The 113,187-nt window shown below is 42.6% G+C and overlaps 6 protein-coding genes across 9 annotated transcripts; 5 read left to right on the forward strand and 1 right to left on the reverse strand.

Moving 5' to 3' along the window:
- The first annotated feature begins 1,570 nt into the window (after positions 1–1,570).
- Positions 1,571–11,347, forward strand: bmp16 (bone morphogenetic protein 16). The gene is made up of 3 exons (XM_080504681.1): positions 1,571–1,865; positions 8,199–8,566; positions 9,816–11,347. Exons 2-3 carry the CDS (start codon positions 8,206–8,208, stop codon positions 10,886–10,888), a joined length of 1,434 nt encoding a protein of 477 aa, XP_080360807.1. The 5' UTR covers positions 1,571–1,865; positions 8,199–8,205; the 3' UTR covers positions 10,889–11,347.
- Positions 11,348–36,710: 25,363 nt separating this feature from the next.
- LOC308137381 (uncharacterized protein) lies at positions 36,711–37,100 on the forward strand (the record flags this gene model as incomplete). Its single annotated transcript, XM_080506046.1, has 1 exon — positions 36,711–37,100. One exon carries the CDS (start codon positions 36,711–36,713, stop codon positions 37,098–37,100), a length of 390 nt encoding a protein of 129 aa, XP_080362172.1.
- Positions 37,101–39,985: 2,885 nt separating this feature from the next.
- On the forward strand, positions 39,986–82,729 carry ppp1r37 (protein phosphatase 1, regulatory subunit 37). Of its 2 annotated transcripts, XM_080513515.1 has the most exons (14): positions 40,118–40,279; positions 40,766–41,341; positions 57,769–57,866; positions 65,705–65,750; positions 65,890–65,990; positions 70,096–70,215; positions 73,804–73,954; positions 74,140–74,295; positions 74,609–74,721; positions 76,813–76,954; positions 77,032–77,198; positions 78,183–79,749; positions 79,849–79,926; positions 80,845–82,729. In XM_080513515.1, exons 2-13 carry the CDS (start codon positions 40,786–40,788, stop codon positions 79,923–79,925), a joined length of 3,294 nt encoding a protein of 1,097 aa, XP_080369641.1. In that variant the 5' UTR covers positions 40,118–40,279; positions 40,766–40,785; the 3' UTR covers position 79,926; positions 80,845–82,729. The 2 variants fall into 2 exon arrangements, with proteins under 2 accessions (XP_080369640.1, XP_080369641.1); XM_080513514.1 differs by having other exon boundaries at positions 39,986–41,341.
- Positions 82,730–87,859: 5,130 nt separating this feature from the next.
- Positions 87,860–91,783, forward strand: LOC308137391 (proton-coupled zinc antiporter SLC30A1; the record flags this gene model as incomplete). The annotated part of the gene is made up of 5 exons (XM_080506057.1): positions 87,860–88,517; positions 88,878–89,057; positions 90,080–90,315; positions 90,405–90,592; positions 91,477–91,783. 5 exons carry the CDS (start codon positions 87,860–87,862, stop codon positions 91,781–91,783), a joined length of 1,569 nt encoding a protein of 522 aa, XP_080362183.1.
- Positions 91,784–93,237: 1,454 nt separating this feature from the next.
- mrpl28 (mitochondrial ribosomal protein L28) lies at positions 93,238–96,330 on the forward strand. Its single transcript, XM_080503884.1, has 6 exons — positions 93,238–93,343; positions 94,212–94,522; positions 94,611–94,763; positions 94,834–94,968; positions 95,070–95,156; positions 95,957–96,330. Exons 1-6 carry the CDS (start codon positions 93,286–93,288, stop codon positions 96,062–96,064), a joined length of 852 nt encoding a protein of 283 aa, XP_080360010.1. The 5' UTR covers positions 93,238–93,285; the 3' UTR covers positions 96,065–96,330.
- A 3,663-nt stretch (positions 96,331–99,993) lies between these two features.
- On the reverse strand, positions 99,994–112,154 carry relb (v-rel avian reticuloendotheliosis viral oncogene homolog B). Of its 3 annotated transcripts, XM_080513149.1 has the most exons (11): positions 111,980–112,154; positions 111,820–111,882; positions 110,431–110,612; positions 105,839–106,162; positions 104,690–104,856; positions 104,509–104,600; positions 104,280–104,411; positions 104,066–104,170; positions 103,423–103,638; positions 103,259–103,333; positions 99,994–103,147 (listed from the first exon to the last, which is right to left on the reverse strand). In XM_080513149.1, the coding sequence occupies exons 1-11, from the start codon at positions 112,011–112,013 to the stop codon at positions 102,714–102,716; spliced, it is 1,824 nt and encodes a 607-aa protein (XP_080369275.1). In that variant the 5' UTR covers positions 112,014–112,154; the 3' UTR covers positions 99,994–102,713. The 3 variants fall into 3 exon arrangements, with proteins under 3 accessions (XP_080369275.1, XP_080369277.1, XP_080369276.1); XM_080513151.1 differs by lacking the exons at positions 110,431–110,612; positions 111,820–111,882; positions 111,980–112,154 and adding an exon at positions 109,921–109,977; XM_080513150.1 differs by lacking the exons at positions 110,431–110,612; positions 111,820–111,882; positions 111,980–112,154 and adding an exon at positions 109,065–109,370.
- Between the last annotated feature and the right edge of the window lie 1,033 nt (positions 112,155–113,187).

Here is a 113,187-nt window from a genome sequence, read left to right on the forward strand (position 1 = left end):
GGAGGTCAAAGGTCAGGTGGAGTTAGTACTTAACGGTTTGACTTGAAGAACAGAGAATATTTGACAACCCATCTGCGGATCAATTATTTTGGTTGCAGCTGTTGACAAAAGATGGAGACATGCGAGCATGAAAACAGACAATTCCCTGCTTTTCACGTTATGTATTCCATTGACTAGAGTTTCAGGGATTGTTGGAATTTTTAAATGTGTCCTGAATCTGAAAACAGGTAGGCTGTTATTGGAAGAAAAAAAAAAAAAGCTCAAAATCAAAAGTGTGCCTTCAAAGACATGTGCGTGTGTGTCCGTGTGTGTGTGTGTGTGTGTGTGTGTGTGTGTGTGTGTGTGTGTGTGTGTGTGTGTGTGTGTGTGTGTGTGTGTGTGTGCGTGCGTGCGTGCGTGCGTGCGTGCGTGCGTGTGTGTGTACTGGAAGAGCAAGTGGAGGGGACAGAGAGGAGGAGCAGAAGGATGTGGGCAAGCGATTCTCCAGATGAGATCTAATATGTGAGACGATGCATCCTAAAGAGACGTTTTCTCATGGGTCCACCCCATGAATACAAATTCACCCCGCCACCCGCTCCGAGCTGGAAGGACAGATGCACCTTGCTTCAACCCGTAGTGGAGAAGTACAGCCCGCCTTTTTCCTTTTTTTTCTGTTTTAACCTCAACGTTTACTTCCATCCAATCACAAAACTCAACCGTGGTGACTTCATGGCAGCTCTTATGAGTCATCCATTCATACCTTTGTCGTGTAACTGAATCTGTTTGCTCTTATTCAGTGTCATGGGGCCTCGTATTTATAATGACGGAGCGATTGTCTGTGTGCATGTTGGTGGAAAAGTAACATGTTGCCTGCAAAACGCCACAGGTGAGTTTGTTAAGGGAGAACAGGTAGAAAATTGTCAGTTTGCTTGCGCATGCTGACCTCTGGATTATCCGTGCATGTGTGTGTCTGAAGGTGTGTGTCTAGCCTTGTTACAGTGGGACCGTTTGTGTGACAGTTAACAACCTGTAAATGTTGCCACTGTTGATGACATCACTATCTGAGAGGATCTAAATGGCCAGGAAAGTTCATCAGAGTTAAACCGAGTTTACCAGCTGCACAGTGAGTATAGTGGAAAAAGTGTGTGTGTGTGTGTGTGTGTGTGTGTGTGTGTGTGTGTGTGTGTGTGTGTGTGTGTGTGTGTGTGTGTGTGTGTGTGTGTGTGTGTGTGTGTGTGCGCGTGTGCGTGTGTGTGTGTGTGTGTGTGTGTGTGAGAGAGAGAGAGAGACAGACAGAGCAAGAGAGTGGGGGTGGAAGGGGGAGGAGATACAAAAGGGAGGAACAGAGTACAGAGGAAAGGAGAGAGACATAGTAAGGAGGTTTAGGAACAAGACGGAGTTGTTGTCTGTGATACAGTACAGACTGACAGACACAAGTCATATTCCTCCTGCAGCTCTCAGCCGCTGTACCAGCCTGTTTGACTCAACCAGGGCTGGGAGTGCAGGCGACAGAGAAAGGGAGTTGCCTTCTAGCAGAGGTCAGGCGAGGCAGGCGTGCAGGCAGGCAGAGGGGAAGCCGGTCGATGTTTTCTAAGAGTTTGCTTATCTGACACTGACAACAGGATGAGAAGCTGAGCGAGGGAACGGAGAAGGAGAACAACATGGAACAATCAACTGCACCTCCATTTCACTCTCATAGACAACATAGGACAGGCAGACACTGGCTGCTCCGCAAGTTAAACGGAGACGGAGAGAAAGAGTAGAGGAGCGTAAATAGTCCACTTTGTCCATTCTGTCTAAAGGAGCTGGAGCGAGAGCCGAGGGATCGTAACACTGGAGCTCAAGGATAAACCATGGACTCTGCATACATCCCACCACACCTGGACGTGAGTACTACATCCCTGTCCCTCTCTCTCTCTCTCTCACACACACACACACACACACACACACACACACACACACACACACACACACACACACACACACACACACACACACACACACACACACTCACACGCACACATGCACACACACACACACATCTGTCTGTCAAACCACAGGCCACAGGAACTGCGCTGCTGAAGCCATTAGTCACTCTGAGAAGAAGAAAAAAAAAATGCACACACGCGCACACACATACACTCACACATGCTTGCATACACGGCTGGCACACTGTATCGCTCAATCAAAATCTTGTCCAGTAAGCAACTTGCCAGAGAATAATGTGCTTATTATGAGTTCAAAGAGCATAACGTAAGTCGTCGCCACTACAAACACAGTATGAATTGGCCCTCAGTGTTAACTCACGGTAACTTTAATGTAAAAACCAGAGGTGTGTTTTTGTTCTGTATTTCACATCGGTGTAGCTGTCAGACACACAGGGCGAGCAGTCTCCAAGCTTTCAGCAGTCATGGGTTTGATGTGGCACTGTGTCTGCCGGTGCCGTTGCAGCGTTACGCCTCGGCAGGGCCTCCTGTTAACCACAATGCACTTGTGACACTGAGACCCCCAAGCATCCCCCAGGTGAAGAGGACAGGAGCCGTGTGACGACAAAAAAGAAAACACAGGCTGCAAATACACGATGGCATATTCTCTGCAAAAACTCGCGCATAAATGAAACTCAAGCCAAGACACAGTGTGTCTGTGTGAGAGTAAATGTGATACCCCATCAGTCAGCTGGAGCAGGTTGTAGCTACGCTGTGTGAGTAGAGAACCATTCTGCACACACACCCAACCAGTAGGTGTGCATGCATTCAAACATATTTCCTGCTTATGTGTGTTTATTATTATTTTTTTGTAACCCTATCTCTTCATTCTTTATTTATTTCTGCACACGTGGGAGTGCCGATTTTCTCCAGATGTTTAAACACAGTTGCTGCTCTCAGCGTTTGCCCATCAGGAGTGGATACAGAGACATTCTGGAGCAGATCCGAAAATAAACTTGGGTAACCACCCAAAGTGACAAAAGTGAATCTCTTCAATATTTAGATGAAAAAATCAGAATTTTATATTGTTCACTTAGGGGTATTTTTTCATTGCTTTTTTCCATCTTTTTTTTTTCTCTTTAAAAATAGGGTGCATTTGCCTTCTTGATTTGTTATTAAGTTTGGACACAGACCATACGTTATACTATTCTCCTACCTCAAAGCATTTGGTGCTACTCAACAGCTTTAGTGTTGCAAAATAACATCATCACCATCTTAACATTATCAGTTATTACACAGTGTTCAATTTAGGGAATTTGTTAACGTGAAAAACTGTCAAAACTCCACTCAAAGTGAAGTTTCGCCCTTGGTTTGTGTCCACTGTTGTGTGTGTCGAGCAGAACAGACGTTGGGCATCTGGGTCAGTAGAGGGCTAATTTGTCCAGCTGGTAAGAATTAAAGAGCTGTGCAAACAGAATCTAATAAAACCACACAGCAGCCTACCTGGAATCATGTTGTAATGATTTCATCACCTTGGAGACCTGAACCACACGGGAACTTACAACTGGCTTGGTCTTTTTTTTTTCTTTACCTAACACCTATTATAGATTAACTTCACACCTCACACATTAATGACTAGTTTAGCATGAGGCTGTACAGCGTAGTCATAACCAGACAGCTATTATAGTGACCATGACGTGCTTTCTCACTTTATATGTTTTTAGTGTGAAGGCCGCAGTGGAAAAGGAGCCGTGGTAGATGCAGATGAATCCTCAGAAGGGTTTTCAGAGGTGCATTTGTGTATGGCACATCATGTTTGGGGTCCCGGGGCCAACTGATGTGAGATACTGTTTAATATTTTAGTAAGCTCAGAGCACAAAAATGAACCCCGTGGCATGTATGATGGACATATCATGTTTTGAAAGAATGAGACGGCAACATAGAAAAATGAGAGCTGGAAACCTGGGGGGGGGGGGGGGGGGGGGGGATCAGGGAGAGTGAGAGGAGGAATTTGGGAAAAGAAACACGGGAAGAACAACAGGAAGGGAAAGTTGAGGGACCAGGCGTAACATGAAGACAGCGGCGGTGGATAAATCAGACGGGTGCTGTGACACTCCGGCCCCCTGGCCCGGCAACAGTCTGCCACACTCTTCCGCAAAAACACCATTCATTTAAGAACAAGGAATAACTTTAATAGAGAGAGAGGGTGATAGCCATGCAGAGCAACATAAAAAAAAAATGTTTTTACCAAGAATGAACAAGGGCCTTAATGGGAAGAAAGAAATAGGAAAAAGCGCTGAAGAGAGTGGCCTAAGTTGGTTTGAAAAAGAGAGTGAAGAGACACATGACAACACAGAGGACAAAGCAAAAGGGCAAAGTTCAAGGAATGCAAAGAGGAAGGAGGAAGGGGAAAGGGAGCAGAGTTGGAAATAAACAGATAAAAACAGAGGCTCGGGTAGAGAGGCGGACATAAGAGGTCAGAGGTTTTAATCAGTGAGTTGAGAAAGGCACGGGGCAAACCGGCAGCGGCACCTGACTGTCGCACGCCGGGGTCACATCGCCGTCTGCTCAGAAGGTCAGGTCACATCTAATATGTCTAAAAGGGTGCATGAGAGGGAAAAGATGCACGGGCACCCTAGACAAACTCCAAACGTTCATTTTACTCTGTCCCTGACCCGTTCATCACACGGCTCTCTGACCACATTTCATTAGTCCACGTTCAAGCAAGATTCAGAAAAAGCAGAAATAAGTCCGGTATAACAGGAGAAACTCAGAGCTGCGGTCATAAAAATGTCACATTTTCCTGTCTGAGTAGAAGGACTCGACATCATGGTGGGTGGCACCCTGATGCACACGACACACAAAGACACTATGAGCCCCGAATCCTGTTTGTCCCGTTTAAATGAGATTGAACCAGTTCTAACGCGGCCCCTCAGAGAAGATCTGAGAATGTGAGGAGAAACTATCCACTGTTTACAAGCTTCTTTTCTCCTTTTATTTGTTTTGACTTTTTGTTGTTGTTGTTGTTGTTTTGTTTTGTTTGTCGTTTGTTTTGCTGCGACACACCCACGACGTGACATCTGAACCTTTGTACCTCAGAGTCACCTGGGTGGTTTTCTAGGTGAGGAAAGTACAGGAGAGAGGTGGTGTGTTGTCCTTAATCTGCTTTACAAGCCTCCACAGTATATGGGAGAGGCTGTCCAGCAGAGAGTCTAATCTGTAATTGTCCTCCGCTGCGCTGCCTCAGGTGAAACAGCTCAGGGTGGGACCGCAGCAGTTTAATGGATAGCCAGCAACAATCCCACGCTCAGAGGTGGCTTTTTTTTTTTTTTTTTCCAGGCTTGCCCTTTGAACCGCGCAGCTTACGGGCAGCGCACAATCGCACAGGCATAAAAGTATACACACCTTCACACCTGTGACCTCCTTTTAACCCCTTTTCTGACAGTGTGGTGAGATTAGCGGTAATTACAGCGTCATTATGTGTTTACTCAGCCATTAAAGCCTTTGTTATCTTGCTTTGGGAGGCCTAATCGATTCCCTGTCCCTTAAAGAGATGAGAAAAAGAGATAGAAGTGAGAACGGGTAAGATAAGTGAGCACTCGGACGAGGAATGAGATAACAGAAACCTTTGATAACGGGCATTTTGGATCCACTTTCTTGAAAAAAAACTCTTTTTTTTTTTTTACAGTTAACAAGAACAACAATGAATTTATGAGGCCTTTCAGCTCTATTGTTTTGCATTTATGCTAATTTGCAGTGAAGATGGTCTTTTCTCTGCCCGGCTCACAGGTTTGACACCTTTGAACTGGCACTTTAACACCTTAAGTCAGTCCCTGCAAGTGAAGAGGGCCATTACCTTGCAGGTTTCTAATTACCTGCTCAGTTATTAACACCTGTGCCACAGACCTGCAGGGTGTCAGTCGGGTCAGAGCCATAATTGTGTGACCCCTGTCTGTGCCCGTGTTCCCGCGCCGTGAAGGTTCCAGCAGATAAGCTGCTCCTTTGTTTTGAGTGAAAGAGGCTTAACCCTCTCAGCCAAGTCAACCTCAGCTCAATGTGATGCACCTGAAATTAACCCAAAGGAGATATTTAGAGTAGCACCAATGTAAAGGGTCCACACGTTAACCACAGGTGTTGCTGACTTGAATAAAATCACATTAAAACAAATCACATTAAAACCTCTGGAATTTATTTCCAGAAGTTTCAAAAAAGTAGGAATACTTTTTGAACCGGCAGGCATTATCCTGCAAGTCAAGTAGCAGATTTGTACATAAAGGCAAACTTTATAATCAGATTCAGTCCTGACTGTGAGTATCCCCTAATTTGTGTGCTGCACGTCAAGACTGATGAAGCAGTAAAAAGTTCTCCATAAGTAAGACACATTTATCTATTTATATGCTGAATATTTTCTTTCAAGTCGAGCAACATATTGCATGTCAACAAACAAAACCCATCAAACTAACTTTTTATGACATCCACATTTTTTTTCTTCTTAATACAGATAAGACTTCCATTTTGCCAATATTAGGTCAATCCCTCAAAAGAAATACGAGCTGTCTTTTGCTTTGTCTATATTCCAATAAAAAAAAAGAGTACAGTGTGTCCATGTAGTTCTCCGAGGAGCAATTACCATCCTGCCTCTGCCTGCAGAAGGCCAAAGTCGATGAGCAATATTTGCCACAATGTAAACCTGGTGTCATCTGAGAACAAGGAGATAAAATTAAGAAACCCCTCAGGGTATAATGATGACCACATGGTATTGCTATCTGAGCTATAAATGTTTCGAGGTTTGTTCGTATCAATGTTGATGTGAACAGTATTCACTGAGACCTGCTTCTTTCTGATGCGAGACCCAGGAAATGTCTGAAAAATGACCGTAATTAATGGGTCACTGGAATTCAGTCATAAAAGACATGGGCCGTCCTTGCTCCATCCATGTAGGCGTGACTTTGTCATATGAAACAATTTTATGAATTCCTTCTCAAGTGATTTTTAAAAAAACGGAGAGAGAAGAAACACATATGCCAACGTGTCATCGTGTTGAGGTTCTCCAACTCCATCACATGTCAGTGTGTGTCCACAGGCTTTGATTAATGCTGGGTGGTGTTCATACATAGTGCTCACATCTTTTTCATACACAGACACACAGCTTGGCTAAATTACGGACAGATAGAGATTCATTACTTCTGTTTCATTGTCCTGTGAGATATATGAGCCTTGGGGGTAAAAAGTTTGCCATAAATTAACAAAGGAAAACAAAGTAGTGTTGTTTCTGCAGCCACCGGTAACAAGCAAACAAGTTCATATGGATATGTGGATAGTAAATTTGTTGAACATATGCCACATGAAGGCAGGAGCTTAATGAGAAACTAGTGTGTCCAGGAAGAAGAAGACATGAGCAATGATATACAGAGTCCAGGAGCATCTTGTCAGGGCTATGTCTTTAGCAGATTTTTAAACCAATACTTCATATTTTGTCATTGTGTCAGAAGATTCATGTTGATCTTTGTAAAAACTCGAACCATCCGAAAATACTTTAAAGAATCAACAAGACAAAAGTGTTGAGCAGGATGTCACATTTTTTTTGTCTTCTTTTCTGTCAATGACATCGTCCTTCATCAGTTCTACATTTCCCAGGGGAAGAGCTTCTATTCTGACATCGAGGGACAATCATCACGGCCCTCATCTGATTAGACATCTTATATGGCAATTTCTAATTTCTAATATTTTAAATCTCTGTTAATCATTGTGGGAGGTTGTCACTTGTCAATGGATTGTAAAAAGAGACTAAACTAAACTAAACTAAACTAAACTAAACTAAACTAAACTAAACTAAAAGCACACACACACACACACACACACACACACAATCAGCTTCAAACAGGTGATTTAGAGCCATCACTCAGTCTCACATCAACATTAAATTAAGTAAATTTTATACAGAAAAGCCCAGAGTGAAAATAGCATTCATTCAAGATTGCAAACCACGACACACCATGAGTCCAAGGAGACATGTCCAACCTAATATTACTATAGTGCAGATAGTAAAACATGTGTCATCTTTACAAGGACAAATGATTCACTTAGACAACAAAAGCAAGATGAAGAAAATATGTAATACAACACATGAACGCTGAAGAAAACATTTATTTTCACTTTGTAGTCTAAATATTAAAGAGGAACATCAGTGGCAGTTTTAATCTCTACTTGTGTGTTTGTGGTCCTCCACATTCTGCTCTTGGCACCACCATGGTTCTTTTCTCCATCTCATCGTCTCTCCTCACCTTCCTCCAGGTCCACCATGTTCCCTGCTAACCTCCTGCTCCTCATGGTCCTGCTGCTACCTCAAGCCTCGTCTGGTCGCCAGGGCGGAGACACCAGCGAGATCGACCATGGCAGGGTGCCCCCAACTCCCTCGACCTTGTCCCCTCTCCCGTCGCTCCTGGACCCTGGCCTGGCTCAGACCATACAGACTCTCCTCCTGAGCCGGCTGGGCCTGCAGTCTCAGCCTGAACCGCAGCCCGGGGTGCAGGTGCCCCGCTACCTCCTGGATCTTTACCGCTTCCACCAGCAGCAGTACCATCTGGTGGAGGACCCTTTGTTTAGTTTCCCCAGCCAACACATCCAGCAGGCCAACACTGTACGCAGCTTCCACCACAGCGGTAAGGTCTTCCAACTACAATTAAAATGCATCATTTTTTGGCAGTTTGAGTTGGTGTTGCTTGTTTCTGAGATATACCTATACCTAAGGAATATCTACGACTGTAATCTAAACTGTAATCTATCTATATCATCTATTGAACAATTAATCATAAATAGTTGCACAGTTAGTTTCCTCCTACAAGTTAAGTATCCCAAATGAATGATTATTATTTGAAATCCTGGGCTTTCATAGATAGATAGATATATGGATAGATGTGATGTGTTATCTGGGACACAAGAAATACATAAAACCTGTTTTTCCCATCAATTCCAATAAGCATGTAGTTTTATTTATTGTCGGCGAGCAGTTTTTAAGTGAAATGAGCAGTGTATGTGTAAAAGCGCAACTCAGTACAAAGATGTACATTATATTTCGAGAATCGACATTCTTGCTTGGCAATAACAGATTTTTGTTTTGCTGTGACTCACTTTTGGGAAATGTAAACTGTAAACATGATTATTTTATATGCTTCTTTTAAAAAATGTGCAAGAGCATGTTTAGATATGTATCTCTCACACGGAAGGGATTTGGTCCTGGACTCTGGACTCTCAAAACTCTGTTACGTCTTTCTCAGCATGGCTGGCCTGTCCGGTCAGCAGGTAGCAGACAAACATTTGCTCAGGACACCCCACAGTTGTGTCCGGATTGATACTTATGTAGATTTATACAAAAAAACGTGCAGCTTTTATCCCTGACTGAGACTCCTTCTTGTCAGGTCTGTTTGACCCAAACTGTTTGGGGGGCGGGGGGGTTATTATAGGCTGCCAAAACCTATCAGCAGTAAAACAGGTTGAATTTACAATTTACATAAGCTACATTTAACAACAAATTTCACATTTTGTATTGGTTCATTCTACAGCTAAATATTCCTGAAGAGACAGTGAAGACAGTAAACATAAATTCAACTGATAAAGTCATGAATATAAAATGTGTTATATCTTCAAAGTCCATTCTGAATGCATTTGCAATACAGAAACATCAATTTGACAAAGATGCTGAATGAACTGAATGAACCATGCAATTGACAGAAGTGTGAATGGGCCTCAGTGCTAGCACTGTGAGAAAAGTCAACAGCTAATTTGTCATAATTTCCCTGCTTTTGGTATCATTCAGAGCTGGGGGAAATGAAATTGCATGCATCTAAAAACAAACAAAAAAAACCAACTAAAAGCTAAACTCCTGCCCTCCTGTTTCTTTCTTCCTCTCAGAACCATTTGAAGACATTCCAACAGCAGAGGATCGTACCGGAGTGCACATCTCCTTCAATATCTCCTCTATCCCTCAAGATGAGAAGGTGCTCTCTGCCGAGCTTCGACTGCTCCGCAGTGGCAGAGCCTCTCTGGGCTCCGGGCCCCACAGGCTGAATTTGTATGTCTCTAAGCACCGCGAAAACTCTGAACCCGCTCTGCTGGAGACGAGGTTACTCACCGCTGACCTCCACAGCCAAAAGCCAAGTGGTTTATGGGAGGCGTTTAGCCTGAGGGCAGAGCTCCTCCATAAGGCCCATGCTGGAACTGGCAGCTTGAGCTTCTTTTTGGAGATCAGACCTGAAAACAGAACCACCTCACTTTCTGACATGAGCAGCTCCTCTGCTGCGGACGAGGAGGAGGTGAAACGAAAAGAGCGACACCTGAGGGTGTGCCGGTCTGTGGGGCAGGACGATCGCAGCTGGGCCCAGGAGAGGCCCCTCTTGGTGACTTATAGTCATGATGGCCACGGCGAGCCGTTAGTTAAACATGGCAGGAAAAGTACTAGCAGTTCCCAGAGGATGAAAGGCAGAAAGGGGACAAAACTGAAGTCGAGGAAGAGCAACAAGAGCCGCAGCAGAGACCAATCGTGGGGCACGGACAAAAAAATGAGAGACGCTATGCCGGGATGGGGTGATAATAAAGGCGGAGTCAGCTGGAGTGATCGTGGAAGGGTGAAAAGAAACGGCGGTCGTGCTGCAAAACTGAAACGCCTTTCACGTAACAGGTGCCGCCGTCATCCCCTGTATGTAGATTTTAATGACGTGGGTTGGCACAAGTGGATCATTGCACCGAGCGGCTATGACGCCTTCTTCTGCCTGGGAGAGTGCCGCTTTCCTCTGGCCGACCACATGAACTCCTCGAGCCACGCCATGGTGCAAACTCTAGTGAACTCTGTGAATGGAGCCGTGCCCCGGGCCTGCTGCGTGCCCACCTCCCTCAGCCCCATCGCCCTGCTCTACCTGGACCCTCAAGACCGAGTGGTACTGAAGAACTATCAGGACATGGTGGTGGAGGGCTGCGGGTGCCGGTAGTGTGAAGACGGACAACTTGGGGCCAGAGATATTCACAGAGAGATGGAGGAACAGCATGGGAATAACCCCCACCCCCCCACCCACCCACACCCCACCCAAAAAAAAAACAAGAAAAAAAAAAACCTGAAGCATGCAAAGGCAGCCAGCAAACTTCAAACAGACTGAGAGAAATGTAGCAGCGAGAAGAAAGACATGAGGGAATGGATATAGCAGCCAAATCATGATTATCAGGGGCAAGAAATTAGGTCAGGCATAGGAAAAGGGGGAAAGAGTGAGAAAAACAGATTGCCATACAAGAGGATAAAAGATTTCTTAATAATCCAGAAGGAGAAGCAGATGGAAGCAGAAATATGGTTGACATAGGTCTACTGCCAGGATTTAGTTTCACTTTTTCTCCATTTAGCTATGATGCAGCTGTACATCACTAACTGACAGGCAGCTTGTTTTCTCATGAGAATCCAGCGCTATAACATCAGCTGCTTTAAAACCAAACGCTCGTCTCGCTGTGACAAAGCCAAATGGCCTAACATTCAGATAAGCCAGCCATGGATGTAGATTCTAAGCTCTGCTGTGGGGTTCATGTTGGTCTGCGTCTTCTTGGGGGTCTCAGTGATGACCGACAGCATTTTAGCAATATGACGATGGCACCAGCATGACATCTAGACTTTGTGTGACAGTGTTGTTCCTGCAGTGTTTCGTCCAACAAGTGAGATTCATACGTTCCTCACAAGCATCCCTACATCACAAGCTATTTAAAAACCACAACAATAATGCTGAGGAACTATTATGCTCATTTTTGAATGTACTATTATCACTATTATTTAAAGACAAGACTTTTGTTTTTGTCATTTTGTTTTCCCAGACGTGAAGAAATTCCAAGTGATGGTTGTCTTGTGATTATGCATAATTCCACTGAATGGCAACTCTAACTTAAAAAGACACATTGTGTATTTAAATAGCAGCAATACGGTGTATTTAATCTTGAAGATATTTAAGATGCCTGCACTTAACAGAAGTAACAGCAAATCAAAGCCTGCCGGCACACATGAAGTACGTTACGGTAGCTTCACATTCAGGCACATGTTCAGTGTATTGAATTAACAGTATGTGTTACTTACCCACCTTATCATTGCAGACATTTGTTGTCCAAACACATGATAGCAGACGTAGGTGATGTTACCGTTAAAAGCTCAACTAACCAGTCAATTGAAAGCTCTATGTATCGTAGCTACTGAAGTGTGTAACAGCAGATGTGTTTGCTAGTTGTGTCTGCATGTGTCAAGAATAAAAAAGATTAAAAAAATAAATAAACAAAAACAAGGAAAGACTGATGTTAAAACTGGGACTTTAGTGCCTTTCAAACAGGGGCTTTAAAAGTGTTCTCTGCTGAGCTTAGTAATTGTTTTCAGTGTTGCATTTTTCTCCCTGAATGGAAACATTTAAGCAGCAGCTTGTAAAATGTTTGACAATATACCTCTAATAAACAGAGCAAACAGTACAACTGTGGAGTGACTTTACTTCTGCTTCTTCTCTTCTACGTTTCTTAGGGCTTATTTGCAGAAAAAGGAAACGAATGGTGTACTTTGGGATAAATCTTGTACTAGTAGAAAGTGATTTTGAATTCTTTAAATCTGAATCCGAGTGGTCCAATTTAAAACGGAATCTATTGGTTTTTAATGTGCATCACAATAAAATGGAAACAGGATTTCATTCAGTTGAAAATTCAGCTCCCTAATTCGTTCTCATTCTCATTTTCAGTTTCACTTCTCTTCATTCAAATTCTGTTTTTTGATTCAGTTGTTTGTGCCACACATCCAGGACCTTTTGTCAGGCAAAACCCATCAAACACAGATGGGAAGAAGTCGATTTTACAATGGCAACACATCTTCTTTATTCTGTTGGTGACGTATCTTCAAAGGGAAGCAGGACTGTTAACGCTCTTACATCTAAAATTAATTGTCCTGTAAAGTCTAAAATCCCATAGGATAAGCTCATACTAAATAAGAAATTAATAAGAAATTAATATTGGACTCTCTAATCAATGAGATATTGAAAGATCTGAGTCTTGACAGGTTTTAGGATCAATTGACATTAAAATTCTTTATCAGAGGTTTGCAGGTTCTTGGTTACATCCTGCATTTGTTGTACTAGATGTATAGCTGTTCACTATAGTTGATCCCATAACTTCTCCTCTTTACATTCAATTCTAATATTGCAGATGTTTGTATTAAACTTCACTTCCTTTTTTTTATATCATAAAAACTTGGAAAAATCTATAACAACTGCTGAGCAAATTATCTTAAGCTTGAAAATCCAAGGATATTTAGTCCAATTAAATCTGACAAACATGTAGTGGAATTATAATTCTCAGGTAAAGTACACGCACCTGTAAACACATCCCAAGTACAGTGACAAGTATCTGTACTTTTGACTGCTGTCTAAATATGTGGAAAGTCTTCATGCCTCATGCTTAGAAAAAGTATAATGAACCCAAAGTTCCCGACAGCGAGCACTGAGCCACATCTCTGGTGTACATGATACGTTAGCTGAGGAAGTAGACTCAAATTCTTACAATGAAACAGCTGTCAGATTCAGAGGGAAGTTCAAACAAAAGGGGAAATGTCTTCTTTCTGCCGCACATCCTCCAGCTAAAGCCAGTGAGTGTTTGGACTGCTGCACGCTGCCACCCATGAGCAGAGGACACGTGCATCTGATCCCAGATTTCACAAGTAGAGGAGGAAGAAAGACGTTGTGGATTAAAGGAAGAACCAGAAGGGGCCCAGTTTGCACTTTGGACCATTGTTCAGCACATTGATCAAAACAACACAACATGTTGGAACTTCACATTCCTTCACATTCACACACAAATGTCTGTCCTGTTCTTACCAGTTTATTGGCAAGAGAGAATATATTAATCACAATGTCACATCATCACATGGCAAAGTAAATAACTGTGTTCTTGAAATGATTTGTTTCACTGCTTCAGGACTCATTTAAACACACTTTACCCAAATGTCTTTAATGCTTCGACGGCAAACTTCAGCAAATAGACAAGGTGAGATCGCGGTTTGGACGATCAAACTGGAAGAGGAGGACACATTGTACCAGACAAGCTTGTTGTCTTCTACATGTGTGAATGTGAGGAACTGGAAAACTATTACATTTAATCCAAAACATAACTTGGTCTAGATTTCTTAACACACACATTTGTGTTTCATGCTTGAATTCCACAAGTGTTGGCACACTGTATACGATCTAAATTCAAACCATGAAGTGACATTTATCCTCATAAACTGTTGAAAGCAATGCATTTTGCTCTTATTTAATAAAATGACTACATTTATATTTAAGGAAAATTCACATTATTTTACTTTATTTCTCACCATTTGGCCAATTTTTTTGGTGACAGTTCACAGCGCAGTGAAAGAAATAAAAATTACTATATAATTCTAATTGTATTTTCCCAAAAAACCGATGCTATTAAAAAGAAAGCTTGTTCTATAAAGTCTGCGGAGACATGGGGCCCATGTTTCTGTGAGACGCTGCATGTTGCACATGCAGGTTTAGTGTGAAACAGCCTTGCTGCACATTGGGGGTAACCGTCCAGATCCTACAGCTGGAACTCTCTAAACTTCCTTCCTCCTGCATATTTTACCTTTCAACACCTGTCAGGAGTGTGGCTGTGCATCCATGTGTGCCTGTGAAGAGAAAAACAGAGTGAAGAAAAGAAAGTGGAAGGGCGGCCGAAGATGTGCACATGAGATGTGTCACATGATATCATGTTCACAGATGGTATGTGCCTCTGCCGCTCTGCAGAGGCCGGCAGATAACACTTTGGGTTAGAGCCAGTGTATTTCATCTCATGTACTGTAGCACATCATTGTTCACTTTGAGGCTGAGCGATTACCTCCGGCCTTTTCTCCTTCACGACCCCGACTCACTCTTTCGCCTCCAGCCCGCCTCCCATTCCACCTTTCCTGGCTCATCTATCACTTTTGTCTGTCAGCATCCCGTCTGCAAGTCACAGATTATTCATTTTCACTTTTATCTCAATCATCTGCTCATCATTACACAGTTTTTTGTGTTATGTATTTTTTTTTTTTGCCAACCCTGTCTTCTTATGGCACCAGCTATTTTGTGCTACTTTAGAAACAGGCATTAACAGTCCATAATGGTTAATAGCCTTGCTGATGAAATGCTTTATGAGTACATTGAAAAATGTAAAGTCTCAAAGGTAATATATGAATTGTATGTCTTTCATTGTGTTTAGGAGTTAAATTATGAAGTTGAACCAGGAAACTCAACTCTATTATCTCAAGTCCCCTTTATCGTTCCGTCCAGCTCATCGTGTCGCTCATAGCCCTTCCTCTCTACGCTCTTCCCCTCTCCTTCCTCTCGCAGGTGCTCCAGCTATGAATCCTTCATGGGGAGGTTATAGAGCACAAAGACAGGATAAAACCGGTCTTATCTTGTCAGGTGTGTGCAGTCTGTTTCACACTGAAGCAGCGGCCTTGACCCAGTCAAGCCAGAGGAACACCTACCCTCGGCCTATAAATCATGCAGGGAGCAGTTGGGGGCTACTCCCATGTGACGGGGAAACACGGACACATGACCGCACTCCTGCACACCAGGAGTCTAGATTTTTCTTTGATATACGGTAGAAAAAAAAGGGGGGAACAGAGAAGTGTCACATTTGATTTTAATCATTCTGGCTAAACTAAAAATAACAATAATGTTGTTGATCAGTGATAAGAGCAAATCTGGAAAAAAGCATCTGTATATTGTGGCCTTTTTTTTCTTTTCTTTTAATGAAATTATTCAACCAATTCATTGTTCATTCATTGCCATGTTGGTTTATATCACTCCTCCACCTGCTCCCTATTTCATGCTCTCAATCCCCTAAACCTTTTCCATTGCAACTTTTATGTATTGATGACTGATGATTCAACCAGATGAGTTTTATAGAATAGAACAGATGTTCCCCTTGTGTCTGCGTGGGTTGTCTTTAGATGCCCCATCTTCTTAATACAATGCAAAAACATACTAGTGGTTAATTGGAGAATTTCAATTGTTCATGTGTGAGTGAATAAAACACCAAGACGGTCCGTGCTGCACCCTGGCTTTTGTATAATGTGACCAGGAATGAATGAGGTTCAAGCCCCTATAGAAGATTGATGATAGATACAGTAAATGGTTTGTTATGAAACAGGTCAATACTGTGTCAAAAATAATTTCAAATGAGAGAAGGAATGTGCAAAATAATGTGTTTCCCTCTGTCCCACTAAACTGTTTCACTTGTTTATTAGGCCTTTCCTGCACAGTGATGGTAAACAAATGGACTTTTTTTGACGGGCCCTAATGTGCCTTTGCTTGATCAGTCATATCCTCAATTTTAGGCGCACAATCATCGCCAGTGGAGACAGCATGCAAGGAGCTCACGCACCACTGGGAAGCAGGGCTGTAACCAGAGTTTCAGAAATACTGAAAATCGAAACATTCAAAACAAGTGATTTCATTATATGTTGTGGATATGTGTGTGTGAATCCACTCATAAAACAAACCAGTTCCAAAGCAATGTTTTAACTGTTTTTAATTACATACACATCGGAAAAACACTGAGGTCTAGACCTCGGTGTTCTCGGGGTTCAGTGTCTTGGCACATGACACGTTTCACGGAAAGATAGTGGATCAAACTGCCAACCTTGGGATTTGAGGCTACCCCAGATGATGTAATAAAATATCCCTTTATGCTGGATCACATCTATGTCCAAGACCCATGCACTTTATGTTGCCAATATCTTTCAACTCAACCAAACTAAATCAAGGTTTTTGAAAGGCTTCAGCAGGTATTGCTGCAGCTGCAGGATCACACCCCAGTTATTTGTTCTACCGGCAACTGCTGTCAAACCCAAGCGATGCCACTCAGGCATGAACACTGCGTCCCAGCTCACTGCTGTGCAGACTGATTGCAGCCAGAGTTGACGAGGACTCGCCTGCTATTCCTCCCACCCACGCTGACAGAGCTGAGGGGAGCCACAGATGGAGAGAGCGCTGTTGGTCCCCGGTGTCCCCTGCAGACTGACAGCCTGCTCCCTACCTGCCCGTCCCATGCAACAGTTGCACTGCTGAGTCAACTGTGCAGCCCACCCACTGCACATATGAGACAATATATTACACACACTTGAGCAGGTGTATCATTGCTGCCCGTGAAAGTTTATTTCTATGTAGATTTAAAAGTGATGATTGATGCGATTCTAGAATTTTTTGTGAGTTCAGACAAATGAAGCCATCCGCTCAGCTTTATATAGCATTTAATGCTGCCGAGTAGAGAGAATATGAAAGGTCATTTCTCAAGAAAACCAAAATGAAACTGAGGAAAAAGCTCACTTCAAGGAAAGAGCACAAACCACATTTGAATTTGACAAAAACTTCTGGATCACCACAAATTCTCTTTTGTTCTCAAGTCTTTGTCACTTTGGTAAATCTTGCTTGCAAACGTTTGTGTGTTTGCCAAAGACATACGGCAACATATCGAGTGCGTCTGCAGCTTGTTGGAACAGTGATGATAAATAACAGCAAAGATGACAGCGATATACCAGCAGCGAAAAGATTCTGGGCTTTACTTATACTGCCAGGGTCAGAGACCCTTAATGGCTGCAAAAGATTCCCTTTTAGACATCAGAAACAGTTTTCAATCATGCTAACCCCTTAAGTACACTAAATTGCCGTTTGATACATATAGTGTGTCAAACAATAAAATGATAGTGTCCCAAATCATTGCAGCAGATGTGGATGTATCTAGCAGTTGTGTCCCACTGCTGCTGCTGAGTTGGTGGTTTCGGTCTGGAACGAATAAACAGATAGTGAGGGTTTTGGGTTTCACCTCCGAGCTTCAAAGACAGACTCATGCTGAAACCGAACGAGCAAAAATAGACCTCTGGGTCGCAGAGAGAGGCAGGTGCAACACGTGAAAATATCGTGCGGGCCGGGCGGAAGCAGGTGAGTCCCAATCCAGAACGCTGACCCCCTGAAGTCAGGCAGGTCCGCTGTGCCGCTGCCCCTCCGAGCAGTAGGCCTCTCCATCTAAATCTCAGCACATATGTGGGTTTGATGTAGCGGTGCAGCGGCCGCATGAGGTCCAGCTGCTGTCCCAAATCCATCCCTGTCAGTCATTTCAAACTGAACACATACGCAAGCACCAGAAAAAACATCTCCATCAAGAATGATCCCACTGTAACTTGTGTGTCCATTAATTGTGTGTCATATTCCCTCTCTGTGCTCCGTCACAGCCTACGGATGAACGATGATGTTATTTCAGGTGTCTCGTCATACGGATGCTGTCCTTGCTTGGATGGAAATTGCGTTCATTCCTTCCCGTCTTTCTGCGAGTCCTGCCTTCTCTCTGCGCCTATGGTTTGCTTTCTGAAACTGAAACGGAGAAAAGGGAGGAGATGTTCCCTAATCTCAGTTGCTGGAGTTAGATGCAAATATTTACACTTCGTAGAGCCTGTTCTTCCCTGAAACCACCAACTTTATCATTACTATTTTTTTCTCAAGTCAATTACAAATGAATGTGGACTCAACTGCTGTCTTGTAGAATAATGAATTACATACTATTGGCTGTGAGATGAGAAAAATGTTCTTATCAGAAGAACTTTAAGTAAACAAAAGCTTGACTATGAGGAAACTTGAAAGTGAGTCAATCAAAATGAAATGTAACAGGAGAGCACATCCACACTGAAAGCATCACTCCCGTGTTAAAGGATAACTCATGATTATTAGTGATTAGTAGTACATGATTAGTAGTACATGTTTCCAATGTGGAAACTGTCATACTAGAGTTGGACCTGATTTGTCCTGACACACAGGAATCACATTTTAGGAGCCTACTGAATCTGTGATGTAATCCAAAATAATTATGTTCACTTGAAATAAAATGTAAACATTCATTAACCAGATAAAGCTCGAAAAAGGTCCCTCACATGTGACCTTTTTACACACTAAAACTTAAACCATAATTTTTCATAAAACCAAAATAAACTTCAACCATTTCTTAGCTTCAGTTATGTTCAGTTTGAGTTTAACAACGCTTTTATTCCTAGTAATTACTTTGTGTCTTCCAAGTTCATCTGGATTTAGCCAAAACAATTGCCAGCCTTATCGGTAACTGGCATGGGAGGATAATATTTGGATCATAATCATATATGCTACTGTTAGTGATTGTTGTTGGTTAGCAAGAGGTTCTGCACATTACTTCAACCCCATATGTATAGTGCAGTTAACCACACTGGTATACTTTTTTTAAAAATTTTTAATACAAAGTAAACCTGCAGATTACCTCCAATAACACTATGTCCTAATACAGGAACAATTTACAAAGACATCTACTGCAAGCATCATTGGTCATCATTAATAATGTTTGTAATGGGAGTATTATGTGTTTAAATCTAGTGTACATAGGTTTTGTGGGTTCTTACAGTTGTATTAAATTGTCTGCTATCTTATAAAGATAAGCTATTGACTGAAATAAGCCCAAGTCTGCAAACTTGAGTGGCAGTAAAGTGTGTGTACCTTGTATTGTTGTAGTTTTCTCAAACTCCCACTAACGTATCAAGTGCAGTGAGTAAAGCCAGTGATTAACTAAAGCCATCAGTCAGAGTGTGTCCTCCAACCGTCAGAACACAGCAGGGGAACTGCCACAGAAACCCATCCTTCACGGATGTTTACCTGCTGATGAGCCAACGGACAAGAAGCAAACAGGAGGGAGGAGGCCGAATGACTGGAACAGGCGTCTGTGAGCAGAGCGAGAGGGAAATAAAAGGAGGAATCAGGTGATGAAGGAAGGGAGAGATGGCGGGGGAGAGGGGAAGAGAGAAGCTGGTTGACAGCTGTTGGTGTGTTTACTTCGAGGATATCGCTCTTCTCCAGATGCTCAGCAGCACACAGCGGAAAAGGGAGCGAGAGAGAGAGAGAAAGAAAGAAAGAGAGAAAGCGAGAGGGCAAAAGGATGTGAGTGATCAGAGGTTTGCTGGCCGTTGCCAGGTTGGACTCATCATCGTGTATTTTATGACTTGCTGCGCAGAATGTCAGCAACCTCGGGTTACTTTCAATGTTATTTTGATGTATAGAAACACATAAAAAAGTATAACAAAACAAACAAAGTTGATAGACGATGTACAAATCACATGGTGTAATCAGTTAACCTGTCATTGGTTTACAACCCCGACATACACAAAGAAGTGTAAGTGCTTCATTTTTCTCATGCCGTTTCATATGCCTCTAATCTCTGGCTGTATTCCCATGGTTTTGCAACCTGGGGATTTCTCTGGCAGCACCTCTTTGTTTCTTGTCTGGCCTGTCAGAGGAAGAGGCTTTAGCCACAGGATTTGGATTTGCTGTTAAAATTGTAGGGAGTGAGATTAACTCCTGCGCCGAGTACATCCGCCCAATCGGAGGGAGCATTCAGAGTGTTTTCAATGCCGTAACTGCCCGACACAAAGCGTCACATGGGGGAGGAAGGTCGATGGAAGGGAAAGGAAAAATCAAGGAAGAAAGTGACAAGAGAAGGAAATGAGTTGAAGCTCAAAAGTGGGAGCAACAAATTATTAGTCTCCCAAATGTCAGAGGTCAATGTGATCCCCTGTTTGTTCTGCATCAGCGCCATAAAACATCAATGCAGAATGCTATTGGCCGAATTTGAATACGAAGCAATGCCTGCAGACCAACAGGCTGGAAAAGTGTGAAAGAGGGCAGTCATTATATTTGATGAATTATCGCCAAGGGTGATATTCTAAAAAGAGACAGAGCCCCCTCCCCCCCCCCCCCCCCCCCCCCCCCCCCCCCCCCTCGCTACTTGACCTTCCTCTCAGTCTTCCTTATGGGCGGCTTTCACAGGTTATTTTTCAATATCCTTCTTTTTCCTTTTTTTTTTTTTTCAACTCCAAGATCTCTCATTGCAATTGCACATGTCTCTGAATCTAAAATGGGGGCTGATAACAGGCGCATGAATAACTAGGGCCCATCACTGAGAAGCAGCGGTACATGATGCTCCTGAGATGCATTAACACACGTTGGAGTCTTTCCAACCTCCCTCCAGGAAAGAAAAAAAAAAAGCAAGAGAAGAAGAAAAAAAACTGAGACAGAGAGAGGGGAAAAAGAAGGAGAGAGGAGGGGAAGGACTGGCATAAAGATTAGATTAGCACTTTAAAACATCTGTGAACTCGTCTGGCCCAAACTATCGCTTCCCCACAGATCCGAGCCAAATCTCTAATTTTCTTCCCCTCCAGCTCCCCGTCGCTGCTCCTCACCCCTCACTCCTCCACCCTCCCCGTTTCTCTCACTGGTGCCTGATGCATAGATAAGGGTATTGTTTTAATCGTTTTGTTAGCTGTGAAATTTCATTTGATTTTACAAATATATAACTGATATCCAAAAAATTACAATTAAGGGACAACAAGCTGGATCCTGAAGAATAATAATCAACAAAACCGGGAGAAGGTTTATTTAGGCAGCTTTTTTTTTATGTCTTGTTCTTTGTAGTAATTGAAATCAACAATACACTTTCAAGTTAATATGTTTACACAAATATATGAAGTAAAAACTATTTGTTCAAAATAAAAGACACAACAAAGAAAAAACTATTAGTTACCTTTACTGCATTTCATTCAGTATTTCAAAACACCAAATACTACAATACCCATAAATGTCTTTTATGTGGGAAGATCCCAGAGAAAATTCACATTATTATAATAATTATTGTTGTTGTTATTGTTATTAATATTATTATTATTATAAGCCGAGAAAGAATCCAACCCGGGACTCATTGTTGTGAGGCGGGAGTGCTAACCACTACACCACTGTACAGCCACACTGTCAGTCATGACAATGTTTGGTAATTTTATCTGCAATTGGTTGAGTGAAAATGATGATGAGTGCGAGTGTTGTACTGTGAAAATCTATGTATTATACTCATAATCCAAAACCCAAAATACACCCACAGACCAGACCAGCACACAGACAAAAGCCACAAATAGACTGATGAGTCTTATTATTTTTACTGGTCAAGTCAAAGTGAAAACAAAGGCGAGTGGTACAAGAGGGAAAACTACAAGCTCCCTTTAACGACCATCACCCACTGTATTTCTGTAATGTACGTTCGGTCACTATTTTCTTGTGAACGCCGGTTTTTATCAATTTGATCTTTCTTCTCACCTCAGAGGGTTTATACCCTCACTGGAGGCTGAGAATTGACTATTTAGAGTGATTTTACCCCAACTAGAGTTTTACCACAAGAAATTAAATATATCTTTTAAGGTCATCTTCACCTTTGCCCAACTTTTTCACAAATATCTCAATAAATAACCCAAATCGAATGAACCTGAAGAAAATTGAACCTTTTCCACCACGCAGAGAGATTGAAAGTTATAAGCTTTGCAAGAATTTTAAAGAGATTTTTAAGGTTGATAACTGTGAATACTCCTTCCTCGTCTTCTTTGAAATGAGACATTGTGCAAATTTTAAAAATGAGACTCAGCTTCATTAAGAATTCACATGCATGCTATGTACTTTGTTTTTTGGTTGGTTTTTTTTCATGCATAACACTCCAGCATCATCTTTCCCACCTTCCCAGAGGACTGTTTTATTCGGGCTTGATAATGTGTGCTACATTAAACACCTTCCTCCACACCATCCATCTCTGCTAGCAAATGCACGGGACGACAGGGCTCTTAACTCTGTTCACGTCAGCATTATGCATCCATCGGGAAGAAACTACTGGCCTGGTTCGGAGGAAGAGGACTCCTTTTATCCGTCTTTCCTTTAGCTGTGAACTTATTTCCAGCAGTACTCGCTGTAACTCCGAAGGGAGGAAGGGTGGGAACGATATCCAGACAAAGTGATGGAAACGCTGATATATGTAAACTCTAATCTTCGCTGGTGGGCTGGCCGGGACGCAATTATAGTCTGATGATGAAGGGATGAGCTGTGGCCCTTGAGGGACAGCAAGAATGCTAATCCAAAGCCACAAGAATTTAGACCTTATGTGGTCTCAAATTATGTTCCTGTTATATCAAGAAAGGCCTCAGCAAACACACTGACAGCTCTTTAATATCCATAAAACACTTTAAAGCGTCATAAGTTCTGCACGAACCTTATTGTTAGGCTGGGGGAGCAGTTTAATCCAGCACTATCACATGCATGTTAGAATGAGGTTCACGCAGAACTTATAAGGGCTTCAAAGAATTTTCTGGCGAATTTAACACATCAACCCTGATTACTGAAACTATCAACTTTTGTTTTAATCTTTTGAATTGTTTACTTTGAACTCTGGGTGCGTGCTGTCTTTGTCCTTCTCCGTAGTGCTGTGCAGTTCTGTTGAGCTTCAGCAGCTCAGAGTTGAAGCCGGAGAGGCCAGCTTCAGATGGTTTGGACATGTGCTGAGGACAGATAATGGATATGTTGGACAAAGTGTGCTGGAGATGTAGCTGCCAGGCAGGAGGAGAAAAGACAGACCTTTGGCAGAGACGCATGAAGGTAGTGAATGAGGACATGGCTGATGTAACAGTGAAGGAGGCGAAGGATCTGACCTCTGAATCAGCTGGAAGACGAAGAAGAAAAATAAGAAGAGGGAACCTGCTCAAAAAGATCAATAAAGTTTTCTCCAATTTCATTGATTATATTACAACAGTTTTCTGACGCTGAGTTTGTAGGTTAAATCAACAATATACTTTTTTTTTTCTTTTAATCCAATACAGATGTGACTACTGTAGGCAGTGATGTCTGTGTTGTTATATCAGAAAATGTCGGTCCAAGTCCACGTTCAAATAGTGCTGGCCTGAGTTGAACTCAAAGAGTTGAGATACTCAGTATGTTGGTCGGATAACTGATCACCATTTCCTCTATTTGACTCTCCAATCACGAGATCCTCCATATGTGTTTTATTTCAGGGCGTAAACCTTGACATGCATAGCAACAGTAACTATGAGGGGGGAGGGGCTTAGCAACAGATGTATTGAAACAGCTGGCTAGGTTTTCCCAGTGGTGGCTCCTGGCATTGCAATAAAATAACCCACTACAGAAAAAGCATTTTACCATGTGTTGAAATATTTACATGTGATGATTTTTATTCATTCAAATATGGCTTCCAAATTTCTGCTTCATATTTCTAAGACGCCGTTAAATAATTGTAGGATCATCAGAAGGTAAAGCCTGCGATCCAGTAGGGAAACCCTCGTGAGTCTGAGCAGTGGGTCAAACGTGACTGAACAAGCCCGAAAGCGGTTTTCAACTTGTGCCAAATGAGCAACCATTATGCTTGAGTGCAATATCCTGTTCTCTTTAACATATCTGTGGTTGCCAGGTACAACGGGCTGTTTGTGGCCAGCCACTCTAAAAATAATGTTTTGGTTGAAAGATAATATTCTTCATGGCCTGCTTCAAGAATCCTTTTATGTCTTTAACAGTTGTAGCTCCCCTCCCTGTTGTTAACGTCTACCTTTTTCTGGCTGCGTTCAATCTCAAACTTCACTTTAATTCAAAATCCAGCTCCTGCAGACAATTTTACCATCGACCAGATGTCCAGCCGAGATCAGGGGTTTACTGGAAGCTTGTAGCTTCTTTAAATAAAAACAAGCCGTCACATATGGTCCTCCGGATTCCCAAAAGCAGGCCTGAGTCAAGATCAGGCAAGATCAGGTGTGTGCGTGTGCAATTCTTTGCACTCACAATGTGAACATTTACGTAACAGTTTACCATTCCAGTGGGGACAAAAATTCAGTTTTAGGTCCGACTCAGTTGAGGGTTAACCAAGAACTACTTACATGTCAGTTTGTAACATTGAAATATTCAACCTTTTTTATTTTCTGTCCATCTCAGTTTTCTTCAACAATTGAAAGTCACTGAGCAACTCTAGAACCAGCAAACTCCTGGACAATAGAGCAAATTTAAATTCTTCGGTCAGTAGGGTGTAATTTTTGTAAAGGAATTACCTTGTGAATAGTGTATGTATCACTTTTAAGCATGTTGAAAGTGATACAGACACTGCAGATGGCGGGACAATAAACCAGAATACCAGGTTGACAGTATGAACATTGTAATTGGTTGAATGTCAAAACCAGCTTGAGTATGTGTCTAATTTTGAATGTATGTATATGTGTGTATATGTGTATGTGTATGTATGTGTATATGTAATTGTTGTTTTTTTGTTGTTGCTGTTTTTTACATCGGTTAGGCCATCTAGTTTGTACGTTTTTCTTCAAGAATGGGGTTGGAGTTTATAAGATTTTTTTCTTCATCCAACTCCTGTTCTTCTTTTCATGGAATGTATTGTTTGTTTGTTTTTTGTTGGATTGTTGCTTTATTTTAGGTTGCATTACCTTGAAAAAAGAATAAATAAAATGAAATGAAATGAAATGAATTTTAGTCGAGGAACATATTTCTGAATTATCTCTTTTCCACAAAAGTCTGATTGTCTGGTGTAAAAGTCGACATAAATGCTCAGATGTATGTTTGCACTTCAGCAATATTTCCGTTTTCATTTGAATTACATTTTATAAATCAGTCTTCCAGTTAAAATCTAACTCACGTTAGCTGAAGTACAGTTGACAAACATGTAAGTCTTTCTTGCTACCTATGGATCATAGGTTTACTTAGCATTAAGATACTCAATGTTGGGTTTTTTGTTGTTGTTTTGTTTTGTTTACTTTTAACACAGTATATAATCAAGTTGCCCTACCACAGCAGTGTGGCTATGGAACTGATGAGGCCCTTTGAATGAGATCTTTAGTCAATTTGTTATATTTGGTCCACCAAGTAGGCCTTGAAAAGATTTGTATTGCCATGCAAACACAAGCGGCTCACACATTTCCCAAGCGATCATAGTTAATTCACTGCAGGAATGAGCAAACTGCATTTTCTTTACATTTTGAGAATTCATTCTCGCAACCACTTGATCAAAAACATTTTAAAAAAGAGACGGCGTTCTTGTTTTTCTTGGGGACATTTGTGCCTTTGTGGATATTTAAATGACGCCTCCATAAGAAATTGCAACCTTGCCATCAGCTCTTCATCTTTTTCACTTGATGGCGAGCAGTCCCGGCCACCTCCAGGACTTCAGCTGTGAGGTACTCCAGGACAGCGGCGAGGTAAACTGCAGCTCAGGGGACAAAACGAGCTGCTTAGTTGGCCTTCCGAGACAGACCGTGGACCCACTGGTAAAGTGAGTCCTGCTCTGGAAGACCGGGACACGGGTTCTTTCCTCCGCCAATCGTCTTCAACCTGAAGTTAAAGTGGGGGAGAGAAAAGTGAAGAGAGGCTCCAGTTGTGGACCCACAAAGTGAAAGGTCATATTCTGGTGGGGACAAATTTTGGGTCAGACACAGGTGGGGGTTAAACAAGAACTACTTAGATATGATTTTTTTATTTTGTGTGTGCGTGTGTCCACATCCTGTTGGAATGACATTGTAGTTTTCCAAAGCTTCAGAGCACTTGTGGGGTCTGACAACCTTGCAAGCACTGAAAAGCAAGATGAGAAATGATACAGGTTGAAATACACTTTAGAGTTGCGGTTAGATATGAGTTATGAGTAGGATTAGAGTCAGACTGTTAGGTGTGATCGTCTGTGTGCGTGCGAGCATGCGTGAGCATGCCTGCATGCGTGCCTGCGCGCCTGAGTCCGTGCATGCGTCTGAGGATGCTATGTACTTCACATTTGGCAGATTGAGACAGCAGCTCGTAGGAAGGAAGAGAGGAGAAGCCAGCCAAGAGGCCATGGAGCATTTCCATCAGAGTGCTTACGGGATATAAACAAAGCCTGTTGTAATACCGGTGAGCACTATAGCAGGTGTCTGTATTTTACTTGTTTTGAAGACGCCGGGCAATAAAACCGAGTGAAAATTGTTTAAAAAGTCGCTGTTGTAGTGAAACAGTTTTATTCAAACGGGGAGAGAAAGAGACATCCTGATTGTGGTTTGCTTCGCAGCATGGAAACCCACAAAACACGTTCTATAAACATCCTCCACACACCATTTGAATTAATTTATTCAGGAAGCTGTTCAGGAACCGAAGGCTGAAAGAGTTCACTCCCTTAAGTCATCAACAATTGTAGCCACACCAGGAGGAAGCATGAGTATATTGAACAGATCAACATCTACAAGAAGGGAAACAGTGAAAATATTAAGATGACGCATGATCACCGAAACTCAGGCATGAAAACTACTGTGGTGCAACAAAATGCTCCTGTTGGATTAAGCTTTAAAGAGACCATCCGTGAAAGAAAATGAAATGCCAGAGACTGTTTTTCTATCTATCTATCTATCTATCTATCTATCTATCTATCTATCTATCTATCTATCTATCTATCTATCTATCTATCTATCTCTCTATCTATCTATCTATCTATCTATCTCTCTCTCTCTCTATCTATCTATCTATCTATCTATCTATCTATCTATCTATCTATCTATCTATCTATCTATCTATCTATCTATCTATCTATCTCTCTATCTATCTCTCTATCTATCTATCTATCTATCTATCTATCTATCTATCTATCTATCTATCTATCTATCTATCTATCTATCTATCTATCTATCTATCTATCTATCTATCTATCTATCTATCTATCTATCTATCTATTTATTTATTTCAGTTGTTGTATTTTGGTGTTGCCGATGATGCCACCGCTGATACTTCTTTGTTCTTGGACAGATAAAAGTTATTCTGAGTTTGAAGTCACAATATTTCAGTTTAGATCAATGGCATGCAAATATGGCCGACAGTCATGGGTCTTCTCACAACTTTTCTCTTATTCTTACAGTCATTTGCGTAAACACTTAACCGTTAACCTCACATTCATGTTTGGGTGCACAGAGAAAAGAAGCACAAGCAATGGAAGAACATACAAGCTCAATACTGGAAGGCCCAGGTCAGATTTGAACCCACAATATTTTTGCTGTAACAGAAGAGTGCTAACCACTACACCACTACAACATTACATAACACCCCAGGTGAGTCTGCTGCCCTGTTTTGTTTGTCTAATTCTGGTATTTATTAAAGGGTAACAAGCACACTTCATGACTGTTCAGAAAGCTTTGAACTTGTGAATTTCATTTTACATTAAAAAAAAAATGTCATTCATAATCTGTCTGCACAGTGGCAAAGGTTTAATTTGCTCCATATTGCACCATGTTTATGAAGTCAGCTGGGACTGGCAGCACTGTTATGCCTGTAACAACAATACACATTGCTGTATTGTCAAACCACAATTAAACAAGCCAAACTTTATCCTGCCAATCTTGTGTTCTTGTTTTAGTCAATGTGACAACACAATAAACTCAACCACCACTATGTTTGTACACAATATAAGAAAGCCAAACCTGACTGCACAAAAAATAAAATAAAATAAAACACCCGGTCTTCTCACAACAAGCAGACACATGGAAACATGAGGGCAGACAGAGTGAGAACAACCTTGAGCCGTTGACTCCTGGGCCTAAAGCATGCCTCTGCTTGCTTTAACGGAAGTTCTAAGTTTGTGATATTACGTAGTAGAAAAGCCACCACATGGCCAGCTTTTCATTTAATGCGAACATATTGCCAGTTATACCATGTCAGACAGTGATGAGATATCATATGCATCAAATATGAAGAAGGATTGGGGGAATCAATAAATTCAACTGTCGGGAAAATAAAATTGATGCATGGGAGAACAAGAAACCGTGAAGATCCCATAATATATCGTGCTTCCTGAACTTTGACATCGGTACTGGTAACGATATTTTACTGGGTATTGTGTGCATGTGACCACATTTTCTCAAACTAAGCCTTTTCTAGCAAGTCTGCAGGTGTAAAAATGACAAACAAGCCTTTTTACTGCATGTTTCATATCTCCCGTAGCCTCTTAAAAATCACAGTTACAGTAGTTTTCTGACTTGAACAAAGCAAGAGGAGGAGGAGGAGGAGCCATAGTCGTGGCTCAGAGAACCTTAGTTGGTACCACGTTATCACAGTTGGCACACTGCAGTCATTATTGGCACACTAACAGAAACCCTCCCACTGTGCATATTTGTTTTAATCAGCCTTCGTAGAAGGAAGCAGCTTTGTATAGTCAGAGACAGATTGCTTGTGCACGGGATGTTTGAGTGGCAGCATGAGCCCCCACCAAGAAGCCTGCAGGTATATACCACATTTACCACTACAAAGACGCCCCCACCCCCCATCTCACGGCAAAACTAAAGCTTCTCACAAAACTATAGTCAGAGCACGCCATGCCTGTCAGCCAGTGAAGATTCTTTGTGTATAATAAGAGCATGGTGCCTAATGTTTAAGTATTCCTTCAGCTTCAGCTTTTATCTGCCATGTTAAATAATACTTAACATGTCATATTAAAGCTTAAGATATTTCCCCGTGTGACCAAAAGAGTGTGGATTTTGTTCACAAGGGTATATGAGGAAAAACATGCCATAACTTCCTGAGTGAGAACTTGGGAATCGTTTCTGTCAAAAGAATTGCAGAATTCTGAGTAACTTCCAGCTGTGAAATGGAGTAATACACTGAGTTTATTAGTGAGCGGAGTTGTGCAGGGCGTCCAGTGAAGAAGGTGATATTGTCTGGGAAAAAGCTATTGCAAATACATATTTTTGGTAACAGAATCCAGAAGCGACTAATATTACACGGACAGTAACCTCCGTGGCAGAGATCCATCCCTCTGTTTCCATCACTTCGGCCTCTGTAAGGTGGGAATGTAAGTAAGTCAGAGGAGCAGGAGGAACCATTGCCAGGACTGCCACTTCCTACATGGCGGTTCTCAGGGAAGCGGGCGGGCTGGGAACAGGAAACTCCACTAAACACATCACAGACAGACGGAAATGAATATTTAAAGGAATGAAGTGTGTGACTGCCTCAGTATGTGCGTAAAGATGATGAGGTACCACGGTTATAAGAAGGGGAAAGAGAGAGAGCGAGAGAGAGAGAAAGAGTGAGAGGACGGGAAGAGAAAAAAAAGAGTTATACAGTAGAGAGTAGCATGAATATGAGCCAAACCAAGTTATGGCTGAGAAGAAAAAGAGGTAGAGAGGAAGGAGAGAAAAACAGATGTAGGAATTAAAAGTTAAAAGTGGGGAGGAATGGAAGTTTTGCACAGGTGGGATGTACAGCTGGCCGGCTGGGTGGGTGATGGAAAAATCTCTTTGTCTTCCACTGTTCCTGCCTCTTCTGATGACGTGGCACTGGACCTGGTCAATCCCCACACACAGGTGCTCAACGCCAGATCAGATCATACCCCTCGTTTTATATCTCCCAAGGTCAATTCTGGGTTTTCATAATGTTTAAAAAGGGAAGTGGTTTTTATTGGGGAGTCGGTATGAACATGTGGTAGCCATCACGGCTGGCAGGGAAACCAAAGGAGGATAAAAGATGATGCAGACAGCCAGGAGAAGGTGGGAAGGAGAAGATGGTACAAGAGAACATTCTTGTGTTCTGTAATCATCTTTATGTATCTTTATATATATATATAAGGTATATAAGGTGTTTATGAGGTATTTTTATTCCATCACCTTCACCTTTCACAAGGTGTGTTCTGTCTTGAGCTGTGGGCAAAGTACCTATGTTCTACATTCCTCTGAATTTGTCTTATTTTCTTTGTGTCTTGTTGTCCCCCTGTCTCTTTTCACACTTTTGCTGAACCTTGCCTTGTTGTATATTACGCATGATTCTAAAACATTGCGACATTTGCCGGCTCGGGTTTTGACTGAATCATGATTAATTATCAAACCAGCGGACAGAAAACAAAGTATGACAAGTAGGGAATAACTGAGTATGTAGGACTGTAGTAAAAAGTCATTGTTTTTCTCTGACAGGTAAAGGGCTTGGCAAAGAGAGTGATTAATAGCGCAGTTACATGATCTGTCCCACAGCTAACTAAATATGGCCCACATTCACACCAGTTCAAAAAAGATCAGACAATCTCTAGTTTGCTCAGTTATTCACTGCTTTGTGGCTTCTCCTTCTTGTTGTCATAAGTTTAAAAATGTGTTTCAAGAAATACAAATGAAAACAATTATATTAAGTTTCATGTGAACTTAATCAGTGAATCAGATATTATATGGAACGCTTTGCAGTACGCCAGTATTTGCGTGTTAACTTTGGCTCCCTGTTAAATGTAGAATAGATTTAAAAACTTTTATTACTCATTTTTTTAAAGATTTGAATGGATCTATGTGACCTGGAGACCACTTAGATAAAAAAGGATGACGCTTTGCTGGTCACGCTGAGGTCACGTTTGGTGACAAAGGCCAGCCGGACAGTTGCCATTAAAGACTTGGGAACTCTTTGCCTGTTGAGCTCAGACTCGCCAGAACTTTTAAATCATCTCTGAAGACCTTTCTTTTTATGAACACTTTCACTTAAACCTTTATAATATGTGCACTGCCCTTTCACATAATCTTTATATTCTACTTATGAATTGTTTTATTCTTCATACTAACTTTGAACATGGTCTGAAAAAGGGCCATAAAATACAAATTGACAAAACAAAGAAGGAAGTAATCACTGTTACCTCTTATTCAAAGTAACTGTGCAACTCAGGCACTAATGCTGCTCTACTGAATGCAAAACACATACTTTAAATCCACAATTGAAACCAGTTAAGCTGGCTTCTGTCACTATATACCAAATAGAATTTTTGTCTATTGCTCTTTCATCCAATTAACAGTCTGACACTTTTGGGAAATATTTCATTTGTGTCAGATATCTAAAATTGAAAGTGCACTAAGCTGCGTCACAGCCAAGACATTATTATTAATTTCAACAAAAACTTAGATTAAAATAAAGCAAACGTGTTATGTGCATAATTTCACTCAGGAAGTAACCTTTTTCTCTCAGAGCTGGCTTCTCTTTCATTTAGTGGGAGTGAGCCCAGACTGTTGCAGCCGTATTCATGGAAAAACAATCACAGCAGCCCTACAGCCACCCAACCTTTTTTTTTTTTTTTTTTTTTTTTTTTAGAAGGCGACAAACTTTAAGTGTCTCGGGATCCTGGGACCTTTGGACACCCGGCTGCTCTCTGTGGGTCTGTTTCATAATTAAAGTGAATCCACTCAGAGAATGACCCACTGTCCCATTATGGGGGTGGGGGGAACCTTGCATTAATTGTCTCTTTATTACCTTCAAATTAGTGGAGAGGTCGGACATATTTAATGCCCCCCCCCCCCCCCCCCCCCCCCCCCCCCCCACTGCATGACACTAATTTCACCGCTCTCTGCAAATTTATGAATGAAGGAAAAGTGGCTGAAGATTAATTGGCTATTATCTGTTAAAAGAGGTGAACAGTCACTGTTGAGACTTCTAAAGATTTGGTCATTTTGTGTGGGTCGTCACCCTGTGAGAGTTGGCGGTGATTCAAACAGTCACACCTGTCTTTCCGCGTTTGAGCACGTCCACAATCGTGTGAGTGTGTATGCACGTATGAGAGAAGCCTTTGACCTCTTGAGCTCACTGTAGAAGAGTAATTGCTTTCTGAAGATCGGGAACAATCTCCTGTAGGCCGCCGCTGACATCTCCATAAAGCTGAGGAAAGGGGAAAAACTAAAAGTCAAAGTAACAGCACAATCCTCCTAAGAGCCGCAACTGAAGATTTATTGCTGCTCTGGGAGGAGAGAAGGAGGCCTCCTCCAGTCGGCTAAAGTGAGTGAAGCTGCCTGGGTTATTTACCTGTTCACCTGTCTCATACGAAAAGAAAGGCCGGCCTGAAAACCTTGCGTGGATTTCATAGAACTATAGATTTAAGCGAGAGATCGTCTGTGTTATCGAACGTATAAGGCAATCCTACGAGCAAAACAAATCTATTTCCAAGATGTCTGGTTTTGCCTTCAATCTCAAAGTTTAACGGTGTGTTTGGATCATTTCTGGGCTTCCTCCGCCTTTCCTTTCATCTCCGTTCTTTGCCCGGCTGCAGACAGCAGACTTCAGTGTTAGTAGCTACTGTTGCTAATAAATACAGAAGGCATTTAGCCTTTATCCAGACAGAGATCCCCAAGAGGCCTGCACCAAAAATAAATGGCTTGTATCAACGATGACAACTCACACGATGAAAAACTGCCGCTTACAGACTTATGCACTGATCCGGTCTCAGCTGAATGCAAATGAATAGAATTAGGAGGCCATTCAATAGAGTGTGTTGGCTGTCTATTTTAACTTGAAAGTCAGGCTGCAGACATATGTATGGGGAACTGCTCAGCGACGGGTTGTGAGTCCCGTCCTGTCCTCCCAGTGTCGGGAGGATGTTGAGAGGTTGAACAGAATCACATTCAATCTGTCCAAGGACGACCTGCTGGGAAGGTCCCTGCTTAATTTGTCTTCCCGCTGCTTTGCAATTGGCTCTTTGCCATACTTTAAAGTGAATTCGAACAGTCAAAATGCCTCTCTCTCTCTCTCTCTCTCTCTATCTTTCTTTTTCTCCTCCATCTTTCAGTGATGGTACATAGGGTAGGGGACAAATTGTAAAGCCGTTTGCCTTGAAATGTATCCATGAGGATGGTGACAATCACAGAGCCGGTGCTGCCATTAAGCAGAAGGAAACATTGAAAATGTTGTGAAGTAAACATGTGGCAAGAATGACATTCAGTTTAGTGGATATGTGTTGGGTTTTTTTCACAACATTGCTATTATGTTTCACATTATGTGTGACACTGGTAGTTTGTTTATGGTTTTAAAAAGATGTACTGAGACTTACTCTGTGATTAAATGGCTCAATAATATGTAGGTCTAGATCTGTAAAACTCAATTGGTTCTGCACTACTCTTTCTCAACATACCGTCATCAAGTGTTGTTTCAGTGTTGTATGACAGCACAACTCATATTCTTGTTTGTTTGTTTTTTAGCTTGTTCACATTGTAAGTAAATGGACTTGTGGGCTGCAAGAAAGAACTCTTAAGAAGCAAATGAATCGTCAACTCGTCTCGGTTGAAATAGGACAAGAAGACTGAAATTAAAGTCAGTGAGGACCAGTGTTGAGACTAACGCCGTTAGAATAAACGCGATTACGTAACGCCGTTACATTCCTCTGTAATTTGTAATCTAATTAATTACTTTATCCAGCGTTACTAACGCCGTTTCCGTTACTAACATGACTTGTGTTGCCGTTACTAAAATCGGGGCCCCAGCGCGATCATGGTAAAAAAAAAAAAAAAAGCCTGCAGCCAGCATGAGTTCTAGGCTATTGTTTTTTCTTTTCTTCCTTTCCTCCTCCTCACTTCATAAGCGGGCTGCAGAGTAGAGAGCACACTAGTACAACACGGTTTCGATAAATACCAAGGATAAGACAGGTCATGTTTTGCGGAGATGGAACAAGGAAGTAACTGACTTGACGATGTATAGCTGCGTGACATCATTGACGAATCCTTGTAGGAGTTTATTTTACACACAAACCGACGTAGCTTCTGTGCGGCGCACACACACAACTTTCGACCGGTAAAACCAAAGTGATAGACAGAGAAGAAATGGCGAGTACAGAAGAGGAGGATAAAGTGGGAAAGTCGGCGTTTAGCAAGTGGAAATATAAACACTACTTCACCATCGTTGAGAGAAAGGGGAAGAACTTGTATTTGAAGTGCACGTTATGCCCGGGAGGAAAGCGTTTGTCCACATCGGCCGCGAGCAACTCAAATCTAATGAAGCATCTGACCACAACACATGCAGCAACAAAACTAGTGGCAAAAAACACAGACGACAGCAATAATACATCAGTAGCTAGCTCCAGCAAAGAAGGGCATGACGGGGCCACGGCGGCTAAGCAGCAAAGGATATTTGTTTAAGGTTAATTATCTCTCTATGCTGTTCTACTCTATGAAACTGGCGTGTGAAACATGCTTCTAAAAAGCCAAATTCTTTGACATATTACTTTGTTTTAGTAACGCAAAAATTACTTTTCCTAGTAATTAGTTACTTTTATAATAGAGTAATTGAGTTACTAACTCAATTACTTTTTAAAGAAGTAATTTGTAATTGTAATTAGTTACTTTTTCAAAGTAATTTGCCCATCACTGGTGAGGACGGCTCCTGGGGAGCCGACTGCTGACTCACACACGGAGCAGGGAGGGACTGGCAGTATTCATAAAGAGACTGACTGAGTGATGCAGCTCAGCAACCACAAGGTGTTGTAGTGCATAGCACTCTCGCTTCCATCGCCGGAGTTTGAGTTTTCGCTGGGACAGCATCAGGTGTGAAGTTTGCATGTTCTCCCTGTGAGTGAGGTGGTTTTCATGTACCTCTGTGTAAATTGGAGTTGAATAATAATAATAATAAATCCAAAATGTGCCCAATGTTTATTCTTCAATAGAGGAATCATGAATAAACATGGAGGCATAATGTTATCAGTTTCTGCTCTGTAATAAGATACCGCCACAAAAATATCAGCGTGGGTTCTTTGGTTTGTTCACTAGATCGACTGAGAGTTTTGACCCTGATCTGGTAATCCACGTCTATGCAAGGAGACAGTTGATAGTAGATGGTACACACTGGGAGGAGACGAGTCATCATCACTCATCACAGCATTTAGTAAACACATCAGGCACTCAGGACAAAGACCCAGCCGCCGCTTGATTAAGAAGTGAAGGCTGACAACATTGCTAAATCTGGATTTATAAGCCTCCCAAACGTCATTTGAGTTGAGAGACGATCAACCGTGACGCCATCAAGCAAGGAAGTAACTGAGGTCTGTGCTGCCATCTGCTGCTGAAGGTTTATTAATGCATCTGCGTCATCACTCCAGGATGTATGTGTTGACTGAATAAGGAGTTACAAGAACTGAAATGTTCAATAAAACCTTGAAGTTATACTAAACAGAAATCGACAACTTTGAGGGCGTCAGAATCATCAGTGCATTTAGTGCAGTATTTGGTCACACGCATTGTGTTCTCTATCCAAATCATCTTCTAGGGGAAAAATCATACGGGACTGTAACGTATGGTAGGGTACACCCTGCACCAGCCACTAGTCCAAATCGTTTTTTCAACATAATCAGCCATAGAAATGCTCACCGGTGTCCTGCTTTCTTCGAACTTGCAGATATAACTTCAGTTAAATCTGACAAACTACTCAGACTGAACAATACAGTTTGTCACAGCAACAAAAAACACAATATTAGGTTACAGCAATTTGTACATTAATTAAATGTGACTTGTAAAATTAGACCATTCAACCTCAAGCAAGAGTTTCTTTCTAAAGTAACTACTTTTTGTTCCTGTCACTCTTAAAATATTTACACTTTTTAAAAAAATACGACTACTTAGTGTAATCATCAACAACACATGTTATACATATACTGTTTGGTGCTGTGTCTTTAATCTATTTGACTTCACTTTTCCATTTTGAATCATTATTACCATCAACAAGTTTGCTTCATTCTAAAACAAAAAACATTTTTTATAATTCCATCTTGAGTTGTTGTCTCTTGTCTCTCATGACTTCCTGGTTGTTGAGCTCCTCCAGCAGGTGCAGCGGAGGAGCCAGGTGTCATTCATCAACACAGCACCACCTGACTGCTATAAATGTAGATCCCTGTGCTTCAGCGTTCGGCTGTTGGCTCCATTTCAGGGAGGTGCACACGTACAGGTGAGTGGACAACAATTAAAGGTTGACGTGTTGATTATGTGAGCGGAACCAAGGGCCATTTTGTGAGGATTGTGTTTTGGCTGACCTCGTTTACTCACGTGGGCCTGAGCCAGGCCCCGGGCTGAACATCCAGGGAGGAAAATGCAGCGCAACCCCCTGAAGCTTTGTTTTGTTTTCCCACTTTAACTTCAGGTTGAAGATGACTGGCCGAGGAAAGATGGCTTCATCCAAACGAGAGCCTGTGTCCCGGTCCTCCAGAGCGGGACTCACTTTCCCAGTGGGCCGTGTCCACAGGCTGCTTCGGAAGGGCAACTACGCAGCTCGTGTGGCCCCGGGAGCTGCGGTTTACCTCGCCGCTGTGCTGGAGTACCTCACAGCTGAAGTCCTGGAGCTGGCCGGGACTGCTAGCCATCAAAACAAGAAGCTCCGCGTTTCTTGTCGACACATCTTGCTTGCGGTGAAAAAAGACGAAGAGCTCACAGACCTGATGGCAGGAGTGACGATTTCTGAAGGAGGCGTCGTCCCAAATATCCACCAAGACCTTGTCCCCAAGAAATCCAAGAAGGATGCCATCTATGCGAAAGATGTTGAATCTCAAGAGTTTTAAACTTTGTACTGTCTGCGTTTTATATTTGTATTAAAGTTAATGGGTTTTTAAGTGTCTTAGCAAATTTGTAATGGAGCTCTTTTTCTTATTTTAACTTCTGGGAAAATAAGAATCTAATGGTTGCTAAATAGTCTCCAAACATAAAGGAAATGCAGTTTCCTCTTTCCTGTAGAGAAGTATCCATAATCCCTTGGGAAATGTTAATACAAATCCTTTGAATTTTGCTTGGTGGACAAAATATAACACTGACTGAAGATCTCCTTCAAGTGCCTCCCAATTCCATATCCACTCTGAAGAGCAACTTCATATTGTGTCAAAACCCAGACTTATCTCACTTAATGCAAAGTAAACGTGATGCCAATGAGGTAACAAAGACTAGTTTGTAAATTGTACTTCCAATAACCTGCTTGTTGGTATTTAACTGGTTCAGACTGATGAAGGTATTTTCAGATGTCTGACTTGGTCTTTAGCTTTTTGTCTTCCTACAGGCTTTTTTTTTTAACCCAGAAAATATATAGGCTGCCTTGATTCAGAAATGTGTTCCTTGAATTAGACATGGTTTAAATGATCTTTTTAATTTTCAAATCGTGAGCAAAATTCTAATGTGTACGTTCAGTCTGTACCATCATAAATGGAAATAGAAAATGTTTTATGGTAAATCATGAGGAACTTAACCTTTTCACATGCAGTACAATATATACCGGGAATGTTCGTCATTCAGGTGAAACCACCCGACTGGAAAGATTCAGGAAGTTTGCAACAAGCAGTCTATGTATTACTCTGTGCCCTCAATGTGGCTCTTATTTTAACCAGGAGTGTCAAACATATGAGCTATGGGCCAAAATCAGTTTCCTCGAGGGTCCAAAATAGTCTAAGAAGACATTCCCTGCATATGTTCAAGGGAGATTGTTTTGTCAGCTGGGAAGAGATTACACCTGCAGTGTTCCAATAAAACTCATACTTACTATTAATTTCACCACAGTAAATTTTACTTGGTTAATAATAAATGGGGCATTAAATGTAAGCATTTTAAGAATAGAATTGTAGGGTAACTGTTCGTTGAACAAAATGCCAAGTTTCAGGGAAAGCTATTATTACTAAGCTAATTGAAATGATGCTGGATATTGACATAGAAGCTTTGGCAGGATTTTTTTAAGTGTGCAGAATTATAGATATGGACAAAACCACTGCTTATACTTTGAATATATTAAGACAAACATCTCCATTCTTTGCCCTATCTGACTATAATCTATATCATGTGTATCTAATGGTGTAAAGATAAATCCAGTCCATGTAAAAACAACATGACGATAGCACCGATTGATATACCCATCTGTCAGGGTACTTATTCATATATCCCCAGTGGAAAAGGGCAAAAACCTCTTTCTAGATTGCCGAACATTTTTAAGATGTAAGACATTAAATATTTGTCTGTTGTGTCAATGTTTTATTAAATACAAATAACATAATTGTATCTAATTTTTTTTCCTGACTTTAAAAGCTAGGTAAGGTAAGGTAAGTATACAGCCCCATTTGGCCCAATGCCATTCACAGTGCTTAACAAGGATTAAATACATTAAAACAAGGAGATTAAGTCGAGCATAAAAGGAGAAAAAACAAAATTCAAAACTTAAGACACTAAAATAAGTCAAATCTATTGTTGATTGGAAAGCCTGAGCAGATAATAGTGTTTTAAGGATTTCAAAAGAAGTTAGTGTGCCAGCAGTCCTCATGTGTTCAGGAATTTTGTTCCACATGAGCATTAAAGTTGAAAAGAAATAATACTCTCTGATAACAGGGTTAATTTTTCCAAAGATTTCAATTAGTGTCATAGAAAGGGTTAATTGTTTGTTTGTTTTTTGTAATGGTTGATTTACTCTTCTACAGCTGACATTATCAATATATTTATTGTTTTGGTGAATTATCAAATCCACTGTTCCAAATGAAAAAAGTAACCATAATTTCCTTGCTTTTTAAAAATGATTATTTAGCACTGCAGAAATTGAGGGACTGTGTTGTTGTTGTTGTTGTTGTTGTTGTTGTTGCTGCTGCTGCTGCTGCTGCTGCTGCTGCTGTTGTTGTTTATACATTGATCTTGTATGTTCATTGTTTTGACTTTCTTCCTCTGGCACTTTGACTTTGATGTTTTAGTGATGATTCATTTATTATTGACACAATGACTTTAATGTCCCACCCTGGCATGTTCTTAAAGGATGTTCATTGTTTATTTTTGACATTTAGGAATGACTGTTTTCCTCAACGAGAGTATGTAAGTCTATTGTTTGTTGTTTCTTAAATAAAAGTCTGTAGGGAGGTTTTAATATCCTGGTTTGACCCACCTGAGAAGATCAAAAGATGTGGCCCCCCCGAACTCAGATGAGTCGTGACGCCCCTGCTCCGAACCATTAAAAAACGCCGTGGAACACTGCGCGTGTTGAACGCAGCCCTGCGGGGAGAACGACGTCATCACGTAAGACGTGTGAACAACAAACAGTTGTTGGACTTCAACAAGCTAGCGAAGGTAACACTGAGAGCGCTCCAGCTGTCTTCTCCCGCAGAGACAGAGGAGGGGGAGGGACACCCAGGAGACCCGGGCGAGCCGAACATCTTCCGTACATCCTGTTAATTATCCGAACCGCCCGCAGAGGGCACGTGCTGTTGCCGGCACGATTTTCCCCGAGCGCTAACGTTTAGCCACCGAAACATGCTCATCGCTCGGAGTGTGACGCCTGTTTTTTTCCTCTCCGCCGCCGCTGGTCGAGGCTTGTGATGCACGACAGAGGCTGAAGACACGGGAAGCCGCCGTCGGGACGCAGTTTTTTTTTTTTTTTTTTTTTTTTTTTTGCTTTTTCACGTTCCACGGAAGAATGGACTTTGTCGCCTACCAGCGGACCGGCTCACACGAAGAAGCGGGCACGCGACTGCACACGGGCCTGGACGTCATTGTCGGACAACTAGTTTAGCACGCTAGCGGCAGGCGATAGCTCGCATTAATTCACGCCGATAAATCGGTGTCGGGGCACTAAGCTCACGGTGCTCGCGTAATGGAGGCTCCCTGAGTGGACCTGTTTTGTGTCGGGTGATCGTTGTCGGCTCCCACGAAATCCAACGTACTGACGACCAGGGAGCGTTTTCAGCTCGGAGCACCAGGACAAGAGTGGGCAGAAGTTCTGAAAGTGGTTTGTCAACCTGCACATCGTCGTTGAGCAACGTGGATAGCTGTTGAAGCGGCATCTATATTTCCCACACAGCTGTCACATATTTATCCTATTGTTTATTTGTGTGCACTTTAAAGGGGATACACCAATGTCATTTGGACACTCACTACAGATCATTCAGAATACAGTTGTCTCATTGCACTTCAGTCGGGTTTAGTCACTAAAAAGAGCACAGTTTGTTTTTTGCTGTAAGACAAAAAAAGGGGGGGCATATTCCCAGGTCTAGTCGGTATCTGAGCTGAGTTGGTGCAGTCTTAAGACTTTTGAGTTTCACTGGAAATGACAACATGAATATCGAAGAACAGTGTCTAGATTTGTGCAATGTCAAAACCAAAAGTAATGTGGACGATGACCACAACACCGCCAACAGCACAGAAGGGATCACCCCCCGGATATCTGAGCTGATGACAGACGGTAACACGGAAAAGCAAAACCTTGTTTCCACAGAGGCCTCTGAAACCTACCAGATGCCCCAGCTCACCGACAACCTCCAGGCTGCCGAGGAGGACAACCATTCGGCACAGGACACTCTTGAAATCGACGAGGTCAACGGGAACAGAACGAGCAGCAGCGCCCCGGACGCCGTGGCGAATCCCACCGACTCCATCTTTTCTAACGACCACGTCGAGGAGGGCCAACCGGAGGACGCTGCGGCCAGTGGTCCCGTGGAGCTTGTGGGGGCAGAAGGGGACGATGGCGGCGACATGGACATGGGTGTGGATCTAAGCCTTGAGGAAAGTGGGGTGTTGGAGGCCGACTCGGCAAACGTTGGCACGTTGTCTGACAATACCTTAGACTCGGAGTGCTCGCCTCGGGACGCGCCGGCTGCCTGCGAGGCAGAAAGCCAGTCGGACGAAAAGCAAGCGAGCAGCGCAGAGGCTGCTGGGACCGACCAGGCTGGGCTGTATCCGTCTGTCCAGGAGGGGGACGATGCACACAAACCAAGTGGCAAAAGGGTGACATTTCCCTCGGATGACGATATCATCTCTGGAGCAGTGGAGCCCAAGGATCCCTGGAGACATGGTAATATTTTTATGTCCCTGCATGTTTGCCTGTGTGAATTATTTTCCATTCCTCCCGCCCATTTTTTTTGTTTTTATTGTGCCCGTTTCAACACGTTTGTTAAATTAATCCGCCTTAAGTTGGTTGCATGTATCACACGTCATCCATTCCTAAATGAGCTGATGTTGGGTCTACAATATGCACTGCCATTATGCTATATTTGCAGAGTAGCCAATGGAAATGTGTTGGTTGTTTTTTTTTCTGATGGATATAAACGTTTGGACATTGGGAGGCGTGTCCACGTGTTGGTGTTTCTTGCAAAATCCTCTTTTGTGTCTTTCTTCAAAGCTTCTCCTTTTACAGCCCATGCTGCCATCAGGTCAGTCCTCAGGCATACGGCACCTGTGTTCCCACCCATTTTTCAAACCAGTGCAAATACTCAACAAAAAAAAAAAATAATAACATCACCCATTTTGCAACTGTGTAAGCCCTGTCCTGTGCAGTATTGTGTCGAATCCCACCACTCCTTGAGGTGTGCCGTTTCTTTTACTGCAGCAGGTTCCTGTTTATTAAACACTTCTGGGGAAGTTCAGGACACAGCTTGGCCTGTACCGTGTTGACACAAGGACTTCAGTATTTTAAGGTTACAATGAAAGTTTTCGCTTTTTTAATTTGTTACCTTCATGCAACGTTTATCTCAAAGTATGCGAGAGCTTTACCAAGTTTTTTTTGTTTGGAAAATAAACCAAAAAAACCAACCTTGATGGAGTCCTAATTGAAATATTTAGCAGAGAAGTTAAAGTAGCCCAAAAAATATAGAGTACAAATATTGTGGCTGTTGTATATGTTTGCTCCATTAACTCGAGTCTCTTTGTTTTGCCTTTTTGCAGGACGGATTAATAGGTATGACTATGATTATCATCTTCAGACAGAATTCATGTATTGACAATTGCAAATGTCCTTCGTCGTCTCAAAATGAGAACTTCAATTCTTCACATTTTGGTTAGTCTAACAATCCGTCTGCACCGGCCACCAAGTGATGATGATTTCTGACTTGTTGCAAAAATTCCTTGCTCATTATTTAACTCTGTTTCTATATTCAACATGTTGTTGTCGGAATATAATTGATTTTATGCAACTAGTTATTTTATGCCGTGTTCTTATTCTTTTCACGTTGTCCAGAGAGAAGGGGGGGGTCCGTTTGTTCCATGACTCACCCCTTCATGTGTGGTGGACAATGGACTCTGATTAGTGAACAGAGCTCCGGTCCTCGTGTGATTACTGGCGTTTGCTTGCAGTTCTGTGACGCCACAGTTTGCTGCGATCTGATAACATGGCAAATTGCATTAGTTGCACCACTGCCAGCCTCGTAGTCACGGTGTGGATGTAAGACTTGTCCACTAAGAGTACTGGTCTGTTTGTGTTTATAACCAAAAATAAATGTCGGCCAGGCCGAGGAAAGGGTCAGTGCTGTGAGAGGCCTGGATGGGGGGGAGGGGCTGTACGAGGAAGCACATGAGCAACAAGGTTAATATGCAGGAACGGCGGCGGTGCTTCATATTCACCTCAAGTTCAAATGCACCGTCGACGCCTACTTGCACCTTTCCAGTGCAAATGCCAGGCCGTGTTGGATGTAAATTATCTATAGCCGTTTTTTCTAGAGGGGGCCAAAGTCCGATCCCGCCAGTCGGGTCTGCTCATGAGATTGGATGCCCAGTGTGTGTTTAGAGCATTTATCAAACACGTTTATCTTGTAGATTCAGTTCCAAAGGTCCAACTCGCTGTGCTTTTGATAAAGAAGGATTAGGTGATCACTTAAGTTTTTTTTTTTATTTTGTGGAAAATTGTATCTAAATGGGGTTTTTTTTATCTTCCCAAGTTGTACAGATACAAAATCTTAATTTTCAAAGTATAATTGAAAGTGTTTGTTCAACATTTGCTGCTTCCAGCTTCTTCAGTATCCGTTATGTTCTTTATCATTCATGATATTAAAAAAAGGGGGGGTTTACTAGTAGGTACTTGGTACATTCTTTCATTCCTTCTCCATTCTCATTGTTGGTTCACATCTTTGCCCTCCAGTTTATAAAACTTAGATTTTTACCTAGACATTCAAATGGGACTTTATTAGAAAACACACCACACATCATAAAGCCTTTCAGCGACAATGTCAAATGTGACATTTTACTGCCACAAACGGTTTGATATGTGCTGGTTGTTTTTTTAAGTAAACTTGCAGGATAGAAGTTTTCCAAATCAGAGCAATACTTTGTTTAATATGACCAACACTAGTACACCAAGCTGCATCTTAGGTTACAGACTACTGTGATACTGTTTCATCGAAACTATTTGCTTAGAAAATCCATCCCAATGAAAACCTACACGTTGAAAGCACAGGTTGGGTTAAACTATTAATATATTTTACCTGATAATCACACTGTCAAATCATTTGTCACGTCGATCGACGATGGTAAATGTTTGGTCGTAGCGGTTGTTGAATAAGAGTTCATCAAATAATTGTTTCTGTTGTTTACTTGCCGTGTCATTTTAGTGCATTTAAAATGATTGAAACGTTAAACGATGAACTTCTTCGACCTTTAACATTCGCCTGATCTCTTGACCTAATCCTGCGTCTGCCGTCACTCTCGTGAAGGTTTTGAATCCCCGCCAATACCCCTCGGGCTTCGGTCGCAGAGTTGCACCGCCAGTACAATAGAGCCAGCAGCCATCCAGAGCCTTTATCGGTGGATCTCGTGTCGGGTTGGTCGTGTCCCTCGGCCTTGCGTCGTTTTGTCAGAAACCCCGTAGTGTGAAAGTGAGCCTCGCAGAAAAAAAAGTTCCCGCATTGGAATTGAAAACTTGCAGAGAAAAGTCCTCTCTGCTTTTATTGCTATTACAAAATGAGCTTCTGAAAGGAGACTGCCGTGTAAAATAAACACCTGTGGTTCAGGAGCGACGGCGCTCTGGGGAACAATTGTAGCATACTTGGGTGTCGTGTTTCCGTGTCTTCCCTACTGCTCTCGTTTTGCGGAATTGATGTCTGGGCCCATCATATCAGCAAGTCTGCAATGTGTGAGGCCAAGATTAAATGGAGGGGGGGGGATGTTGGCAAGCGGCCAGCTTGAGGTACCACTGTGTTAATAATCCACAACAGAACATATTTTTTAAGAACTTGGAAAAAGTGAGGAAAAGCTGTAGGGCGTACAAAAAGTGTCTCAGCTTGGAGTAGGACAATTTACCCACGAGTACTTTTTTGCTTTCCGCATGAGACTTGAAGGTTCACTAATTCTCAGGCAAATACTACATCGTTTCCTGAAATTCTTGAACTTCCTAACATGTTGCGAAGCTGCTCCTCCTCCATTTGTCCTCCTTCCTCACTGATCAGCACACGTCCAAGTTTGGCCCCATAATCGGCAATGCTCCGAAGCACAAAAAGCTTTTTGGGCCTCGGGGAGGATCCGCACGGCCTTTTCAGACGTCTCTCTCTTGTTGCAGGCAGTCAAGACACAGAGAATCTGCTATTAATTTAGGGAGTAACATTCCCAAGACAGGTACAGAACCAAAATGACTACGGTACATTTAACATTAAAAAAAAAAAAAAAAAAAAATCTATTCTTGCAGCTTTACTTGTGAGTCAGCTTTGCACTCAGTATGTCTATTTTCGATCACGGCAATACCTTGGGTCGTGAGGCTGTGACACATCGGTCACATTTCAAATCTTCACAAACCTCCGTCACCTCCGAGGTTGCTGCTTATTATAAACAAAACAAATGGCAGTTTTACAGTTCGGAAAATATTTTTTTTGCCCCCTCCAAACCCCATCAGTTGACAATACAGTGCATCTTTGATTTGGTAACGCCTGCTAATAATATCATCTCTCGGGGGCCCAGCCGGAGAATCTGCACATTCATCTGTTAATCACGCCGGCCTGCCTGTCACACCCACACCTTTTCTTGCGAATTTCAGAAAATGTTGTGCCATATGTTTTGAACCACACCTTGCAGAAGTTTTGGAGAACAAAACCAGTTCACCCTAAATGTGAACAAGTCACCTGAGTGAAGTGTGTCTCAGTCACCTGTCATCAGACTTTGGACTGGAATTCCTCTCTCCTCTCCCTGACCTGCTCCTCTCCTCACGAGGAAGTGACAGATACCACCTTCGTGGACGACACTTTGCACAACTGCGCCCTGCATAAAGAAGCCCGGGAGACTGATGCTTGCTAATAACGTCACACTCCATCTGGTGTGGCAGATTTGTGTTTTTATGTGGGAGATTGTTGAGATTGGCTGCTCTGGTGATGGACAAGCGGTGTCTTGTTGCCAAAAGCATGAAATCCATATGGCCGTGCTGTAATGTCCAACAGTATTTGACTGTGATTTCAATACTGTCCTTGTTGTGAAACGGAACAACCTGCCATTTTAAAAAGCTGTAGTGTGATGCTTGTGTGTTTTCAGAGAAGCCAGAATATGTTGCATTTGCTTGCTATTCTTCCTCAGTCTGTTGATTATTGATCCGTTCACTTGCTGGGAATGAATTGATGGGTTTGTGCGCGATCACACTGCGCCCAGTTCTTGAGCTGCATCTTTTAGAAACCATCAAATTTGGTGTGTTTGCTTGATGATGTTTCCACCCTTGTTCAAACCTGAGCCGACGCAGTATCGGATTATGCCAATCAAATTAGATAAAGGTTAAAGGCTTCGGGCTCTTCTGCATTTAAGCAGGAGGTAGCTCAAAGCCGGACCTTTATCATCTTTGTACCGTATCTGCTGTCGCCGTCTTGGCATGCAGATTCGTACAAGCACAGAGCTGTTCTGCCACAGGCCTGTAGTTTTGCCCCACCTTTGACAATTCACGCTGCCAGTTGTCATGTGTGAATGACGCCGCTGCCGCCATCCGCGGCACTGCAGTGTGAAATGGCAGGGAAGAGGACTGGAGCTTGAGAGAGGGGGGCTATTTTCAACGTTGGCACCCACTTGTTAAGTAGGAGCTGGCGGCACTTCTGTGTTCCACCCCCTGACAGGCGCAACCGTCTCTGGAAGCTTGCCAAAATGTTCCAACATCTTACATGTCTGCTGTTCAGTGTAAACAATGCCCCTTGTAAATACATACAAGCACGTATGAAAATAATTTGCTCCCACATAGACGTCAGTTTTTCATCTCTCGGCTGCAACACGCGGACGATATGTGCAACCATACGAGCTCCTCTCAGGCCTGTTTTCATCAGCGGGGCAACAAATCACTGACTACTGAAAAGGTTTGGCCATACATGTGAAACGGTCTGGTTTTAATTTACTTTTAGTTTGAACACCTGGCGTCCATGTGTTTTCTTCTCTGCGTCTAATCTTCTCTGTTGCTGTAGACCTTTCTTTAAAACGGCCGACTGCAGAACGTAACCTGTCAAGTCTGGTTTCCTGGTCGTCACCTTCCAGTCACACTTTAGCTTAATGAATGACATGTAAACGATCAACTCGGGGTGACTTACACATAGCATTACTGTCACTTTTGTAGGATAAAGCCAGCCACCGCATGATGGGTTCAGTTATACTGAAGGGTTTCTTTAGGCTCTAATCTTGGCATGGTCAGAAGTGTCGACCAAGCCTCTGACACATTTTGGTTGTTCGTAATTACTAAAGTAATTGTCCAGATTTATTGCTACACCTCTGGTGTAGAAAAAGACGGCGATGGCATCTCTTTTCTGCATTTTTATTACAATGGGTATCTGAAAACACCTGATTGTTGCGTCATTTTCTGCTACGTTGCTATTTGCCACAACCAACGTTGGGTCATAGCAGTCGTCGCACTGTGAGCTGTTGCGAGAAGCACTCTTGAAACTTCTCCCGTACTTTCAGAAGACGACCTCAGGCCATCCAACATCACCACCCCACATGACATGAAGCCGCCCCGTTTTAGCCACGAGTAGGAAAGCTTGAAATGTTTGGGTGTTTTGATCCTACCAAAATTTGACAGTATATTTATTCACCAAGACCTTTTTGAACCACACCCATTCAGTAATTTGCTTGCTGCATACGTAAACATCACTGTTTACTACAGTCACAGCTATCCAGCAACTCCAGATGTGCGCAAACCAAGATGTGTTTTTGCCAGGCGTCGTCTTGAGTGACTCTGGTACCATCTTCCACCAGTTCAAGTCTTACTTTAGCCGTTGGCACGGTGAGCTCATCGTTCCAGTCTGCCGGTGAAGCCAATCGAGTCAAAGAGATGAAACTCAAGACATTAGTTTGTTCAATGACTTTTCTAAGGCGTCTCTCTTTCTCTGTGCCAGATCTCTCATGCGTCGGTCTGTCTTGCATCTTTATCTGCACATATGCAAACCTTCGTCTTTCCTCGTTTCCTTCTTGCCGCGGCAAGTGAGGACCGAAAACACAGCACCTGTTTGCACTTTGTTTCATGTTGGATGCATAAAGTGATGAAGACGGCGGCGAGGTAGAGGAAGATGAACAACATGCATAACAAACTGGATTGCCCTTGACGCTTAAAGTCAGACAGGATTACTCCGCTGTTCCCAGAAATTTGTTGCTGCGTCTTAAGTGATTTGTTGCAAAAATGCACAACAAAGGCTGGTATTAGATTATTATGTGCTGCTTGCCTGCAGTTGCACACACCCCTCATAGGGCAGCTGCCTCTGAACAGGTGTTTTTCCTTTCCAGCTCAATGAAAGATGACAATAACATGTATAAAGAGGCCCTTGAGGTTTGGGTCAAACACCAAGTGGCTTTTGAAAAGCTCCACGAGAAAATAGTTGGGGCTGCTGTAGGTTCCTTTTTTAGGTGTCTTTCAAATCTCTGTTCAAAAGCTTGAACAATGAAGGTGACCTTGATGACATTTAGTTATAGAACAGCCGAAAACAAACCATTTGTTGGTCCTCTTCCGGGAAGAGGGTTATCCAGGTGTAAATAGGTGGAGGTAGAACCAAAGTGGCAATGTTCCAAGTCCCCCACAAGCTCCTTACTTCACAATCCTCACAGTCCTGCTTACACACTCAGCTTTGACTTAAGCCAATACAACACAGTGAAAGACGACACACACACCCGAGTGGGTGAGACTAGTGCTACTAAACCCGCCACGAAGGGAAACCGCCGGAGTAATTCATCAGACATAACGAGCTAAATAAACTTTCAGCAGGATTGCTTTCAAGCTTAAACCTTAGTAAACTGTGAGACATGCCAGTTGAGGGAAGGTAGCAGACGATTTTTGTTTTTCTTTCTCAAACTTGACTGTGACACACTTGTTCGCTCATGTGTCCCAGTAAGATGAGCAATAAACCAAGTCAAGTATTGGAACCCACACTCACAGTGTGGGTCCTCCGTGGGTCTATTTATTTATTTATTTATTTATTTTTATTATTTTCCTGGCCTTTTGTGGGTGGTGGAAGAGGTTTAGACTGCAGCAAGTGTCATGATGTTGTGCAGCTACAAAAGACGAGGATACGTCTTGTATTTTTAGCCGTTGCATTTTGCATATTGATGCATCGTTTTTGATTAGCTGCCACAGTGTTCTTGGCAGGAGGCTTGCTATGCAGAATTGATTGGAGAATTGAAAAAAAGAAAAGACTCAATCTGAGATGGTTAGATAAAATGGGATGACTTTCTCAAATGTGTGCAACATGTATGCCCATTTGGCCCGCCATCTGCCAAACTAAGTTTGTCTATTGTTTTTAGGAGTTTGATATGTCATTTCAGCCATTTAGCCATTTTTATCAATAAGATTTAGCTGTTTTAGTGGCTTTATGCTTTGAACATTACTCTTTAGTTGTGTATTTTAATCTCTTTTCACATACTTAACATGCATGTCAGTGAGCGTATTTTACTTTGAAAGCAAATGAGTGTGTGCATGCTCAGTGAAGCCCTTATTTTCTCCTAAGTCTGTTCTTTAGCAGAGTAATCCACGGCTGAGTGGTGTAGTTGGAAACTCAATATTTATCACCTGCCGTCGAAGACGGTGGTTTCTGAAGTGACGGATATTTTAGTTCAGAATCGTATAGCACTTCAGCGTTCTGCAAGATACGAGACCCTTCGAAACATTTTTCATGATGTCGAAGGAAAATTAACAAATTTTAACAAGATTATCAAGAACCGTTATTAAGGACTCCTTTTTTTTTTTTTTTTTTGCACGTTACTGAAGCGTACTGCAAAACTGTTCAAGAACCTTCATGAAGTCCTGATGAAGTAAGCAAATTTGAATTTATCAAAAAAATCTATGTCGCGACACTTGGCCTGTTAAAAGGACTACGTTTTTTGAGCTTATATTTGACATTTTACTGGACTGAAATTTGAAGTTGGATACTTCAATTTATGTCATTCATGTATGAAGGCCTGTTAAACCAAGACCATATGTTTTGGCTCGAACGTTTGCCCCGCAGCTCTGTTTTGTGGACTTACTGTGACATGTTGTTTTTCATCGGTATGCAAAGGTAGATAAATATTGTAACTCTCAAGAGTCAACATTGGAAGAAACTGTGCATTAGCAGTAAAAACATGGAAAAAATCTAATTGAAAAATGTATGAAGACATCTACATGTTATGTCACAGTGCGAATGTAAAACACATGTTTACAAGCCAACTGCTGTAAAATCAGCCTCGTGCACAAAAGGGGGGGCCGATTAGTACAATAATGAACATGTCGAGCCAAAAGTCTAACCTAATCTAATCGGCCACACTCAAAGGTTGATCGAAAAAGCCAGCGGTCTAAAAAGGCGAGCGCTACAGTGTTGTTACACTTGTGTTACAGCGCTGTCACTTCTGGAGGACGCTTGTGCTGTTGCACATAATGTGCGCAAGAGGCTTGTTTGTGACCAACGCCGCCGCCCAGGCCCTTCTGGCAAAGTGGGCTGGCGTCCTCACCACGAACTGGTCCAGAGCTCCAAAGTCAGGGCAAAATGATTATTCCTTATGCTTCCTCTAACCTCAGGTGTGCTATTTCGAAACGGGCGCTCTTGCAAACAATGTCGTGCGGCACAATTTGAGCAGTTAAGGCGTGGAAGTGAAGTAGCAGGTTTTCTCGACTCGAGCCGCCGTCATTCAATGCTCGGCTTGCAGGGAGCTTTCAACACGGCGCTCTTCCTCTGAACTTGTACATCTGTACTTGTTCCAAGCTATGCCAGTTGTTCATGTTAAGTAATAGAATTCTAATTTACTGCAGGTAGACCTCCTCTGCTGCCTTGAGTTTACAATCGCCCCAAGACCCCAAAGCAGCTGGCTGTGTGTAGCAGCACTGCAACAGGTCAATACTTTAATTACAACATGCTGACAAGGAAGGAGTCGTAATGAAATGCAACCTGTAAACTAGTGGAACTGATTTACTGTTGAATGTTTTCCGTTGTTGATTTATCTGCTCATCAAAGTATTGATTATTTGATCTTGAATATGTTGCAAATGTGTGTGAAAATGTTCCGTCTCAAAGCCTGACCTACAACCTCAAAAGTCCAGTCCGAACTGCTCGTTCACAACTGTCATGTATTCCATTATGATTTTCGGGGAGTTAAAGGAATCTGATGTATACCTATGAAGCTTGAATTGGAGACATCAAGCCCTACTAAGAAGAAAAAAAAAAGCTCAACACTATTAATTTGTTGATTTCAATATCCTTGAGTGGACTCTTAATTGCAGCTCTGAACTGATGACCATGACTGCATGATTTAGTCCATTCATGATTGGAAGCTCCATCAATCGGCCACAAACCATTACAGACTATCAGTCACGGCGAACAAACAATGCAGAGATCTTTCAATTTTCTGCAAGTCTGTAAATGTTATTCAGACTTATTTTTTCCAGTGATGTACTGTACATCTAGTGGGTATGAACTCGCTATAATTGTTCTTTGATGTCTATAATTTCATTTTTCTTTAAAGGAATTCTTTTTTGAGAAATGGATTGGCTGGTTTTGTTTTGATTGAATGACTGCTTATTAAAGTGGGATGGGTTAGTGCTACAGCCTCCATTTTCAACTTCTGTTGGTCATTAGTTATCGTTTGCTTTTTAGAGACATACACATGACACACAGCTAGATCTGGCCTGTGATTGGACGGTTGTCCTGCAGACCTCCTGGGACCAGCGTAATGTAAAGTTATATATAGAGTAAAGCTGTAATTTTGCCTTTTTTTTTTTTCTTTTTCTGGTGGAATTTCTTTTCGCTATCTTGAACACGTGTGGCAACAGTATAGAACTTGACTTGAGTTTCTCCTTTGAGACATGTTGAGGTCTTCCACTTGAGGTCAAATGACATGCCCGTTTGCGGATGTTCACAGAACACATGGCTGTTTTTACAATGTATACAACATTGCCATGTGGCAAGTGTTTACTGGTACCGAGGGAGATACCCGGCGATGCTAAATCCGGTTCTATTGTTCACCATGCATATTGAGCTGTGACGAGGCTCGACTTCCAACTCAATTATCCTGAGTACATTTTCACACCAATTATCCCACTGCGTTTGAGTGCATACTTTCCCATTTGACCTCTGTTCAGTGTGTGTAAATCTTGGCTGGACGAGTGTCCATTTGAGGGTTAGAGATCCTGAACATGGCGTGACGGCAATTACGGGTTGGCTCATCTTTTACTGATATCCAAATGTTTTCAGTGCAGCATTCTGTGGATTCGATTTTCTTGGGATTTTTGAAACATGTTTGGTCAACTTCACAGTAAACCTGCACCTGCAGAGTTGTGGTTTGAAAAAAAAAAATATATATATATACACACAATATGTTTGTTTTACTCTCCAGCTCGGAGATGACAAGCAGCAAGTGAGTTATCGTTGTGTGTTGTTGCTCTTGCACTATAGATGATGGCCAGCAGTAAAACGAGGGGAAAGAGGGCATGTTGCTTGGCTGTGGCGTTTTTGCAGTTAGTTCAAACACGGGTCTCCGTTTTGTTTCCCCCCCCCCACAATGAAAATATCAAGGTAGCCAAATGTCATGCAGCCTTTTCAGGAGATGAACTTTGCTTCTTCTTTACCCGTCCTCTTTCCTCAGGCTATCATCTTCGATGACGGTGCGTTTTAAAAACACAGTACTCTGTAAAAAGGTTTGTTTTTAGGAGAGACTCCTTGCTTTTTTTTGGGGGGGGGGGTGGCTTGTCCTCCCAAATGGGTCAATAAATAAGAACTTTCAGCAGGTGGAGGGTTTAAGTCCAGCCTTGTGGTTTGCGTTATCACGAATTGACTTTTTCATCTCACATACTTCAGGAAAAAAAGAAACGCTATTTCTTTGCCTAAGGTATAAACACTTAAGAAGAGGCACAGATTGTAACAGCTCTGACTTATCTGTGACTTTCAGGTCTCAGTCAAACCCTTCACCCTCCATCCATGCTTCTTCAACTTTCAGTGCATTTTCCAAGCTCGTGTCCCAGATGTGTACGTGCTCATTTCCTCTGCATTTGTAGATATTGATTGTATTGCTTGACTGCTGCTGCCATCTACTCGAGGAGATATTCTGCATATCATCAGCTCTTGGCCTGTTTTTTTTTTTGCTATGTTGTTTGGAGCAGTCCTGACCCATCTTTCCCTCCCCCTTCTTCCGTTTACCTCCTCATTGCCACTCCCTCTGTACATGTACCAGCAGCACTGGAGGGAGTGCAATAAAACAAAGTCGGCGCGCGCGGGAAGGCGGGCAGCAGCTGTAGCTCGGCTCTTAAAGATCCTGCCGAGCCGAAGCTTGCATCTTTTGCTCCGGTTCAAACCGCAAGCATCTACCTCCCAAGTAGTTTTTAGTTGCTCGAGTTCTTCTTTTGTACTTTTCAGTTGGAGACATTGGAGAGGCTCCTTGTGCAGAGTTCAGCCTTCAGAGTTCAGCATCGGCCTTTTTCTTTCAACTAAATAGTTATTTTCTATCCGTGTTCCATCTTTCTGATCTTCTTGCATTCTGTAATTAATGTATAAATGTATTGTGTATTTGGCATGAGACCTCCCCGCCCCTCAGGAAATGTTTATCCATACTCCACAACGCCTCTCTACAAAAACACTTTTCCAAGGACACGGTGTTCACTGGAACGCACAAAGTGTACTGTACAATTTTACTGGACTGCTCGTTTCCTCACTGGTCGGTGCTGCTTTTAGGTTAAAGCCAAAGAGCTGTGCTCACACTCTTTTTGCAGATCAAGCACAACTGTCAACTTGCATTAATTGGGTGAAATAAAAACACATTGTGACTTAGTAAAGTAACTAATTAGTGTAATTGCAACTGATTTTTAGTGTATGTTTAATCTGTATTATAAACCTACAAAGAACTGAGTGGATTTATGCAGAGAATCATTTAAAGATCACCAGTGTTTATGTTAAGGCACTGATTTAAATAATTTCTGAACAAATGAGGATGTAAAACTTGAGAAAGCAAAGAAACACTTGAGTCCTTGACATATAGGGAGACCGTCTGTATTTATGTCTGCAGAGGCTTTGCATTTCTTTGGGAGACTTCAGTATACCTGTGTCTGACTTCCCAAGAATGTATGAAAATGCTTGTTTATACTTGATGTTTTGAGAAGTCATCCAATTAATCTGTGAAGAAAGTTGGAAGATATTCTGTAAACTTGTGCATCAGACTTTTTCTTCCAGAAGTTGATGAGAGAGGTTTGTAGTTGCCTTTATAATGAGAAATTCTCGTAACATTTTATTCCTATGCACACGAGGTTTATTAATGTGACAAATAAATCCATGTGTCCTTGTCGAGATGAAACATGGGGTTCTGAATAAGTGCTGTCTCATGGTTTGGTGAGCAAAGCAGTGGGGAGATCAAGCCATTTAAAGTCTTTGGCAAGAAAATGTGATGTTTGTTTGACTCCGTAGCATCCTAAAATGGAGAAACGCATTTGTTTTACATGTTGTCATTAAGTATTTTACTTATCTTTAATTGTAGCAATGCTACTTTAACCATAAAACATTTGTACAAAAATCTTTTTTGAGCCTTTTCTGTTCATACGAAGTGTTTAAATGCCTTGTGCTTCCCTCTTAGAAGCACAATCAAGGTTCAGATTTAATATCGGTGCGTAACTCGACTGATCATGTTAAAGTAACGACAGGCCGTCCTTTTTCAAACATGAACTTTGTTCTCTTTCAAACTGCAGTTTCCTGGTGTCTGCAGTAGTGAAGTGGTTTTCGGTGCAGAATGGGAGTCTCACTCATGTGCTTTATACAGACAACGCAGGCCTCAGTTCCTGGTAGTAAAAACCACCAGTTTGATCATGTGGTCATCAGTCAGAGCTGGATGCTTTTGTAGGTCTGACGCAAGATGGGGGATTTCTTCCTCCTCGCTGCACCACTCATTCTGATCTGTTAGTCGGGTACAGCTGAACTGTATCCAGGTCAGTGCTGTCCTCTAACACCATATGGAAATGTTACGTAGAACTAAATCAACAGTTACTCCATTTACATGCTTGCCTTTTCCCCAGTTTGTCTTGTTTCCCATTGAGTTATCAGATTGTTCTGTTTATATGAACACTGAATAAAGTGATCAGATTTCTGGGCTGGATTATAATCTGAAAGAATCATTAGACAGAGTCAATCGATCAGTCCCATAATGCTTTGCATTGTGAAAACACGGCAGTATCCTTTGAAACTCCCAAGACACAGTTCAGCCTCTCTCGTCTTTTAAATCCTTATACGTTTATGACGGGTTTTCGCCTGCATCAAACTGTTTTTTTTTTTCTCCCATCGATCTGAGATTACGCACAAAGCTTTGACAGTGAAAACGTATCTGAAACGTTTTCGCTGATCGGATCATATAAATAGGCCTCCACCACAGCCTCAAATCAATCACAATTTCAATGTCAAGACTTAACATGATGCTGTTTCAGTCAGATCAGTGGATAATCGAATGACTTATGCTCCATATAACCACAGCTGGTGCTAAAGATCCTACAGATGAGAATAAGCGTTCATTAGTGACGGAATAGCGATAAAAACGGATCACATGTTCTCAGGTATTGTTTGCTGTATTGACGCCCTTCTAGAGCTTAATACCAAGCAATTGGAAGATTCCAAAAAGTGGGGTGGTGTTTTTGTTCTGTTTTACTAACATTTCCCAAGTCTAGTGGAGCAGTCGGAGGCATGTTTCCCGGTAAACGGCTGATTAGCAGTGACCGTATGACCTTTAATGGCTCGTTTTGTGAGGCTTGTGAATGCAGCTCTCTGATGACAAATATGTAAAAGATGATGTGAACATGCGTGGAATGGAAGCTCGTGAGGCAGTTTTCTTGAGTGCACGCCAAGTTTTATGCTTCTGTTTGGCATTTTCTGACCAAATCTATGTGGTGTGCATATATTGTACTGTATGGATCGTGTGCTGCAGGATCAGCTTCTACACTAGTTTCTGCAAAGGAGGCTTAGTTTGGTTCTGAAAACGAGGGAAATATGTGTTGTGACTCCTTTCAGTTTCTCGCTCTTTTATCTCATCTCTCTCATACTTCAGAATCGCTGAAGCATTGATCAGGAGCTCCATTTTTTTTTTTTTTTTGCTGCAGTCTGACAGCTCCGATCCGCGGTCTGCCAGGAGCAATGCTTTCTCACTTGACGGCAGTGGCGGGAGATGATGTTGAGAGGTAAAGTGATGAAGGAGACCGGAGACTTGGGGAGCTGAACTGTGGGGCGGGCGTGTTCTCACCTTGGTGAGAGAACTGGAAATGCTGACTGCAGTGGAAACACACACACACAGTAGCCCATATATTGCTACTGTTCATTATGTTTACTCTCCTACATGGGGTGTGTTCATTATTTAAAAAAAAAAAAAAGAAAATTCAAAAAGCCTTGTGTTGGTATAGTCCGATTTCCTCACCTTTTGTAAATTTCATTAATAGTTTCTCGTCAATCCTTTCTACTTTTCCCAGCTGAGTGTGAATGTGGCCCCGTCATGTGACTGGAGTTAGGCCCCCCACAACAGTCTGAGATGGTAACAGCGGCTGACCCACACACACACACACACACACCAAGAACAATACCTTCTTTTTGCTCACTTAAGTAGCGGAGCCTTTCGAGTGCTTACAATTTCTGAACCTCTCCGTCAGAAGAACATGGGAAAAGGCCGCTATTAGACGTGACTGTAACTGTTATACAACTGTCTGTTGGTATTATGAAATTATCAGGGGGTTTTTTTCTCAATCTGTTTTGTTTAGTCTTCAGTCATGGAGTGTTTTCAAAAGCCTGAGCGACAGCCAGAAATGTGTTGTTTGGTCTTTACCAGCAGCACATTGACTTCATTATTTTTGTGGAGAACTAAAGAACTTCGTAAAGACTTTTGAGTATAATCGTTTTTATAAAGTGGTCAAAGTTTTGCCTCGTTGAAAAAATAGAAAGGGAATCCTTTAGACGAGTTAATTGCTGGCTTTCTGCAGATTGACTCGTTGCTGTACTTGAGTGGATCCGCTGGATCGTCACAAGATCGGTTTAAGTTGTACCCATACACATGCATCCGAAAAGAAATCTTCTGAATTCACACGAAATAATTTAATTTATTTATTACAAACTAAAATATTTCAAGCTTCTTTTTTTTTTCACTCTTGCTTATTGTAGCTTATAAGGCTGTTTGTTCCTCTTCAATCCCCCAAATCCACTCGGAACTTGTCAGAATATGCAAACTTAAGCTCCCGCATTTTATTTTCCCAGGTGAAGTTGTAACTCGTTTCACAAACTGCCAAGTAAAAGGTTTTGCGTTTCTATTGCTGGGCCTAAATGTTGCTTAAGATGTGTCTTTTAATAAACCTCTATTTCTGGTTGATCACAACTGTATTGTGCCGTTGTGGTAGAAAACAGAACCCCCTGACTTTGAGTTTTCCTCAAAATAGATTTGATATCAAGGGACGGTTTTTTGTTTTGTTTTTTTTAAGCCTTGAAACCACATAATACAGTATCCCAATGTATTTGTGACTGGATGTCTCAATGCTTGAAGCTGCAGTTTATGTTCTGAGTAAAGAAATATCTGACAATGATTTACTTTGAAACGCTAGGTCAACATTCTTTTTCAGATGCACTTATGTCCTCAATGCTGTTTGTTTGGTCTTGGATGTTAGCAACACGGCTTGTGCAGGGAGTGCATCCAGAGAATGAACTGCTAAGCTCTCAAGATCAGTAGGTTTGAAAACGTCACAGCAACATGCCAGTAAGCAAATTTTGCACAGCCACTTTGCATTTTTTCATGCATTTTTCTATAATGTTCCAACAGCACACACCTCCAGTTGTATATGAGCTGCATGATCGACATAAAAATCGTATCCGTTCTTGTTTTGTTCCGTTTTCTTTCAAATATAATAAACTACATAATTAAGAGTAGAGATAAAAAGTAGCATTTATTGATGGAATATTTAAAGGGTATAGGCTAAAGAAGAATGTTGGGTAGATCTTCTTTGGATTTTGTTCTGTCGCTTGTTTGTTTATTTCAGAAAGTGACTGACGTAGCAAATCAGATCAGTGGAAAAAGATCCTCACATTTGGAATGTGATTTCTTTTCGCAGCTCAGAATGTGACGGTGGAGGAGATCCTCTCTTCCTACAAACAGGCCTGTCAGAAGCTCAACTGTAAACCCATACCCAAAGTGCTCAAACAGATACAGGTAAGGCCGAGTGGTACACAAACTCACGAACCGGCGTATGATACGACACGATTGTTTATATATGGTTATTTTCTCTCTTGCGTAACTCGGGCTGTTCCGACTGGATTCACTTTTGGACTTTGTCTGAAATGCTAAAAATAAACCCTGCGTGAAAGCTGATGAATGACGAGGCCCATTTCACCATAATCACGATTTGTGTGCCACCTCTAATGGGCCGTCATAATCTCGCACTAAACCTCCTGGCAGAGGAGGGAGACTTCACAAGCCCAGCCTGCTGAACAATTGATACAGTTGATAAAGAAAAATGGAACTCAATAATTCGAGTAAGTGGTACTTGTGCATTTGTAGGTGTTTTCATAACACTGTGGCTTGACGACACCGAAGAGTCTGCATTGAACAAAGGAAGCCTTTTGAGCGTTTAGTGCACGCTGAAAACCTCAAAATCAAAAAACAACTTCATCACAAGGCCAGAGGAGAGATACAACTAGTAAGTAATGGCGCCACTGTGCTGTCCTGTACACTCAGAAGCTGGTGAACCAGCGTGTTCAGTTCGGAAGTGCCCGTTAGTCCACCCAACGTTACTCTGTTAATGTGACCGTTCCTTTTAAAACAAAATTCACTTCCAGGAATTGCAGCCCAAAGTCTTTTCTTCTTGTCCTGAAAACACTTCAGAAGCCCGTTATTGTGGTCTGAGGGCACGACTTTGAACAAGAGCTGAGATAGCCGCCTGCAGAGATCACAGATGGGTGCTTTTTCCAGTAGGGACGCTTGTTTCTCCCAAACACGAAGCCTGGTGGCATTTCGTGTCTCTTTCTTTTTTCTTTTTTTTTTTTGCAGTCTCTTGTGCGTTCGCCAGCACAGTCATGTGTCCTATAATCCCTCAGTAACAGCAATTCCTCAAATCCAGTCGGGGAAGCCTCAGGGATGTTTGTTTTTACATTTCTGCAGACCTCGTGCCTTTTTGTATGTGGATTGGGGCTCACGCTAAATTTCTATTGCTATTGTTTTCAAATGATTTCCTCTGTAGATGTTTCCACTGATTGTCACATGTGTTTTTGTTGCAAAGAGTAAATATGAATTAATTTCAATAGAGCGCGGTGGGAACGCCCCCCTTTTTTCAAGAAGGCAGGTTTACCGTCGTCTCCTCACCAGCTTTAAACTTGAGAAAACAATTGTATATGTATAAATAACACGCACTGTACAGCAGGGCTGTTTAACTATATTTATAAGTAGGCCAGTTTTGTCAGGGGACTGTGGCCTGTGGCTCAGACATTCTCCAGAGCTATTACTCTCACTCAGTATGGACACTTCATACAATGTGCCACCAGCTGTCGGTGCAAAAAAAAAAAAAAACTACCTTAACAGCTGTGAACAAATCTCACTTTCTCAAACCTGTTGATTGTCCTCCAAGAAATGACAATAACCTGCATTATGGTTCGCAACATTACAGCACTTGATGGCTGACGAATAATATACATGGTGGAAGAAGAATACATTTATGGTGCAACGACCAAACAACAAAAACACAATTGCAGCACCTGGTTGACGGAGGGCCTCCAGTAATGAAGCTCCCTGAGGAGAAGACGGCACTGCTTTGCTGGTAGATTTGACCGAGTGCTTTAATTGTTTTCTGCTGAACATTCAAATATGTTGGATGTTCCAGTCAAATCTGGTATGGATTGTCTTTATGTGCTGCTGCACAGTGAACTTCTTGTAAATGGATCAAATCTATTTTGAATGTCTGTTTTTCCTTCCATTCATTGTTAAATCTTGAGTGATGGGGTAAACATTTTTATTTATCTGGATGGCATGCTTCTTGAAGTCATATTTAGTTAGCTTTTTCCAAGTAATACATTGTATGAGAGGTCGGTGCCACTCAGCAGTGTGGAGACCGTCTTTTAGAAGTGGAGCGACAAGATTATTCAACTTAAAGTTGTTGTTTTTTTCTCTCTGTCTTCTTAGGCTTGACATTTTAAAAGACTTTTTGACGAGTATCACGAGTTACCAATGTGCTGGAAAGGGGAGAATATGTGTTATTTGGATTTTTGGCATGTGAAAATAAAAGCCAAGACTTGTTTTGCTCCTATAATTGAGAGCTTTGTGGAGCATTTTAATATTGGAGCCGATAACTGGAGAACTCTGTGTATGCAAACTTGTAGCTACCTGCCTTTACCTTGCGTTTGTGCGGCAGCACTCACTCTTTGCCCGTCCTCAGACTGACTGGGGGGGGAAGCGTTGGCTGTGGAGCCAGGAACACGTTCACACATTTTGTTGCTGCCTGTGTACACGCCGTAAACCCTTCACTGGGCCTCTCCACTGGAGCTTTGTGCCCGCAGGTTAGCAAGTGATGAATAGAGAGGGAAGGGGGAGCCCCAGATGCGAACACATTTGTGATTCAGGATATTCTGCAAAGAAACCCCCCCCCCCCAACATGCGCTCTCGACTTGGTCGAAGTCAGCCCAGGTTGACTTGCCAGCCACTTGTTGAAATGCACATCATCGTGCGAGGCTACTGCTGTAAACTGCAGTTGTTCATATTGTGTGGTTACATTGCCACGAAGGGATCCTCCACCGTATCTTTTTTTGTGATTAGACGTGTTTTCAAAGGCCGGCGTCTTTCCATCTTTCCCTGAAGTGGCCGGTCCTCTACACCACCTCTTCCATTTTCTGCTTCGTCATCCTTGAAGTAACTCTCCACATAGACCCCCCCCCCCCCCCCCCCCCCCACACACACACACACACACACACACACACGCGCGCGCGCACTATAAATGCTTTCTTTATTAAGTCCAAATGGATTGTACACGTGGCCGCTCGCCAGGGGCCCCGACAGGTTATGTACATTTCTGGCCAGTTGTTTGCATGTCTTTGAGTTTATAAGGGTCACTATTTAGCGGCTGCGTGTTGAATGCTTGTTCTGCAGTAACTCCCACCGGAGTCTGAAAACCTGGACACTTGGGAGCCTTGTGTCACATTTCTGCTGCTGCAGATTCTCGTACCAAGCGGTTTCCCCCAATTATGCAACGTCTTTCATGCAGTCGGAGTGCTCGCTCACTTTTACCAAACATGCAGGAACCTCCACTCGTCAGATGCTGCAGAGTGTACTCCAGTAATATATTGTTCTTTAGCAGTGCTGTTGATGATGTAGTGAAAGTCTATAATTCTCACTTGGTCTCTTATTCCCACTTAAGGTTGCTTGGCAGCTGAATCTCGTTGACTTATAAGGCTGCGAGACCTTGGACGGGTCACCAGTCAAACATGAAGTATAATTTGTCTGTCAATGTAAACTACACTGAAACTAAACCTGAACAGGCTTCATGGCAGCCAGACTATTACTTCCAGGAACCAGTGTTCCTCTTTATGCTGATAGTAGTTTTTGAACACTCGCTGTATGTTTGGGGCTGTTTTCCTCTCCTGCAGAATGAATTTGAAAACAACCAAGACACCTTTCACTATAAACTTGCATTATAATACACCAGTCTGAGATATTTTACACAATGTAAATATATAATTGAAGGCCGTGCTTCACATTTGTATACTTAAACTGAAGGTTTTCAGTCTGAAGTGCATTCCCTTTCAAGTTTCCATTGTCTTTGAACCAGTCGGGCACCTAATGAATGTGTACGGAAACCTGCGTTTACTTATAATTACAAAGAACTCTTTTAGATACAAGCAACCCAAGTAGTTGAAGACAAAACACTGAAATGTCTTGAGACTTATGAAAGCATGTTGGAGTGCATTTGGGAACATACCAAAATAAACTGTAAAAATAACATAATATCATAAAGATACCGAAGAACATAAAGTTTTCTATCATAGAGTGTAACCTTCTATAACGGGTGCAATGTTTCTCGACTTTTGTTTCCCAAGTTTTTTTTTTTAGACTTTTCGTTTTAGATTATATCACAAGATGGATTAAGTATCACAAGAGACCTCTCAAAGACTTGGTTCCTTTCGAGCTAGATTTGAGGATAGTTTCAAATCACAATGAATCCGATTAGTCACGAGTCTTGAAACATGGCTTCATCTGAAGGAAGAGGAAAGAAGGAGCACTTCAATATTGCCCCAAGTCTTAATGGCTCAAACAGCACACACTGTTCAGCGCTTGTGCACATGATGATCTTTCTGATATTAAAATATTTTCTTTTTTCTTTTCTTTTTTGTAAAGGCCAGTACAAAGTGGTGGTTTATGGTGTGTATCAAACTGCGTTTTTGTTCATCAGATTACATTACAGGTCTATTTAAGAGCACCGACAGGCATCATTGCTTCAGAAAAGCAGTCGTCCTGCTCATCGTAGAATGGCTGCCGTTATATGAGGCTAATGTGCATTACAATTCCACAAGTACCCTTGTAAGTGGCCCAGATATTCTTTTCTTTGCAAGTAATTGCCATAGTTCTTCACTGATTCCATGCCATTTTGAAATTGGGTTTGCAGAAGGTTCTCAGACTAGAGGGCTTCAATGCAGCTTGAATTTGCAGTACAAATACATGTGCAGCTAAAAAAAAAAAAAAAAAATGATCTGAGAGGTAATTGTTTCATCGTTTGTTTTTGAATGCATATAAACAAAGGTTTAAAACGTTAAGTTGTGATAAATATGGCCTTTGGTTTAAAAACTCATGAAATGGTTAAAAAAAAAGGTGATTTTGATAACATAGGAGCTCAAATGGAGACACAAAAGGCTTGAAATATTTAAGTTCACGTGTAATAAACCTAAAATGTAACAATTTCTCTTGAGCTGAGTTTTCCCTTCAGGCTGTGCAGTATGTTGCAAATTAATCTGAATTTCAATGTGAATGATTAATCTTTAGCTAAAAGACTGCCTGAATTCATGGCCTCCACGTTAATGTATTTGACCCTTGATGATCACTTTTGCCCTCATTCTGCACTCGCGAGGTAGAGTTGCGTGGCTGCAATCACAAGGCTGGTGGAGATGGAGCTCAGGGAGCACAGTGATAAGGAACATCTTGACAAAGCAGAAGCCGTGGCGCACTATCAATGTCCTGAGTACCCAACAGTTTTCAGCCAGTGCATTTTCTGACCGCCTTCAACAACATTTAACATTTGAATGGCCCGAGTCGCGTCAAGCTGGACTTTGGCGCTTCACAGGAGCAGCGCGGCGCTTCACAGGAGCAGCGCAGCGCTCCGTGATCCACGGGCGTCTTCGTAAATGTTGGCGTTTCCTCTCAAGAGCGTCTCGCTCTGCTCCGCCGACAATATTTGTTTTGTCCACCCAGAGCACAACAAGAGAATCCAGTCATTTTCAAAATAAAGCCTCTTGTATTTACAACTGGTTTTAGACGTCGTCGCATCAACCTTATTGCATACCTGCTGGTCTCGGTGCAGAAGCGTTACGAAGTTATTTGTAAGAACATATTCCAATGCAAAATGACATTATTGCATGTAAAGTGTTTGTATTCATCGCGACACTCGATGGCATCTTCACCTCGTGTCAGGCTGCCCTGCTTTTCCTTCCCGTTCTTTGTGAGATCCGTTTGTGTGACATGCAGATAACGTATAGCGAGAGTAACCACAACCTTTAGTAAACGGCAACAAACTTTAAAACGGTAGTTTCACGCCGTCCACTCGCTGTGGACGCGGCCATACCACCACTCGCGCTGAGGCTCTCCCTGCGTCATGCACTATTTCTGGTGCTGGAAAGCTCTGCTACTGAGGAATTTACACCGATAAAGTCATTCTCACTGACAGGTGCCTGAGTTAATTGGAGGTGAAGATCGACTCGCTGTTTGAATGCCACAATTTGTGTCCGTATATGTATACTGGAGAACATCTGATTTCAAATGATTAATTAACCGATGCCTCATGACAACAAATGGCTGTAGGTGTAACGCGTGTCACGTTGCATAATCAGAATTTTTAAGGGCTCTTGAATCGCGCACGGTCTGGCAGAATGTGGTGCGGCGGTATGGGTTGTACAAACACATAAGTAACGTCAGGAGGGCAGGGGTGACGGGGTTCATGCTGAATGGGCTGGGCAGTCAGCAGGGAGAGGGGGATTTGCTGGTACATAGCTCTGAGGGCAGCACTCATGTGTTTTCATGTTTGTGTGGGTGTTTTACCAGGGTGAGAGGTGTAACAGTCTTTTTTTTGGGGGGGGGGGTTTCTGTGCTACTGTGGACAACATGATCGGACAAGTGATAGTCCAGGGGAATACTTGCGAATTAACAGCTGTACACTTTCGATAAATAAGCGGTCAGCTTGCCCGTGAAGTGGGCCTCCCAGTTTGTAGTCGAAACACATGCAAGCTTTGTCTTTAATGGTCCCAACTTGTTCGACTGCGAACGTTTGCGTGTCTTTGGCAATACAGGAGCATCAAGGAAAGTGCTTTAGAAGAATTTCCGAAGGGTGGTTATGGAGTCTTTTTTTGTTTTTTGAATGCTTGTCATTGTAACACTCCACCTTTTTGGAGTGAAAACCCAGAGCTACGCTTTGAGAAATAGTTTTGTATGGGAGCGTTTGAGCTCACACTTCCAAAGGACTGATGGCAGTCGATGCGGACTGAAGCTCTTCTGGTCTGCGTCTTTGCAAGTTTGGGTCCAGAGGAAGTGCGAGTGTCATGTTTCAACCCATCCAGTCACACAACACTGCATCAAAAACATTACAGTGGGTCAAACCCAATAGCAATCCTTGTTTAAAGCCTCGTGTCACAATCGCATTCCTTCTTATTTTTAGTTATCAGCCCTTTTCACGTCGTGTCGTACTGATTACTTAACTTATCAGGCTGATGCAACTTACGGTTGATGCAAATCAAATATTTAATGCTGCCTCCAAACTTGACTTTAGCACTGCGAAACAAAAGAAAATACTTCTCTACAATTTGACACTGAAACTGACCTGGTAATCTGAGTCTTGAAATGGGCGGGAGTCTGTGACACATCAGCATTTTACAGATTTTAACGGCCACCCTGGTTGAAATCACAAGAAGCAAGCCGCATTCCTTCCTACCTCTCTGATGTGCAAGTTGCAATTTCTTTTAGTTGATAACGTCATCAAAGAGAAGACCGCACAACACAAGCTCCCTTTTTTGTCTCCATCCTACCAGTTCATTGCTGTTTTCAGTTGAATTTCTAACACTTGTGTTGCTCCTTCATAATGGCCTGGTTCATGTTGATAGTTGTCGTGGGAGTTTTCTAATTTAATTTTGGCGAGGCAATCGAGTGAGGTCGACCTTTATTGTGTGCACTGTTCATGCAGCTGCGAGTCCAACCCAACACCAAGCCTGGAAGCCTGACATTGGCTCACCCTGGTCCTCAGGCTGTTTGAACACATTCGCACTCAACTCCCACCCACCAAGCAGGGTCAGGATGGGCGGGTCACTGTGAAAATGGCTTTATTGTAATTTAGGTATAGGAAATGGTTCAATATGAATTCTAAATAAAAAAACCAAGTGAAGTTTTACATGTAGAAGAAAGAAGCCGTTGGTCCACATCTGTAGTCCGACACATAAACACTTGTGGTTCAGTTTGTGGTGAGTGTCTGCCCGCAAATGAAAACTGGCATTAGTGACGGCACAGCCCCTTATGTAACAAGCTTTACGTGTCAAAGATGGCAGAGCTGAGGCTGATGCAGCATTTCACCACAACACACCTGTAGAGACGAGCACTGGGGGGGGGGGCCTCGAGTTCATTCATCCTGCACGCGTCTGTCTTTGGACACAGGCTGATCTCGGTTTGCACACGACATGTGCTTTATGCTCAAACACTGATTAATGAAATTGTCTTCTGTGACGCAAATGTTTCAACGTTTCGAACGGAGTTCGCCTCCAGGGGAAAGTCATGTGATCGGCTCCTTCCAACGCTGCTGCTTTTTGTTTTTGTAGGAACTGAAAGACCTGACGCAGCGAAATGAATGCTTGGATCTAAAAGGTAAGCACCAAAAAACACAGACGTGTCTCGGACATTCCAGTTGTTGAGGAAAACGCAATAATCCCGCCTTTCAATCTCATGAATAATATCATCAAATGCCTGTCTATTTGTTTGGGGGGGGTTTTTTTCCTGTGTTTAGGTGAGAAGTTGGACTACAGAGCATGTGAGTCCCTGGAGGAGATTTTGAAGAGGGTCCAGTTTAAAGTTGTTGACCTGGAGCAAACCAACCTGGATGAAGATGTAAGATCTGTTTTCTCTCTCTCTCTCTCCTCTTTTCATAATTTCTTCTCGTATTTGTACTCTGGCAGGATGTGGAGTGTTTGTCATGGGTTTTCTGATTACTCCAGATGTCCACTTGTGTAAACAGCTTTCGAGATGTTTGGGCTGCAGACATGCACAGATAGACAGCGCTGCTATGCGGCACACACACACACATAACCACACACACTCTGGTCCTGACCACTTCCTGTCACACAGACACGAGCTCAGCTTTCCCTCTGAATCAAACGTGACGAGTTCACTTTAGTTCACTTTAATTACTGCTTATTATTTTATTTCTGTCTGGCCAGCTAGCACCGGCTCGACCTTTTAACCACAGAATTAATTTACTTCCCCAGTCTCCTGCCATTTTCCAGCAACACTTACAGAAGGTGTGTTAATTATCTCTGTGTCCTTGGAGACATTTGTGCCCTTTGGGATATTGGGAAACCGTTCTCTTCATTTCTGGATTAAGTGTGCAGTCAGATTCCATTATCGATTCTCATAAAAATCATAACATTTGACAATGCAAGATGGCTAGTTAAACTGTTTTTTATATATATATATATATATATATATATATATATATATATATATATATATATATATATATATATATATATATATATATATATATATATTCTCAATTCCTTTTCCTAAACCTGATGAGATTTCCAAAAATATTTTTCGGTTTAGATACCCGAGATGGGATTGGTGTTAAATGCAGGCTTGATTTTCATCTCTTAAAAATTTTCATCTCTTAAAATATGACATAAGCTATTAGGTTGGGTTTTTTTAAAGGTTTTTTCAGTCTTTGTACTGTGTCTAAAATTTGAGGACTATCATGTGATGGTCGTCACTGGAGTACAAAGTTCGACAGAAATTCAAGTAGGATTTTCAACAATTACAAAAGGCTTCAGCCACTGTTATATTTACTACTCAATCTGTCATAGAACAGTTTTATAGTCGAAGTTTTACCTCACAGCTTATTTAAATTGGCACTCGTAAGCCCCTCAAACTTGATAATGCGACGGCTCCTTTTCTAGCATTCATGTTGTTTTCACAGGAAAAACAAAACTCATGTCAAAACAAGAAAAAAGGCCATCAGACAAGTAAATGAATGCAGCATCACATGGCAAATTGTAACGCATGCATGACCTTAATTTCAACAAAAATAATCCTTAAAGTCTTAAACATTTATAGAAGACTTGAGTTCCCTTGCATAATTTCATATAAACTTAATATCGGTCCAAACACCGAGCGACACTCTTCGCCTACTCTGGCATGTGCAAATCTAACTTTACAAACCCAAAGAAAGACACTTTTTTGGAATTGTTTTAGGCTGTGCTAATCTCGAAAAAGTACCACTTTTGGATAACGGCGACACTTGGTGTGTCTCATAAGATTTGGCTTCGCTGTAATATGTTGACAACGTAGAGATGGGGGAGAAAAAAATCCCAGGCCTTTCTTGGAGGCGATCGGTTGGGCTCCAGGGGGAAAAAACATGTGGGGATTGAGCATTTGAACATCTGCTCTGGCTTTGGGACTGGCCATCACCCCCTCAGTGACGAGCTGCAACCCAAATCAAGAAGAAAATTCAACTTTTCTAATTCGTCAAATTCAAACTTTCAGCGGTTTGAACCTGCAGCAGTTGAAAAGGTTCTCACGGTATGCCTGCACATAAAAAAAAAAAAAGTTTGATTGACAGAGTTGTCAGCAATGTGGGGAGTAGAGAGAGACTTATTTATGCTCCTTTAGCTCAGTTTTGTTTTTCTCGTACCAAAACTCTTCAGTGTCTTTAGCCTTTTGAACAGATGCAACTGTTTTGATTCACACATGTGGAATAAGCTTTCTCGAGAGATGTAGTTTCAAAATATAGATCCAGATGCTACTTCACTCTTATGGATTCAGCCTTTTACGTGCCAACATCTTGCTGCAGAAAACACATTTTTATTACATTGAGCACAAAGAGGGAAAAGCCGATTTTTGTCCTCCTTTGCTCTAAATGAAATAAAATCCATATGTCTGCAATGTCCCTCTGCTTTGTCATGCTCCAACAAAACTTACTGAACTTAAGACCCTGCTTCCAACATTATCGCTTTTCTTGATCATAATTAAAATTTCGGGCACTGTAGTTCTTGTCCTTGAGGCATCGCTTTATTTGACAAGAAACTAATCAAAATTATTCATACCATACACGTCATATAATATTTAGTCGACACACGTTGCACCTCCAAATTCAATGCAAGTGCAAATTAGATGACATATTTTGCAGAGCTGTAAATGAATACACTGATAGATGGATCACATGTCATTATGAGATGCAAATCACGTTTTAGCATCTGTTTAAGGATCTTGAATAGAGCCATCTTCGTATGGTCGTGAAATTATGACATTCTGCATGGGGGTGCCTGTACTGTGAAATATTGAGTTTTAAAACCACTTTGTTTTCATTCAAAGTTACAAGCTTAAGCCATCAAAATCAAAAAGGCAGGATTTTATAATATATACTCATGTAGAGATGACGACCAAACCAAATACCTTTTAAACGACACTGAAGTCACTTTACATGCTAAACTTGTTATAATAGATCTGCAACAATCCACAACCTGTTCAAAGTTTTCCTTAATCTTTCATGAACTCTGCACGACGCCACAAACCACTTTCCTGAACGAGCTCATCACACATAGTCATTGTGTAAACACTTGAAATCCAGTTAAACCTGATGGGGAAGCCGTGCAATTTCTTAATTTGTATGCTAATCGCGGGATGATGCTGCACATATTCAACATTTTTTTTTCTTTTTATAACCAACATGTTATTGTTACTGAAAATCCAACCTTCACATCATCCTAACAAATGCAGAGTGACGTACACACTTTTTTTTTTTTTTCCCCCCTCCACGTTGAGCTCTGCTCCGGAAATTTGAACGCAGTGTCTGAATGAGTCACTGACTGAGTCACCAGAGAGCAGCGTTTCAGTCCGAGACAAGTGTCTCTCCTTAGACTGTGATGAAATAGGAATCTGAAAAGGAGAAAATGTGAGAGCGAGGAAATGTAATGGTGAAGAAGAGGGAGTGGTGGAGTGGCGGTAGATGGCTGGATTTGGTAGGGAGACACTCGTAGCTGCAGTAATGGCTTCTTACAAGGGGGAAGGAATGAGCAGATAAAAGCAGCCGACCAGTTTTTTTTTTGAGAAATGTTTTAAGAAGCATGTGGAGCGTCTTCACAGGCTGGTTGTTATTGGACCTAATGTGACTCATCTTTCCCCCACCCAGTAGATAAACACACCAGTGTACACTCCTTAACATCTTCCAGTGTATGTACACAGCGGGGGGGGGGGGGGGTTAGAAACCACTGTGCTTTGTCCCGCCTGATTTGCGCTTTTTATCCTCGGAAAACAAAACGCTCTCGCTCAAATTTTCACCTCGTACAAGTCCTGCAACCACGCTGCACAGACACCGATGTGTTTTGTTTTCAGTCTTGTTTTTGTGAGCTTTAAGTTGTTTCGGGCTGTTACTACAGAGTTCGATCAAGTGCTCTTGATTACTCCGTTTGTAGTAAAACAGATGAGTTAAAAAAACTGATTAAAATACAACATTTGACTTGAACTTGTGTCGTCTGATATTGAAATTCAGTCCTGCTCTTTGATAAACTTTATTTATTTTTATGGAGGTTGTTGCCTCTCGAGTGATTCTCATATCATGTAATGATTGTTTTTCTTATATTTGTTCTTGGTGTTGATTTGTGTGCTTCCAGTGGTTTGTATTACAGTGCCTAATCTGAATAATGAATCCCGTTGAAACTATTTGTGCAACAGTAAACAGTTGTACACACACACACACACACACAAGCTCGTCCTTGCTCCTGTATTACTCCTCAACACTCAATGCCCTCATGGAAACATCTCAACACTTCTCAGCTCGTCCTCGGGGACGGTTACCATGGAAACTCCAGCTGCGACCCCGGGATGTGTCTTTGTAACATCTCTACTATTGTGTTGACAGTGTTGACAGTGAGACTTGCTTGAATCGGACTGGATTTTCGGATCATCATAGCGTCATGGTTTTCCTCTCGTCTTTCATCAGGGGGCTTCAGCTCTGTTTGACATGATCGAGTACTACGAGTCGGCCACGCATCTCAACATCTCCTTCAACAAGCACATTGGCACGCGGGGATGGCAGGCTGCAGCACACATGATGAGGAAGGTGAGAAAACATCCTGCCTGTCAGTAACGGGAATTGTCTGCATGAGAGAATAAATGAATGGCGGAATCCAAAAAGATCTGATCTATTTACACAAAAACGGTGACCACAACTTTCATTATCAGGTATGAACAAGCACCATTTCTTTCTCTTTTGTTATCATTCATTGTGTATTTTTCAGTAAAACAATGTCACAAGGGATCTTAATTTGTATGTTTGCACATTGGAATTCATTTTTTGGGTATTTCCTGACAAAATAGTGTCAACTTCACCTCTTACTCCTACATACCAGTCAAAGGCTGTCCTATTAAATAACGTTCTCACAAGATACTGAAAGTCGGGTTTAATATGTCTAAATCAAACAGACTCGTAAAAGCATCTCGTAAAAGTAAAACATCAGGAAAAATGCGCTTTGCTTTGTAGCTCATTAGAATTGTCCGACGCGGTTTGGTGCGTTGGTGTGACTTCTTTGAAAAGCAGTGGAAGTGTTTCTGACTGATAATCCTCAGTCACTATGACAGATATTGTCAGTGCAACATGAGATTCTCTCAACTTTCAAGCTTCATCACTCTGAAATCTTACATGGGTTGCCCCAGATTTTATTGTCCATCATTCAAAATGACAGTATAATCTAGCGAAGTTCCTAAACGCTGAATACTAGAATTTAGAAAGAAATGTAAAGTCACACAAAGTGCCAGTTTAAGCTGGTATGACTTCATATTTGGTTTTTTTTAAGGAAACCAAAGAATTTGCTACTTAAATTCAAGATCATCATGCAATAAAAAAAAAAAATTATAAAAAAATCTGAAATTGGTTGATTTAATAGTTTAAACCAGAACTGATTACATGCAGTAACTGGAAGTGTGTCAGTAAATCTTTGAGTCCCTAAAGATCATCTTGAGATTAGTTCAGTTGCGCTCCCAGTGGCCTCATCAGGTCTTTTCTGCACTTTTTAAAGTGGTGCTTAGTGTCTTATTGTTTTCATCTACTGTCTATGTTTCACACATGAGGGTCACCCTTTGCTCACTCGCTCTTTGACGTCACTCACTATTTATTAGTGTTTGGGGATACAAAGGTGTGGCCAGCTGAACACGATGATGTGGCCTTGCAAGTAACCTATGGGGGAAAATAAATGGAAGAGCAGGAGCTGCTTTTTTTTTTTTTTTAGTCAAACAAGCTGTTGATTGTGTGTTGGATGAAAAGATATGGTAAAGTCGCTCCGCAAAAGCGGGTTTCTCATGTGTAATTTTTTTTTCTTTCTTTCTTTTTAAAGAAGAATGTGTGAAAGTGAGAATGAGCATCTTGAGCCTCATGAGACGTATCGGCATTGAAGAGGATTTTTTAAATTTAATTCGTAAATGAGTTTACTAGGGATTTGTGGCTATATTGGCTCCGCAGCAGTGGATCCTCGTGAGTATTTTTGTGACAACAGTACAATATTTAGGGAGTTCTTCTGTGACCACAACTGTGACCGCGTGAGAGGATGAAGGTTTTTCAATCAGCCTTCAAGCATTGAGTGCCTTCAGATTTATAGCAAGCTGCCTGGAGACCTCGTACTAATATCCCAGCCTATAGATTGCTCGTGTTGACGCTTGTCAATAAAAACCAGGCGCTCATTTCAACAGAGAAAACTCATACCTGACAAGGGCACATGTTCTTTGATGCCCAAGGCGAAGCCTCTTGATTTATTTCACTGGAAGACGACGTAGTCATCTTAATGTAATGTATAAACAAGTGCATCAAACAAACAAAAATCTAATACAGTGAAGAATGTCATTTCTGGGAAAAAAAATGTTTTACATCTAAATGTAAAAAAAAAATGCGTGAAACTAAAGCAAATACGACATGATTAACAGAATAATAAAAACATTCATATGATTTTTTTTTTGCCTATGTGAATATTCACACATTCCCATGTGTGTCTGAAAGTTTGGACTTGGTCGTTTATTTGTCTTAGTATGTGAGAATGTATGTAAAATGTATGTAAGGAGAGACACTGTGTGTGTGTGTGTGTGTGTGTGTGTGTGTGTGTGTGTGTGTGTGTGTGTGTGTGTGTGTGTGTGTGTGTGTGTGTGTGTGTGTGTGTGTGTGTGTGTGTGTGTGTGTGTGTGTGTGTGTGTGTGTGTGTGTGTGTGTGTGTGTGTGTGTGTGTGTGTGTCAGACAGAGCGTCCAACTCCTCATCACGAAGGTCTCCATTCAATCTGTTCTCTATTTTGTTCTTTATTTTCTTTCTGTGTTGCACGGCAGACATTTCAAAGAGACTCCTATCTTGCAATTACAGACGACAAATGTGGGACTTTACAAAGAATGTTCAATAATTCATGAACCAAAACACTGCCGAGTTCATGAGCGAAGCCTTTAGAAAGCCAGCTGTGGATAGATGACGTTTATTTTGATGTGGACAGACTTATTTATGCTGTTTCAAGGTTAAATATCTTTTAATGGGTGCAGACAGAAGTAGTTGGTGTGTGTGTGGGGGCGTAACGCTGCTCTTCTAATGGTCAAGGTTGCAGGCTCCTGCTCTCTACTCACTTTTCGTAATTGTCCTCCCTGGCCTCAGTCAGTGCTGTTGCATTAATGCAGTGCTTCTCAAATGGTGGGGCGCGCCCCCCTGGGGGGGCGTGGTGGGGTGTCAGGGGGGGCGCGAGGCGGGCGCGACTTTCAGTATTAGTGTCTTTATTCATGCTTGAACAATTTTAAAAAAGGGCCTCCAGCCACTAGGTGGCAGCAGTGCTCAAACTAATCAACAGGCTGCCTGTTCAACCTAGTAGAGAAGAAGAAGTACTACACATGAACACCGGTGTACAGAGCTGGCGGAGGAGGAGGAGGAGAGGTGGAGAAGTTTCTGACGGGAGTAAAAAGAAAAAAGGATGAGGCATCAGAGGAAAAGAAAACAGGTGACAGTAACCGGTATAAACCTAGTAAGAGCAGGAGATATGACGATGCCTACATAGCCCTTGGGTTTACCGTGAACACGGTCGGAAACGAGGAAACACCCGTTTGTGTTTTATGCCTAAAAACTCTGGCAGCGGAGCATGAAACCAAATAAATTAAGACGGCACCTGGAGACCATACACCATACACCTGGAGACCATACACCTGGAGACCATACACCATACACCTGGAGACCATACACCTGGAGACCATACACCATACACCTGGAGACCATACACCCGTTATGTCAGTAAGCCACTGGAGTTTTTTCATGGTAAACTCCATGAGTATCGCCAACAAGCCGGTCATTTCGTCAGCGCGGCATCAGTAAACAAAAAAGCCTGTTAGCCTCTTACAAAGTTGCCCACCACATCGCAAGGTGCAAAAAACCTCACACCATAGCAGATTTATTTTGATAATCAGGCGATTGTATGCAGAATGCTGGTGCCAGCAACTCATACAGTAATTTATACAGATAAATAAATATTATCAAGTTCTCAATGGTAGTACAATATCGGCGGGGGGGGGGGCGCTGAAAAAAATTCTGTCCTCTAGGGGGGGCGTGACAGAAAATAATTGAGAACCACTGCATTAATGCATCCTCAGTTGTGTCGTGTCGGTAATTCGCAGCTCGAATTCAATGTTTCTCCCCTCAGACGAGCTCTCTACAATATCTGGACGCCCGGAACACTCCCCTGCTGGACCACTCGGCTCCCTTTGTGGCACGGGCGCTCCGGATCAGTGGCAGCCTGGCGATCCTTCACCTGGAGAACGCCGGCCTGTCTGGCAGACCGCTCATGTTACTGGGTAAGACGGAGAAAACGCCTGAGGGGCAACAAAAGAGCCCCCCCCCCCCCCCCCCCCCTCCTTTTTTTTTTTTTTTTTTTTTTTTTTTTTACTCAACTATCACTTGATACCTTTCATCTTTGTAGATGCAGAATCTTAAACCTCTGACATTATTCCATCTCTTTCTTCCTCATTTCTCTGGTCAGCCACGGCTCTGAAGATGAACATGAACCTGCGGGAGCTGTATTTGGCAGACAACAAGCTCAATGGGTTGCAGGACTCTGCTCAACTTGGCAACCTGCTCAAGTTTAACTACAACATTCAGATCCTGGACCTTCGCAACAACCACATCCTGGACTCTGGTACGGAGCAGTGACGGTTCTTTAACACACGGTTAACACGGCATACATGTCTTATATCCTGTTTTATCACGGACTTTGATTCGCCGTGGTCCCGTCTGTAAAGATCTAATGCGTCAAGCCATGTTGCTTCATACAACAAGGCTAGATCAGGATGTTAATCGGAGAAATGGTGTTGGGAGAGTAGCGGCTCGGGATCTGCCAGGCCTTCTTAAAACTCCACGTTTCGTGCTACTTCACACGCCACCTTCTAAAATGGAGACGTCGCGTTTGAAGTGCACGTCGATGAGGCCCGTCTGCTTCCCTGCCGTCACAGGTCTGGCCTACGTGTGCGAAGGACTGAAAGAGCAGAGGAAAGGCCTCGTCACTTTGGTGCTATGGAACAACCAGCTCACACACAACGGCATGGGACACCTCGCTGCTGCGCTGGTACGCTCACACACACACACACACACACACACACATTGATTGGATGTTTTATGAGCCAAGGACAACTCTGAGATACTAAATCTTCTCCATTACTGCAACGGAGATCATTCTGAAAGTGCACCTGTTTTTTACATCCCATTTTGTTATTGCATTGTAAGGCTCACATGGTTGGTTGACCAGTTATTAGAATTAGGTGTGTGGCTGGCAGGAGGTCAATGACAAATAATGACTGAAATAAGGAGTTTGTATGATGCATGCAGTACAACTAAAGTTTGTGTCCTTCCAGTTTGTATGTGCCCTCATATAAAATCTCCCTCCTGTCAAAAAAAGAAAGACGTGTTCTCAAAGAATCCAAATCAGCATTAGCAGACAAAAGTTATTGCACTTTATAATATTTCATCACAATCTTGAAATAAATGTTCTATTAAGAGACAAGTCAATACCGAGTTTAAGCTATTGCTGGGCGAGGCTCAGTTGATTCATTTGACCCCTGCTGTCCCTGAAACTCCGCCAATAGGTCTGATCATCAAGTTCACCCAAGGAAAATGTCACTTCTGATGAAATGATTATAGGATGTAATTAAAGCATTCAGCAGTTTGATGAACCGCTGCCTGCAGCTCACATCGAGGTAAGAGATGGTAACGATTAGTTCCTCCTGAAGGTTTGATCTGAACAGAAAAGCTTGATTCCTCCCTCACTGCTCGGTGCCTGCAGGATCTGGAACATTAAACACGTCGGTCAGATGTGTCTCTCCTATTCACATTTTATTTAAAAAAAAAAAAAAAACGTGTCAGCACTTTGTCTTTGTGTGAAGGCGAAGGATTAACGATGCAGTGTAAACAGGCAGGCGATGGGGCTGACTGTTTCCACGCACCCTCTTCATTAACACACCTGACACTCGGTGATGTCGTCTGGTGCCGACTGAACAGATGTGAGCTCGCGCTCTGGCTGCACCGCCTCCCACATGCAGCCCGGGTTTGATTTAACTGCGGCCTGTTGTCAATAATCCACCCCTGAAGTCACTGGAGACCTTTCTGTCACTTGGCGAGAGTCGTTATCTCCGGTTTTCCTCGTCAGACTTGAACTTATTGTTTCAGCGCTCCAGCGTTTTCATTTCGGCTCTGCCGAGGCTGTAAATGATCGTTTCTGTTCCAGGTCAAATGTTTTGCTGCGGTTTGGGGTCCATTATTAAAAATCACTTTTAATATTTTAATATCATTAAAAAAAACACTTTGATCACTGTCATGCAGCAAACTGCAACACATTGATTCATCTCATAATTTCCTGTTTATTGAAGCTGTGTTGCGGTTTGATTAGTTTTACAGACTAATTGTGACACTTCAAGGAGTCCTTGAATGGTGTTTTCAATTTATGTTCCTCATATCCAGTACTAGTTTTGGACACTTTTTTTTTTTAAAGATGAGTAAATGTGCATTTGTTCTCCAAAAATTTTAAATAATAAAATAAACTTTGACAAGTAGCATATCAGTTGATGGGAATGGAGTGAGCGGGGTAAAGAAAATGGTCAAAAGAAGAGAGAAGCTCGGTTTCCTGCTGCTCCTGTGCCGTCTTGAGAAGATGGAGATTAAGATCAGCAAGATAACATCAATTTCAACACTAAATGGATCTGCAAGTGGACAAATATTGATCCCATGTTGGTAATCCAAAAATAAACTAACATCTATTTTCGTTCCGTTTTGGAATTTTTCATCTTCTTAAGAGCCAAACTAGGAAATCTCCCCGACTGTATTGCATTAATGTGTGCCAGAGGGCGCAACGATGGCCCTGAAATCTTAATTTAAACTGTCAAAAGATCGTCATGGAAGATAAACAGTGGACCCATTTTCTAAAATGTAGTGAGATCCATGTCGCTCAAGTACCAAGCTGGAAGGCTTTGGTGTTCCCTGGACAGAGCAACTGTCCATCTCAGGACAAACACCGAGAAATAGACCATCAGGAGGATCATGATGTGACTCCATCTGGAGAAATTGCATAACCACCTATAATGTGCATTCTACGTTGACCGTAATGCCCATCAACCCTCGGTACACAAATATCTTTCCCGTCTTAACGTGAGTGTTGTTTTCTCAGCCATGCACACAGAGTCTGGAGACTCTGAACCTCGGCCACAACTCGGTGGGTAACGAAGGGGTCCACAAGTTGAAAGACGGCCTGATCGCCAACCGCTCTGTCCTCCGACTGGGCCTCGCCTCCACAAAGCTGTCCTGCGAAGGTGTGTGTGTGTGTGTGTCCTTGTCTCTGTTGGATACGACGGTTTCTGAATGCTGATCCGGACTTTTTGTGCTGTAGGAGCCGTGGCTGTGGCCGAATTCATTGCCGAGAGTCCCAGGCTCCTGCGTCTGGATCTGCGAGAGAACGAGATAAAGACGGGAGGCCTGATGGCGCTGTCGCTCGCCCTGAAGGTCAACACATCTCTGCTGCGTCTCGACCTCGACCGGGAGCCCAAGAAAGAAACTGTGAGCATGAGGCAAAGCTTTGGTTTTAGTGCACTCTCTGAGGCATACTGTCTGTTATGATGTATTTATAGTTTGTTCGTCTACAAACCAGATAACAATAATAGCCAGCAATTAAAAGGAAAAATGTTTTGTATTTCAGTACAAATTTATCACACAATTGGCCGATCTTGACCCTGAGAGGGGCCGTGGGAATAATCGGGCCAAAATGTACGCAACATTTCTGTTGAATTACAACTGGAGAACACACCAGCTGGTTTTCAGGAGAAAAGCCTTTGTTGACTAATTTTTGTTCACCGTTCCGAGAGTTTTGCGTTCCTCTTGCCTCCAGATATGATGTAAAGTTGAACTGATGTCAAGTTCATGATAGAAGCAGTAACTCTTTCTGCAAATGAACACTAGTAATGGAGCAAACGCACCTCAAGGGGCTGTTAATCAAACCAACCAATGATTTGACTTAGAAAATGTGTAAATTCTTGGCGAAGGGTGGGATGGAGAGTGTTCACTTTGTTTGGTCGCTGTATCACATCTTGTGATTGGAATACAAATGAAATATCTTCTAAAAAGTCATACCAAAACCTGTTCTGTGAGTTTGTACTTGAAAACAAATTGGCGAGCCGTCATTCGGATGCTCCACTGTTTGAACACACTCGAGATTTAGTGGAAATAACTAGAAAACCTCAAATCTCACATCCATATCAGTCATGACATGACATTAACTCGCTTCCTTTAGTCTTTAATTCAGCATTTGGAAGACTGAGTAACAGTTATGTGTGGATTTTTCAATGATTTTATGTAGCTTAAAAGGATTTTCTTAAATATTTTTAATCACTATGTGAGCATTGGAGAAACTATTCAGAGGTTTTCAAATAAAAGGAGTTATTGTTTTCCTGCCTAAAATGGAAGATCAAATGTAAAAACCATCCATCAATGTTTCTGTTTTTTCGATGTTTTATTTATGTTTTTTAATTTTTTTGGTCTCTTCAGGTGAAGAGCTTCATTGAAACGCAGCGTGCCTTGCTGGCTGAGATCCAGAACGGCTGCAAGAGGAATTTCATCCTCGCCAAGGAGAAGGAAGAGAACGATCAGAAGATGAGGCTGTCTGCCTCCATGGCCGAGATCGCCACGGAGGACGGAACCAGGGAGGACGTGGAGGAGGAAGGGACGTCTGAAGAGCGGGTCGATGGGGGAAGCAAAGAGGAAGAGGAAGCGGCGAAGGAAGCGCAGAGCAGCCAATCGGGAGCGAGTGCTGAGACGCAAGCTTCTCCGGAGTCCGACTCCGACACAGAGGATGAAGAGGAAGTACAAGTAGTGACACAGTCTCCTTCCACTTCAAACTCCTCCTCTTTCTCAAACCCGACGTCTCCCGAAGCCCACGCCGGAGGTTCACGGCTCCCCCCCAGTGCCTCGCTTCTGTCCTCGCCTTCTTCCGCCTCACCCACCGGAGCGTCGGGTCTCATTGCAGGCATCACCGTGACGGAGTCTCCGGCTCCCCCCGGCACCCCTCCGTCTCCAGGCCGCTGCATATCCGTCTCCAGCCCGGGCCGGGGTCATAAGATCTTCATGGTGACCAGGGTGGAGAGCCCCCCCGAGCAGCTGCAGGTGAGCGCGCCGGCGCCTCCCGCCGACACTGAAGACACCTCAACAAAGCCTGTAGACGCCGCCACAACCGCCACACGGCAGGCGTCACAAACACGAGTGACGCGAGAGGACGCGAAGGAGGACTCGCCTGCTCCGACAGACTGTGAAAAGGCAGAGCGGGGTCCCGCAGCACGCACAGAGTCGACACGAAACGCCACAGGACCACAGTCGACGCCTCAGCCCACAGACGAGGTGACGGATCCGAGTTCACAAGCACCAGCACGGCTTTCAGACTCCTTGCAGCAGGACGTAGGGCCTCGGCTCGATCGAGGAGATGGCAAGAGCTCTAGAAGCTCCAAAGGAGGGGAGGAAGACACACCAGATGACAGGCCGGTGATGCAGTCAGAAGTGAAACCAGCCCAGACTAGTTTAGCAACGCAGCAGGAACTGTCAGGATCTGTACCTGCCCTGCTGGAAGTTGACCCAGCGTACGCTCCACAGGGGGCCCAGTCACTAAACCAAACCAAAAAGACACCGCAGGAGGAGCAGCACACACTGGTCGGCTTATCGGAAAAGGAAGAACTCGGTTCGGTAAAGAAAGAGGAGCCAAGCCGAGAGCAAACGAGGCCAAAGCAGCAAACCGAGGCAGATGAACCACAAACAGAATGTGGTGTTTTGGTCACTCAGAGTGAAGCTCAGGAGTCGGAGCCACCAGCAGCAGAGGCCTTGAAGAGTCCTGACCCCACACCTGAAGTACATCCAAATGCAGCGGTTGAGGAGGAGGAGGAGGAGGAGGAGGAGGAGGAGGAGGAATCGCCTGAGGAGAGCTCTGCAGACGAGGGTGAGTGTTTTGCCGAGGCTCTAGAAGACGAGACGGTTGGTTCGGCTCTGCCCAACGGCCTGAAACCAGAGTTCTCTCTCCATCTCCTGGACACAGAAAGCCCCAAACCCGGCAGCTGTGTGATGGAGCACGGTGAGCTTCTGATCTTCACTGAGCGGCTTTCTGTAAAGTCTGTCGGTCGTTGGTTTGAAGTTCCTGTTGGATGACGTTTGTGGTTTGTCCCCGGGGTAGTGAGCGTCAGCTGTGGACAGGACCTGGAGGAGCTGCTGCTGGAAGCCAGTTTGGAGATGGGAAAAGATGCACCGTGAGGTGAGGAAGTGAACCTTCATCTCTAAGAAACTTATCATGCTGATGACAATCTGCAAGGGTTCCATGGAGTTTAGATTTTATAGACCGTAACGGTGAATAAGAAATTTGCAAATCGTAAAAAGAATGGTGTGTTTGAGCTGCACATCGTGTGATCTGCATATTTGATTTGGCACAAGTTTTTCATCCGATGTCCTTCCTGATTCAGCCGGAGCAGTTGATGAGAGGCCCGTAGTGGTGAACCAAATTCCATCTGATTCAAACCAGGAAACTTTTCCCTTGATTCAGCTTATTTTTATTCTGCCTGTTGGCATTTCCAAAAGGCACAGCGGTAGTACCGCATTATCTCTGTTGATAAAGTATTTTGTTGGTTATTCTGAAGAGGAATGTTTCTCAGCCACAGAGTCCAGCAGGGCGGCTTTACATGATGCGCCTGAACGCATCACTCGCAGCCGTCAGCTGCTGGAGTTCCGGACCACGGGAAGCAGCACAAGACGAGCTCGGGAAGAGCACAAATATCACTTTTAGGGCGGGTTTTGGAGAAGCCGAGGCACTCAGAACAGCATGCATCTACATGCGGAAGTAGTATCTGGCGGCATGAAGCCTGTTAACCTGTAAAAACTCATAAATTACCTCATGTTGGAGTTTCTTTATATTTGCTGTCGCTCGGTAACAACGTCACTCAATTTGGATCCGAGGAAATCTTATTGCACTGCCCAGCAAGCTTCATTGATTAATTTCTCATTTGCTTTCCTTGTTTAAAACAGTTATGACACGCTCATCTCATATTGCTGCGCCTGTTTGTCCTGATGACCAGCAGAGGGCGCTACAAGCCTGTAACCTGAGAGTAGATGGAAGCAACGACTCCAATGAAATGTTTCCTGCTGCATTCAGAGCTGATGTATTCTTTCTCTCCCACAGGCAGGACTGCATGGACACGTGAAAACACCCCTCGGATAGCTCGTCATGCTCGACTACATGGCCGGACGCCCTAAAGATGTTGTTTTTGTTGTTCCTTAACCACCGACTCAACGGAGAGACCCGATGTGACCGTAAAAATCTGAAAATACTGACCGAAGATGGCAAAGACACAGAGGACACAGCGACTGTGTCGGAGCTCAAATACAAACCCTCCGCATCAACACTACATCAACCTCTGGACCACACACACACAGTATAGGGACGGGGTGGGGGAGGGAGGGAGGAATAAGTTGTTGTCACTACATTTTTGTGAGAGAAGAGAGACGGAGAACAAAGCACTAACCAAAGACAGAACATGGATGTTTCTCACATCGCTCGCTCTCTTCTGCAAACATCCACAACGAGCAATTCCAAGATTTTATCCACGTCGACAGGGACACGGTGGTGACGGCGTGCAACGCTGGGGTTTTGCTCAGAATACACACACACACACACACACACACACACACACATGGTGGATGATTATGATGATGATGTGAAGCTCACATGGTGGGAGAAGGTCCAAACTTTTCTATCTGAGAAAGCTGAGGATGAAAAGATGTCCGTTTTTAAACGTCCTCTCGCCCCCAAACTAAAACCTCCAAGGGACCTCTGCCAAAGTGACCTCGCTGCGGTTTGTTTTCTCGTCCTCTGTTCACTTTGGCCCCTCAGGTACCCCCCCACCCCCACCCCACCCCCTCTGATGTTACGAGGACGAGCCGCCGCCGTCTCCTGAAACACACTTTCTCAAGGTCGCACCTGGTGATTTGCTCCCCGCTGGGAAAACCCCAAACTTCTGAGAATATCAGGAAGTCAGACGTCTGTTTAGGGTTGAGGTTTTTACATTCTAAAGTCGTTGTTTCTTGTCATTCTTGTTTGGAGCAACAGACTCCTGTTTCTGCTCCGTGTGACCAGCCGTCATTCTGTAAGACTTGACATTAAAGCAGCCTGTCTCCGTCACGGTCGCCCCCCCCCCCCCCGGTCTTCCACTAGTACTTTGTGCCATCCCACCTCTCTTCCTCACTCATGTTGCCTTCCATGTCACCTCGCATTCAGTTTTGTTTTTTTGTTTTTTTAATTTGGCTGCTTTGAAAAAATCAGTTTTGTATTTATTTTATAGCTGAATGAGCCTTTCTGATTTATTTGACCCCATTTCTCCTTCAACCTCTCCTTTCTTTTATTTTTCTTTCTATTCAGGGGTTACCTTTTTAAAGTTGACCTCCTATTTTGATGTATATTTCATATACATATTAGAGCAAATATTTAGTTTTTGGGGAGGGGGGGGGGGTTAATCTGATGGTGAGGAAAGGTAAATATTGAAGGCTTGACTCCTACGAGCAGTCGGGGTGCAGAAATGAACACAAGGAGACTTTTAAGGGTCCTCGCCCTCCTTGTTGTTTTAAAGCTACTCTGCTGGGTGGAGCTGTGGCCACAGGGGGGCGCTGGCAGTCGCAGGAGTTCCTCCAGACCTGGGAGATCAGGCTCCAAACTGCATTATGTGCTCATGTCTGATGACTTCTGCCCCTAAATCCTTTTTTTTTTCGACCAAATGCAGGCAGACAATCTACGACGCGTTTGCTTCATGTGTGTGTCTGCAGAGAACCGCTTTCCCCTGCTTCTGTTTTTATTTTATACACACGTGGGTTTATTCTTCTCACTGGAGCGCGCCCCCCCCCCCCCCCCCCCCCCCCGCTGTCCTCCACCCAACAGATAGTTTGGCCCCCCCACTGTTTGTAATGCTTTAATTTTTAGAAATTTTTAATAATTTGTTAACTTAATTGAAATGTGCTGGTAATCACAAAGATATGTATGGCAAAAATGTGTTCCTCTCCAATAAATGCATGTAATGACAGTACGACTGAATGTTTCAATGAAGTGACTTGGTTTTAATCTTTGACATCTGAACACACAAAAAGAAAAGGCACTAAAATACAAAGTCTGCTCAGGGTTTGTCCATACTAGACATGTACACATCAAGAAAAACAGAATTGAACACTTTCTACAGCTTACAGTGAATCTATGAAATGGCCCTTTGCTTTTATTTTGGCGAGTCTTCCCAGTGTTTGGCTTCACTGTAACGTCTTGCTAATTGCAGAGCAGCATTGTGACTTTCTTCGAGGTGATTTGAGCCGACGCCAAGGGAGGGGAAAAAGGTTGTGATCTATAGTAAAATACCAATATTCATTATGCAACTAGTAATAAAAGTTCAGTGCTTTTGAAGTTTGGTTTTATTCCCCCCAATCATTTTACCTTAAGATTGAAAATAATTATTACAGTTCCACTAAAACGAACCCAAAAGAGGCACAGAACTAGGAAAAAAAAAAAGTTTGACGGTGCACAATGACGATCATGTTTGATGTTTAATCACAGATTAAAAGGTTAAAGTGTGAAGTGATTAAAAAGTTAATATATTAGTGCTGTGTGGAACCTGTTGGCTAGTTTCAGAAATGGCTCATTATGCAGTTGATCAATGGCCTTAAACTATTTTATTCACGTTGAAGCGAATGATCAGTTACTTGAATGAATGAATACATGAACAAATGTTGGAGACGATCAGTCAAAATGGAACCAAATATTTTCAGTCTTTGAAATATTTGTAGGCTCCCCCCTCTATTTTTAGTTGCCAACTCCCTTTTATTCTTATCGAGTCGCTGTTGACAGGATTGGCCAGGCATGATGATCATAACGATAATCTCTTCTACTTCTTTAACTGCCAACGAGTAAAGCGTGTTTAAGTGTTGCTCTCATATATTAGTCCTTATGATGGCTCCCATACCTTCCACACTGTCCTCTCAAATCAGGAGGTTGGTGGCATGCTAATAAGGTGAGTATATAAAACTAATATTATATAATATTCAAGAACTCTACTGCCACAAAAATAAAAATGCAGGTGGTTTGAATCTAGTTATTGTCAAAAGTTTGAATACAAAAGACCTGTCGCTTCTTGTCGTGCTGACTAACGATTTCTATAAATATGCCTCAACATACAGTCTGTTGCATTCATCCTGCCAGAATTTGATTAGTCAGAATTTCCTCTGCTTCGGTTTCCTGTGAGCTTTTTGACTTTTTGGGGGGAGATTGCATGAACAAAACTTCGCCTTAGATCCACATTAGATTTTCGCATGGAGTATGGAGGGGCTTATCTTTTTTAATCTATAATAAAAAAAAATTATTAAATGGCACTTAAACATGACAGTCATTTAATTTTAGATGTACAGTGCATCTGCAAAGAAGTTTTCCACGTTTTGATATGTTGCATCCTTCACATTCAGTTTCTCCGCCAATATTCGACAGAAAATATACCATAATGCAAAACAAAAAATCTTTTTAAATGTTTAAAAATGTGTTAAACAATTAAAAAACAACACATGTACATAAGTGTTCACAACCATGAAGCTCAACATTGAGCTCAAGTTTACCCAGTTTCCACTGATCGTCGACCGAGGTGTTTCTATAGAGTCGATAAGACTCCAAAGGTGGTAAATTCAGTTTGACAGGATTTAGAAAGGCCCACATTGGTCCTTCAGTGGCCCAGCCCGAGCACAAACTTTAATGGACATCTCTGGAGCCGCTTCCAAACCCGATGGCGCCTGAAAGAGTTAACGGGTAAAACTGTCCAAAGATGCAGTATAGAATGATGATGAAAACTTGAGTTCTTCCTGCTGAAAGCTCTGGGCAGCTTTACATGCTCCACATTGATGATGCCCCCTCAAGGCTTCGGTGTCACCCTCCAGGTGATGTATAAAGACAAAAACGTAGTGTCGCTGGCTGCATCGTGCGTCAGTATGCTAGGAAAATGACGTAATGATGTCAGAGCTTGATGATCTATTGTGTAAACGAGGCTTTGGCTTCAACAGCACGTTTCAAGTGATTTTTGAAGCAGACTCCAGAGTCTGTGTCGCTCCCAGGAGGTGAGGAAGGACGATCCATAGTTGTGGCACGGAAAAAAAAAAAACTAAAGACATGCTCCTTGACTGAAGCTACTAACAGAGGCCATCATCTATTTGCTTTCATAGAGTAGGAGCATCTCTGGATTCCTGGAAACGTTCCCACTGAACATTGTCTCCTTCATGGGAATGTCCTCACCCACCCCATTATGTTGGCGCGCGGGGGGGGGGGGGCTCTCCTGGTGATAGGGTGTGAAGTACAGGGTGGGAGCTCCTCTCTTTATGTGTTACTGTAGGAATTCCTGACCACACTAATCCCCTCCACCCGATAATACTTTAATAATACAGAGAGTTCAGGGGAGTTTGTGAGAAAGTCAGACGTTGTTAAACTGTGACCACAATCAGCCCGAGAGACGGCAATGGGTCAAGTGTCCCGAATACACAACAGAACACTGGGTCTCTATGTCAGTTTTTACGAAGAAGGCCTTCAACAAAAATAAATACTTGTTTACTTATCAGTTTTACGCACAATGCTGAAAATCCAGCACTCAAATGTATTTACACATTCATTGACAGAGTTCTGGTGTCACTCCACCAGCCTGCAGGACAGGAACCGCCGCAGCACAAAAAAAGTGATCAAATCCTTCCTCATCCGGCCTTTCCTTGGGCCGAGCGGCGCCTCAGGAATGTGTGGGCACTGAGGGTGGAACAGAAGAGGTTTAGCTGCGGTGTCACCCTCAATCTGCCATGTTGATTCACAGTCCAGTCGACTGAAAGGATTCCCTCCTCGCTGGCATCCTGGAGCCCAAGGGACCGCAACGTCCTCTCCGCTCTCCACCGTGGCGCTCTGAGCAGAAGTCAAATTAAGATGCTTGGTGAAGTGTTATTTACTGCTGAAGATAGTCCAAGAAGACGACCCTGGGTTTCTCTTCGGCACTATAGCCAGGCTGTCAAAACGTCACAGCTCTGTCGAACCCCTTGTCCCTTTAACTTTGTGCAGTAATGACTTTGTAAACTTCTTTCACAGCAAAATTGTGACTATTAGACACCAAAATTTAAAACATACTCCCCACAGACCTGTGTTCCACATCTTCAGACACCAATGTAACCTGATTTACAGTTATCCAGCCTCCTATCCATCTTATAAAGCTCTCTGAGTTATAGCCTACTCTATTGTGGCTTCATATAGTAACACTGGACAGTGTCACTTTGACCACTGTGAGGCACCTGGGAGTTCTTTTTGAGCAGGTCTTGTCCGTCAAGTCCCACCTTAAACAAGTCTGCAGGACTGCCGTTTTTCTGGCATATGTGTTATCATATGTGCATCACATGTGCTTATGATGCAACAGGACGATGACCCAAAGCACAGAAGTAAATTCACAACAGGATGGCTTCCAATGAAGAAAATACAAGCCCAATCGGATCCCTGACCCTGAACCCCATTGAGACGCTGCGGTGTGACCTCAAGAGAGCGGGTCCCGCCAGACGTCCCGAGAATACTGCTGCGTTGACCGTTATCTGTAACGAGAGAAAACCTTTGTTTGTTTCTACCTGGAGAACCCAGAAGTACAAGGTGCGCAGCGCCGAGAGACGTGGCCGAGGTTTGGAAGGCTGAAGTCCCACCGCCATTAAAAAACAGACACGTCAGTTCAAACGTCAAAAATTGGGCCAAGAAGCACTTGAAGGTAGATTTGGTCAGAATTGAGATCTATCGTCAACAAATAGAACTTTGTTTAATAACGGACACATGGTCCATGGAGGGGACATTCATGCAGTCATAACGTAGAACTCTGAACTCTACACAAGTATCCAAAGGTCTTTGAGGCCTGATAAAGCTTAGGGAGCTCACCTGATGATGTGATCTGATTATGTAATCCTGACAATACAATGGGGATTTAATTGGCGCAAATTAGCTTCACTTGATGTGCTTGGGGGGGGGGGGGGGGGGGGGTGAAGGTGTGGGTGGATGGGTGGGCTGTGCAAACGCCCGCTGAATGCATTTTCTCCCACCAGTGAGCCGAGGAGGGAAGGGAATGCAAACAGGGATAGCCGAGGAGAGGACGATACCACCAACCCCCTCTCCAGCTCACATGACTGCGATTAGAGCAGAGGAGTAGTGTGGCGGGACAGAGAGAGAGAGAGAGAGAGAGAGAGAGAGAGAGAGGGGAGAGGCTGAGTGCCATTGATGACATTCTTCTGAATTTGTCACACAGATCCCATCCAGGAGTCCAGCCTGAACCTGACAACCGGCCGAGGGTCATAACTAGGGTAATACAACCTTAAACTTTATTTGTTGCATTTGTGTTTCTAGTGCAAAGTGTCATCGACTTAAGATGTTGGATCAGTTGTGATTTACATGTAGAAATACCAATTTTTTTTGGGACAATATCGGGATTTTTGAGGTTTAGTGAAAAAGGGGGGGTGGGGGTGTTTTGCTTCAAACCTTTGCCAAGGAAGCAAAAGTAAAATTCTTCATTGTGCACGTTGTGTCCTTCCTGACGGTCAGTGACCTGTACCCTCTCATTAAAGTGCACATTATACTCCTTAAGGTCAAATATAGCAAAATGTACACAGGACCTTGATGTGTGTGCACTAATATACTGTAATAACATACACATCCTATAAATTTACAACGTGTAAGGTACTTCATTCACTATTAAAAACTGTGTGACTATAGGTAACAATGGTAAGTGCAGAAAATGTTTGGTTTTTTTAATCCTTTTTTAATTGCAACCTGGAGGTAATGTGCATTTGTCACCTGCTGTGATTTATATATTTCTCGCAGAGCAGTGTGTAACAGCGGTTTTTATAAGAGAAGATTTTTTATAAGTAAGATTTCTTGGTTCGTCATTAGTTTGATATATATTTTCATTGCTTATGCACACAAAATATGATGATTATAAAGTTTTGCTGATTCTTCATCAGAGTTTCATGTGAATGTTTTTTTTTTGCTTTTTTAAGAGGGAACATCTGTCTCAATAGCTTTGGTATTGATATCAGAGTCTGTATCTCATAAATAGGTTAATTAAAAGCTCTAAAATATAAATAAATAAATGTAAAAAAAACTGGGTCTGTTCTCAGTTGCAGGTATGAGGCTGCTACACTGGTGCATGCTGGGAGTCACTGCCCTGCTGCTGATGTGCGAGGTGGCCGCCAGTCACCTGTGTAAATCCCTCATCACGATGGTGGACGGATTCCACACGCTCTTCGTCCTCATGCACATGGCTCTTCCTCTTCCCGAGACGGCAGCCGTCAGCAGGCCTGTGGATTCCGCTGCCTCTCCTCCGCCAGCTGTCCTCTCCCCTTCCCCTGACGCCGGACCCCCTCTTCTCACTCCGCCTGCAGGTTCAGCTGTCAAATCTCCGCTTGGCGGCGAGACCCCGGCCGCGTCCGACCGGCCCCCCGCCGCCTCGCCGGGCCATGTGGTCCACCTGAACCGGCTCTCCTCCCCAAACATCTCCCCCGCAGCCCCACACTGTGGCCTGTCCTTCTCCAGGGGCAGGAGCTCGTCCGTGGGGATCTTCCTCTCCAACCTCCTCCTGACCTCCCTGTGCGTCTCTTACTTGTTGGAAATCGTCGGCTTTTTTCTGAACCCACACCCGCTGCAGCACCCGCTGCTGCTGGTGGTGGTGGGAGCCGGGAGTCTGCTCCACAAGACGCTGGCGTTTGGCCTGAACTGGCCTCGCCTGCAGCGTGAGCAGGATGAACAGCCGGCGGACCGGACTGGCCTTCAAGTGAGCCATAAAGGTAACGAGCAAGAGAAGAAGGGAAAGTTGTGGAAAACGCTTCAGAATAATCAAAGCATAACAAAGCTGCTCTCAGACTTTCTGGTGAAACAAGGAAGCATGAGGCCGAGCATGTGAATGAACCTTGACATCCACTTCCAGCTGCTTTTACAGAAAACAACTAAACATTTCTTCTGGATAAACAAAAGTCAGTTGTTGCTTGTGATTCCACAATGGACATTTTGTATTAAAACTTTACATTTATTGTCTTTCAATATACATCAGGCCGTCGCTCCAACAGGCTGCTCAGCGTATATCGTCCAGCTGTAAGGAGGATCAAACAGGGTCCATGTTTATCATTCCTCTCTTCAAACTCCCACAGCTGAAGAGGAATGTGGAAGCCAGCAGGAGCATGAACACACGGCGAAGTCTTCTGCAGAGGACTCGCTCCGCAGTGTTGTCCTCTGTAATCCAGAAACCTCCAGCATCCCTGACTGTGACCCCCAAACTCAGCAACAGGAGTCGGAGGTCGGCCTGCAAGGGAGCAGAGTAGAGGGCAAAGGTCAGTAACAGTATGTCCTTTACAATCTGTTGGAACAGTGGTGTTGGACGTGAACATTCCCTGAGAGGTCATTCAAATTAAATTCATTTAACTTGCAAGAGAGGAATTATGAATTTCATAGCCCATAGGTGTGAAGAGTGATATGTAATGAATGATCAACATTCAGGAGACAGACATCCAATAGAAATGGACTAATTAAACCACCAATAAACTTTTCTGGATGATCACAGAGTGCCAGGAGAAATGCTCAGGGAGAACATGTCAACCTAGAACACAGAAATCTGCATGGGGGAAGCAAAAAATAAATGTAAAAAAAGAGTTTCACTTTTCAAACTTTTCCCACGATGCCCCTCTGGAGAACAAAACGGCCGTATCTGAATTCAATATACACTCTTAATTGTTTTAAGCATCTTGATTTCATGACAAAAAATTAATTATTCACTGTGTTAAGTGTTCAGTGTGTTTGTAGATTTGGTGGCAATAGTGCTTAAAAAACACACACACACACACACATTTAACACATATAACATCAAATTCCATGTGAATACATTGAATTAAAGTATTTTATATCAGACAAGACCTCCCTGCTCTATACAGCATGAAACATATTAACACAAATCCATGATTTAGTGATTTTAGAGATTTCAAGAGGTCACCTGAACAGCTTTGATGTTACAATATCATTTGAGCACGTCTATAGAGCAGACATATTTTGGAGAAATATACAATGTTCTTTTTTTATATACATTTGAGGTTATAATTGTTAAACATCCTCATTGTAGGGAGTTTGATCACAATCTGGTCCGCTGGGAGTCCCCTTGAAATGTTTGTGGCCCTCATGATTTAAAATAGGAAATAATTCATTGGATAGATTTTATTATTAGTAGTAGTAGTAGTAGGAGTAGTAGTATTTGAATTGAAAATTAATAAACATAATATAACACACCTATAAAACTTTTATGGTTTAACTTGTCCTAAAACCTCTCACTAAGGTCTATAATTGCTATTTTGTTCTCTTTCAGACTTTGGCAGTGCACGTAAAGGTTTGCATCAGAAGTATCCGGTGTGCCGTCTGTCAATTGTCTCTGTCCTTCAGGGACTTTTCACGTCCTCTGTGGCCCTGACCAACAGCCTGGTGATGCTGCTGATCGCCCCTTACTTCCCTCACGGCCCTGAAGCCTGTAATCCTCTGGTCTACCTGGACCCTGCCCTCTCTCTGCTGGCTGTCATCACCCTGATTGCCAGCTCGTTGCCGCAGGTCAGATTCTCACTCTCTGCATGCGAAGCATCTTCACAAAAGAGTCGTCTGCAGCGTTTCTAGTCTCGCTTTGAAAAAAACCTTTGCAGGTGTACAAGTATGGGCTGATGCTGCTCCAGGCGACACCTCCGCACATCTGTGTGTCTGACGTCGGACGCAGGATCGAAAGAGTTCCTGGAGTTCAGGCTGTGCACGACCTCCACATCTGGCAGCTGAATGAAGCCACGGCGGTGGCCTCGGTGCACGTGCACTGCTACGCCCCGTTTCCACCGCACAGGTGAAATTTGTCTTCAAACCAGCTGATTTGTCATTCCGAATGCAAACACATTTAAATTCACATCAATTTTAGATTTTGGGGTAATTCTTTTGATTTGTCTTCTTCTGATGGGTCTATTGAGGAAAGTCAAAGTTCCCTGCACTCATTCAAACACATCTTGGTTGGTGTTTGTTTTGTTGTTGTTTTTTTACAATATTTATTTCAACATTTGTCAATACGCACCTTTTATTCAGTCATTTGTCCATCCATGTATTCTCCATACCATTGTTTCTGTACCGTTTATACAGTGTGATGAAAAGCTTTACCCATAGACATTTCACCAAGGTTTTGCAAGGCATATAAACTCACCCCAACGAAGACCAGCCAGCCTTTATCTCCCATAAATATTGCAAACCCAAACATGAAGAACAACAGACGTTTTTAATCAAATAAAGGAAACTTGCATCTTATATCTTGTTTTAATTTAATCTTTTTTTATTCAATTTTTATTCAATTCACTTTTGATCATTTCAGATCATTTCAAATTCATTTAATTTTTAAAAACTATAACTTTCCTATGTGTACCATTATGCAAAGTAGCGCCATGTCTATTATGCTTTAATTTACGTGAGGTTACAGGGATTTATTGTTTTTTAACCTAAACCTAAATACAAAAACGTTGGTTTTCGTTTTAATACAGATGTGAAAAAACCCCATTGAATCTCTTCTGTAAGTGAAACACTTTTTTATGAGCAAAGTCATACAGATGCAACATCGATCCCTCCTTTATTTTTGCATAATCCAACTTGCTTACATTATATGAAGGCTTGTTTACATCATTCAAGGGGCCAACTTGTTTTCTGACCATCGTGGCGACTCAGAAATGTGCTTTTGCATTTGCCCAGGTGTGCTGATGTGATGTTGGGAGTCACCAAAGTGCTGCAGAGCGTAGGAGTGAGCTGCTGCACGGTTCAGCCGGAGTTTGTCTCTGCGGCTGCGCCGTCGGTAGGCGGGAGTGCTGACGCCTCCCCAGTCATCCACAGAGAGGACCCCTCTCCTCCTCCTCACCTGACCTGCAGCCTCACCTGCAGGAAGGACTGCTCTAAAAGTATGTGCTGCGCGGAGGAGGAGACCCGCAGCCCAATGGCACCACCAGCTGGGGAGACCAAGGACGAGCTCCAGACTCTGGTCATTGAGAACACCTTCCTCTGACCACAGCCTCTGGAAAGATGGAAATCATAGTCAAACATTTGATGTGAACATTTCTAAGTGCCTGTACATTTGATGACGGTTGCGTGACTTGATGCTACTCCACAGATTTTTGTGCACAAAATGTTCATTTCATATTTATGTTGCATCGTTTCATTTGTATCTGGAAACTGTATAATTGCATATGTGTGTATTAAAGTAAAGTTACAACAATAAAATGTGTTCTTTAAAAAAAAATTCATTAAATGCACACAAAGAAATTTAAATGTCATACTTTTGATGGTTGATAGATTATCAACATGGATCAAATAATTTCAAGTGTCTGCAGCATTCTGCAACATTTAACCACAAACATTTAAAGCAGCTTCCAGTGCCAAGGTAATCACTGGAATGCCTTTTTGTTCATCTTTTTCATGCTTGAATTATTGAAACTTAAAATTAATTGAAATTAGTTCATTTCTTCATGAGCATTACAGTGACATCATAGACATAAAAGGTTTGACAATGATGTACACATATTTATATAACATATCATTATCTTCCTATAATGGTAATAATAGAGTATTCATGGTTTAATGAGAAATAATCTTTCCTGTAGCGAAATGTGGATTAAAAAAGACAAGGAAATCATTAATGACTTTGAATATAATAAAACAAAGTGAGAATAGAATATGGTGATTAATTGGTCCTTCTAAAAATAAATAAAAAAAACAAGGAAACATGGGGAACTGGGGTGTTTTGAATGCATGGTGCGATAGTTACCTGTGTATTTATCACGTGACTCCACCTTCATATCAAAGAACCAATCAGAACGCAGCTGATGTGCATGAACCTCACACACCAGAATACATGTCTGGATTGTGCCTTATTTAGCTTTAGTTGAACTGAATTTGAGGTACTATCGAGTTGCAACTTTCAAACAGCGCTGAATATAGTCAAAATCAAAAGTTGATAAAAAAAAAAAAAATTGAAACCGTGAGTCACATAGTTGTGCTTTCAATTCTGTATATAATACACTCATGAGCCTTGTTTGAAATGCCCGGATGAGCCTCGGTGGTCCGGGGTGCAGGCTTCAAACCTGTAGCTGCTTAGCGGCAGAGTGGTTCAATTCCACCTTTCGGGCGAGATAGATCATACAAGTTGTCTGACTTGGTATTATGATTACCATAGACCCATGTTTCTGATATATATTATCTTATTCCTCGCCACTCAAAATCTCGTGACGCCAACACCCCTAACGTCACTTCCGTATGAAACGCAATATAACCGGACGGCAAGCTTTTCCTAAAACAACTGCGAATTCACTGCTTCTGCAAATGTAATTTATTGTTTGCATTTTGCTTTCTTTTCTACTTTATTTGATAGTATGTTTCCTTTTTTTAAGAGTATCGTGAATTATTTTTCCGGATTTCCGGATGGCCCTCCAACCAATCAGATTGCTCTGTTGAGGGGGCGGGGCTATCTTGACGGAAGTAATGGAGCAGGCATGATGTCCTTGTCAGTGAATGTGGATTGAAAAAATATCTTTATGTTTGGTGGACGTCCCGTTTGTATTGTTCGTTGGTAAGAACATTTGGACACATTCTCACCTTGATGTCGTTATTTTTATTGAATCAATTAGATGCATCCGTGTTTGTTGCGTTTAGAAAGACTGCTCGCTGAGCGGAGCCGTTTGCTAATACAAACTTGTAGCTATTACTGACTTGTATTTGGAGCGTAAAACCATCAGTGATCAAACTATTAGTTTATTACCAGTTCATGTACAACATGTGACACCTCGTCGTGTCTCCTGTGGCTTTTGTAACAGTTCTAAAACGTAAAAGCCTTAAATCTGCACAGTGTGCTTATTTCTAAGGTTCCCCTTTAGTTGCTTTTTTTTACTGTTGATTTTTTTTAAGTTGGACCCTACAAGCTAGCATTTATTTATATATTTACTTCCTTACTTATTTAGCTTTTCGGAGCTTTTCTGTTTGGTTGAACACACTGAGATTGACACTGTGATATTAATAGCAGATTTTTATATTGATTGACAAAATTCCATCCAACAGTTTTTATGCTGTTTTATCGTAATTTTGAATGTGAACTATGATCTGTAAGTACATTCGTTTTATTTGGTTTGACATATGTGCATAGTGGCTTATTCCAAATGGTTTCAGACCCCTGCAGAAGAGACAGAATAAGCCAGAATATTTATGTATAATAAGACGGGAATGAGCTTTGTTTCTGCATAATCTTCATAACTTCATTAATACAATCTGAGACACAATTGGGTTTCTCATCACCTCTGGGACGCCTTACTCTCTACTTGTGATAGAAACACAGCAGCTGTTCTATACTTGTAAACAACAACAAACCTCACTACAACCTCGTTTTTCATCACCTGCAGAAACATCTGTAAATCTGTTTACATTTTTCCTTGTATGGGTTTCAGATAACAACCATCGCGGTAAAATCATCATGCCTCTTCATAAATACCCCGTCAAACTATGGGATGCCCTGAAGCTGAAGCAGGGTATCTACGCTCGTCTCCCCAAGCATTACCTCAAGTCCCTTGAGATGAAGGAGCCCACGCCCGTCCACTGGAAGCCCCTTGGTGTGGAGCACCGAGCTAACCCAAAAACAGGGGAGAAGGAGCGAGTGCAGGATGTCCCGATCCCCATTTACTACCCTCCACAGTCTCAGACCGGCCTCTGGGGAGGAGAAGGGTGGATTTCAGGCTATAGATATGCCAACAATGACAAAGTAAGTCTCTTGGAAGATGTTTGCTCTTGATGCTTCTCTTTCATTTGAAATCCTCATAACTATTGTATTCTATTATAACTTTGCTTAGATGTCGACTCGCCTAAAAAAGACCTGGAAACCTCAGCTGCTGAAAAGAGAGCTTTACAGCGAGATCCTCGACCACAGGTTCACCATCACTGTCACCCCTCGCACCCTGGACCTCATTGACGCCGCCTACGGCTTCGACTTTTACATCCTCAAAGTAGGAGAAAGCCACCAAATGCCTTCGCAGGTTCATCTTTCCACTTGACTAATGTTTGAATGTTGTTTAGACGCCGAAGGAGGACCTGAACTCCAAGCTGGGCATGGACTTGAAGAGAGCTATGCTGCTTCGCCTGGCACAAAGAGACGCAAAACTGTATCCCAACGACCCCATGAAGAAGGAGCAGGTCTACAACAAATACAAGGTCGGTCAGATGGCCCCGAGTGTGCAGGAAGCGCAACATGACTTGAGCTGGATAGTGTAAATTGTAACCAAACGTTTTGTTTCCTCTGTGTGTCTGAGCAGCAGTTTGAGATCCCAGAGGAGGCGGCGGAGTGGGTGGGTCTCAGTCTGGAGGAGGCCGCGGAGAAACAAAGGCAGCTTGAGCACAAGGTGACAGGAAGCATTCTCACACTGTGTTTAAGTGGCGGATGCTCCCACTACATATAGCATATTTTTCTAGACTATTGAACGCACCTGAATATAAGCCAATATAAGCCACACCCGCAAAATTTTAAGAAGGAAAAAAAAAAAGTACATATCCAGGCCGCGCTTGACTATGAGCAACAGGCGTTCACGTTGTAACAGGGCATACAATCACTGAGGGTCTTTATCTCTGTCGATAAGGTATTTTATTGGTTATTTGCTGATTGTGATAATGAGGAGGAAGATCTCTCAGTCAAAAGAGTCCAGCAGGGCGGCTTTACGTGATGCACCTGAACGCATCACTCACGGCCATGCAGCTGCTGGAGTTCTGGACCACGGAAAGCAGCATAAGACGAGGTCACGAAGAGCAGAAATGTAATTTTTAGGGCGAGTCTTAGAGAAGCAGAGGCGCTCAGAACGGCATGTACATGTGGAAGTAGAATCTTATGGCATGAAGCCCGTTAACCTGTAAAAATCCATAAATTCGTGAACAAGTGTTCTCCAGCTTACTGTCATTTCATTCTATAACTTTATCCATCCATCATCCAACTCAGTCGACCACAGCTGTCTAATAATGAATAAACACATCACATTCACACCTATGAGCAATTTAGACTCATCAGTTCGTCTTGAATTAATGTTTTTGGACCGTGGGGAGAAGCTGGAGTACCTAGAGAAAAGCCGCAACCAAGAAGAACGCGCAGAGAACAATGTAAACTGCTGAATCGGTGATGTGAACTTGACTTCCTCTCACTCTTGTCTCTCAGGAGCCAGATCCTTTGTTTCAGGTCTATGTGGACAAACTGACAGAGGAGTTGCACATGAAGAAGATGTTGGAGCCACTTCTGGTCGAGAAGAAGGGAACCACCGTCTGACTGCCGAGCTTCTCATGTCGATGATGATGATGATAATAAGGAACTCCTGCGGTTTCTGCTGTCCATCAGGGGGCAACACAAAGCGGGACACGTGTTGAACGAAACCTTATTTATTTGAAATTTGGCTCTTTTGCATTTCAGGTCTTTGCTTCGGACAGTTCGTTCATTACAGGAAAGCTTCTATCAGTGTGAATAATCCCACCGCAGGTGGTGTGACACACGTGTAAGATGTTTCTCAAATTAAAGATGGTCTTGTTTTTCACTAACTTTGTTTCAGCCTCCATTATGGTGAGGAAGTTTTTTCTTTCCAGAGAAATACTTTTAAATTGTATTTCATTGATGATCCTTTGTTTATAAACGTAGAATTCATTCATCAACAGTTTTGTGGTGGGGCTTTGTTGGCCAACTGGATCATTTCCTGCTGCAGCTCTTTAGAGACATTTATGTATTTGAGTCCAGTAAATATTTCAAACAAAATACACATGCATCCGATGACACCGCATCACCTGGCGAGCTCCTTTCTTAGTCGTCCACTGGCTCTTCCCTGGCCTCCTGCAGACAGATGAAGAAGACTGACGGACCTGAGGGCCACATCTTTCCTCTGCTGATCGTTGGGATCTTTGCTCGTCAGGAAATAAAACCCGAATATATATATATATATATATAGAGAGAGAGATTGATAGATAGATAGGTGCCCAGGGTGGAAAACCAGCAGGTCCACCACTGATCTGCATGAGGAGGTGAATAAGAGTAGTTCTCATATTTAATTACTCTTCTATTCGTCACCATGCATGGTGTTGTGAGCACGTTTTGTCACCAGATGGTGCTAAGATAATTTCTAAAATAAAAGTAATCCAGTGCAACGTTTCCATTTAATTTGTGTATATCCCATATAAACTGAAATTGTGACTTATTTTTCATGATTATGTGAAATGCGGTATCTTAAAATGTCTAAATATATCATAAGATCTGATGTTTTGCTTATGATTTAAGTTGATAAACACAAAATTTACTCCTTTTTTTTTTTTTTTTATATGCAATGGTGACTACAAAAATAACTCGTAAAAATAAGTTATTGTGTCAATTATTCTCTTTTTTGAGATGACCCTGTGGAGAGGTTGACTGAAATTAGAGGTCAAAGTGTGTCTTCATTTAAATCCAGTTAAATGTTTCAGCTCCGTGTCTGGAACAACCTGAAATCAGCACTGTAAGCAATGAATCATCAAACATCTTGAAATAGTACTGCAGTTTTATATTAACGAGGAGGGGGAGAAAGATAGTGCGGTTTGTGAAATCTGCATTTGGAAAAACAGACAGTTTCACTTTCAGCCCTTAGTGGTGGTGGTGGTGTGTGTGTGTGTGTGTGTGTGTGTGTGTGTGTGTGTGTGTGTGTGTGTGTGTGTGTGTGTGTGTGTGTGTGTGTGTGTGTGTGTCTGGTCTTGCGAATGCTTCGGGGACTCCCATGGGTGTTGTTCCTGAGCAACGGGGACATAAATGATACCTGGCGAGTGTAAACAGAGAACCTCAATGCTTACGATACAGTTACTGAGTGGAATTTCCCTGTGCTGCTATAAAGCTGCATTAAGTGTGTTTTTTTTTTTTTTTTCCTTTCAAGCCAGACTGATGACAGGAGAGCATCAATCAGGTTCATCTTTACTCACTTGAAGCTTGAAAATAAAGAAGCTTGACCTTTTTAATTCGCAGGGGAAACGACCGATCAGAATCACGTTAGCACATGAAGCTAGAAGTGGTGTGTCCATTACAGGAGACAGACCATCACACCCATACAGGCAAATTAGAGTCAGACATTAGATTTTAAGGCCAGTTTCTGGACTGTGAGAGGAAACCACGTCATACCATGGAAAACACACACACACACACACACACACACACACACACACACACACACACACACACACACACACACACACACACACACACACACAAGTCCACACAGAAACATCCTCAAATCCGCAACTAAGCTCACACACTTAACTACATATCTCATTAAAAACACAATTTCAGAACTGAATTGAAATGATTAAAGTAAGTATCAGGGTAAAAATCTAAAACGTTAACACTTACAATAGTTGCAGACAATACATGGAGATTAAAATCATCTCATTATCACTTGAGTTAAACTTCTTAATCCATATCCATATGGACGGCAACAATATTATTCTATAGTGTGGAAAACTTTAGAAAGTCCAGACCAATAACATCTGTATGGCTTTATCTGAGCAGTATGACCTTACTGGCAGGGATAAGGCTATGTCAGTCCATTGCTGGTTCCCTTTGTGTGATAATTTACTAGATGGTTTCGTCCGCACATAACTCATGATTCCTGCTCAGTGTTTACCATAAATCAACCATCACTTCTGCAAATACTGGAGCCTGTCAGACTGAATCAAATGATGGGAAATACATGATTTGATTAACAGCAATATATCTTCTCTTATCATTTATTTGTGTAGTTTGTCAAAGATAATTATGGGGATTTGGTGTCTTGGGAAACGTATTATTCATAGGATATTCCGCAGACACACATTTTAAAAATTGATGTTATATATTTCTAAGTATCTGAAAGACAGTTGCTCAAACCATCATAAAGAAATTCTCCACAAACTACATTCAACTAGATCATTTAATCTAATGTGATATTAAAGTGAAACATTTAACTTTTTTTTCTCACCCAAAATATTTTGACTGGCAGAGACGCATATCTTGTGCAATTTAACAGTAATTGTTCTCATTGTACTTTGAGCTACAATTAATCCAGACATTTTTTCTGATAATGGGACCAAACCGTTTATGAACAATTTACAGCAATCTTGGCAAATTGCAAGAGACTGGATGAGATTTGGACTCTTATCAGGACCTCCTTATAAACAAAGTCAATACAGCCGTGCCGTAAAAAGACACATTTACAGCTGCAAGTCTTCATGAAACAGCTTCTCTCTGTCTCCCTTCATCACAGGCCTTGACCATTGGAGATAAAAAAGAAAAAAAAAAGCTGATCGTGAAAACAAGTCCTGACAAGTCTGAGGAGGTCATGCTGGTACCATTTCCCAAGAAATGTCTGAATTCCATTTGAGCACTGAGATTAAAGGTGTTGGAAAGGAGCCCGGCGCGGAGTTTCCCGGCTGCAAACCACGCAGTGTTGCGGTCAAGTCAACGGTGACGGGCGCCGCATCGAAAATGGAACACCTGCACTCACCAAACAGGATCCAGACCCATGACACAACTAGACACACCGGTGTTTGTTTTATAAAAACAGCTCCGCAGGTGATCAGGTGATCATGAGGTGGTAAGAGTTCACTAAAGTTCATAATGAAGCTGCGGCTGAAAACTCAGTTTTGACACCGAGGGAAACGTCGAGAAAGTCCAGTCCAAATGAGAATGTGCAGAAACACAAGTTTCTTTTCTTCTCCAATACCAACGGCAGCCTCCACCACTGTTACACCGTTCACCTCCATGTCCTCACCATGCCCATCACTGGAGGTCAAGCTTAAAAAAAAAAAAAGAAAAACTTGGGACAATAAACTGTCGTTTTGTTTTTTTTTTCAGTGACTGTCACTATGTCTCAATCTATTAGTTTCCCAAACCCTGACAAATACCACGCTGACTCAGCAGTGACCACACACTGACATAGAAAGCAGAAAATGAGCTTTTCTTGGTCTCGGTTCTGATTTTCTGTCAAGTGTGTGCAGCGTGAGCCACATTCAGGAGAATCTTAAAAGGAGCCTTTCAGCTGCTGGATAGCTATGTTCAAAAATAATAGCAGTGTTTTTATAAAAGTGAATAAAGCTCAAAATCCTTAGAATATTTTTTTATTTTCTTTCATTAGGAACGCTGCACATGGTATTGTACAACAAATCATGAAGAAAAAAGTATCAATATTTAATTACTTTACAGAATATGAAGGAAAAGGTGATATTTCTGTGTTAAAAAAAATAGCAGTGTCGGCATTTCTCATTACAAACTCAAATGCTTCACGGTCTTCAGAGTGTGCTGTGGCTTGTATTCAGTGTTTGGGGGTCGTCTGACAAACTGTCTGCGGCCCTTGGATCCAAAAAGAACAATCTTACTTTCATCAGTCCACAAAATGTTTCTCCATTTCTCAAGAGGCCAGCCGACATGATGTTTGGCAAATTCAAACCTCTTCAGCACATGTCCTTTTTGCAACAGTGGGACTTTGCGGGGGCTTCTTGCTGGTAGATTAGCCTCACATAAGCGTCTTCTTATTGTCACAGCACTCACATGTACCTTCAAACCGTCTCTGATCTCCCTGGAGCAGACTCTTGGCTTAGTCTTTGCCATTCTGACTATCCTTTGGTCCATTCCAATGGTAGTCTTCCGTTTTCTTCCACGTCTCTCTGGTTTGTCTTTCTATTTTAAAGCATTGGAGATCATTTTAGCTGAGCAGCCGATAATTTCCTGCACTTTTTTATACATTTTCCCCTCTCCAATCAACTTTTTAATCAAAGCACGCTTTTCTTCTGAACAATGTTTGGCACGACCCATCTTTCATCAGTTTTCAAAGAGAATTGCATGCACAACATGTGCTGGCTTCATCCTTAAATAAGGGCCACCTGATTGACACCTGTTTCTTTCACATAATGAATGATCTCACTGATTGAACTCCACACTGCTATTTTTTTTGAACACGCCCCTTTTACTTCATTAGTCAATTACACAGACCCAGGAGTATTCATATCATCAACGTTGGGTCTGTTGGTTCCTCTGACCTTACTACACCTGCTGGTAAATTATTTTCCATTTATTATTATGTTTTATACCAAAAACAGTGATTTATCTGGTTAGTCATGTTGGACTGCTATTATTCTGAACATAGCTGTAAACCTCAAACCCAAAACAAAAGACAAAAGAAAGAGACGCGTCACACTCCGAATAAGTCTGACTCCTTCAACTAGTCCTTTCGTGGATTCTAGCACGACACTGATGATATATAAAATGGAGACATCAAAGGCTACAGGACACGTCATCTGCAGGTTTGTTGTTTCTGTGCATGACAGATGCAGTCAGGAATGTGTGTGGGAAACAGTGGAGGACAAAAGAATGCTGAAATGTCACGTGTCACTCATAATTATCTTTCTGTTGTCATTACACAGTCAACTTTAACGTGCACATGATGACTCTTTATTTTGTTTTTCCATCTTTGACATATTTTCAATTAAACTGTACAGAGGGACGTCACAGTGGAATAAATGACAGGGTGGGGACGGGAAATTAAAACACTCAGCACGAGAGTGAAACTACGGCACAAAAGGAGCTGATGAACAGAGCAATGAAGAGGAAAAGTGGTTTCTATTGTATATCGGTAGATTAAATATTAAATAGGCCAGCCGGTGAATAAAAAAACAACAACAAACAAACTACAAAAGCAATACTAAGAAAGTGATGTGAAACTACTGTGCTTAAGACTTTTTGACCGCTTCTCTTCACGAGTCAGGTCATTTTCTCAAAACAGCAATTTATAAATGATCGCCTTCACCTCCACAACTCAGCTGAGATTATTTGATTGTACCAAAAACAACCTGCTTCCTACCTGTTGTTTTCAGATCTCACTGGCGTGGGACAACTGGGGACTTGAAACCTCACTACTTTAGTCATTTGAATGGAATCCTCGCACCATTTGTGCAAGTATTCAGTCAAATTTGGGTCAAAACTCGCCTGATGTGTGTATGTATGACACACGATCCTCACTCATGACACTTGTCTGGATAAAATCGCTCATTTTTATCACTTTGCAAGCCGAGAATCAATGCATGACTTTCGTGTGCAACAGTTGCATTACTTTAATATCAATGTAGGATTCCTCCCCACTTCACGTAGAATTTTGTCATCATACCAAAATGGAACAAATCAAAGTGCAGAAGCTGCTGGATCAGGACCACAAAGCTGGATGGAAACCAGATTAATATTGCAGAAGACTTTTTTTTGTCGTTCCATCTTCGAAAGGAGATGAACAACATTCAGTTTCATTATAACTTATTTGGAACGTCTCAGACTACAAGACCACCGAAGAGTGAAGATTCTGAACATGTTTAATGTTCAAGAGACATTAGCGAAGCTCTGTGGCAAACACAGAGAACATCTGATCTTTAAATGTACTGACATGTTTAAAAAGAGATGAGATGTCTCTCAAATTTGTCTTTCTAAGCTTTAGTAGTTGGTTTTTCAACTAGAAGAGAATATTTGAACCATGAATATCATGACATTTTTGTAAAAAAAAAGCCCTCGTGTCCTCAGTGTCACTATTTCCATGGATTACGTCAGATAGAGCAGGACTCATTACTTCACGAGTGCAAGAGAAGCTTGCCGTTTGGACCTGATGCACCAGATAAATGGAAATGATAATGACACACACACAAAATCCCTTTTGTGGGAGCAGATTAGCCGGCCACCGACTGCTGCAGGAGCATGGTGAGATTATACATGATAAACGCGAGTGTTTAATTTGTGCTAGAAAGATAATGCTAAGTGGACACTGGCCCTGAGCTAAGGGACCCTTAGCGGTTTCACGTACGCGGTGCGTGGCTGAGGTGTCAAACCCTCATCAAGAAGGTGTTTTCAAAACTGTACAAAAAAAGAAAGTCGATTGTGCCTCATGATCCAAGCAGTCCCATCATTGGAGCTCCTCTTCAGTTTTCACCTGAACCATGTCGTCCTGCAGCTCCGGCTGCACATTCTGAGTCTCGTTAAACAGCGTGTTGAATTGAAAGTCAATGTAATTGGAATAGTCCGGCACGAAAGAGCCACTGTTCTGGTTGAAGTTCATGTTGGTGTTGGCGAAGGTGGAGCCGGCGTCGGGCGTCGGGTTGAAGCCGCACGGCGCGGACGCCGGCGAGGGGATAGCGGGGTTGTTGTACACCTCCCAGAACTCCGGCGACTCCAGCAGCTGATTGATGAGCGCCGCCTCGTCCTGGGATTCACAGTAATTCATTTCCTCCACGGCGGAGGCAGCGGGCAGCGTGGGCTGCAGCCTCTCGTCGGGAGTCATCACGTTCTGCGTCCCCAGGAGGAAGAGTAAGGTCTGTTCTGGTGCGGGTAAACTCTCCGCTGCAGGGCGACAAACCGAGTAAGTTACATACACAAAATAAAGCGGGGAGAAATAAAACTGACGGTCGGTCAAGAGTTTGGGTTAAAGTCACTCCGACGTCAATTTCTCACCTCTGACACAAGGTTTGTCCTTGAAAGTGATGTCCGACTTGATGGTGGCTCTCTTCCTCTTCACCTCATATGGATCTGTGAACAAAAACCCCATGACCTCACATTCACCCGTAATGCAACTAATCTGAACTGTGACCAGTGAATTCATCCCGCGTCTGACTGACCGATGTCTTGCGGCAGGTACGTGAACGTGACCGGGTCGCTCTCCATCTGGTCAGAGATGCGACGCAGAACGACGCTGACGTCCACCTTGTCCGAGATGTCTTGGTCCTGGTACGGCGGCGTCTTGAAGACGATGCCGATCTGTCGGTGCACGTCTGTCTGAGAAAACTCCCCGTTTGCCTTCCACAAGCCGTGTCTGAAGAGGATTTCTATGTCATCTGGAGCCAAATACACACACAGAAGCAAATCAAGAAACGCACCAAGAATCAATAGTCATTTCTATTTTATTTATTTTTTTCGTACTTGGCTCAAAATTCAAAATACCAAAAATGTAGCTTTGACATCTTTTGCAGTGTACAACTTTACAGAAATACTTTAAATACACTGTGAACAGTGATGAATCTCCAGATCAGAGAAAGTTATTTGTGGTGGATTACTTGCACACACCTTTTAAATGTGACACATGTGCTTTATGGTAGTAAGAGTTATGTTTACCGGCAATATGCCAAATCCTAATGACAGGATATGAATAAAACTGTTATAACAGAAACGGGGCTCATATCGTCTTAAGTTGACTTTACTTTTAGAATTAGTTTCTAGTCTGACACACCCTTTAATCAATCTTTCTCCAAAATGTATGCTTACCTTTCTGCACTTTGTCACACAGCATGTAAACTTCTGTCTTTCCCAAACAGGAACCTCGGTACTGGTTCAAACGGCTGATCTTCAGTTGCGACGTCGTCGTGGCCTCTTTAAAAAAGAAGAAACGACAGCAGATCACGCGAGGATCGAGAAACGCGCCACGTGGTTCTGATTGTCGCCGGTGAACCGTGGAGGAAGAGGAGCGTGTGCTTCGTACTCTTGTCGTAGATGGGTTTGGACACCACGGGGCTGAGCGAGTCGTTGCTGCCGTCGTCCCACTCCAGCTCACACTGGAAACACAGGCGCACCGCATTCATGTCGATGTCCTCGATCCCCTTTGTGTGACCGGCTGACGGGTGAGAGAAAACACAAGATCAACACGTCAGCCGTGCCTCGAGGACATTCGCTTGAAGAATTGATTTTTTGTGCGTCTCTGCGTGACGCACTTTGAAAGGGGTCGATGTTTTGGCTTCTTCTCTTCTGTAGCGACTGGTCGAGGTCCCTCCTCTTCACGCACTGAATACCGAGGTTCGCGAAGCTGTGAGTCGAAGCACATCCGGATTTAATAACGTGCGAAACTGAGAAATCACAGGGACATCATGAGAGTTGCACGGGACCGAGGTTCACCTGTGACGTCGGCTGCTGTGAGGATTGAAGGAGACCACACAGATTCCCGATTCGTTCGGACAGTCTTTACCCACGAGGCAGTGCGGGTGCGGCCGGTGGGGGAGGTCTTTGGTCACCAGGGACACGGTGACCGTCACCTTGTTAATGTGCTCAACGGAACCCTGAATCTGAGAGAGAAGAGGGAAGCTTCTTTTGAGTCAATGTGAATTGCTGGTTAATGTTGGACTTCTGGAGGAATGATTTTGTTGTTAAAGGTTATTTTGAGTTATAGGAAATAAAAAGCATTACTAGAGGGTGGTCAGATAATTAGGTCTTTAAAATAGTGAAATAAGATAGTGTGAAGGATTGTGATAATTGAAGTCCTACTGCACAAATATTTGGTCTTCATGACATTTACATCACAATCAATTACAGATATGTGCATTTTAAAAAAAGGAACGCATTATTTATAGACTCCATTTACTCCTTTCATTTTGTGGCAAGAGCAGTTTATCCTACATTATAAATGCAAAAGTTAAAGAAATTTAAAATGTAAATGTAAATATTCCAGTAGCTGTAACCGAGCAGTGCAAGTGTTTTGATACAATAAAGCGACAAACTTGACTCAGGCTTTGTTTGTCCAGTCAGCAACCAAAGGTTTTTAGAAAATTAGAGACAATTATAGAAGAAAAAAAATGTAATCCTCCAAAACAGACCCATAGAGCAAAAATAATTAAAATTAGTGGAATTATTTGTAATTTAATCAGTAATCTATTATTACTTTGCTGGGTTTTTAGAATCACTGAACCTACTGAATAAATCTTAAAAAAAAAAGAAAAAGAAAAGAATCTCATACTAAACACCAAGAAATGCATATATGTGGAGGCAGGGCGTCTCTTAAGAAATCTTAGATTTAATCACACAAACTGAACACGGTTTCTGTGTAGTTGTGTGGAAACAGTGAGAAGCGTGTCGGTGTGTTTCTCAGTCACTAGACGGGGGGGGGGGGGGGGGGGTCCGCCTCTTCTGTTTAACCACACTGGGTTTTGAGGGGACTTTCTACATTGCACCACCAACCCACATCCTCCCAACTCCACCCATCTGCTACGTGGGGATTCAAGGGGTTAAATTCCTCCCCAACCGTCGGCCTGAGAGGTCCAGAGTGTCTACCTCGATGGCAGGTTGAGTCTTGTTTGCGTCGGTGCTGTACGCTCCCAGGATGCTGCCGGCCGAGCGTCCCTCGCACTCGTATCGGAACCTCATGCCGCGGTCTTTGGGCTCCTCCGCCACCACCAGCCGCGGCTTCTCCAGCACGCGGTCCAGTATGTCGGCGTCGCTCAGGCTCTCCGGGGAGACGCAGCCGGCCGTCTTCGTGCGCGGGGATCCGCGACCACGTAGCGAGGTGCCGGCGGAGGAGGGGGCTCTGCGCGAGGAATGAGGCGACGCCATCTGTCTGGTGGAGCACGCCGTCCGCCGCACTGCAGAGTAGCTTGGCTGTGAGGAAGAAAACACAAGTTAATCATCGAAATATTACTAAACAAGTGACGGATTACGAAGCGACGCCAATGCCCATCATGCGCAAATGCCGGTTGTGGACTTCAGTTCAATACCCAACACCATAATCCTCTCCGGACTGGTCACTAAGCTGCAGGACATCACACTCTCCTCCTCCTCCTCCTCCTCCCTGTGCAGGTCGGTCTACAGCCCTCCGACCAGCAGTCAGCAAGTGTCCAATCACGCTCACGCACCCTGAACATCGGTGGCCCCCAGGCCTGTGTGCTGAGCCTTCTGCTGAACTCACTATACACTTATATGACTGTGTAAGACCATCATTAAGCTCCCTCTCAAGGTGCATTGTCAGCGTTTTGACCGGGAGCATCATCATCATCACCTGGCAGGGCACTGTCAGAACAACCGTCCCCAACCTGCAAGATGTCTACAACAAACAATGCAGGTGAAAGGTCAGGAAGATTCTGAGGAGCCCTCCTCCCTTCCCACAGACTGTTCTCTCTGCTGCCAGCAGGGCGGCGTTACCGCTGCCTGAAGGAAAACCGAGCGGGTCAGGAGGAGCTTCTTTCCTCAGGCTGCCTGATGATCCTGGAACAACAGAGTCAACAGACAAAGTGCATCGTACAAATATGTTTTGCATTATTTGACACTTTGATTTATCTTGCTTATTCCATCCATCCATCTATCTATAAATGTATTCGTATCGCTCTGTGTGTTTTCATTCTTGTCATTGACGTTGCTGTTTCAGTCTGGATCCGGTGTTAAAAACATTTCACTACACATTATAGTGTGTAATTGCGTGCGTGACAAATAAAAAGGTCAAACTTAAAGTGCATCCTTATTGAGTTCAACACAATCTGGGGCTTTGTTGGTTCATCTTCAGAATGGCCACAAGCCTTCTGTGGCTTCAGATGAGCTTTAGACACAAACCGCTCTGGGACAAGTATTTGTCTGCAGACTGCATGACTCAGCTCGGGATTAACGCGGGATTGAGGAGTTTCACACTTTGACTGTGAGCGCGAGCTCAGTTTAAACTTTAGTCAGAAAGAAAATCTGCACTGATTTGAACTAAAAATCCAAAATATTTTGAGATTTATCAATGCAGATCTCAGTTTTTCTAACTTTGAGTATTGTATGTTATTTCCTTCATGTACATTTTAGAAAAATAAAAGATAATCCTGTGACATGTGAATGAAGCCAGAGGTAGTAAAACCTTTTTCACCTCACACCACACACCATAGGGACAGTTTAATGTTAGTTTCCCCCTATAAATCTTTTTCAGATCTTACAAATAAACATCAGAATTAAATTGAAAAACCCCAAACTTTTTTTATTACTTAATGACCACATTGAGTAAATAAGATAGTAACACATGATGATAAAAGGTTTCAAGCATTTTATTTTTTATTTTTTACATTTCAATTATGATAATGTGATCATATTCAAAATGTTCGCCATACTACTTTTTATTTATGGAGATTTCACAGTATGAATTAATAGAGCAAAAAAAAAAAAAGAGCTTATTAGCGCCAATTAAGGAGCCATTATTTTGCAGCACAATGAGCAGATCACACCCATCAATCAAAAGCGAGGGACACTTGTAGTAGCAGTAGTAATAGTAGTAGTGTTTTATTTGAACCGGTGAAACTGGTTTAGAGCAATGATCTCTTTGGCCGAGACAGCAGCATTAACAAAATAATCACAAAACTACAAATAAACTAAAACCAAAAACAAGAGCTTCAAACATTAAACTTTATGGTTTTTTTTTAATAGACCATTACCAAAAGATTATCCTTATTATGTTGCCAACATTTTATTGTTACCTTCGCCAATGAAAGAATTGAGGTGAAGGTTAGGTTTTTGTCTGCGTGTCTTTATTTCTTTCTTTCTTTCTTTACGTCCTTTACCAACGAGAGTTGGGTCAAAGGTTAGGTTTTTGTCCGTGTGTATTTATTGGATTGTATGCATGTATGCATTTTAGCAATTTATCGCAAAAATTATCAACCTGAATTGGATGAACGGTTGACAAATGACTTGTCGTCCTCAAAGGACCAATCCATTAGATTTTAGGATCGAATCGATCCTGGGGAAGAAAGATTTTTACTCTATTGTCGATGCCGGAGCTCGGCGGTGAGTCGTTACTCAGCGCTGAAGCTACCATGAGCTGCCATGAGATGACCTTGTAATCTATTGGTTTCCATGGTGACAAATGTGCCGCTGTCGAAGGTATGTGCTCTACTGAGTGCCCGTTCTCGTTGGTTTGTATGGATGTATGTATAACAGAACATGATTTAACCTTAACATTGCAAAGTGGCGTTGGTGAAGGCATGTCTGCTATGAAACAGCAAGTGTGGTTGAACGATTCTATTTGTGTTTTTAAGTACCTCCCTCCTTTCGAGAGTCTCCTGCCTTTTGAAAGTGAAGTGACATAATATTGCTGTAAACTCAAGAAATTATGCGGCAGCAGCGCATAATAAAAACAGACTTTCTCAAAGAACAGAATAGAGAAGCAGGTGTCCATCAGGTGGGGTTGGAGACGACTGGCTGCATCTTTCGTCCTTCACACATGCACTTTTTCCATCATTGCACACAGTCGACCATGTGCTCTCTGACTCCTCCTCACATCTGATCCTTTTTTTCCGTTACACCACAGACCGCTGAGCCTTTCCATTCCCTCTTGCAGTTAATGTGCGACATACCTCTGTCTCTCTCCGTTTCTTTTACTTTCTCTACTACACCATGACTCATCCACACACACACACACACACACACACACACACACACACACACACACACACACACACACACACACACACACTCTCTCTGCCCCCGAATTGACTTCAACAAAAGAAAGCAAAAAATATGACCGTTGAAGTTTCACACTTACTGATTCAACAAATGATGAAGATTCAAGCCTGCGGGGAACAAAGAGGTAAAGAAGCTGCCTCCCTTGTGGCCCGTGAAGCCGATCAGACTGTTGCTGCAGAGCTCCGGCTGACGCCTCCGCATTAGATCACGTTTCCTAATAAGTCGTCGAGCTGCAGATGTTTGTTGTCAAAGCGGTTTGCGTGGGCCGCGAGAGTGCCCGCCCGAGCATACCTGCGAGCCTTAAAAACCCAGAGAAACTAAAACAAAAGCCCGGCGGAGCAAGGCGGGCAGCAGGAAAAAGGAAGACAGGCCGGCCTGATGTCCACCCACCAATTGCAGGGGCGACACAGAGAGAAAAATGTAACCTTTAACCTCCGGGAGGGCTTGGCTGGTCAACACAAGGACAGCAAACTGAAAGCAGGGGTCAGATTACAGCTCTTCTCCTCCTCTTCCTCTCTCTCTCTCACTCTCCTCCTCCTTTCTTCTCAGCCTCCTCCCACAGAGGAGCATGGCAGGGAGGTGTGTGACACACACAGGTTTCACACACTCATAACATTTATAACGAGCTGCATTTGCACACTAATTTTAGCCACGCCGCCTCAGCAGATCATTGAGATTAGAAACGTGTTGAACCCGTTTTGTTGCTGCTGTTTGCTCACGAATCAGATTACAACGGTCCTCCCCTGAACGCTGACTGGAAACCACGTGCTTGATGGTAAACGGCGGGCCTGCCGCGCTGCACGAGTGCTCAGCGGCACTGCAGTCCCTCTACACGTATTCCTGTTTTTGACCCCCCCCCACAGTGAGGAAGCCGTACCCATGCTCAACCGCCTGACGAGGACAAACCAGTGCATCAAGTCACACTCCAGAATTACCTCTTTAACTATGCACTTCTCATTCTGGGTTCTTGAATTCAGTATTTGTAATCTCAGGCGAAGAATCTCTGAAAGGTTAGAAAAGTGCTGGACAAACTGTCACAAACCCAATTTATACCTCTAATAACAAAGCATTTAATCCTGCTTATTGAGAAGCAAAACACCTTTTAATATCTTTTGTGTAATAATTCACCAACTCTTGTTTAGGAATTGTTACAAAGCTTCAGTGGCTCAGATGACGACAAACAAGTTCAGATTCATACACTTTATGATTTGTCTGATAAAAGCACTGACAAATGACTGTGTTGTGTTTGGTGCTATATAAATAAAATTGTATTGAATTGAATGACGTTTTCATCTTGGATTCTTTTTATAGGATTGTTTATGTTATAGTTGTATCAAAGGTTTCCCAAGGCTGACCAAAGAAACCAGACGAGGCGCAAACCAAAACAACACAAATGCAAATGACTCCACTGATACAGAAGCACCTCACCCTGAATTCATCCTCACCTCACAGGCGGTGCCTCGCGCCACCAGCACAGGTTTGGACGTGGGCGGGGAGCTCTGTAGGGGGGTCCTGTGGTTTTGTGCGAGGGGGGTGTGGCAGAGGAGGTCACCAGGAGGAGGAGGAGGCCCGGGGAGGGAGACGCTCGAGCGCACATTCTCCTCAGCAATGATTTCATAGATAAGATCTGTAAACAGTGATGACAATCAATTTAAATCTCAGATGGAAGCCTGAATGAAAAACGGATTCATTATTTGAATCATCACATTTTAATAATATAAAATCAATGCTCATCCAGCGTTAAAAAAAAAAAGACTTTTGATCACAGTAGACTGAGAAGTATTTACATGTTGATGTCAATGGTAATACATGCTACTCATACCAAATGTTATATTTGCATTTGAGGACACATGACATTAACATGAAGTGTCACATGGACGACTCATTTTGGAGCTTAATGGTCATAAGATGAGCACCGAGAGGATTTGTGTGGTTTACCGTCGCAGAAAAACAGCTGCTTGTATCCATATAGGTCACATGTTCTTCTTCTGATGTTTACTTAATTTGATATACGAGGGTCAGACATATAAATGCCTGGTGGACGGGGGGCTGTGGTCTGTCTGGACTCACACCGGTCACAAACTGATCCCACACAAATGTGATGCATGAAAAACTAACATCTGTTAGTGCAGTTCATCAAATCTGAACGTTTACTGCTTTTATTGATTGGTCATGGACAGAATTTTCTGAAGATTGTAGTTTATTGGAACTTATTTAGAACAAAAAACAAAATAATTACGGATTTATAGTAAGCAATTACACAGTGTGTGTCCCCGTGAAGTGGTGAGTAATGAATATGGGGGTGTGTCTCAAAGGATTTTATACAGTGGCAAAAATATTATTTCGTCCAGGCAAATCATATTTATTGCACATAACCTAAAATATTTAAAGCTTTTAGTGTTTTATTCTATATGACTGTTACTTATAGGTCTTTTTATGACACAGCCTGGCAAATTATGGCACTCTGAGAGATTTTTGAATTGCAAATGCACAGCGACAGAATATTATCATAACTTATTAAAACAATAGTATCACATACTTTTCCTACTGTCTTGACCAAATGTTATTGTCACAAATCCTAACAAAATGCTTGAAACTATCAACATTTCCATGATATTCTTATTTTGTGAGCTCTGAAGCCACAAATACATGAAATACTGTCTGGATTGTTCTTTATAACCTCACAAACATGTGAACCAACAGGCAGAAGCAGAAATACACTTCATAGGTTACTTCCCCTTTTTTTGAAGGAGGAAGCATGGATTTGTGTCAACGAGCATAAAGTGAAAAGAAATTTAAATAAAAACAAGACAAGAAGGAGAAGGAGAACTCACTGAGGTCTGAGGGGCCAGCATGAGGGAAGGCGGGCAGGGTCCCGGGGATGGGTGTTGGCTCCTCTGCAATGACACATCACATGCCAGAGGATGATGTCAGCTCTCACTCTCTCTCTCTCACAAACACAATAAAAACACACAATAGAGGCTTGAAACATACCAGAGTTGCCATTAAACATATCCATGTCTTTCATCGCATGTGAGGAGTCTTTAAAGACGTCAAAAAAAAAAAAAGGAACTACAGCCAAGTGTCCTCAGAAGTCCGGAGTTTTCTGCTCCTCCGGCAATAAAAGTGTGATGTTTACAGGACGGAGGCGGTGAGGTTCAGCCCTGAGCACCGGGGAGAGGAACCGCTCGGTCCTGGAGCCATGTGTGGACTGGCGATTACACGCACTTTGCATCAGGTCTGTGTTTCCGCAGCTTCTGCGCTCTGATTGGCTGCTGCGCGGCGTGGAAATCCCCTCAGTGTGACGTCAGAGTCCAGACGGGAACTCCCCCCTCCCCTCTCCTCTCCTCTGCTGACCTGCAGCCCTGTTCACTGTTCAATTCTACATCAATAAAATTAAAACTACTTCTAGTCGCCTGATTATTATTATTATTATTATTATTAGTAGTAGTAGTAGTAGTAGTAGTAGTAGTAGTAGTAGTAGTATTATTATTATTATTATTATTATTATTATTATTAATAATAATAATAATGTGCAACCACCTCCCTGTCGGCCTCCGTCACAACCCAGACCGCTTCTTTCCCGCCCCGCAGGCCTGTTTACTGCATCTCCAGGTTGCATGAGGTGAAGCAGGCCTCCGTGCATCTCTGCACCAATAATATCACAGCACGTTCAGAACCCTGGAAACGTTACACAAGAGATGAAGCCCGAAGTCAGTGGAGCTGCGACGTGCAAGCAGGGACCCCTGCTGGCCACACGGAGGGAAAGACGTTTAAAGGAAACGAAAAGCGAAAGTTGAGGCGTTTAGAGGAAGCGGTGACTCAGGTCAAATGAATAAACCAGGATAATTCATCAATTCACAGGGAAAATATATGTAGCACCGCCACTTTAATAACACCGTGCCTCAGTACGAGGTTTTAGTTTATTTTTGATTAGCGCATTTTCCCCAACACAGATTACCCGTATGTGAGAAGTCGAAGTCTCTGAGAACAAAAAACTAAAGGCTGTAAAAAGTCTTGGATGAGGATGTTTGTGACAGAAGGAACAAGTCGCCTGAAACCAAGTAGTGCTGATGTCATGATATGGAGTATATAGACTGAAGATACTATTGTGGAACAAATTTAGGTCCCGTTTTCTGCTGGATGGCATTACAATTACATTTACCCCCATATATGATTAGTGAAAGTAATGAGAAGCCAGG

The sequence above is a fragment of the Blennius ocellaris genome (genome assembly GCF_963422515.1).
Source record: "Blennius ocellaris genome assembly, chromosome: 2".
In the NCBI taxonomy this organism is placed as follows: domain Eukaryota; kingdom Metazoa; phylum Chordata; class Actinopteri; order Blenniiformes; family Blenniidae; genus Blennius; species Blennius ocellaris.

Bases quoted from the DNA above. Each gene is read 5' to 3' on its own strand.
- bmp16 (XM_080504681.1), top strand. From the start codon at position 8,206: ATGTTCCCTGCTAACCTCCTGCTCCTCATGGTCCTGCTGCTACCTCAA. The intron at 8,567-9,815 runs GTAAGGTCTTCC...TCTTCCTCTCAG, and splicing joins ACGCAGCTTCCACCACAGCG to AACCATTTGAAGACATTCCA.
- ppp1r37 (XM_080513514.1), top strand. From the start codon at position 40,606: ATGAATATCGAAGAACAGTGTCTAGATTTGTGCAATGTCAAAACCAAA. The intron at 76,955-77,031 runs GTGTGTGTGTGT...TTTGTGCTGTAG, and splicing joins CACAAAGCTGTCCTGCGAAG to GAGCCGTGGCTGTGGCCGAA. The intron at 79,750-79,848 runs GTGAGCTTCTGA...TCCCCGGGGTAG, and splicing joins CAGCTGTGTGATGGAGCACG to TGAGCGTCAGCTGTGGACAG.
- mrpl28 (XM_080503884.1), top strand. From the start codon at position 93,286: ATGTGGATTGAAAAAATATCTTTATGTTTGGTGGACGTCCCGTTTGTA. The intron at 94,764-94,833 runs GTAGGAGAAAGC...AATGTTGTTTAG, and splicing joins TCGACTTTTACATCCTCAAA to ACGCCGAAGGAGGACCTGAA. The intron at 94,969-95,069 runs GTCGGTCAGATG...GTGTCTGAGCAG, and splicing joins AGGTCTACAACAAATACAAG to CAGTTTGAGATCCCAGAGGA.
- relb (XM_080513149.1), bottom strand. From the start codon at position 112,013: ATGAAAGACATGGATATGTTTAATGGCAACTCTG. The intron at 106,163-110,430 runs GTGAGGATGAAT...TCTTCCTCACAG, and splicing joins CGCGAGGCACCGCCTGTGAG to CCAAGCTACTCTGCAGTGCG. The intron at 103,148-103,258 runs GTGAGAAATTGA...GTCGCCCTGCAG, and splicing joins GGACAAACCTTGTGTCAGAG to CGGAGAGTTTACCCGCACCA.